Source organism: Engystomops pustulosus, chromosome 1 (genome assembly GCF_040894005.1).
Source record: "Engystomops pustulosus chromosome 1, aEngPut4.maternal, whole genome shotgun sequence".
Taxonomy (NCBI): Eukaryota; Metazoa; Chordata; class Amphibia; order Anura; family Leptodactylidae; genus Engystomops; species Engystomops pustulosus.
The window spans coordinates 108260885-108404513 of record NC_092411.1 but is presented as its reverse complement, the minus strand read 5'-3'; the positions used below and the strand labels follow the sequence as shown (position 1 = coordinate 108404513).

General features: G+C 42.1%; 1 protein-coding gene across 1 annotated transcript; it reads right to left on the bottom strand.

The window, feature by feature from the left end:
- Positions 1-40054: 40054 nt before the first annotated feature.
- On the bottom strand, positions 40055-128490 carry HSD17B3 (hydroxysteroid 17-beta dehydrogenase 3). The gene is made up of 11 exons (XM_072150831.1): positions 128251-128490; positions 77538-77584; positions 76166-76241; positions 71765-71872; positions 68635-68702; positions 59821-59856; positions 46124-46158; positions 45205-45286; positions 44423-44488; positions 42762-42911; positions 40055-40918 (listed from the first exon to the last, which is right to left on the bottom strand). The coding sequence occupies exons 1-11, from the start codon at positions 128402-128404 to the stop codon at positions 40790-40792; spliced, it is 951 nt and encodes a 316-aa protein (XP_072006932.1). The 5' UTR covers positions 128405-128490; the 3' UTR covers positions 40055-40789.
- Positions 128491-143629: the final 15139 nt, after the last annotated feature.

Genomic DNA, 143629 nt, shown 5'->3' with positions numbered 1-143629 from the left:
CTTATCTGAGCTTCTGATTCATCCTGTGTACTGTGGAAGATGTGCCCTTATATATACATATTATGGTGTAAAACGTGCAGCATACTGGGGGTCCTTTACTAAGGACCTGAATCGCGTTTTCCGACGGGTTGTTAGAAAATTCCTGATTTGCGCCGATTTTCCCTGAATTGCCCCGGGATTTTGGGCCACGTGATCAGATTGTGGCGCATCGGCGCAGGCATGCACGTGACGGAAATTGGGGGGCGTGGCCGTACGAAAACCCGACGGATTCGGAAAAACCGCCGCATTTAAAAAAAAAAAGTGTTGCTTGACTTACCTGCACCCGGCCTGGCTTGGTAAAGTTCAGTGAATTCGGATGAACTTCAGCGCAGCAGCGACACCTAGTGGATGTCGGAGGAACTACCTTAGTGAATCCCGGCAGAATCCGAATCCTCTGCAGAGAACGCGCCGCTGGATCGCGAATGGACCAGGTAAGTAAATCTGCCCCAATATGTATCTAATGGTGCACATTCTCCATTCTTTAGTGTGTCAGGCCAAAAGGTTGGGGCCCCCTGACACTGCGGGCCCCATAGCAGTTGCTATGGCTGCTACCGCTGTAGTTATGCCCCTGGTCTTGACATAGCAGTAACTAAGCAATGCAGGGTAAAATATGTATAAATAGCTAGAAATAAGATGATGTCCATTCGAGGAGAAAATAAAGTAGCAAATGACATAAAATACATAGGTACATAGAAGGTTGGCTAGTATCATAAATGAAATATGGTAAATTAGTGGGCCTGTCACAGAATTTGCACTGAGACTCAGCAACTTCTGTCTAATATTTAATCTTTTTCTAAGGTTAGACATTAAACTTCATATTATTCATTTTCCAGAGACAATGAAAGCTCCATTCTAATGACAGTAAACAGAAGTTCACATTTCACAAGACTAGACATATACTGTAAAACACAGTATTAAAACCTGGCAGATTTCTTTTTATGGTAATAAAAATGTTACAATAAAGCAAGATCCATCTGTATAAAAGTTATCTAGTGTAAAACATATATATACACAAATTCGTCAATGAGACGAGTTTGGGCCAGCAAAGTAGGTTAAGGGTCCTGTGTCTCTGGCAAGTCATTTCTTGATTTCTTGCTTTATATTGCTGTTATGTACAGCCTTGAGTAAACTAAACTTTTGACTTCAGTTTGGAATGCATCAATTACCTTAAATGGCTTACATCGTTCTGTTTTAAAGGGCAAATGGTATGGCTCTATTTGGCAACCTAACAATAAATTCTAATAATGATATAAGATCTCTATTCTAAATGTATCTCAGCTTTATATTTACTTAACAGTTTAGTGGAGGATACACACATTCTAGAAATTGGGATATTTATGAAAACAGAATAATTATCAAATGTATTTAAACTCTAAGCGCACCAGAGTGTACTATTACCTCTTGATGCTGTGGGGGTGTATGGGGAGAGCTCACAAGCTGAGCTCTCTCCATACAGGGCAAGTGTCAGCTGTATATTACTGCTGACACCCGTCTGTTACTGCCGTGGTCAGTGCTGGCACCGATCGTGGCAGTTAACCTGTTAAGTGCTGCGGTCAATCACGGCACCTAATTTACCTTCCGGTGGGCGCTGCCTCCCGTGACATCATCAGAGGGTGGAGATCAGTTGCCATGGCAGCCTACAGTCTCACAGAGACTTGTAGGCTTTTCATGTGCAATGATATCCAATAGACTGCAGATAGAAAGCTATTAGGTATGATCATCATAATTGCTGTATACTGCAATACAGTAGTAATGCAGTATATAGCATGAGCAATCAGATCCTGTAGGATTAAAGTACCCTAGAGGGTCTGAAATAATAGTAAAAAAAAAAAATTCAAAAACTTTAAAAGTTTAAATTACCCCACTTTCCCTAGAAAACATATAAAAAAATAAACAGTAAAAATCATGCACATGTTAGGTATCATCACCTTCCAAAATGCCCATTCTATCAAAATATTAAAAAAAGATCATACCTGGCCGTAAACACAGTAGAGAAAAATAGCGCCCAAATACCTGAATTGACACTTTTTCGCCATTTTTCCATCCATAAATATTTGAATAAAAATGATTGAACAATCATGTAGTTCCCAAATTGATATACGTTAAAACGCCAGTTCATACAGCAAAAAATTAAACCCTTATATAGGTCTCTTCACCAAAGTGTGAAAAAGTTATTGGCCTCAGAATTTGGTAAAATGGCAAATATATTTTTTTGTACAAAAGGTTTTAATTATTCTAAATCTAGTAAAACCTAATATAACCTATTAAAATTTGGTATCCCTGTAATTGTATCTACCCATAAAATAAAAACAAGGTCTCATTTAGAGCACAGAATAAAAGTCGTAAAAACAGAACCCACAAAAAAATGCTGCAAATGTGTTTTTTTTTTGTTGATTTCAAGGCACTTGGAATTTTTTTTACAGCTTTCCAGTACATTGCATGGAATATTTAATGACACCACTAAAAAATACAACGGCACGGTACATCCAACATGTGCACTACCAATTTATTAACTTCCTTGTATAGTTAGCTGAATACATAATTGAGCTATCTCAATGTCCCATAGAATATGAAAGGAGCAGTGTTGGAGTGCATGTTCGATTTCCTCTCTATTCAGATAGGGGTATTGAACCCCTATCCTTGTGTTTAGTGGGGTCTCAGTGACTGTGGCTAGCAATAGGTTAAAGAAATGGATTAGGCCTTACATAAGCATATTGGTGAGGTTGAAGATTTGGTGCAATGGGATTGGGTCAGGTGCACAAGTGGTGAAACGTGAGTTTAATAAAATAATAGAGAAAGCTATTTTGTCAATAAGGCTAGAGATGTTGGTTATGTGAATAGGGCCAAATAAAGTTTAATAAATGGAATTTTTTTTTTGTTTGTACAGTGAACTGCTTAAATGTTTCTATTAACCCCTTAACTATGGGGAGTGAGAATCAAAGCCACCGGTGGCAGTCAAAGGGCTAACACCCGCAATCTATGCCAGTACTGATTGTGGGTAATATCCCCAGTTTATATGGAGAGGACTCAGCCAGTGAAGTACTAATATGTCACTAGTCACTAATATGTCACTATTAAAGATTTAAAAAACAAGGGTCTTTTATTCTATTTTATTAATTAATATTAATCATTATGTTATTCTTACCCTAAAATTAAAGGAAACCTGCCATTAACAATCTATTTTCAGAAGTAGTAGATCTGAGGTAGATTCCTCCTGCCTGCCTTTGACCTAATCTGTAATTTAATAATCCTGAAACCCAACCTAACTTGTTAAAACTTTATTTTAGTAATATCTAAATGAACTGCTAAAGTCTACTTAGCTCCCAGTGCTCGACTAGGCTAATACATGCCCCAGCTGCCTCTGCAGTTAATTTACATATTACTGAAATAAAGTTTTTTAACAAGGTAGGTTATGTTCCAGGATTATTAAATTACAAATTAGAGCAGAGGCAAGTAGATATATCAGATTTACTTCTGGTAGTAGATTCCTTTAAGCCTGTGTCAGATAAAAAAACAAAATGTTTTGTCTTTTGGAAGGTCAGGATGAAAAAAAACCCAAGCACTTTGTACTGAAACTCCAGACATGCCTTGTCCTCAAGGTGTTAAGCAACCTGCAGGATTTACAGGCCTAGCGTCTACATTTTCTGCTACAATTCCCAACTACAGTCATGGCCATAAGTTTTGAGAATAATACAAATGTAAATTTTTTACAAAGTCTGCTGCATCAGGTTTTATAATGGCAATTTGCATATATCCCATAATGTTATGAACAGTGATCAACTTAACAGCAATTCATTGCAAAGTCAATATTTGCCTAGAAAATTAACTTTTTCCCCCAAAACACATTTCATCTTCATTGCAGGCCTGCCTTAAAAGGAGCAGCTAACATCGTTTCAGTTAGCGCTCCATTAACACAGGTGTGGGTGTTGATGAGGACAGGACAGGAGATCAATCTGTCATTATTAAGTAAGAATCACACCACTGGACACTTTAAAAGGAGGCTAGTGCTTGGCATCATTGTTTCTCTTCTGTTAACCATGGTTATCTCTAAAGAGACATGTGCAGGCATAATTGCACTGCACAAAACTGGCTTAACAGGGAAGAGTATTGCAGCTAGAAAGATTGCACCTCAGTCAACAATCTATCGCATCATCAAGGAATTCCAGGAGAGAGGTTCCATTGTTGCCCAAAAGGCACAGCAAGCACCAAGACCATCTCTTAAAACTGTTTCATCTTTGGGGTTGGGCTGCCAGCAGTGCAGAGCTTGCTCAGGAATGGCAGCAGGTAGGTGTTTGGAACATCTGGAAAATGGCTTGTTCGGAGAAGACAAGGTGAGCGATACCACCAGTCTTGTCTCATGCCAACTGTAAAGCATCCTGCAACCTGCATTCATGTGTGGGGTTGCTTCTCAGCCAAGGGAATCGGCTCTCTCACAGTCTTGCCTAAAAACACATCCATGAATAAAGAATGGTACCAGAATGTTCTCCAAGAGCAACTTCTCCCAACTGTCCAAGAGCATTATGGTGATCAACAATGCCTTTTCCAGCATGATGGAGCACCTTGCCATAAAGCAAATGTGATAACTAAATGCCTCGGGGAACAAAACACAGAGATTTTGGGGCATATTTATCAGTGGCCCAGAGGGCCTGAAATAATCGCAAATGCTAGCTTATTGCTAGCTGTTGCGATTATTTGCCCTGATCCACGGGCGGGCGGCCAAGCAGAGGGCGCAGCCTGCCTGGCGTGGGATAAACGCTCCGCAGCCGGCTGCCCCGATACATCAAGAGGTGGAAGCCTCTTGATGTATCGGGCTGCGAACATGCAGCGGCGGGGCTATCATACACTGGCGCTCGTGCGGCAGCGTATGATAAATATGCCCCTTTGGGTCCATGACCTGGAAACTTGCCAGATCTTAATCCCATTGAGAACTTGTGGTTAATCATCAAGAGACGGGTGGACAAACAAAAACAAACAAATTGATACAAAATGCAAGCATGGATTGTGCAAGAATGGACTGCTATCAGTCAGGATTTGGTCTAGAAGTTGATTGAGAGCTGCCAGGGAGAATTGCAGAGGTCCTGAAGAAGAAGGGTCAACACTGCAAATATTGACTTGCTGCATTAACTCATTCTAACTGTCAATAAAAGCTTTTGTTACACATAATATGATTGCACTTGTATTTCTGTATGTGATAAAAACATCTGACAAACACACATAAAAACCAGAGGGCAACAGATCATGTGAAAATATAATATTTGTGTCATTCTCAAAACTTATGGCCATGACTGTAGAGATGAATAACCAGGAGACCAGAGTCTCCTGTATAGTTTTCTCCAATAAATATAACATCATTTACATGAACTTTCATCACATTCCCACATTGAAATTTTCATATGATTACAACTCCTTGTTGCTTTATTTTTTTGTCAATGAGTATATAAAAACTTGTGCTTTCAGATAGAAAGATGGATTTATTCATAAAGGTCTGTAACTCATATGCAAAAGCATAGTTTAAAGGGAGAAGTGAAGCTGCTGTTGCATGTCTTTGGAATCTCTTCATTCATTGATCTCCTTTAACTGGAAAAAAATATTGTCTGGTTTCTACTAAAGCCACAAATTATGTTTGCTCTTCGTTACAGCAAATTTTTAGTGGTTCTGATTTTCCTCTTTGCCATGACTTTTTTGAATGGTATATTCACTGAACAGAGAGATAAATCTAGGCTTGGTACACTCATAGATCGCCTAGAGACATGGGCAAGTTTGTTGACTTAAATAACAAACATGTTACTTTTCAATGCAGTCTAACAGAGCGCTGTTATTAGAAGGGATGACACGATGTCCTGACAGCAGGCCACCCAGGCAGCCAGTATTGCATCAATCTGGGTTCATTACACAAAGAATGACAAGATATATTCACAAACGTCATGCCAGAAGTAATTAAAATAGACTAATAAGCCCACACACTGTGGAAAAGCCTTTAGAAATAATTATTTGCCATTACAAGCTAACCCTTAAGCTGACTATAAAAATATGAAAATTCGCTAAAAAAATAACATTTATGTTTTGCAAAACTGTAAATAATAAGTAAAACATCATGTGATGTGAGACTGCTGTTCTTATGATATGCTTGTGAAATGTTTTCTTGGGAAACAGTCAAACACTGGCAGTTACTTTATTAACAAAAGACGGATCATAAAAATCTTTATGCATAGACAGATTTTTTAACTGGTCAGTGTTCCATGGTAGCATTTTCATTATAAAATGGAAAGTGCTATCCCTACTAATTTACCCCTTCACTACTAAGCATTTGGGCTTTAAGTAACAAGCTTTTTTCTTGTCTTTTCATCCTTTCTTCCATATAACATAACTTATAACATATTGGTACACATGTGTCAAACTTTTTGCTTGGCTTTTTCTTTCTTTTTTGAAACCCTGCATAGCGCATGTGCACTTTTTGCATTTTAACCGGTATCCCTCGTCTCTCTAGGTCAGTGATGGTGAACCTTTTAGAGCCTGAGTGCCAGAACTTCAACCAAAAGTCACGTATTTATTGCAAAGTGCCAGCGCAGCAATTTAAGCAGTAATTTATTTTTCCTTGTTCATTGACAACTTTCAATCGTTCAGCCTCCTAAGGACACCAACGCAGTTGAAAGGAGGAGGGCAAATGCATCTATCATTGTAGGAAGATTCTGCAGGAAGATTCTTTGAGTCCTGTCTGGTGAACTTCATTCTGGGGTGATGGCCTGGGTGCCCACAGAAATGGCTCAGAGTGCCACCTCTGGCACCCGTGCCATAGGTTCGCCACCACTGCTCTAGGTAGTCCAGTGGTCTGCAGTGTTCTCTGAGTTATCACCTGAATCCACATATGAAAGTTTCGACATTTAAAAAGTTGCAAATTTTGGTTCCAATCCATGGTTACCAGGTGTAGAAAATAGCTGATTGCGACTTATGGAGACTTTTTACAACTTTTGTTTTAAAACATTGCTAATTCACTACAGAACATCTGAAGAGAGGGAGGTATAACTTGAAATGCAATTGAAATGCGTTTCAAAATGCAATTCAAGTGCATCATGTGAATGCAGCCTTAAGGTCTAGCATTAGGCGGTTTTAACACTTTTTAAACTTTATAGCAGAAACTGCTTCGGCGCTGCGTGCGCACGATCGTGCGCGCGCCTACATAGGAAATGCCGCAGGGTCGCGTGCAGCGCCGAAGCAGCTTCTGCTATACAGTTTAAAAAGTGTTAAAACCGTGATACCGCGGTTTTAACACTAACGAAACTAAGCACCGGCACCGGTCCTCGGTGTTTACAGCTTACACCTACCATTTGAAATGGTAGGTTTCCTTTAAAAGGTGTTCACAACTAGAGCTTTTCTCTCCTATGGTATTACACACCGGACCACCTTAGCCATATGGCCTTACTCTTTTTGGTCAAATATTTTCAAACTCATATAACAAAGTCAGCATTAACTAAATCTACTAGAATTTCACTGTTCTTACTAGACATCATCTGTACTCACGTCAGATTCAGAATAGTCAAACTTCTTGCTCGGTTCTGGAAAACAAGCACAATACCTATGATATCCCATGTCATCTCAGAAATTAACCTAATATTCTCATACAAATTGGCTGTCTCTTAAAACTTTTTAAAATCCCAAAACCCATCACAAGTGTGGCTACCTTGGTCATCCTCTAAATGTGCAACAGAACTGTGATGAATTCTCAGGCCCGGATTAAGGGCACAATATATGGTGGAGGCCACTCTTCTATAGAATATATAAATAACCTCCATGACCCCCAGTAATACATCTATATATGGCCCACAACCCCCAGTAAAACATCTATATACAGTCTCCCCCACCTCCAGTAATACATCTATATATGGCCTCCCCAATAATACATCTATATATACAGCCTTCACCCCCAGTACTACAACTATACACAGCCTCCACACCCACCAGTAATACATCTATATACCCTATTAATACGTCTATGTATAGTCTCACCCACCCCCAGTAATACATCTACATACAGTGTCCCCTACCCTATTAATATGTCTATGTAGAGTCTCACCCACCTCCAGTAATACATCTATATAAAGCCTTCAAGCCCTCCCAGTAATACCTCTATAAACAGCCACCTCTACCCCCCATAATACATCTATATACAAAGCCTCCACCCCCTCATAATGCATATATAGATATAGCCTCCCCCACCCCACAGTAATACATCTATATATAAACATGCATATATTATATTATCGATAATTGATTTGTAAAGCGCTACAGAATTTAATGGCACTATATAAATAAATATTATTATTATTATATAATTTGTGTGGTTTGTGTCCTGTATCAATTGATAATAACATAACTCAGGAATATTCAACAGTGCTGTGTGATAAATAAAAAAAACAATAATATAAAAAAGACTAAAAAAAACCCCAAAGGTCTCCTGCATGTACAACAAATAGGTTGGACCTAGACCATCCCCCATTTGGATCTTCACAGGCACTAGTATAGGTCAGAAACAGAAAAGCCTTTTTATAAAGCAGAATAACAGTAGTCGCAAGCTTATAATATATCACATATGATATGCCCTGCATACAGGGTAAATACCAAATGACTAACCATGACATTAATATAAAATTAGCAAATAGCAATATCCATTTATATTACACTCCCTTGCAGTGGTACATAGAGGAGGTTGGGTTAAATCTTCCAAGCTGCACTTTTTTGTTTGTGGTTAATAAGAGACAGATCTGATTCTTTCAATTTACGGACAATTCTCAGATTACTGCCATTAAAGTCTGCAGCCTCTTCAGCGTTGATTGCCTCTTCACAAGGTTCAGTGTACTTCCTTCCTCCACTTGAACTGCATTTTTCCCCTAAGTTTCCCACCATAGACTGTTCCTTTACTCATCTCCTGAGTTTCATTCAGTCAGCATTCTGTATTTTCCATGCAGGACCACCCATATAGTTCTACATTCTTTGGTAAAACACAACTAGCAACACACAGAACAAACAAACATGCCATCCATGGTATGTAGCATGTAAAACAAGAACTGTCAGATTTTATAAACATTATGGGAAATGAACAACATGGATGTCACCATTATATTAATGCTCGTCTAGACTTCAGTATTAGAGTTTAAAAAATGAGGTATGAGGACTATATTTTGCTGAGTTTGTCAACAAGTGGTTTGTATTACCCAATATACATTGAAAATGAACATGGTACATTTCAGATAAAGAGATTAATCAGATAGCACACAGCTAAGTTAAATGTGTGGACCTTAGCACGTGCGTTAGGCCACGTGAGTTAGGCCAATAAATATGCCTGAGTTTTATGGTGTTTAGTCCGTTAATCCACCCGAAACATAGACCAAGGTTCATACTGTGAAACAAAGGATCATGACTGGGAGACATGTTTTTTAAATTTGCTCAGTTATCCATTGTACACAGCATGCACATGACTGTATAGAACAGTGGTGCACAACCTTTATCGGCCTGAGGGCAGAATTTTCATGCTGTTCAACTTCAGGGAACCACACTAGTAACAACCCCCTAGATCTACCAACAACCAGTACAAAATGCCACCCCATAACCAAATTGCATTTATACAATAACTAGTAGACCCCAGAGCAGACTACAAATACAGTGCACAAACCAGACAATAATAATAATAATGGAAATTGTCCAAAGCAGATAATAATAATAATTGAGACCCCTCACCCCAAAGCAGGCAGTTATAATACTGGAGACCCCATAGCAGATGTATATAATAATGGAGACACCCAGAGTTGACTATAATACAGGAGACCAGAGCAGACATTTAATACAGGAGACCCCTCTCAGAGTGGACGCATAGCTGACTATACCAAAGGCCCCCTAAAGCTGACATACAGGAGATGCCCCAGAGCTGACCACAATACAGGAGGATGGAGAAAGGGGGGCAGCACAGAAGACAATAAAGCAGCCAGGGACATATGGAGCCATAATTTGGGGTACAGAAGTCACGATGCTCTCTCTCCCTCCACAAGCCTATGGCAACATTTCACAGGAGGGAGGGGAGGTTCTCACACTGCAGGCCCCACACACAGATGGCTGTACAGGAAGTTTGGGCGGGGATGTCATTGTAGTTAAGTCTCAGTGTACTCAGTGAAGGAAGCAGGTTCCCTGAAGAACACGTGCAGCAGGGTCTCTAATAGACAGGAGTGCAAATTAGGTACAAAGCACCATAAAAGGCAAAAATGAAAAGATAAATTACCACAAAGTTTAAAAGAATATACATTTATCCTCTCATTAAAGCAGTAAACTGGTTAATAATCTAGATTTATTTATTGTTCTATTGCCGGTCTAAAGCTTTTCTATTTTTTCTGTTTACCCATTTACCCATGGGGTGAAAATTTTTTTTTTTTCACTTTTTCCACAGTATTTTAAAATAAGTTTTAAGCTTTAGCATAGGTAAAGAATTTGACAATGACAAAGATATAACATTGCATGTGGATGCGTTTACGGTGCCGCATCATATACTACACTTTATTCTTCACTCAGCCTGAGTGCAGATCAATCCCGTTAAAATGAATGGGGCTGAGATGCAAAACTAAGCACAGTCTCCTTATCTAGTTGTACAATGCACTAAGTAAAAAGTTAAGAGATTGCAATGTGGTCCATTGAATGCACTAAGTCTCCTCTGCACATGTAAGGGCCAGTTCACATATTTGTTAGGTCGTCAGTTGCATTCATCAGTTATTGTGAGCTAATCAGTTATTCGGGCAGATATATCAAGTGTCTGAAAGTCTAGTTGCCCATGGCAACCAATCACAGCTCATCTTTCATTTTACCAGTGCTCATTAATATTTTAAAGGCGAGCTATGAATGGTTGCCATTCAGACACTTGATAAATCTTGGCTTGATATTTTGGCTCACAATAACTGATGCAAATGGAGATGAGAACTAGGCCTTAGAATTTAGTTGTTGTGGGGTTAAACTTGTTTCTGACACTGTAGCATTTTATAGAGCAGGCAAAGATGAGCTGATTTATACTTTGATTTCAATTTCGTATTGTAAAAAAATTATCATAAAGCACTGATTTAAAATACAAATATAAATCATATCCCACATTTAACATTTATTGATCCAAATGTACTAAAAACACTTTGCAGTTTGCCTGTGTAGTGTGCAGAGGGTGCCAGATTCATGAATTGTGGCTCCCGTTCTGCATGAATCTGGAGCTCCCTGCACTGCCCCGACAGAGTGCACTTTTTTGGTGTACCTTTAACATGGGCCATGTGACACATTTCTGTTGGACTTTGCATGATAAATGGGGCATACAGTCCGACTGCGCACCAAAACATTTCAGTGATGAGATGTGAATAGTCCACCCGCCGCAAAAAAGGGTTGTGAAACATGTGGAGTGGGCACTTCTTAGCCCCTTAACAATGTGTGACATATTAGTACTGGCAATATTTGGAGAAGGCTCGAGGGCTGAGCCCTCTCCATACCTGGAAAGTCTTTGATGCATATTGCTAGCACCGATTGCAGGTGTTTACAATCTCCGCCAGCATCAAAAAGAACCATCTTGGTGAAGATCGACGCTCCCCGTGACATCATCGGGGAGCGGCGATCTAGTCACAAGGCGGCCGTGGGTCACACAAAGACCAGAGGCTGTCTGAAATTAACTATTTCAGTTCAATGTGCCATACTGCCAGATAAAGTATCCTAGGGAGTTGGAAAAATAGTAAAATAAAATTTAAAAAGTTAAAAATATACAAAAAAAACCCCTAAAAATTCTAATCACCCTCCTTTCCTTAGAACTGATATAAATATAAATAAAAGGTAAAAATCTTAAACATTTTAGGTATCACCAAATCCCAAAATGAAAATAGCACCCAAAGTGGAAAATGACACTTTTTCGCCATTTTGCAAAATATAAAACATTTACTAAAAAGTGATCAAAAGGCTGTACAGTTCAATTTGTTACACAGAAAACAAACCCTCACATGGAAAAATAAGTTATGGATTTTTGAAGGTGGGGAGTGAAAAATGAAAACTCAAAAAAACGAAAAAGGGGCAGGTTGTTAAGGGGTAAAATACATGTGCAAGCAGAATACTGTCGCACAGGCTTTAGTAAATCTGTGCCTACAATTCTCTACTTATATTTAAAAAGTTAAAGACTTTTAGTTTGAGTATATTAAAGTTATAGGCTAATCTTTGGCTTCATTTCTCGAATACTTCATGTTCACAAGCAGAAGTCATAGGAAACCACAAACTTTAAGAACTCATTTTCTAAAGGAGTTAACACTGATCTATGTCATTTTTATAGGATTGTAAATAACTTGTCAGTTTTCCTTCTCTTGTTGCCTAGATCTTTCACAAAATAAATGACAATTTCTTCTTACTTAAACCTTTACTTATTGGAATAACCCCCACAGAGGACACAAAAGGAGCTCAAAGAATTATTTTAAAAGACGTGCAAGTGCATTCTATTTTAGTAATAAAAAGAATGGCAAACATGATAATTAGGAAGCATGAAGTGGGGCGTCATGAAAGAAAGGAAAAGAACCCCAACAGAACATACTTAACAGATGCTAAGCCTGTACAATTTGTGCAGCTCTTAAATGTCTGCAGAGTACATCTTACTTAAGACCTTTGTCTCATTTGACCCAGCTTGCAGAATCTGTTGACTAGAGAAGCCTTTTGTAAAGATCCTATTGTTTGATAAACACTTTAAGACCTCACAGTTTTACAAGGAATTTTAACAAGGTTTTTTTCTGTATAAATTTGGACAAATTCATCCTGAGGAAAGCCAACTAGTTAAGCAGACGTTGTGCTGCAAGAATAATACAAAAATCTTATATTTTCTCATAGTTTTCTACGGCCACCGATGTTTTGCACAGTATGATTCTATAACCTGTTTCTTCTTCTTTATCAGACTATTTTGAACATGAACATCAATTTATAAAAAAAAGCAGGACCAGCACATCTACCCATAATAGATGAATAAAGATTTATTAAATATCAAAATCAATGTTGCTATCATGGTTTATTAAAAATGAATTATAATTGTTCTCTTGTAATTCATTATTGCAGGTGACCTAGAGAATGGCGAGTTCACACGACAATGACCTATTGATCTCCTGGTAAAGTGCCCACCCTAATTTTCCATTCAGGCCATCCATATTTCCCTTAAGACATTTTATTCTGAATTAACTTTATGACTAGGATTGTTTTCTAATTAATTTGCTAAGCCAACTTTGTTCTTAGTTAAAGCGAACCTTACACCAGGAATATCATTTTTAGCTGGTGATTGGTTCTAATATTTTATGCTATGCTGATTTAAAAAAATTCCTTTGTCAGCATTCTGAATCATTTGCAATTCGAGTCCAGGATTTTTATTGAACAACCAGAGATTTTGGTGGGTAAGGTCACTCTTATATTCCAGATTGGCTTTCACCAGCCATTTAAAAGGCTACTGTGATAGCTCATGGTGGAACCAGTCCTAGCCGACACATGGGACCGGTGTCTCCCAAAGCGGGATGGTCTTGCTGCGGCAGGGTACACCAGGTCATTCTACAGGTGCGACTAGCCCGCGGTTGCAGTCGAGGTCGAGCTACCTTAGCAGGAGACAGTCTCGTGGTCAGGTTCAGGCACAGGGTCAGGGCAGGCGGCGAAGATGCAAGGTCAAGTCCAATCCGGGGTCAGCAACGGGAGGTCCCGGCAGATGGGAACGGGAACACATATACACGGGACACAGGAACGCAAGGACACAGGACTCAGGAGCAGGAACACACAGGAGCCGGACCACAGGACTCAGGAACACACAGGAGCGGAAACACAGGACTCAGGAACACACAGGAGCGGAAACACAGGACTCAGGAGCAGGAACACACAGGAACGCAGGAATACTCAGAAATGTCGCAGGGAAGCTTTCTCTAAGGCGTAGGCACAAAGATCCCGCAGGGTGTGATGTGAGAGGTAGGTTTAGATAGGGAAAATGGCCAGCGCCAATTAATGGTGTGCTGGCCCCTTAAATTTCCTGAATCAGGCGCGTGTGCCCTAGGTTACATGGTTACTTGATTTGGATTTAGAGACTTCCTTTCCCAGGATACTTAGTATAGTACATTTCATTCACTGAGTTTCTTTTCTCCTAGCAAATGAAAATAGATAATATGAGATGATGTACTCCATAATGTGAAACTATGGAGAAGTCAAACAATCCCATGATGGGGACCACTTTCTTTGTTACCATATTTTACATAACCAAAATGTTGATCTCCAATTTGCCAACAGGCTGGGTTTTGGTTAAGTATGTTGCACACTTTTCCTCTCTCATTTTAACATCACCCATTGTCATACAAATATAATCTGAGATCTGATTCCCTTTTCAGAACATTTGACTCATAACTCTTCCTCTAAACCCCCTTTCCTAGTGCATAGAACCTGTTCAGCTTTCTTCTATTTCAAATCCTTTTCCACTGCAGGAAGAACCTTTTTCTCCCCAGGTGGGCTGTCATACAATGCTGATGTAACCTTTTGCTGAACAGGCGCAGGCACACATTACCTAGTTAGGAATATCCAACACCAGACACAGCCCCCTTCAGGCCCAAACCTCAAAAGGTGGAAAATATTTGCAATACCTGGTGGTGCACTAGGAATTTGAGATTATTTGAGGGCTTCCACACTAGAAAACTGGGGTACAAGCAGGGTCACACTGGCCCATTGGTGTATCTGTGAAACCAGCGGCACTCTCTGTCCAGGGAGAGTTGAATAAGAACAAGATGATTGCACAGAAAGCAGTCAGCTCACCACACATCACTGTATGTCTGCTGCTGCCATGTACAAACAGAGGCCAGCAGGTGTGATAGGATGGTGTCATCCCGCCTGCCAGCACCACAGCAGCACATAGCAGCAGCAGAGGATAAAGAAAAGGAGTCTGTGGTGCAGACTATGAACACCCTAATTTGCTCCTTTAGGTGCACAGTTTTAAAAAGTTGTGGCACACAAGCATAATAAATACATGTGCAACCTCCAAAGATGCGTTTTTTCACACAAACATGGTCAAAAAACTATTGCAGACACAATAATATATTTGGACCACTCAAAATTTGAGGGGGCTGGAGGCAGGGAGAAAGAGCGGTGGGAGATTGCATAGAGAGCAATAAAACTCATTAAAGGCATCTGTAACTCAGTTTTATGGACTTGGACAACAGACTGCTTTTTAAAGGGGTATTCCCACAAAGACAAGTTTCTTATATGTACTCAGAATAAGGAAATAACACATTCTCTAATTCACTGTTATTAACAAAAATGCTGCATTTCACTGATATAAGTCCAACCTGTCTCTATCAGTCCTGCTGTACACAATTTCAGTTCACCCCTAGACATGACTCAGTAACTTCTCGGGAGCCATCTTGGATTTCTGTGTGAGATCGTGCTGCTGAGATTACAGCTAGTAGCCATGCCCCATGCATGGAGCTCACACAGAGACACAGACATTTGCTGCCAGGAGATCATGAGGAGAGAGAGAGAGAGGATGCAAACTACAAGGAGATAAGTGACCCGAGGGAAGGGGAGAAAGTCACATATCTGTGAGATGTAGCAGGGCTCACATTGTAACACTGTAATTGTCTGTCAACCTGTGTCTATCAGCCTCTGTGTAATCTAATACATCTCTCATCTGTCTCATCACACCTATGTGTTAGTACAATGTCAGAAGCCAGATGAAAGTGTATATACACCTTGTACTCTGATAATGTAACTACATTGTCACTGCACAGAACTAGATGGATTATACAGTAATGTGTCTGTTAGACACCCTGGGATTTTACACTGAGCAGCATAGAGTGATTGGAGCTTAAACAGCAAGAACACTGAGTATATTATAAAGTAAGGGGTTAAAATGATCTTTACTGTGTTAACATCACTAGGGGATTGAGATTTGAGACATTTCTTTAGTGGGAAAACCCCTTTAATGGATGCTATATAGGTTGAGGCTCTTATGTCTCGCAGTGTTCTAGTAAGTAATCTACCACGATTGTTGCCTCATTCATAGAAAGATTGGGAGAATAGATATTTAAGTTGGTTACGTAGAAGAGTCTCATTTAGTTTCCAGTTATCCCTCACACGCACTAGGACAGTGGTGGCGAACCTATGGCGTAGGTGCCCGAGGTGGCACTCGGAGCCCTTTCTGTGGGCACCCAGGCCATCACCAGAGAGGACTACAGGTATCTTCCTGAATTCCCAGACAGCCCAGGACATGCTGTGCACAGAGCTATTTTAGAGTGACAGTGCTACCTGGGACTACTGGAGGAGTGGGAAGGTGCGGACAGCTTTGTATTTATCATTGTAGCTTCTGTTCCGGCCCTGACAATTCTTCCTGTTTATGGGACCCTGGAGGGAAGCTACAATGATCATCCAAATTTCTTCTATTTTCTGCTTTGTTGGTGTCCTCAGGGTGCTGATATGAATTAAAACTGTGACGGAGCAGGGAGTATTAATCTCAAATTATCACTTTGCGATAAATTAGTGGGTCTTGGTTGAGTATGGGCACTCAGTCTCTAAAAGGTTCGCCACCACTGCACTAGGACGTTATAGTACGTCCCTGCGGGAAGATACTTCCCGCACGGAGATGTTCTATAACGTTTCGCTTCTGGCACCGGCTCACGAACGGAGCCTACACCAGAAGCAGTGACTGTCAGCTGTATATCACAGCTGACACCATGTTCTAACACCCACGATTAGAGCCAACTCCGATGGCAGAGAGTCTCCCATGGCTGTCACTTAAACATAACTATTGCAGCCTGCTGGCTATATAAATTTGAGATCATACCCAAAGAATAAGTTTGGAATTTGTTACAGTTTCACAGTACATTGAAAGGAATATTAAATGGTGCAACTAGGAATTACAATGTGCTCCACAGATAATAAGCCCTTGTATGTCTCGTACATAGCCCTGGTAATAAATATAAATAAAGCTAATAATAATATAAATAAATATAGCTTTTGGAAGGTTAGTAAAAATGGAAACACAAAAACTGAAAAGGGCTTCACTCCTTTCTTGTCATTCTGGGTTGATGAATTGGTACCTTTTTAACCAATTACTCCTGTTTGCCATTGCAGAAGTGGATGTGGCTTGGTTGTCTTGCTTCTGACTACATAGGTACAGTTGTATACAAAGTCTTATTATCATTTACCTTCATGTGATTTTGTTACCCAAGACATTTACAATAAATATATATCTTTAAACTAAATAATGTAGCTAATCCTGAATAAATTCTATCAAATTGTGTGTATAGTATCTATTTAATAGACCAGTATATGAATAGTGTTTTTGAATGCCCACTCAATAGACATTTTTCTTACAATAATTTGTTCAAACTTGCTCCTTTCAAAATATAACTCTTGTCTGATGTGAGTCCCAGTCAAGAGTAAAAAGATACAGATAACAATAGAAACAATAAAATACAGGAATTGACTGCCAATTTTGTAACTACATACTATACTAACAACAGCACAAAATCTAGGACATTAGTCTTAACTTTTTCCATCAGCTCTCTAAGCAGCTACTGGAAAATTGCCATATCCATGCAAGTACATTGGATATTTAGATAAGTGAATATTGGCACACATGCAGTAGCCTGGATAAGAAGCAAAACAATTCAACACGTAAATCCAGGTATTAAATTCAATGCCTGCTCTCCGGTGCCCATGTCTATTTCTTTGGAAGCCTATACATTTTTTTATCTTGATTAATGCAGAAAACATTCCAACTTAAATATGAAGTAGCTATACAGGAGATACTTCATCTTGGGAGTTCCATGAATTTTACTTGGCCTTGAAGGATTTAACTACAGTGATACTATACGTTGAATGTGTTGGTATCAACAGTAGAGTGAATTGAGTGCATCTAAGCTTAAAGGCCTGTATTACATTATGAATCCAGAATTATTTCAGAAGCAACTGGATTTAATTAGAAATTGTGCAGAGCTTTGTCATATGATAAGTGCAATCGAGACACTGGACTCAGGGACAATAAACAGGACAGTGAACCCTAAAACTCCAGCCCCCTAACAGCCCTTCCTGCTTGCCTCTGCTTATCCTAGGCAATATTGGACAACCATAAAGACAGTCCCTTGTTGTGCTAAAGTGTAGACAGGTAAGAAGACTGACAAACAAACAACACAAAGGGGTGGTCCACAATCTGGGTCACATAGACATATACTGTATATAGGAAATATACTGTAAAGTACAGAATCATATAAACAGAAGAATAGCCAGGAATGTAATCCAAATATTGTAAACCCAGAAGTACAGATGAATAGCAAGTGATTGCAGAAGAACGTTTTAACCAGCAATGGAGCATAGAACACACAGGTTTTTTTGTCAGAGACTGATGTATGCTCCAGGTTAGTCAGAGCAAAGACTGGAGAGAGAGCAGTCTAGCCAATAGAGCATTGTTGAGACTGCTGACTGAAAAGCACTAGTTAATTCAGTGTCTTCTTAGCCTCACAGTACAAATTGCAAAAGACCTAGACACAGATTTAAAAAAAGGTCTAGTATTGGACGTTTGTTATTCACCGCCACAATGGTAAGAATAATATAATAATAATAATAAATATATTTATATTATTATATGTATGCCCCAATGGACAACTTTTGTTTTGGACAGATACTGTACCTTATCCACATTTATTTTAGTTTCAACAAAATTTTATTGAAGGAAAACAGAATGGTGCCTTACAATAGGTCACGGCAAAACACATACCCCTTGCAGGGGAAATTCACAGAGTTTGGTATAATGCATAGCCAGCTACTGTATCAATATCCTCACTTACTCACTAACTAAGCCTAATAGTAAACTTGACGTAAAGCAGCTTCATTTGTCATTTTTTCTGCTTCTTTCTCTCAATATGAGCACTGTGCCTTAAAATCATATGCAGCATAGATAAGAAAAGTTGAACACTGTGAAAGAATAGGAGTCAATATTACCAAAAATATAAAACAAAGCACTTTCTTTCATCAATTTCAAAAATATACACTGAGCCATTAGTTTAGGGTCAGTTTAGGGTTCATATAAAGTATTTGGATAATAATAGACATATATAAACAATATAAGTAGGGTCAGGACTAACCTGTGCTATTAAGCCTACTGACACTATATTTCCCAAAAGTAACTATATTTACTGTATATATTTAAAGAGAGAGAGTTAAACCATATCCATATAATTGAGAGTCAAAAGGTCAAGAGCTAGTATTACCCATAACTAGGGTGTCTGGGAATACCCAATGTGCCTTTTGCATATGGCTTCCTTATGTGCATGTCCGGTTAAAGGGGTTTGCCCAGGAAAGAAAGTTCTCAAATTTTAATCCCCTAGCCATGTTTACACAATGATAATTTTTGCAATTTTACAGTTTTATTGCTGTTTTAGCTCCTATAACTCAGTGATGGTCAGTGTAAGATTATCAGGGTCCAGGTTTTTCTACACTTTTATTTAGCTTCTAATCAGTCTACTAGTATCTGACACATAGAAAAAGAGAAATGAGAGATCAGAGCCATTAGATGGATATAAAACACAATGACACTCTCAGCTCTGCTTCCTCACAATGAGACAGAGTAGAACAGTGTAGAAGAATGTGCTGCTGAACCAGGAAGTGTCTCTGTCTGTAGTGCTGGATGCCTCCTACCCCTCCCCCTTCTCCTGCAATGCAAGATAAACTAGAGGGAATTGTACAAACATAGACAGAAGGTTTATGGCTGGATCCAGGGACAACCAAAATTGTGTACAGAAGGACTGATAGATACAGGTTGGAATTATATCTGTAAAATGCCGCATTTTTGATAATAACATTGAATTAGAGAATGTGTTATTTTGTTATCCTGAGTATATTTCAGAATCTTGTGTAGGTGGGAATACCCCTCTAATTTTTTTAAATTCTTTTTTTAAAAACAAAGGCATCCAAAGATAAAATAAGAGCAGATCCTGTCAGAGTGTGGGTGGGGGGTTTGGGCACACACCAGCTTAAAAGTGTGCCTGGCTTACAATACTTGATCCAGGTGCTAGATTTCCTTTAAAACTGTATAAAATAGCATTGTCAAAATGTTTCAGTAATCATAGTAATATAAAATGTAACACGTTGCCCCAGGACTACAATCACTAGTAAGCATTGAACACATAAAGTGTCAATTATTGGGGAAATTTATGTCACTGTTGTAGAAAAGTAATATTGTTGGACAGTACTGTAGAGTGTAGACAGACGACATTTAGCATTTGCTTACATTTATAGTGTCTGCAAATTTCATATTTTACTTAGATTTCAGTAAAAAGAACCATGGTCGCTTGCATCACATGTATTTAGTCTCCTTCAGTGTGCAGAACTCCCTTCTCTTCATGGACTATAAGTTGCTGTCTTTGATGTGTTTCAGAAAACATAATGTATGTAATGTAATCCATAGTTATAGCAGACAAGTGGCCATATACTCTAAAGCTAGAGTGGGACTGCCACCAAGTGGTCAAAGTATACATAACACAATGAACACAGGAAATATACTGGATATATTGGATATTTTATTTTATCATGAAAACAGTTACTTGGATATTATTATGACTATTATTATGATGAACAATAATGAATAAATTCATCAGTTCATTTCTTACAGTTAGTAATGTAAATTTTTTACTTTCAATACCAAAAGGTTTGTGGAAATTAGAATACACCATCATCACAGTCACGGTTGTCTCTGGTCTGTTACTGTATCAGCTTAGCCTCAATCAGAGGAACCTTTCCTTCCTCATTACCATTGGTTGCCAGCTGTCATCATAAACTGGGCCTGGCAGCTGCCTCCAATACAGAATAGATCCAAAAACAGTGCTTGTCAGGGGCTTCAACAAAAGTTCTCCAACTCCCATCAACAGTTTGTCCTATGTGCTTCCTTAAAAATGTATTTCCAAGTTTGCCTCACCACTTTTAAAACTGCCTGATTACTGTCCATACAATTGTGAATAATACAATTACATTAGTAAAATATATTACTCACAAAAAGTGAGAGATAGTTGGCCAGTGGGTAAAATATAAGAAACCCAAGATGCCATCAAAAATTATAAACCAGGGACACTTACTCATAGATACAGGTACTGTGGCTGTGGTAATCTTCTAATATTTATTATCCATGGCCTCTTTCCTTCAAAAATTAAACTTTACAAGTATGCTATGCTTATGGATCAACTCAAAGCACATTTAAGGGAAGTGACACCCATTAGACCAGTGGTTCTCAACCTTTCTAATGCTGTGACCCCGCAATACAGTTCCTCATGTTGCGGTGACCCCAAACCATGTACAAGGATATAACTACTATAATACTGCCCCCTATGTACAAGAATATAACTACTATAACACTGCCCCCTATGTACAGGGATATAACTACTATAATACTGCCCCCCATTGTACAAGAATATAACTACTATAACACTGCCCCCTATGTACAGGGATATAACTACTATAATACTGCCCCCCATTGTACAAGAATATAACTACTATAATACTGCCCCCTATGTACAGGGATATAACTACTATAATACTGCCCGTATGTACAAGAATATAACTACTATAATACTGCCCCCTATGTACAGGGATATAACTACTATAATACTACTTCCTATGTACAAAAATATAACTACTATAATACTGCCCTCTATGTACAAGAATATAACTACTATAATACTGCCCCCCATTGTACAAGAATATAACTACTATAATACTACCCCCTATGTACAAGAATATAACTACTATAACACTGCCCCCTATGTACAGGGATATAACTACTATAATACTGCCCCTATGTACATGAATATAACTACTATAATACTGCCCCCTATGTACAAGAATATAACTACTATAATACTGCCCCCTATGTACAAGAATATAACTACTATAACACTGCCCCCTATGTACAGGGATATAACTACTATAATACTGCCCCCCATTGTACAAGAATATAACTACTATAATACTGCCCCCTATGTACAGGGATATAACTACTATAATACTGCCCGTATGTACAAGAATATAACTACTATAATACTGCCCCCTATGTACAGGGATATAACTACTATAATACTACTTCCTATGTACAAAAATATAACTACTATAATACTGCCCTCTATGTACAAGAATATAACTACTATAATACTGCCCCCCATTGTACAAGAATATAACTACTATAATACTACCCCCTATGTACAAGAATATAACTACTATAACACTGCCCCCTATGTACAGGGATATAACTACTATAATACTGCCCCTATGTACATGAATATAACTACTATAATACTGCCCCCTGTGTACAAGAATATAACTACTATAATACTACTCCCTATGTACAAGAATATAACTACTATAATACTGCCCCCTATGTACAGGGATATAACTACTATAATACTACTCCCTATGTACAAGAATATAACTACTATAATACTGCCCTCTATGTACAAGAATATAACTACTATAATACTGCCCCCCATTGTACAAGAATATAACTCCTATAATACTGCCCCCCATTGTACAAGAATATAACTACTATAATACTACCCCCTATGTACAAGAATATAACTACTATAACACTGCCCCCTATGTACAGGGATATAACTACTATAATACTGCCCCCCATTGTACAAGAATATAACTACTATAAGACTGCCCCCTATGTACAGGGATATAACTACTATAATACTGCCCGTATGTACAAGAATATAACTACTATAATACTGCCCCCTATGTACAGGGATATAACTACTATAATACTACTTCCTATGTACAAAAATATAACTACTATAATACTGCCCTCTATGTACAAGAATATAACTACTATAATACTGCCCCCCATTGTACAAGAATATGACTACTATAATACTACCCCCTATGTACAAGAATATAACTACTATAACACTGCCCCCTATGTACAGGGATATAACTACTATAATACTGCCCCTATGTACATGAATATAACTACTATAATACTGCCCCCTATGTACAGGGATATAACTACTATAATACTACTCCCTATGTACAAGAATATAACTACTATAATACTGCCCTCTATGTACAAGAATATAACTACTATAATACTGCCCCCCATTGTACAAGAATATAACTCCTATAATGAAAATTCAAATGCAAGGAATAGCTCAGCATCAGTAGTAAAAATCCATTCTTCTTTATTTCATTTAAATTAAAAAGTCCATAGCAAAGACCAACGCGTTTCAGGAGAATAATCTCCCTTAATCATGGTAACATTTTGCTCAATGCACAACCATATTTAAAAGAAAAGAGGACTGACATGGGCGGGTACATGGGCGGGGACATGGGCGGGTACACCCAAGTCTGGACATCACTTCCTCTTTACACAGCAGATACAATTACAAATACACAGTGGATACAATTGTCATTACAAAACATTTTATACATTTCTTTAAAAAATCATCATAAGGTCTTCCCTATAATTCATACCTGAGGGGATCCTAGTGTTTAAATTCATAATCCAATAAGCCTCTCTTTTTCTCAATGCTTTTAGCCAATCACCACCTCTTTCTGGTCGATTAACCCTCTCTACACCAAAGAATTTCAAAAAATTTGTTGTTCTATTGTGTTTTTCTACAAAGTTCTTTGTCGCCCCTGATATTCCCTTACTTTTCTTTGACACATCCCCTATATGTTCACTTATTCTGTCCTTTATTTTTCTTTTTGTGCTCCCCACATATTTTATGCAGCATGCTGTGCATTCAATGACATAAATCGCATAGTCTGAATTGCAATTAATAAATGTTTCAATATCAAAGGATCTGTCATTGCTTTTCACAGTGTTACATTTTTTGGCATATGCGCACATATTGCACCTACTCCCATGACAAGGAAAAAAGCCCTTCTGTGAGAGCCAAATTTTTTTGTTTTTTTGTTCTTTGTAAAGACTAGGGGACACTATGCTTCCAATGGTTCTACCTCGTCTGGCTACAAATTGCACTCCCTCCTTTAAGATAGTTCGTAATTTTATGTCACTATTCAGAACTGAATTAATGAAACTAGAAAAACTGCTGGTATCGGAACAGAGGATCTGGTGGGACCATCATACCCTTAAAAAATATATTGAAAAGAGCATGATCCCACGTGGACTTCGTCTAAGAAAAATGCCAACTTTCATATATTCTGACGAATTTAAAAACTCATGGTTTACTATCTTGAGCGAATGCTCTATGAAACTAATGCATCTTATTGTGGAACATGAGGAAATAAAAATGGAAGAACTAAAACTTAATATACAAGATTTAAGACAAAATGTGGGAAAATACTCAGACACTGCAGAGTATAAAGATCTAAACTCCAACATCATGAAAAATCTTCAACATCTGGAGCAGACGATCATGGATACCAAAAGCCGCAAGTATCAGAGAGATATTAATGATTATGCCACAAATACAGTATATGAGTGGAAAAGAAAAGAACAGAGGGGACGTTTAAGATCTATTTTGAGGAAATCTAGGGAAAAACATGTATCCTTTACATCATCAGAGTTGGAGACATCGGACTCAAATGTTGATTTATCCGATAATGACAATGCTAGTAAAAAGAATAAAAAACAACAAAAAAATAAACAGGCATCAAAAAACGGAGGAGAGGTGGCAGAAGATGGAGGAGGTCGAAGGTATACTACAAGGAAAACCACTATCCAATCAAACCAAGCCCAAACAACTTAAATATGGACTGTGTGAACAATGTCATAAACTTGTCTGCCACGGTTTTGAATGAATATCAGATAGAGGTTCTAAACAAGGGCTTGGGGTTTGTTCCCACTAATACGTTTAACATGTTTGACACCCTGATGGATTTAAATAAATTTATTAGGTTATTAACCATAAAAAGACATTTTTTTGATGATGAATGTGCAAGCAATAATATGCCGGTTGAGGTGTCAAACATGCCAAATGAATATGCGGATATGCTGTTTGCAGAACAGAATACTTTATGTGACTTACAAGATCTATCTAGGTTGAATACTGATACTGCCCCTCTAACTCCAGGTATTCTAATGACTCCCAACCCCCACTTCTATCCCATCAAGTCTAGAGCTTCTGTTCTGGAGGACTTTCATGCTCTGATTGAGGGAGAGCTGAGAGACCTACATGAGCAGAACCTAAAGACTGATACAATTCCATCTAGGAATTTAACTAAGAAACAAAGTGTTGCCTTGTATGACATAAAGAGGAATCCTAATATTGTAGTCCGCAGTGCGGATAAGGGGGGTGCAGTGGTCATTTTAGATGCTAAATTATATGAGAAGATTGTATACACAATGCTTGATAGAGAGTCTACCTACAGAAAACTTAAAGAAGACCCAGTAGAGTCTTTTTCAGAGCATCTTCTGAGATTGTTAGAGGAGGGTAAAGCTCTAGGAGTTTTTTCCCAAAAAGAATCTAATTTTTTGTTTAATAAAAACCCCATCACACCTATCTTTCATGGATTGCCAAAAATCCACAAACCTGTTTTCCCACCTCCGCTAAGACCCATTATTGCGGGTATTGGCTCCCTGAATGAGGGGCTGAGTAACTGGGTGGATTTGCACCTTCAGTCCCTTGTTCAGAGAGCCCCTGGATATCTAAGAGATACAACATCTGTACTTCAGGCAATGCGCAATATTGCGTGGGATGAGGGATGCAGGTGGGTGACTTGTGATGTCACGGCTTTATACTCCTGCATCCCCCATCACCTGGCTATGGAAGCACTCAAACACCACCTATACAAATACAGTGGGTATGAGAATAATTTGAAGGAGTTTCTTTTGTCAGCTGTATTCCACTTGTTTCAGACTAAATACTTTTGCTTTAATGGTGATTTTTTCCTACAAACAGAGGGAGCCCCGATGGGGTCAAAATTCAGTCCATCAATAGCTAATCTATATATGTCCTGGTGGGAGGAGGGTGTCATCTATGGATCTGCCAACCCTTTTATAGGTGATATACTATGGTATGGCAGATTCATGGATGACATCCTCATTATTTGGAAGGGACCAGAGGACAGAATAAGTTCATTCAGGCAATATATTAATAATAATTCCTGCAATCTGGTGTTCACAGGAGATATGGCAAAGGATAAGATATCATTTTTGGATCTGCTCCTCACAGGAGATCCTAAATGCAGATCAATCCTCACAGAGACATACAGTAAACCACAAGCAGTCAATTCAATTTTACAGGCTGATAGCTGTCATCCGAGCCACACGATAAAAGCAATCCCACTAGGTCAGATGCACAGACTAAAAAGAAACTGTACTGAAGATAAGGTTTTTCAAGTAGAATGTGAGAAATTAGCCCAAAATTTAAAATCTAGAGGGTACAAGCGATGGCATATTGAGGAAGCAAAAAAACGCATAGACACTGTTCCCAGAAGCACTTTATTAGAATCTGAACAGGGTGCAATAAGAAAAAAACAAAAAAAGGAAAAAATCACCTTTTCAACAAATTTTAACAGCAACTATGGGCAAGTGTGTAATATAGTAAAAAAATATCTGCCAATGCTGAATCGTGACATAAAATTACGAACTATCTTAAAGGAGGGAGTGCAATTTGTAGCCAGACGAGGTAGAACCATTGGAAGCATAGTGTCCCCTAGTCTTTACAAAGAACAAAAAAACAAAAAAATTTGGCTCTCACAGAAGGGCTTTTTTCCTTGTCATGGGAGTAGGTGCAATATGTGCGCATATGCCAAAAAATGTAACACTGTGAAAAGCAATGACAGATCCTTTGATATTGAAACATTTATTAATTGCAATTCAGACTATGCGATTTATGTCATTGAATGCACAGCATGCTGCATAAAATATGTGGGGAGCACAAAAAGGAAAATAAAGGACAGAATAAGTGAACATATAGGGGATGTGTCAAAGAAAAGTAAGGGAATATCAGGGGCGACAAAGCACTTTGTAGAAAAACACAATAGCAAAAACAAATGGCAAAATCAAAAAAATAATTTTTGTACAGGAGGTTTTCATTTTTGTAAATGTATGAAAACATTATAAAACCTATACAAATTTGGTATCCCCTTAATCGTACCGACCCAAAGAATAAAGTAGACATGTCATTTGGGGTGCTCAGTGAAAGACGTAATATCCAAGCCCACAAGAAAATGGTGCAAAAGCGTTTTTTCACCATTTTCATTGCATTTGGAATTTTTTTCCCGCTTCTGAGTACATGGCATGGAATATTTAATAAAATAAAAATTTAAGGTACAGTATGGTAACATTTACAGTAAAATGGACGATGGTAATGTTGTTGTTGTATGCCTTATGTTTATGAGCGACAGTTTTCCTGCTATATACCTGCATGTCATAAGAATTTAAATTAAAAAAAGGACCATGTTAAATTCAAATCAGTTTTTTTTTTAAATTTTTACCAGTGTTTCGTATGCGTTGGAAAAGGGGTAGTTTTATACGGTGAATATATCTTAAACTCTATATTTTAAACAGGAAAGTAGGGGGGTCGTCTTATACACCAGGTCGTCTTATATGCCGGACTACTATACGGTAACTACTATAATACTACTCCCTATGTACAAGAATATAACTACTATAATACTGCCCCCTATGTACAGGGATATAACTACTATAATACTACTCCCTATGTACAAGAATATAACTACTATAATACTGCCCCCCATTGTACAAGAATATAACTACTATAATACTGCCCCCCATTGTACAAGAATATAACTACTATAATACTGCTCCCTATGTACAAGAATATAACTACTATAATACTGCCCCTATGTACAAGAATATAACTACTATAATACTGCCCCCTAGTTGTAGTTCTCCCTTGTACCCCCAGTTATAATCCTCCTCTGCTGCCCCCAGTTCTAGTGCCCCCCTGCTGCCCCCAGTTCTAGTGCCCCCCCTGCTGCCCCCAGTTCTAGTTCGCCCCTCCTGCCCCAGTTCTAGTGCTCCCCCTGCTGCCCCCAGTTCTAGTGCCCCCCCTTCTGCCCCCAGTTGTAGTGCCCCCCCTGCCCCAGTTCTAGTGCCCCCCCTGCTGCTCCCAGTTCTAGTTTCCCCCCTGCTGCCCCCAGTTCTAGTTCTCCCCTCCTGCCCCAGTTCTAGTTCACCCCTCCTGCCCCCAGTTCTAGTGCCCCCACTCCTGCCCCAGTTCTAGTGCCCCCCCTGCTGCCCCCAGTTCTAGTTCACCCCTCCTGCCCCAGTTGTAGTGCCCCCCCTGCTGCCCCCAGTTGTAGTTCCCCCCTGCTCCCCCCAGTTTTAGTGCCCCCCCCCTGCTGCCTTCAGTTCTAGTTTCCCCCCCTGCTGCCCCCAGTTCTAGTCCCTTACCCCCTGCTGTCCCCAGTTCTAGCGCCCACCCTGCTGTCCCCAGTTCTAGTGTCCCCCTGCTGCCCCAGTTGCAGTGCCCCCTCTGCTGCCCCCAGTTCTAGCCCCTTCCCCCACCTGCTGCCCCCAGTTCTAGTCCCTTCCCCCCCTGCTGTCCCCAGTTCTAGTCCCTTCCCCCCTGCTGTCCCCAGTTCTAGTCCCTTCCCCCCCTGCAGTCCCCAGTTCTAGTCCCTTCCCCCCTGCTGCCCCCAGTTCTAGTCCCTTCACCCCCTGCTGTCCCCAGTTCTAGCGTCCCCCTGCTGTCCCCAGTTCTAGCACCCCCCCTGCTGTCCCCAGTTGCAGTGCCCCCCTGCTGTCCCCAGTTGCAGTGCCCCCCTGCTGTCCCCAGTTACAGTGCCCCCCTGCTGCCCCAGTTGCAGTGCCCCCCTGCTGCCCCCAGCTCTAGCCCCTTCCACCGCCTGCTGCCCCCAGTTCTAATCCCTTCCCCCCCTGCTGCCCCCAGGTCTAGTGCCCCCCCTTCCTGCCCCCAGGTCTAGTGCCCCCCTTCCTGTCCCCAGTTCTAGCGCCCACCCTGCTGTCCCCAGTTCTAGCGTCCCCCTGCTGCCCAGGTTGCAGTGCCCCCCTGCTGCCCCCAGTTCTAGCCCCTTCCCCCCCTGCTGCCCCCGGTTCTAGTCCCTTCCCCCCCTGCTGTCCCCAGTTCTAGTCCCTTCCCCCCTGCTGTCCCCAGTTCTAGTCCCTTCCCCCCCTGCTGCCCCCAGTTCTAGTCCCTTCCCCCCCCTGCTGTCCCCAGTTCTAGCGCCTCCCCTGCTGTCCCCAGTTCTAGCACCCCCCCTGCTGTCCCCAGTTGCAGTGCCCCCCTGCTGTCCCCAGTTGCAGTGCCCCCCTGCTGTCCCCAGTTGCAGTGCCCCCCTGCTGCCCCCAGCTCTAGCCCGTTCCACCCCCTGCTGCCCCCAGTTCTAATCCCTTCCCCCCCTGCTGCCCCCAGGGCTAGTGCCCCCCTTCTTGCCCCCAGGTCTAGTGCCCCTTCTGCTGCTTCAAGTTGCAGTTTGTACTCACTGAGCAGAGCAGTCCTCTTCCGCGGGAGTCTGTGTAGAGGAGAAGCTGGAGGATCATGTGATGATGACATCACCACAGGTCCTTGAGCTTCCCCTGTATGCAGCAGCCGACAGGTCCTGAAGCAGTGAGTGCTTATTGCACACATGTTGTATTCCGTTTTTACCGCGAATTGCGGCAAAAACGTGATAGAGTCGCGACCCCTGTGTTTTGGTCGTTCGACCCCCGCTGGGGTCGCGACCCACAGGTTGAGGACCGCTGCATTAGACCATTCAAAATGTTTTGAGTGGTCTGTGTGCTAAAGGTCCTGTAAGGGTACCTGTTCATAGCACCACTGTCATGCAGGGGTAAGGAGCAATCATGCTGGACCGGGGACCATTGAGCTAAAGTGCTGTTCACTGATAATAGTGGATTTATGCTAAGCAGAAATGATGGCCACCAAAGTTTTGGGAGACTTTAAGGAGAGTGCTATACATCAACCACTGTTGTCACCTGGTGGTTGTAGTGTTACAGTGTGGGCATTTGTGTCTAACTGCCCCACATTTTGTGAATGTTGTGAACAGTATAAGACCTTGTTAGCTATAATTGATGCAAAAGGCCACATGGCAAGTTTTCAAGACATTAAAATATTTTGTAGGCTATACTCACCATTATTGTTGTTTTTTGTGTTAATACATTTTTAGACATAAAGAAAACACTATTGCATGCTTCTGCATAAAGCAAACATGTTACCAGGAATATAATATTTAGCTAATGATAAGTTCCAATAGCCTATGGGATTCTGATTTTAAAAATTCTTTTTGCAGCATTCTCATTCATTTCAGTACTTTACAAAACTTTATTTCACAATACTTGGCTCCCTTACACCAGTGTGTGGTGAATCCAAGGAATGTGGGGGGGATTCAGCTGCAGCAGACTGTGTCTGTCATGCATTCTTAATATATACCAACTTGTTATGCTTTGTGCAGCGCTGCGTAATCTGTAGGCACTATATAGATAAAGAATTATTATTATTCTATACATATTTTAGTGTATTTTGAAGGTTGTTACTCAAAACCTGTTTTGATCCAGAGACTTTGATATATGAACCCAGGTAGGCCATTCAAAACCTGATTTGGCACTGTTTATAGGAGAAAAATAATATACTTAGATACTTCTTTCTAATCCCAGAGAATCATGTAACCCCTACGGGACTCAGCATCTTTTGGCCTAAAGGACGCGGACCCATTTTTCAAATCTGGCCTGTGTCACTATAAGTGGTTATAACGTGGGAACGCTATGAGATATCCAGGGTATTTTGAGATTGTTTTCTCATGACACATAGTACTTCAAATTAATTTAAAAATTTAGATGAAATCTTTTTGCCAAAAAACAAAATTTGGCAAAAATTTTGAAAAATTCTTTATTTTCAACGTTCTGAATTCTCTACTTTTGATGAAGATAGTCAAAGCACCCAAAAAAATTCAATACTTACATTTCCCAAATGTTTGCTTTATGTTGCCATGGTTTTTTAAGATTCCACATATTTTATTAGAATGTTATGAGGCTCAGAATTTAGGTATCATTTTTCACATTTTTTGTAAAATCACCAAAACCCGTATTTAGATGGACCTGCTCAACTTCTAATTGACACTAAATAATAGCGAGACTCATAAATTACCCCATTGTGGAAACTACACCCCTCAACGTATGAAAAACCACTTTTAAGAAGTTTGTTAACCCTTTACATGTTTTATAGGGGTTAAAACAAAATGGAGGTGCAGTCTGCAAATTGTAATATTTTTTCACAATACACTCATTTTGGGTGGAAAATTAAACATTTACAATGGATTAAATGAAAAAAGGCTCCACAAAATTTTATACCCAATTTCTCCCAAGTACACGGATACTCTATATGTGGTGGTAACCTGCTGTATGGGCGCACGGCCGGGCATAGATTTGCTATGTCACATTGTACAGGCTATTATTTTTTTCTTTTTTTTTATTGAGGACCTATAGGGGCTTATTTCTTTTGCCACATGAGATGCACTTTTCTGGTACATAATTTTGGGACATCTGTAGCTAATTGGTGAGATTTAATTAACTCTTTGTTGGTGGAGGAAATGAAAATCATCAATTTTTAGGAAAATTTTTATGTGTTTTTTTTTTGGCCGTTAACCATACCATGAAAATAGTATATTATTTTTATTCTATGGGATGCCACGATTACGAAAATACTTCATTTATATATATTTTTTATTTTTTCCCATTTTTACTGAATAAAAAGTAATTTGGCAAAATTGTTGTTAATTTTAGCATCACCGTCTTTCATATGCATAGCTTTTTTATTTTTTGCCTCACAAATCTGTTTAAGGGCTTATTTTTTGCAAGAATGATAGCTCTTTTTAGTGGTCTTATTTTAGATTGCGTAACTTTTTAAAATCATCTTTTTTTTAGAGAGAGTTTTTTTAGGTTGTTTTTTACGGGGTTCACTTTGCGGATCTAATAACGATTCTGTTTTATTATACAGATTTTTACGGATGCAGGGATAACAAATATGTGGGGGTTTTGTGTATTTTATTCAATTGTACTGAATAAAAACTTGGAGAAAATCTTATTCATTTTAGCATCACCATCTTTTTATATGCATAACTTTTTTATTTTTTGGCTGACAAATCTGGTTAGGGGCTTATTTTTTGCGAGAACAGTTGTTCTTTTTAGTGGGCTTATTTTAGAGCGCATAAAATCTTTTAAATCACTTTTTAGAGCATTTTTTAATAGGGTATTAATTAAAAAATATCTTTTTTCGGAACGTTTTTTGCGTTTTTTTCCTCCAGCGTTTACTGTGACCGGACGTGGCAATACCAAATATGCGGGGTTTTTTTGTGTTTTTATGTTTTTTATACTTTATTAAGTTTTTTTATGGGGAAGTGACATTTTAGGGGCTTATATTTTATGTATTTATTTTTTATTTATTATAATGTGTAGTGTTAAGTGTTTTTGCATATTTTTACTTATACATACTTGAACTTAAACCAGTGATGCTCTGATCACTGGTTTAAGTTCAATACACTGCTCTACAATACTATTTTATTGTAGAGCAGTGTAAACTGTCTGAGCAAGCTTGCGCATGCTCAGACAGTTTACAGTCAGACCCAGAAGGGGTCTGGCTGCCATGGAGACCGGGCAGCTCCGGGGCACATGCCAGTCCTCCGAGCTGCCCAGAAGAGGATCGGATCCCCCGGTAAGCGGCACGGGGGATCCGATCCATAGGGGGAAGACCCTTACACGCTGCGGTCATGCTTGACCGCGGCGTGTAAGGGGTCAACACCTGCGATCGGAGTCGGCTCCGATCGCGGGTGTTACAGCGCGGTGTCAGCTGTGATAGACAGCTGACAGCCGCTGCTTCTGGTACCGGCTCTGTTCGTGAGCCGGTCCCAGAAGCTAGACGTTATACTACGTCCCGGTGCGCTAAGCATCTAGCCCCGGGGACGTAGTATAACATCGTGGTGCGCCTAGGGGTTAAGGTGATAACCTTTTTATAATGTACTGTATATGCTTGAGTATAAGCCGACCCGAGTATAAGCCGAGACCCCTAATTTTGACACAAAAACTGGAAAAACCTATTGACTCGAGTATAAGCCAAGGGTGGGAAATGCATTGGTCACATTGGAGTATATAGCCTGACGGTCCCCTGTATTATAAAGCCAGCCAGCCCCTGTAGTATATAGCCTGCCATACCTCTCAAGTATATAGCCTGCCAGCCCCCTCAAGTATATAGCCTGCCAGCCCCCTCAAGTATATAGCTTGCCAGCCCCCTGGAGTATATAGCCTGCCTGCCTGCCCCCTCAAGTATATAGTCTGCCTGCCTTACCCCTCAAGTATATAGCCTGCCTGCCCCATTGAGTATATAGCCTGCCAGCCCCTCCCGTTCCGTCGCAAGCACAATGACATCAGCCACAAGCTGACATCATAGTGTGTGCCGATGCGGCTGATGTCACGAAAACTGTGAGGGATCAGGACCCGATGTCGGAGCCGCGATGGATGCCGGGGAGCGTCAGAAGGTGAGTTCACTTTTTGTTTTTTCCTTGACACGAGTATAAGCCGAAGAAAATTAGGCTGAAGTGTGGGTTGCATGATGTCTGTCTTTATTTACAATTGGACATTTTTAACATTTTCCTTAAGAATTCACACATTCCAATGTTAGTTAAAATATATTACACTACAGACGTTATTCTGCCCTCTTCTCAAAAGTAAATTATACACTAATTTTATACATGTCTTATAAACATAACAGAGAAATATTCATTAAGGTGGATAATTGATACCTAATATCATTATTTTACTGTTTATTTCATATAGTGCTTAAATTGTATGTCATCTCTATATAGGTTGACTTTACAGATTATAAGAACATCATCCCCAACAATTGTCTTGTTTATCAGCTGATTGCTTCTTTTATGCAGCAAAACTAGAGGATTACCAGCAGCATGTTTCCCTGTATAAACTGGGATTTGGTGTCCAATCTTTGCTTGTTAGTCGATGCATCAGCAGATGTGAATGGACCTTTAGGCTTAAAAGTGTACAGTATTGTGCAAAAGTTTTAGGCAGGTATAGAAAGAAATGTTGTAAAGAAAGAATGCTTTCAAAAATAGTTGTGTCTTTAAACCCTTAAGGACGCAGCCATTTTGTAGCTTAAGGCTCAGCCCCATTTTTTGTATTCTGACTTGTGTCGCTTTATATGGTTCTAACTTGTGGACACTGTTACTTACCTAAGCGATTATGAGAATGTTTTTTTCCCACGTTGTACTTCATTTTAGTAGTAAATATTGGTTGATAAGTTTTGAGTTTATTTACAAAAAAAAATAAAAATTTTGAAAAATTTGCCATTTTCAAAATTTGAAGTCTTTTTTCAGGCAGATAGTTTCACCACCTAAATAAGTTGCTGAATAACATTTCCCATATGTCTACTTTACATTTTTATAATTTTGGAAATGTCTGGATAATGTATTTTGATTTTACCTGGCTTACAATTGAAATATCGCTTTAAAAATATCAGTTTTTTTCAGAATTATCTTGGGAAATAATTACTGTTTTGAATGTAATTTTAAATATTTAGCATTAAAAACCCCTATATATCAATCCATTCTCAAATCTGCACCCCTCAAACTGTCAGATACAGCTTTAAGGAAGATTGTTAACCCCTTGAGATCTTCATACTAATTAAATCAAAATGGAGGTGAAATTAAGAATGGTCAAATTTTGCCGGTTATATGTTCATTTAGCCCTAAAATTTACACATTTCCAAAAGATAAAAAGAGAAATCCCACCATACAATTTGTTATGCAATTTCTCCTGAGTACAGAGACCCCCGACATGTGGACGATACTTGTTTCATGGACACTTAGCAAGAAGGGATGGAGCGTCCTGTAGCTGCCAATTTTTTAGTTTCCTCATTGGCCTCTTTTGTAGACTATAAAATTTTAGCTTTTTCGTTATTGGGGCCAAGTGACAGAAATTTTTTGCCGGATTAGATGCTTTTTCCAGTGTTACCATTTTGGGGTTGGTATCCCCTATTGTTAAAAATTGTTGAACTTTTTTTGAGGGCAGGAGTAGAAAAGCATCAATTCAATACAGAATTTTTTACTTTTTTTTTGGTGTTCATCGTATAGCCTAGTAATCATGTTATCTTTATTCTATGGGTCAATACAATTATGGCGATACTGCATTTGAATATTTATGTTTATTTATGCTTTACTAAATTAACCAAATAAAACCCTAATGTGGGGAAAAAATCTATCATTTGTTTATCGCCATCTTCCAACTTTCCTTTTTTGGCTGCAGAGCTGGTTCATGTCTTGTTTTTTTGCGGGTCATGATGTATTTTGCAACAGAATTATTCTGGAGTACATAAGTTTTTTTATCACTTTTATTTGCATTTTTGTGGGATTAAATAGGTAAAAACCATAATTTGTGGCAGGTTTTTAACAGTTTTTTTTACGACGTTCATCATGAGGGTTCAGTCATTATTTGCTTTTATTCTACAGGTTGTTATGGACGTGGTGATACTACATATGTGGGGTTTGTGTTATGATTTAGACTTTTTGTGCATTATATGTCTCTTTATATTTTATGGGGCTTATGGGCCCCATTTATTGATTTATTTTTTATTGATCGGACCTCAGGGCTGCCATAGAAATGATCGCCGCCCACTGAAGACAGCTCAGGGGGGGGGCGAACGTGGGGGAAAGATCAGTTACAGGCAGTTTAAATTCCTCAGTTGCAATGACCATGCCATTTAACGGGTTAAACACCCACGATCGAGCCCACTCTAACCGCGGGTGTTACAGCCGGGACCCCATGTATCCTGATACCGGCCCAGCTCAGATCTCCATCAGATCTATATCGAACGCAAAGCTCTAAGGGGTTAAAAACTATCTCCAGCACATAAAAGAATAAGGGGTCCTGCACCTGAAAGTACATCAAAACTGATTGCAATGCAGTTTTAGAGTGTCTGAGCTGACTTGTTTCAAGGTAACCTGACCCCTGAATTTTCAGCATTTTGCTATGTTTTGTTTAATTTTGCTCAAACAAATATGAACCTTTTTTGTCCAGAATCCTGAGAAATAATTTTTTATAATGCCTAAAAAGAACCAACATAAATATGATTTAAAGATTTTTTTTAAATCTTATTATGAAGCCTAAGTAGGGGCAGCAAGTTTAGTTGCATGAAGTAAGTGTTATTTAGAAGCACACAGTGGAACATTGGGGCTCATTTACCAAGGGCTTTGCGCCGCATTTTTGTCGGACTGCGAAATGTCTGTGCTGCGATTGTGGCGCACGCAACCCTTTTGTGGCGCGGCTCCGCTGGCTTCCATGCAACACAAATTAGGGGGTGTGCCGTTGGTCGGTCTGATTGATTCGGACCGAGCACCGTATTCAACTTGCAAATTGTGTCACACGCTGTATGTTATAGATGCACCACAAAAAAGATGGCGAACTCTATGGGGCCAGTGTGGGGAAGCAACAGATTCTTGATTTCTGGTACACGTTCTTAACGAATCGCCGCTATTATAATAGAATTATTACTTTTAGTGCATTTTCCAACTTTCTAAGTAAATGTGCCCCATTGTTGTTACTAAGGGAAACACTATACTGTGAGTTATACTGGATTCCCATATGTCTGTGATACAGACGTGAGAAACACCATGCCATGGACTGATCATTCTGCTGGGGACTGAACTCCGTGCATCATATTGATATTTGATGCACAGACTTCTTGTTTCCCCAATATGCAGCAGAGACGACATTATTTAGGAGGCCTAAATTTGATATTTTGAATGACGCAGTGTAGATTGTGCAGCAACTGTGACTTATTTAATCAGTAAGTGATGTCTGGTAAAAGTATCTCTTGTGCAGTACATGTATTTTTTCATGTGCACTTCATATTAAGTGCTGGTGTATATTTTTGAGGGAATGATCAGCTGTATAAAATAGCTGCCACCAGCAAGGTATGGTGTGGAAACTACTACTGTAGCACCTAGTTTGTTTAAGTTCTGTGACAATGAGGCATCCTCCACCTAATTGCTTGCTAATGAGCCCTTTGATTTATTTTGGCTCTCCTTTGTCCTCCACCGTATAAACCACTGATATTCTCTAGAGTTGTCACAGAGAGAGGTGGGTTGTTGGGAAGTACTTTCCAACTTCATCCAGTGCAAGTGTGAGGATGTTAACCGCTGCTCCTGGAATAAGGAGTTCATGGAATTAAGGTTAGGTGGAGGCTTGTAGCACTGGAGAAAGTATACCTGCCATTGTACCTTCTATAGGACAGAATCATTACAGGGTACCAGCGAAGTTCCTGTGACATTGAGAGAATATGTACTTTATGTTGCCAGCGTCCCTTTACATTTAATGTCTTATGAAAGGCACTGGCAATTGAAGCAATACTATTATACTGTGATATTGCACTTGCTGTGAAGGACTGTCGGCAGATGGAAGATGGCGCATTCTGCTGATAGTACAATATTTTTCTAAATGAACACTTTGATGGAGGGCTGTTGTAAATCCCACCCGACCTGTGCCACAATGCACAATAATTCTTCCAAAATTCCCTATTTGTAAACCAACATTGCATCAAATATTATTTATTAACGATAATCATAATTATTATAAGGAAATATTTATATTATTAATGGATATTAGATATTTTTTATAATATCCCCCCATAAATGAGTTCACATATAATTTCCCCAAGTTAAACCTGTATCATCCTCTCTTGGTAAAGTACGGCTGAGGATGCACTGAAAAGGGTCCTTTTTTTCTATTCTGGACACTATTCCTAGCAGCCTTGATTTATTTCTACCAGACTCGTATACCTCCTGAGAACTCTGGTTTACTAAACATTAATCCACTGTGATGGACAGAATCTCTGACAGCTTTCATTGCTGCCCATCTTGATGTCAGAGAGCTGATCGATTGCCTTCAGCATTTTGGTATTTTTGACCCTTTTGATTCTCTGTTTCGCTGACAATCCGTTTGCCTTGTGATTTTGTACTGCTTTGTTCTCTTGTTCTGACCCATATTTGGTGACTTTCCTTCACTTTATGTATTGTTTGGTCTTTGTCTACTTATTTGTACTTTGGTGCAGGTAGGGAATGTCGACCAGTTGTCTCACTGTCTTTTTCACCAGTCCGTTCCTATACCCTGCATAGCACCCTGCATTATTTTTATATATATATAATCCCTCTTTAAATTGATATATACCTCTCCACTCTAAATTATTTTATATACTGTATATATAATACCTCACATTATTTTATACATAATGCACTCACAAGAATAATTTTAAATATAATGCCCCAACATTATTTCATACTTTAATACACTTTAATACACTTTTGCACACTACTGTAGATGCCCTTAACAATGGCACCGTCTAATTGCATTAGTGCAGCTTTAGAATGTTTGTTGGCTGGCAGCACATCACACTGTATTAAAGGGATATCCTAAGTAGTGATCGTCCCTCCCCTCATTCTCCTTTGCAACAACCAAGGCTAATACACCAAAATAGCGCTAATTGATGTGTTTGCCCATCAACCGGACCTTGTCCTGCTTGGCCTAAGTAAGACTGGCATCTTAAGTTTTCCTGAATGTCCGGCTTGAACGCTTACAGACCGGACTCAGCATATCATTTTATTTCTGGACATTCAAACTAACAATACGAGTAAATCACATCACACACACTCGTGGGCAATAGGCCTAAAAGTCCTTGGTCCTTTTGGTCAATGTTAGATTACTGTGGTATGGGTGTTTGATCAGTGTTAACCCATATTTTCAATTTTATAACATTAGTGAGATTGAGCCAAGGTGTGGAGACAATACAAATTTGAGGTATAATGGAAAGATCTTCACCTGTTCTATGTGTATAGTCACACGATTAAAAAAAACTACCATCAAAATCAAGCATTAGAACAAGGGACACTTACCGTACTTGTGGATCCATATACTGTGACTGGATATTTTTTATCCATTACCTCATTCTTTCAATCAACTTGAAGCCCCTTCTGTCCTGCAGTTTCACAGGCTGTTACACTGTCTCATGCTCCCCCTCTGTCTGTTTTATGAAATCAGAGCCCTTCTAAGTCATTAGCATAAAGTTGATTTAAGTGCCTGGATCTATGAGTGTCTGTGCTTTATCGTTCCTGGTTTTGATGGTAGATTTTCTATAAGTCGTCTTTTTGGTTAAACCTCTTTGAAAGGAACCTTTCCTGACCATTAAACCTTAATGACAGGTTCCCACATAAATCTTATAACTGTTTCCCATTCAGTTTTTATTATAAAAATCCATATCTAATATCTGTATTAAAGGAAACCTACCATTTGATTTGATGCATTATGAAGAAAACATATCTTGAGACTGCTGTAGCTACACTGATGCAGGGTCATATTTTGATTAATCCAAGGGCTCAGTGGTTTTGTTGAAAAAACAATTATAACATTCAGGACCTTAGGAAAGCTGGGTCAGGCTGGTTGACACATTACACACGAGCTTGTAATTACAAATGGAGGTTAGTCAATCATGACTAATCAACCTGAGCTGGATCACTCATACACAGCAGCTGGGGGATGGTGCAGCAATTGATTATTCTGCCTCCAGGCACAAGAACGATTACATCAGCCTCTCCTGCAGTCACGTGCTAGGACAAGCGCTGAAGGAGCCACAGAAGCAAGAAAGCTTCATTATCATAATGTTTTATCAGTGAAACCACTCAGCACAGGGATTAACCAAGATATGATGTTCCATCAGTGTAGCTACAGCATTCTCAAGGTATGTTTGCTTCATAAAGCATTTAAATCAATTAAAAAAAAAAAAGTAGCTGGCACTTTTCCAGCAGATTTAACAAGTCACAAGTGGCATGTTTTCTTCAACATCTCCCTCAGTGCCATCATTCCCCCCTCCCTCAGGAATGGGGGGGGATGCGGGGGTTGAGGGAGATGTTAGCAGATCGACACAGAGGGGCACTTCCGGCGGACTTCAGCGCAGCAGCGACACCTAGTGGACATCGGGGGCATGTCCTTAGTGAATCCTGCCAGAACCTGAATCGGTGTCAGAGAACGTGCCGCTGGATCCCAACTGGACTGGGTAAGTAAATCTGCCCCAGTGAGTAGACTTCTGTATTTAGGTTTAATGTTGAAAAACTGATGACAGGTTATCTTTAAAGGAAACCTGTCAGGTAAAAAAAGAGGACTATATGCACATATGTAATGAAATACCCTCCCTAGCCCTTTTCCAATTATATGACTCTCAAAATCCTTGCCTAAATGCTGTGCAACACTGTGGCACTTAGCGGTCCGATTGATGGAACTCCAGGAACCAGCAACCAAGTGTATTCATGAGGGGGCTATCCAGGCACTCCCCTTTCTGATGCTTTCTTCTGGATAGCCACAGGAGACTATTTACAAACAGAGAGTGGTGGTACATGTGCAGTAACCTAGTACATGCTACCTTATCACCAAGAGGAGGCCACACCAAGCATTAGGGTGTAAAGCACATAATGGCAACTGCACACTACGCAACTGCAACAGGAAGCTAGGCTTATGCACTATATGCAGTCACCACTGGCATGTAGCAGTGAGAGAATCGGTGACTATGGGAGTGGCGGTCCTGGGAGCCAGCATCAGAGAGGGAAGTCTCTGGACAGCCCCCTCATGCATACACTGGATTGCTGGTTTTAGGATGAATATTGTAATTTCATAGGGATATCCCTATGTTGCTTTGTTAATATATTAAGGTCCCAAGGTGCTAGGTACTTCGTGTGTATAGGCTTCAGAGGTGTAAATCCAGTATTGGCAGCCAACTTAGCGTATCTTTTCTTTCTTTAGCATCTCTTTTTCTTTTCTTTGCTTGGCAATAATTATGTTCAAAATACACTGTTGTACTCTTGTGCTGTGGATCACCCACAGTGGAATTTGGTTCATGATCCATCCCTTAAAAAAAAAATGTTTACAATAATATTCAGTACTGTGTTTAAAATGAAAGATATTTTAAATAATTATTGACAACTTACTAATTATTAATAAATTGCCAATATGTAGGCATATTCATATTACAAATAAACAAGCAGTACTACTCAGCACTGCATGGTTGTATGCCATACTTTATACTGATTTCTACAACTGATTTCTACTATCAAACTTAACACTATTTTAATCAATCAATCTGCTAAACCAGATCAACATTAGTGGTTATACTCCATTCTATATGCTTATATAAAGCTAAAGTACTATGTTTTTAATCACTTACAATCCTAATAACATAAATGTGACAATGTTCACCATTGTTGGGTAGTATGTAGATATAAGATATTATTAGTCTTTTATCACGGCTTGAATGCCAGTACAATCCTTGATTAATCCCTTAGTAATTAGATGACTAATAAAGGAGGAGCATCTGGCTGGGCATGAGCAACTAGACACTTCTGATAAACCTCCTTCATTATATTTTATTGGAATCCCATATGTGATATAAATCCCAGTTTATTATTATCATGGCCCATAAAACCAGATCAACCGTTCCAAAAATACAAATTTAACATAAAAACTTGTTTGAAAAGTAAGTCATTCTCTGGTAACACATTAAAGGGTTAATTAAGTGTATGATGACACTGTGAATCACTTTAGTTACATTTAAAACAACGCAAGCAAAGAAAATCTTAAAGATTAACCCCGAAGCCTATTTCTGTTTTTGCACCTCAGTTTATTGCTCCCCTCCTTTCATACAGCCAACACTTTTTTATTTTTCCATTTACAGAAATGCACTGTGTCAAGGTGTTAATTAGTAATGTGCGGACCTGAACCACAAAGTTTAGGTTCGTACGGAATTTGGCACCAGGTTCGTGTTCAGCTCAAACTCATTCACTCTTACCGCTCCTCAGAACGGTACTGGCACCAGTTGCGGATGTAAAGATGACAGCAGCATCCAAATGACTAAACCCCACTAGCTGGCACTAGTATCGGGAGCAACGGTCCTCCCCAAAATGGTGACACACAGTGCAGCTGGTTTGTGAGTGCTAGCCATGGTGCTTTAGATGCTGCTGGTAACTTTGCCAACAGCATTTAAAAAGTTAATGCCCACTGGAGTCACTGGTGGGGTGTTCGGGAATGTAAAAATGCAATTACAATAATCCATGTGTAAACATTTCCTATGGCAGTGATGGCAAACCTTTTAGCGGCCGTGTGCCCAAACTGCAAGCCAAAACCCCCTTATTTATCGCGAAGTACCAACCAAAAATGAAAGCAGTAACTTATTGCTTCATGTTCCTCAACAACGTTCTATCATCATATTGGATTCCTGAGGACAAGCTGGAAAGTTTTCATCATTTTAGCTTCTTTCCAGTGTCCCTCTGTACACAGAAAATCGTGGGGCCAGCAGGAGGTCCTCCAAAGATAATTTGTCCCTTCTCCCTCTTCCTAAATTCCCAAGTAGCTAAATAAGTATCACTTTAATATATGCCTGAAAGCAGCATCTTCTAAATTGCTTGGAACTGCAGGAAGATTCTTTGAGTTCTGTCTGGTGTGCTGGGGTAATGGCCCAGGTGCCCACAAATAGGGCTCTGAGTGCCGCCTCTGGCACCCGTGCCATAGGTTCGCCACCACTGTCCTATGGAGTCACGATGACCCCTTTTAGAACCTGAGCATTCAGGCATGGAAGAGTTTCCTGTTCATAGATTGACATAGACTTTGGTGTCATTTATAAGTGACAGATATGTAATACACCTTTATGTTTCATTAAAGACGGGGCTTAAAATGCAAGGTTCTAAACTGAATTTACCAAAACTGCATGTGCAAGGCAGCCGAACGTCTCACTTCCATGCGTAACATGTTTTAGCGACTCTCGTACAAAGTCTCTTGAAGATTTTGTTATTATATTTGTTGATAGGTTTTTTGTCATGGGAGTAGAAACACCGTATGGAGTAACTGCCTGAAAATTAGAAGAAAAGGCACAGATGAAAGCATTGATTAGATAATTAATAACAAACTAAGCAAATGGCTCTTATTTATTTTAGTGGACTCGGCAGAGATTACAATGTTGCATTGATGTTAGGGCCTCTTTGATAGTAAGGAAGAGTGCCACTGCTAGCACTTCTGTACTGCAGGAATAGAATTGATAAAAAAAAGCACCTCTTATCATAATTCTCAATATTGATGACTCGGCAATTAACCAAAATCATGCTGTTTTTTTTCTGAGATTTATAAAAATCATTATGATACTGTAAAGCCTATAAATTGAGTATTAGGCAGCTTAATTATTTTAATTGTGCTTACAGCATCATTACAGACTGTGTTTATTCAATGAGTCAATGAATATTAAAAGCTGTGACTCTACTTTCATAATCTCTTTTACCCGGGACTTCATTCACCATATAGAATCAAGGCCTATGGAATTGGCACAGAAATATAGTTGTTATACACATTTTAATAGTTTTGATTACTAACTACTTTATTTTTCCTATGAGATAAATATATTTGTTGTTACAAAATTTTTTTTTTGTAAATAAGCATCCATGTTGTCAGTTTAGGGTGTGTACATACACAGTGCTAATGACAAAGCCATTTGTAGATATCTAATTGCCAATAACTGTGTTGTGGAAGTGATTATTAGGGAGGAAGTGATTTAGGAATACAACAAATGATTAGGGAGATTCATAGGTCAACGTAAAAAACGATAAAAGTCGAAAAAAAAAAATCTAAATGTATGTGCACAGTTACTAAAAGCATTAGCAGATTAAAACTTAATTTACTGTGTGTTTGGATTTCAGCTATCTTCTCTTCCACATTATTGTCTGCCTATATAACGGCAGTAGCTACTGTATATCAAATACATTCATGCTCGGCCAAGAAGCTCATTAATATGAATGCATGAATTAAGAGAAAGCCACCAACGTTATGAGAAGAAAGCAATTAGATAGGTGGAATCCAATTGCCTTTTCCTTATCTCCTTTAAACATTTAGCCACAGCATAGTGATAAAAAGCTATCCAAATCAGTTCGGCTGAGAAACATAGACTTTTTATAGCCAGCTTTATAATCTACACAGGAATCACACAAAAATGCAGACATCAATTGACTTAAAAATTGATTCACAAAATACATTTATTTGTAGATCCTTCTAAATATTACTACTAAAATGGAGATGCTAGGTAGTTGAAATTAAATCATATTAATTACCTTGATCTAAATTAATGCTGAAAAAATAATGCCCAAAAATACATTTTATAAGCAGACCCCTTAACTACTACAGTATTGTGAATATTCCTATAGATCCACTGGTTACTACAAATTATACCTATTGAATGAGGCTAATATTAAAAACTGTATTCATTGTGAGAGCTGCGCTTTATGCTGTTGTTATAATAATGACAGTAAATTTATGAAATTTTATATTAGTTACATGGAAAAAAAACTGATGATGGTTATCATATTTACATATTACCTGTATTGTAATCCCTTTGGATTTGTATTCAGCTTGAAGGGCTCTAGAGAAAGTAGTAACAAATGCCTAACAAAACAAATCATTCCATCCATTATTACAAAGTTAATAATAAAATAACCCAAAATAAGTTTGGTAAATCATATTTAGGATGAAACCAAATAAAGTGGTCCCATTACAGGGTCTTGTTACACTTTTTAGTGGTACTATTTATACATTTCATTTAAGCAAAGCTGATTCTGCTGAGCCAAATGCTAAGTCTTTATTGTCCGATCCCCCAAATATAATGTATTGTTCATAGTTCTAGACTCCATATATGGAAAATAGGCACCTAAGGACAATTTGTCCAGAACAGTCTGATAAGGTATCAGTTGGACCATAAAGTGCAAGACAAAAAAGAAAGAAAGAAGCGGAGTGGCTATTTTTATGTATCAGAGGTTCCAATTTCCAATATCACTTCTTAGTGTTCCATTTATTAGTAAATACTCACAAAGCTATTAGGCAGACAAAAACCACAAAGCAGGGAGGGAGGGAAGTTTCAAGTGCAGGACATCATGACAAGACTAAACGACGGGCATTCATCTGGATGAAGCGATATCTAGCGCAATACTTTAATTTCTTCATACATGCCTGCGTTGGACCATAAAGTCTTTTCTATTCTCTACTAAGCCACACATACAAATACATATATATATACACACACACAAATATTTCTGGAGGGGTTTCACTTTATTGTGTTAGTTCTTCATGCATAAAGATAATTTTTCATTACCATATTTACTTACTTTAGAAGCAGAATAAGTAGCATAAAGTGGGCAAGGAAAGCTACCAAAAGCAGAAGAAATGTTCAGAATAAGACCTTTTCTCCTAAAGATAAAAATATAGTCAATTTATAATAGTGATATATGATTCACAGTTCAGTATTTGCTGCTGTCACTAGTAATATCTAAGAGAAGATATGAAAGCAGGTTTGACTTTTAAGGGAACCTGTCACCACCCTAACCCTCCCAAGCCCACAAACAATAGCCTCTTCTGTAATATTTTTTATTTTACTTTGTAGAATGAATGAAAAATCATCTTTTATTCTTTTGTAAGATGCAGTCAAGGAGATGGGACTGCCCGACCAAGCAGTTAGGCAAACTTGCTACCTAACCGCTGCCTACCCCATGCATCTGGTGTCCCAGCCCTGCCTCCTAATTCCAACGCCATTCTCCCGCTATCAAGATATCCTGCACAGCTTCTAGCACGTCATGCAAAGCGGAGCATAGGAGTACTGCACTTGTGAAAGATAGTCAGGTAGTTGAAGAATGACTTTTCAATTAGGAGGCAGGGCTGGAACGCCAGATGGGTGGAGTAGGCAGAGCAAACAGCGATCAGGGAGCGGGTCAAGCAGCCCCGTCTCCTTTACTGCATCTTACAAAAGAATAAAAGTTGATTTTTCATTCATACTTCAACAGAGAAATATGCTAAAAAGCCTTCCAATGGACGTACATATTGCAGAAGAAAGTACTGTTTATGGGCTTGGGGGAGGGGGGGATTGTGTGGTGACAGGTTCCTTTTAACAAGACACAAAACTCTTACACGTCTCCCAAATATTTAAAGTAATGCTAACCATCAAAAAATATTACTTCTGCAAAGAGTAAAAATCATTTTTAATGATGTGTTTGCAAGGATAGTTGAATCTTTCTAACTCCTACACCTTACCTTTGCTCCATCTGCTTTAAAACAAGTCTTGTCATCTAAATAAATAGACGTATTGTGATATTTAGTTCAAGATATTCATATACTGTATATATACACACATATATATGGTATACATATAAGATAGACATTACATTCTTATTGTCTTTCAATAGCGCCTGTACTTATAAGAGGACCTGTCACCGAGAAATTTGGCACTAAAGTAAGCAGCTCCAAGTGCTAAAACCAACGCAGCAGTGTTACAATGATAGCATTATCGGAAACCTCTCAAAGCAGTCTGCCGTATTCCTAAGGGAGCAGTCCCGGACTGCCCCGCTCGCTCCATAGCTCAGTGGTGACTGCCGCGCGTCAAGCGGCAGTCATTGCCCCTGATCTCGCCCACAATCCCGCCCCCTCATGAATACGCCAGAACGCTTTGAGAGTGCTCCGACGTTTCTATTGTACTCTGCAGCTGTGTAAGATAGGGTTATCGGAGATTTTCAATAACGCTATCATTGTAACACTGTTTCATTTGTTTTAGAACTAGGAGCTGCTTACTTAAGTGCCGAATTTCTCGGTGACAGGTCCTCTTTAACTTAGAAACCATCTCATCCTTAAGTCTTCTCCTGAATGGTAGTCATGGGATTCCCCGCCTCCCAAAAGGTGGCAGTTCCAGAGGTGGATTCATATTAACACTTCGCCATTGCAGTGTTTTTTGTTAATTTTTCGCTCTTTTCTCCTTCACAAATATCTAACTTTTTAATTTTTCCATATACAGAGCTGTGTGAGGGCTTATTTTCTTCATAACAAATTTTACTTCTCAGTGATGTTTATTAATATTCCATGCCGTGTACTGGGAATAACTGGAAAAAAATTTCAAATGTGGTCAAATTGTCAAAAGAAACGCATTTGCATCAGTTTCTTGTGGGCCCAGTTTTTACAACTTTCACTGTTTGCTCCAAATGATACATCAACTTTATTCTTTGATTTGATACGATCATGGTGATACCAAATTTATGCAGGTTTTATTGTGTTTTAATAATATTTCAACATTATAACGAATCTGCAGATGCCATGCAACATCTTGATCATCCAGATGGTCGGTGGAGAACTTCAAATGGGCCTGGACATGTGCTGGTATGAGCAGGGAAACCTTACAAGCCATGCATGATTTTAATCCATGATGGCATAGTGTGGTAATCTTTGAGACTGTGTTCCCAGCTGGCTTCAGGTCATTGACTAGGACCTTTTGTGTAGATCTGGGCTGATTCCTGACCTTCCCAAGTCTTGTGCAGCTCTACGATTTTGTCCCTGGTACAGCTCTTTGATCTTGGCCATGGTGGAGAGGTTGGAGTATAATTGAGTGTGTGTACAGGTGTCTTTTATACAGCAAACAAGTCCAAACAGGTGCAAATAATAAAGGTAATAAGTGTAGCGTAGGAGGAGCTTCTTAAATAAAAACTAACAGAACTGAGAGCCAGAATTCTCACTTGTTAGTAAGAGATATAAATGCTTATTTCATGCAATAAAATCCTAATATCCTAATAATTTAAAAATCTGATTTTCTGGATTTTTTTTAGATTCTGTCACACAGTTGAAGTGTAGATGGTCATATTAGTTGTTTAAGTAAAACAATGACAACAAGCCACATTGGTATTAGCTAAACCAAGTAAAGTAAGTAGAGCATTACTGCATAGGGGGTACAACCAAGACATTGATTGGGATAAGAAAAGATACATGAGTAGAAAATAAAGGACATTTAACACAAACTCAGGAACAGGCGACATCAGTCATTTGGCTCAACAGAATTATTTGTTTTTAAATGGGCAGGTGAAAGACACACATTTGACTTTTAATATGTGACAGGAAAGTAGATCCTTACAGGATTCAGGGTGGACAAGAGTTCAGACATACAAGATCTGTAAAGTACCCAGTGAGCGGTTTCATACCATTGTGTGGCCTGAAACAGTTTGACTAGATCTAATAATTCCCTGATGTCTAAATGGGCTTTTAATGAAGAAAATAATCCACAAGTTTTTGAGCTCAGTAGCTTAATAGTATATTTATGAAAATCCATTGTGCAACTTGACAACTAACCAAATATCTGCTTTTATTCTTTCAAAAGCATTGTTTCCACTGTGCAATGTTTTAACAATCATCTTTCTAATTTAAAGAGACTACTATAACTACATTGGAATCATTTCTGTTTTCTTATGGGAATTTTAAAGAAGTATGGAAATTCTAACAGTTGCGGAGAACCCATTTATTTGCCACTTTTGATTAGCATTACCACATACAATTTTAGAACAATGTTATGAATCTGTGTAGGAAAACTTCCAACATACTTTTGTGATGCATCAGGCATGAAATAAAACCAAAACAATCCGGAGTTAGGAAACATTAGAACATTGAGTGGAGAGCAGGCCAACAATCCGATAATTTTATGTCAGCGAGACCTTATTTCATTGATATGTAGTCCTCATTTAAATGAGATAAAACTGCATCTATTTCCTCAGAAACTTCTATATACTGGGCTAGTTAGGAGATATGCAATTAACATCTTCACAGCCAGTCAGGAGGAATGAAACCTGAGGAGAAATGTCTCATGTACGTATTTCTTAAGATTCTATGCATGAATGAAGCTGCACTGCAATTGTTTGCTATGGGTAATAGTACTACCGTATTTTTCGGACTATAAGGCACACAAAAAATCCTTTGATTTTCTCAGAAATCAAAGGTGTACCTCATAGTCCAGTGCAGCTTTTACAGGCAGTCCCCGGGTTACATACAAGATAGGGTCTGTAGGTTTGTTCTTAAGTTGATTTTGTATGTAAGTCGGAACTGTATATTTTATCATTGTAACCCCAGCCAGAACTTTTTTGATGTCTGTGACAATTGGATTTTAAAAATGTTAGGTTGTCATAAGAATCAGGATGAACACTAAAGCTTCATTACAGACACCTTTGATAATTGTTACAGCTGATCATTGTAGCCATTGACTGAAGTAGAATAAATAACCAATATCCAGAGGTCCGTTTGTAACTAGGGGTCGTATGTAAGTCGAGTGTTCTTAAGTAGGGGACCGCCTGTATATGAAATGTATATACAGACAACAGCTGCCTTGAACTGTGCACAGGTCTGCCACCTGCTGTTCATTCATCCTTATAATCAGGTGGGCCTTATAATCCGGTGTGCCTTATAGTCCAAAAAATACGGTAGATTTTTTTGTTACATATTTCTTGTAAATGAGGCTCGATTGCACCGTGCGTCAGTGGATACCTCTAGGAAGCATACAGAGAACATTCATATTTATAATCTTGACACGTCATATATTGCCTAAACAAAACAGTTAAAATGAGGGTAGACACAGAAGGGGAGGGATAAAAAAGGAAAGGATTGGCATAGGCATCCCTCACTCACTGTGTACAAAAGCTAAAATGAGGTTTAACCTAGGAGAACAAAATAACAATGCAATAAAATGGTTGAACCGGCGTATGTTTCCCCAAACTCTTACAGTAGTGGTCGTATAAAGTTACATACAAACACTCTGGATATAAATTCTAGTGTTGTGTGCACAATACACAGGCTAGTTTACATGGGGTGGTGGCTGCTGTTCAACATATTGGGTGCATGACAACCAAATTTAGCTGAACTGCTCATGTGTATACGAGGACCAGCTTAATAGTTCTTTGATGCGGTAGAGCTGAGAAACTTTCTTTTTCCAAGCAGACAGAAGTGGAGCAGTTGACTGTCTCCAGTATAGAGGTATTAGCTTTTGTTGCTGCTATTAGGTGTATCATCGGTTTTGATGAAGATAAGCGCCTGCCATCCGATGATAGGCCCAGGCAAACTAGAAATGTTCGCTGGATTTTAAGCGAGCATATAGTTAAAATATTGTCCTGAACAGCCAACTGTGGTAAAAGTATGAAATTTGGCTCCGATTTATTGATTGATGCCTCCTCTAGTCTTTTACATGCATTTAGAATCTGAATAGAGACACAATCCAGCTTGGCCAGGAAACATTCACAGCAGGGGAGCTCCACACACAGCCCACATTTAAGAGTGGTAGGATAAGGATATTCACACCTCTCTAAACTACATGTCCTGTGTAATCAACAAGTTTGGGTTTTTTTCTTTCCCTCATAAATTAAAACTAGGAGACAATGGGAAAACATATCCATCAAATAACTTGTTGTTATGAGGTCCTACTAATGGGATAGGGTCAAGGGACATTATCCTATGTGTATTTTTAATTTCAGGACATTAGCTCCTCAGGAATAGGGTCAGATGACATAAACGCCCTGATTTTAAGCCTACCCACTCCAAATTTGGTATGGAGTATGAGGTCCCCAGTCAATTGAAGATGGTTATATCATTATAGCCATTTTCTGGAAAGAATTATGAGTTTTCTTAACAACTCACCTAAAATTGTGTCTCACTGAGGGGAGTTGTATTTCATATTAGCAAATAGAGGTGCAGAGAAAAATCCACTGACTATAAATTATGGGTCTATCCAAATGCCCATGGTCAGTCATCTTGAGACTGTAACACAACCTGAAAGGCTGTCCAAGAATTCTTAGCTGGGTCTCATAGCATTGAGTAACTTTAACTATTTCATTAGTAGGGCTATTCATTTTAATCCCTTTTTATTTTTATAACTGTTTTTGTAGGTATTGTGTGTATATCCCTTTTAACCATTTTTTATCCGACAATGGTATATTTTATGTGTGTACTGCACTTTTTTATTTTAAACCTTTAAAACTTAATAAGTCTCTGATTGTAACCTTAGAGAACTTAAGTGCCCAAAGAGATTGCATTACTGATATCAATAGTTAACCCCTTATCACCGACACTAGTTTTCAGCTCAATGACCAGACTCGATTTTTCAAATCTGACAAGTCTCACGATAATTGGTTATAACTTCGGAACGCTTTAACATATCCCGGTGATTTTGAGAATGTTTTCTCGTGATACATTGTACTTCATGTTAGTTATAAAATTTAAGTGATAAGTTTTGCATTTCGTTCGGAAAAAAAGTGAAAATTTGGCAAAAGTTTGTAAAAATTCTTCATTTTCCAAGTTTGAAATGTTCTGGTTTCCAGACAAGATGTAAAACTACCCAAAAAGTTTGATAATTAACATTTACAGAATATCTGCTTTATGTTGGGATGATATTTTATGCTTCCAGTCATTTTTCTAGGATGTTATGAGGTGCAGAACTTTAGGTGCGATTTTTCTTATTTTCATGAAAATTGCCAAAACTCACATTTTGAGGGAAAACTCAGCTTCCAAGTGACTTTGAGAGGCCTAGATAATAGTAACACCCCATAAATTACCTCACTATAGAAACTTCACCCCTCAACGTATGTAAAACAACTTCTATTAAGTCTATTAACCCTTTAAGTGTTTCACCTGGGTTAAAAAATATGGACCTGCGATTTAGAAACTATTGAATTTTTTTGGAAAATACATTCATTTAGGCCAAAACTGAAATTTTCAGAATAAATTAAATGATGAAACGCACTGCAACGCTTGATGCCCAATTCCTCCCGAGTGTACTGATACCCCATATGTGGTGGTAAACTGCTGTACGGGCGCACGGCCGAGTATAGAATGAATGGAGGCGCCATTCACAGCAGATTTGTATTGTCACATTGTACGACCTATAAATTTTTTTTTTTTTTGGTAATACAAACATATGAGGGCTTATTTTTTATGGGATGAGATACAATGTATAGATAATTTATTTTGGGAGTCTAAAGCTTATTCTTGAGATTTTATTAACTATTTCAAGGGCGACACAAACAAAATCATCAATTTTTATTTTGAATTGTTAGCATTTTTTTTCCCCCGCTCACCGTAATGTAAAAATTATATTTTATCTTTATTCTCTGGTTCACTACGATTGCGGTGATACCTCATTTATATAGTTTTTCTTATTTTTGCTTAATTTTCCTGAGCAAAACCAATTTTGGAGAAAATCGCATTGTTTTTACTATTGACAACTTTTCAGGGCCATAACTTCTGTATTTTTCTGTTGTCAGATCTGGTTGAGGGCTTATTTTTTGCGAAAACAGTTGTTCTTTTCAGTCGTATCATATTAGGGAACGTAACTTTTTTTGATCACTTTTTAGAACATTTTTTGTGATGGTGTTTGATGAAAAATTGTATATTATGGATAGTTTTCCGAGTTTTTTTTTTACGTAGTTCACCGAGCGGGTTCAATATTGATTTAGATTTATTGTACAGATTAATACGGACGCGGTGATACCAAATATGTATGTTTTTGTGTTTTATTTACTGTATATGCATTTTATGTGTTACTGGGACTTTTATTTTATTTATTTATTTAATTATATTATAAAAAGTTTTAATTTTTTTTTTTTAACTTTTTTACATTTTCTACTTCTTGGCTTGAATAAGCGATCATCCGATCGCTTATTCAAGCCTTTACACTGCAATACACTTGTATTGCAGTGTATAGTGTAAGTAACTGAGCATGCTGCGCATGCTCAGTTACTTACAGCCGGGTCCTGCCAGGAAGGCAGGACCCGGCGAGAAGAGGAGCCGACAGCCTCGGGTCACTCGTCGGGACCCGGGGCAGCGGCAGGAGGGATCGGATCCCCCGGTAAGCACACCGGGGGGGTCCGATCCACGGGGGGGACACTTGCACGCCGCGGTCATGCTTAACCGCGGCGTGTAAGTGGTTAAACACCCGGGATCGGAGTTTTTCCGATCCCGGGTGTTAGTGCCGGGTCTGGGCTGTGATATCACAGCCCGACACCGGCACTATACTGACCCGATGTCCCGAAATCTTCTTCTGACGCGGCGCCGTAGAAAGGCGTCGCGTCAGAAGAAGTACCCTTAATGACCGCCGTAGAATCCTGATAGGGCGGTCATTAAGGGGTTAAGTAGTCTTGCAGCTAATTGGGTTATCTATATTTTGGGTTCCCAAATTGTTGGTGCCAGTGCTTTGAGTGAGTTCCAGTGCCGAGAGAGTAAAGGCATCATCTTGTGACGGTGGGCGGGGTTTTAATTGTTGAATTTAAGCCTCTCTAGCATAGGTGCACCTTGTGACGTAACTTGAGAGTGGGAGGGGTTTGCCCCACTGACCGAAAATCTTTAATTAAGGGACACGTTGCCCAGTTTAGTCCCATTTATTCAGGAGATCAGGTGTTTATAGTGGTTTGGTTCCTGTTTAATTATTATTAAAAACCTGCAAACTTTTACTCAAGATTTTTACACAAAACAACGCTAGGATGGACTTAATTTAGTTTTGCCCAGCGACTGCATGCCACCCGATGCATGAAGAAATCTACATGGAAATGGAGCAACATACGAAGGATGCTATACCATTATATTCACATGCACTTGTATATAATTGTATAATAAGTAATAATTGAACACTTGTTGCTTGTTTTCCTTGTGGATTTCTAGGATTTAGAATGTTATACACGGTCCTCTCTCAACAGCAACTTTCCTATCAGCAATGACTGTTAACAACACATACTGACCTGCAGTGTGAGTTATCAACCTGCAGTGATTATTCCACAACTAAAAAAAACACATTTTGAATGGTTTGTGGCACAATTAAATTCTGGACATTCACTGTTGCTTTAACAGCAGAAAAGTAAAAGCTGGTCCCTCATTTATTGTGAAAAGTACTACATTTTGCGTGTACAAACGGTCCCCTACTTAAGGACACCCGACTTGCAGACGACCCCTAGTTACAGACGGACCCCTCTGCCCACTGTGATCTCTGGTGAAGCTCCCTGAATGCTTTACTGTAGTCCCAGATTGCAATGATCAGCTGTAAGGTGTCTGGAATTAAGTTTTATTGCTAATCCTTGGTCCCATTACAGCAAAAAATTTTGAAAATCCAATTGCTACTGGGACAAAAATTTTTTTTGTCTAGAGCTACAATTGTAAAATATACAGTTCCAACTTACATACAAATTCAACTTAAGTTTGTACTTAAGTTTAAGGAACCTATCTTGTATGTAACCTGTGGACTGCCTGTACTCATTCTGGGATGAAAATTATGATGTACACTTCAGCTTTGAGTACATACTTGTGACTAATCTGAACTGAGGTCAGGGATTTTAAATAACAGCTATGATATTAAATGAAGTAAACTACTATATTTAGCTACATAACGTGCTTGATGAGCTGCATTTTTCTATTAGTCAGCTTATTAATGAATAATATTTTAAATCATGATTGATTTAATACATATGAGAGACACACAGGGAGAATATTCCAATGTAGCTTCAATTCTAGGGTTTCCATTGCTGAGCAACTGCACGCAAGCATTAAATCACTAAGACCAATGTCAAGCAACGATGGGGTGTTTGTAACCCCTTAAGGACGCAGGTTTTTTTCACTCATTTCTCGCTCCCCACTCAACTTTTTCATTTTTATGTGTACAGACCTGTGTGAGGGCTTATTTTGTGCGTTACAAATTTTACTTTCCCATAATGTTATTTATTTTAACATGCCGTATACTGCGAAGTTGGAAAAAAATTCCAAATGTGGAAAAAATTTTTTAAAAAACGCACGTGCGTCACATTCTTGTGGGCTCAGTTTTTACGACTTTGACTGTGCATTCCAAATAACACTTCTACTTTATTCTTTGGTTTGGTACGATCGCAGTGATACCAAATTTATACAGGTTTTATTGCGTTTTAATACATTTTCAAAAATTAAACTAATGTGTACAAAAAGAAAAAAAATTTTTGCCATCTTCTGATGCTAATAACTTTTTCATACTTCAGTGCAGGGAGCTGTCTGATATGTCATTTTTTGCAAAATGAGTCGATGTTTTCATTTCTACCATTTTGAGGACTGTGCGACATTTTGATCATTTTTTATTCCATTTTTTATGTGATGTGAAAAGGTGTAAAAGTTGCATTTCGGACATTTGGGCGCCATTTTCCATCTCAGAGGTCACCGCCGGCTGTAACCGTTTTTATATTTTGATAGATGACGCGATGACACGGCGATACCTAATGTGTTTGTGATTTTTACTGTTTATTATGTTTTATATCAGTTCTAGGGAAAGTGAAGGGATTTTAATTTTTAATATTTTATTAATTTTTTAAACTTTTTTTTTCTTTTTTTTTTTCCACTATCTCTTAGACCAGTGGTGGCGAACCTATGGCACGGGTACCAGAGGCGGCACTCCCAGCTCTTTCTGTGGGCACCCGGGCCATCACCACAGACAGGACTCAAAGAATTTTCCCGTAGTTCCAAGCAAAGATGCTGTTTTCAGTAATATTTTAAAGTGACTTACTTGGGTACTTGGGACTGTAGGAAGAGGGAGAATGTGTAGACAGGGCCTTATTATCTCTGAAGGACTTCCTGCTGGCTCCATGATTCTTTGTGTACAGAGGGACACTAGAAAGAAGCTACAATGATGCAAATTTTCCCTCCTTCTTTTTACTGTGTTGGTGTTCTCAGGAGGCCAGGAAGACTGCACATTGTTAAAGAACAGGGAGCAATAAGATACTGCTCTAATTTTGGTTGGCACCTCGCTATAAATGAAGGGGATTTGGGTTTGCAGTTTGGGCACTCGGTCGCTAAAAGGTTCGCTATCACTGTCTTAGACCATCGAGGGTACATTAACCCTAGATGGTCAGATCGTTCCTACCATATACTGCAAATCTTCAGGCGGCAACGGAAGGGTTAATAGCCGCAATCGGTGCAAGCACCGACCGCGGTTATTAGCGGTGGGGGTTTGCTGCAATATGCAACAGCCCCCACCATTGTATGAAGAGAACTCAGCCCGTGAGCCCTCTTCATACATTCCCTACACCTCTGCGCCGTAGAGCTACGGCGCAGAGCGTTCAGGGGTTAAAGCACACCGCCATATTATTGAAGAATCTGAGATTAGCAAATGCCAGAAGAATGTATGACTGCATTGTGCTGTGATGCTATAGGGTTGTTTTTTTGGTGGTTGTTCTTCTAGAGTTTGTTAGATGAGATGTTTTGTAGAAAGATCTTGAACCAGGACCTCTCTTCCAAAATGTGATGTTTTGTAGAAAACCTTCTGAGAAGAGTAAATTGCTGAAAAGGGGAAACCAACTTCTATAGGTGTAATGCGTCCTAATATGTTAGTTCATATAATGTATAATTAAAAAAATGTGAATTACATCACTAAAACCTGGAAAATGTTTCACTATCATTATTTGAATGTGGCAATCGCATAATCATTCAAGTGTAGACATTGTACATAAAATCATTTTTATTATAAATACTAATCAGACATTTGGAGGATGCAAATAGCTTTTCAATATTGTGTAAAGATCTCTGAAATGGAAAGAACATCTGAAGGAATATGATATTTGGGAAATATGCAAATTACATTTTCCAGGATGGGACAAGAAAAACAATGCCTCTTTTTTCTACCTTTGGAAGGCAGCCCCCTTACCATCAAGCATGACTTTCAGGAATCCTAATGACCTGGTGTGGGATCAAGCCAAACCAGTATATCTATTCCAAAAGGAACACAGTCCCAACAGTAGACAGCACTGTTTCAATTGTGTCTCATTAGTACAGTGTAGGAAACTGGTTTAGCCAAGTGGGAGGCTTTTAACTAGGGTCAGGAAGCAAGAGAAATATGGTTGTCATATTGACCTTGAATATATTTCCTTGTAACCTCAAATAGTGATATAGCATCCTGCAGCTCATCTTGTTTTACAGCGGTGGAGAAGAGGAAGCTGGGGTGAGCTGTGAAGGGTGAGTACTAACTTTGTTTTTTATGGTGCACTCTACTGGGCATTATACTTATAGGGGCACTCTGATGGGCACTATACTTATGCGGGCACACTGCTGAGCATTAAACTTATGGGGCCACTCTGCTGGGCGTTATAGTTATGGGGGCACTCTGCTGGGCATTATACTTATGGGGCCACTCTGCTGGGCATTATATTTATGGGGGCACTCTGCTGGGAATTATATTTATGGGGGCACTCTGCTGGGCATTATACTTATGGGGCCCCTCTGCTGGGCATTATACTTATGGGGCCACTCTGCTGGTCATTATATTTATGGGGGCACTCTGCTGGGAATTATACTTATGGGGCCACTCTACTGATCATTATACTTATGGGGGCATTATTCTGGACATTTTATTAATTGGAGGGGTTGCTGTGGGCATTTCATTCATGAGGGCAGACTACTAGACATTTTATTAATGAGAGGAGACTACTGGACATTTTATTGATGAATATCGGCTGCATTTCGACCCTAGGCTTATACTGATGTCAATATGTTTTCCCAGTTTTTTGTGGAAAATTTGGCACCTCAGCTTATACTTATACTGTATACTGCTTTAGATTTAATCCCACATCTTGTCATAAGACCTCCTGAAAGTCATGCCTGATGTTAAGGGGGCTGCCTCACAAGGTAGCAAAAAGAGTGTAGGGATATTGGATGCTTGCACCCTGAATCCTATTTCCTGGAAATATTCCATTAAAATACTGCCACACATACAAGTCGCCTAAAGCTCCTAAATACTGCCATGTTTATAATCCAAGTGCCCTTATCAAAATCAAGCATGAATAAACCAGGAGCACTTAATCATAGATCCAGGCTCTGTGACTTTAGTAATCTTCTTAAGTATGTTATTAGTTCTAAAAATCTAATTTGAAGATTATGCTAATGACCCTTAAGGGCTACTGGAGCGATTCCTAGAGCCACTATGTGGTGCAGATTCACAGGCTGTTACAGTGTTCAAGGAGAATTTCCCACATGCATAGAGGAGCAGATCCGGCTTCATGGACTCGGTGGTCACATGACCGCCGGGTCTAAAGGGGCTTAGCAGAGCTTATGGGTCTAATCAGACACCAGTACAGCTCTGATTACATTACATGTCACAGGTGGTCATTTCCCCCTGTATCTGAGGCTCTTGTAGATGCCCCAGTTACAGGGGTCCCCACGGGGTCTTTTGTAACCTCATGGGGGACATATAAAGTAAAAACACACACACACACACAAATAATGGATAAATATTCATAAAAAATAAATTTGAATTACCCGATATAAAAAATTCCCTGCTACACCACAAAAAACCTCATCAAAATGACCAAAATACAATAGAGAATTTATTAATGGTGTTCTTTTTGAGTTATTTGATAAAAATAAATATTTAAACTTTAATTATGTTTTAACTAGCTCTATGGGGCAGATTTATCAAGCTGTCTGAAAGTCAGAATATTTCCAGTTGCCCATGGCAACCAATCACAGCTCCCCTTTAAAATATTCATGAGCACTGGTTAAATGAAAGCTGAGCTGTGATTGGTTGCCATGGGCAACTAGAAATATTCTGACTTTCAGACAGCTTGATAAATCTGCCCCTATGTGTCCCCCCCCCAAGAAACACAAAAAAATTAAGAAAGCATGCGAAAGAAAAAAATAGGTATGACCCTTAAACTGCCGCGTACGCAAAGTCTTTTCTCAGGGGCAGTAGGCTCATACACAAGGCTAAGAAAACAAAGGCTGTATATGTGAGCCCATAAAAATATATGGGGAGGTGAGCTAGATGTAGAAACAACAGCTAGCATACCTGTGAAAACTACATATGTGTGCGTGAGGGCTTACAGTTAGGACAGTTGCACATATATTCTGACAAACGCTACGCAATGCTGTAGTTTACCGTGCAGGAATAAGCAATGTGACAGGAATAAGCCCTTCTCCATCTTTTGTGGCCGGCCAGTCGGCTCATGCAAGGGGCCATGGAATGGCACGAGCCCATAGAAGTGAATAAAGATGTGTGCCAGCTGTAGAAAATACAGCGAGCACACGTCATAAATTCATGGTTGTATAGGCGTAATTGTAGCCCTAGGGTTATCCTAGTTGTGTCTGATTTTTTAAACTCTCAGCTACTTCCTTGAAGATTATGGAGGAAAAACTCACTGCACTAGGATGCCATACCTGTGCGATTTAGATTTTTTTTTCCCATGCTTCTATTGACATTAATGGGCATAGAAGACTATGATCAGAGTAGGACATGCTGTGGTTTTCTCTGATAGGATCGGGTCTGATCAACGAAATGTGGAAAAAATCTGACTTTTGCATGGCAAAATAGACCATCAATGATTCAGAGCTCTGTCCGAGTGCTGTCATATGTAGACATATATGTAGACATCTAAGGAGCTCTTTAAACACACTAAAAATTATGTAAGATAAATGCAGAATGAAATATCTTCACCATGGTATCAGTTGTCGAGTCCAATTGCTGGTCTCATAAGTCACAGTTGGCTTCATTTAGGAACTAACTGCTGTATTCTGGTCATCGGTAGGAAGACTGCCTTCACTCATCATGTACCTTTCTAAATTGGTAGAAAATAACTGCGTTAAGCAGTTTCTAAAACAGAATGCATTATTAATAGCAGTAAAAAATGAATGTCACAGTAGCCCAGATGCTGTAACAGAACACAATTGAAGGTCCATTGGTGATTGGATGGCCTTCTGTTGACCATTCATGTTGAGTGTAATAGAAATCACAGATGAAGGTGTGTACTGTGGCTTACTTCAAAGGGTTTTTCCATTCACAGGAATACTTGTTACTCATCCCCTTGCTTGTTTGTCATTGACCATATCTATTATTTCCATTCATAAGATCACTATGATTACCACATGTAAATGCAACAAGCAAACATGGAATGGCTTGTAATATTCTCAAGAAATTTAAACATTTTGTTCATATTATTCGTACGTACCTTAACTGCAGAAATAACATTGCAGTTTATAAGATTCTGCATGGGAGACAGAAGAGAACAGTGATAAAGTATCATTTTAAACTCTTGGGACCTGTCTTCCCCTTTTTAGGTAATTTTTACTTTCAAGGAAAAAAACAATCAATTCCATTTTATTCAGTAAACCACATTAAATCCTCATCAATTGAATAAAATGATAATTCCTCTGAGAATGGACTGAAATCTGCTACGTCAGAAATATTTTTACAAAAATTCAAAAATGGTAGAAAAAGAAAAAAAAATCAAATGTTTGCACTTATTTCATTTGCTTTTGTTAAATGATACTTATAATTTTTTTTTTCATAATTGTTTCTATGTATAGGTTCTGATACCAATAGTACCGTAATTCCTTGAAGTTATTAACCCCTTAAGGACTTAGTCCTTTTTTTTATATTTTGCATTTATGTTTTTTTTTTTCCATATACACAGATGTATAAGGGCTTGTTATCTGTGGGGCATATTGTACTTTTTAGTGGTGCCATTTAATATTCTATTTAATGTAGTAGAAAGCTGGTAAAGTGGTAAAATTGTCAAAAAAACACATTTTTTTGGGGCTTTGTGTTTACATTTTTTACTATGCGCTCCAAAAGATACACCTAACTTATATTCTTTGGGTAAGTACAATCCCAGGGAAACCAAATTTTGTTTGGTTTTTATTATGTTTTGTAAGTTTTTTAAATTTTTAAATTTTTTTGCACATAAATATGAAGCTGGAGATGGGATGTTGAGCTACCAAACATGAGATTTACTGTTAATTTATTTTTATATGTGTTCTAAGAAACGGGTGGTTATTCAAACTTTTACATTTTAAACTTTTAAAAAATATTTTAAAAAAATATTTTTTACTAGGCCTGATAGCTCACACAAACTGCAAAACTACTGTTTTACTACTGATCTCTAATAGCCTAACATCAACAGGCTGGTGGAGATCAGCATTCAAAATGGCGGCACCTCAAAGCACTGCCGGTATTGGGTTAACTGGTGTAATAGGTGCCAGCACCAACTGCATGTGTTATGCAGCTGACACCCGCTGTGTATAGAGAGAGCCCAGCTCATAAGCTCTCTCCATACAACCCCCACCGCGCCACAATGTTATAGTAGAGTGGTGGCGAACCTTTTAGAGACCAAGTGCCCAAACTCCAGCCTTAGATTGCCAACAATCCCACTCTATAAGGGACATACTGTATAATACTGCCACATGGTGACCATTAGCAGTACAACAAGATAAATACCACCATACTTTTAATAAACAGACCACTAAGAAAGTCCAACATCACTAATTATATCACAAAGCAGGAGAAAATATAGTGAGGAATACTAGCCCCATACAGTGAAGAACACTACCGCCATACAGTGAGGAACACTACCCCCATACAGTGAGGAACACTACCGCCATACAGTGAGGAACACTACCCCCATACAGTGAGGAAAACTACCCCCATACAGTGAGGAACACTACTGCCATACAGTGAGGAACACTCCCCCCCATACAGTGAAGAATACAGCCATACAGTGAAGAATACAGCCATACAGTGATGGACACTACCGCCATATAGTGAGGAACACTACCGCCATACAGTGAGGAATATTACCGCCATAAAGTGAGGGACACTACCGCCATACAGTGAGGAACACTACCACCATACAGTGAGGAACACTACCGCCATACAGTGAGGGACACTACCGCCATACAGTGAGGAACACTACCCCCATACAGTGAGGAATTCTGCCACTATACATTGAGGAACACTACCGCCATACAGTCAGGAATACTACCACCACACAGTGAGGAACACTACCGCCATACAGTGAGGGAGACTATCGCCATACAGTGAGGGACACTACCTCCATACAGTGAGGAACACTACCCCCATGTAGTGAGAAATACTACCGCCACACAGTGAGGAACACTACCGCCATACAGTGAGGGACACTACCGTCATACAGTGGGGAACACTTCTGCCATACAGTGAGGGACACTACTGCCATACAGTGAGGAACACTACTGCCATACAGTGAGGAACACTACCGCAATACAGTGAGGAACACTACCGTCATACAGTGAGGAACACTACCGTCATACAGTGAGGGACACTACCCCCATACAGTCATGAACACTATCCCCATACAGTGAGGGACACTACCGCCATACAGTGAGGAACAATAGCTCCAAACAGTGCGGGACACTACCCCCATACAGGGTCAATATGAAGGATTGTTGAATCCAAGTGGAGGGGTGGGCACTGACCTGCTGCTGTGTCTCTAAGGCTGCACTGGTGAGCACAGAGTAGGTCAGATGCACACTACAGTGAGAGAGATCGCTGGAGCTCCTGGTGATCAGCAGCTTTTCCTGCCTGGCCAATTTATATAGAGACGTCAGTGGAGATGGTCGCGTGCCCTCTCTGGCACACGTGCTATAGGTTCACCACCACTGTTATAGTATGTTGTGGTGCGTAAAGGGGTTAAGCAGCATATAAATAAATATAAATAGATATAAAAGTTATATACTCCTTTTCCCCACTTTTTTGCCCACATATCAAAAGTTCCTTACCCTTTGTGCAACACTGTTTGCACATATGGCTATATATCTAAGATATATAGTGTGGCAGGGTGGCTGCCACTAGAGAAGCTTTTGGGCATAAAATGTGCATTTTGCCTTATGAAAAGCTGAGTAGAAGACAGACCTGGAAAAGTTGGGTCTGTCTAATTAAGTTGATTAGTTTTCAGCTGGAGGGGCTGCACTAATACATGGGGCAGACTTCACACTGGGCTCCACCCTGGGGAAGAGACAGGCTACGGCAAAGGCCTGTGGAGCGGTGGCAGTGAACGGTTGCTGTGTTTTTGGGGTGGCTGGCAGTAGGCCAGCACCTGGTGAGGTAGGGAACCTCGATGTTTAGTTAGTGCCGGAGAGGCTTAGGTATTATTTTTATGTTTTGAGTTTGTGTACTGCCAAATAAAGCTGGCTGAGGCCAGTCTTAACCTTACTCACATTGTGTGAATTCCCTGTGTGTGCTGGTCGTCTGCTTAGGAGACGACGATCCCCGGAGCTAATCTCTTACATATGGTGGCGGTATGCTGTGGCATGGAAATCAGCACACACAGCGAGATTTAAAGGGCCAGTAACCCTCATGTGAGAGACTGTTGTTCCTGCTGCTGGAGGCGCTGTGGTCACGGGAAGATTTGTCTTGGTGTGAGAGATATACAGAGACTGCTTGTTTGCTGTGGGAGTAATCGCCATGGGTCCGATGGATGAGTTCCAGAGACGCTGCCGGCAGATGATGTGGGAGGACCTTGGAATGCCAGAAGCCATTCGGGTTATGGAGACCCCAACTGCCAAGGCGAGCGGATCCCAGCCGAGGGTTAGAGATATCTGTGATCGGTCTGCAGTTCCTGAGGAGAGGTTGCTATGTGCCGTTGCCGGGGGCAACCGACGGGAGCAGCTTTGCAGATGTCTACGGAGGAACCGGTGTGTGGCGGAATGTCCTGCGGCCAAGTGGCCACGTGTTGCAGCGTGTATGCAGCAGCGCAAAGATGTGGTTGCTAGGGGCAACCAACGGCGACAGCATGCGGCTGTGCCATGTGAGGTCAGTGCACCTCATTGTCCTCTGGTCAGGAGACCAGAGAAGTTGCCAGTCAAGACCTGTGAGATGATAGTGGGTGGAATCCCGCTGATGGTGGAACTGGACTGTTCTCAGGATGTCTCCAGAGTTAAACCGGACATCTTATTGTTCCTGAAGTACCAGCCAGGGAAGGGTAAGACTGTCTGGATTGACTTTGAAAGTGATATTTCGATTGTGACACATAAGCTGGAGATTTGTGCAGATCTGGAGGTGGAGTTCATCCTGGGGAAAAACTTCCCTTTTTTCTGGGACTTGTGGGAAAGTATTCCAAGTAGTGGGAATAGCTGCTTTTCCTGGGAGACCCCTCTGACATCGGGTACAGTCCCAATCTCCCCAAAGGACGATCTGGAGAAGTCTCAGCGACCTGAGGTGATGGTGGGTGGAGTCTCAACAGGTTGCAGTCTGAACTGTGACCAAGGGGTCTTGATCCCACAGAAGGAGACTCTGCCACTGAGACTGATAAAGTCTGATGGACTATGTGATGATGATAATATTTGTGATGCCTTAATTTCTGAAGTTAAACCAGAAAAGTGTAATGTTGTGCATAATCTGCCTCTAACCTGTGATTATAGTGTTAACTGTGATTATATGACACTACCTGTAACATGTGACAATTCTGCAATGCCGATAACATCTGATAGCGTTACAATGTCTGTTCAGAATTATGCAGAGTGTGAACTAGGTGCAGCCCTAGATACTGAGAGAGTTAGCTCAGAGGTGCCCCTAGAGGTTGTGAGTTGTAATGACACAGGTAGCGAGCCTGAGATGTGTAATGTAGCTAATGGCAGTTCAGATAGGGATACCGCCATAGCAAGGGCAGGTGAAGATAATGAGATCCTGATTGTTAGTGGTTTCCCTTCAGCCCAGAGTTACACAAACAGTGAGTGTGAACAGAGCCCTAGAGAAGCAGCTACTCGCTCAGAACCTGCAGGAGGTGAGGATAGCCTGTGTCAGTCACCTGTGGAGGAGTCTCACATTAGTGTTCAGGAAATGTCAGGGGGAGACCAGACATCTGATACACCTGAGGCTTCTGACGAGATTGAGGTACTGAGTTCGTGTGTGAACAAGGCCAGAAGAAGCATCAATAAACTGAAGCGTCATGTGAATACTGGTTTGCGGAATAACTGGTATAAATGCTACAATTGTCACGTGTCTTATAGAAGAAAAGATGACCTAAAGAGACATATATTACAGAAACATGAGTTGAAGATTGATATCTCGTACTGTCCTTTCTGTGATACAGTGTTTGCAAAGAAAAGTGAATGGGAGGTTCACATGTGTACGTGTTCGGGGAACAAAAGAAAGTGCCAAAATGGTGATGCCGACCTCCAGGTGTGTTCTGTCGTGATGTGGCACCAGAAGTGTCCTAGGAAGGAGACCAGGCGTAAACCAGACCCCTGTACACCTGCTGATGAACCGCAGAATACGCATGATGGCGTGCTGACTGAAATTGTGTGTGAACAGGGTGGAAGCGCCACTCTTAATCATACACCTACGGATGAGGGGACCCCAGATCCACAGAAGGTGGTGGAACATGTGATGCACCAGCCCTTTGGTAGTTCTGCCTGCAGTGTGGTGAGTGCAGTCTACAACTCTGTGAGGGAAGGTCGCCCATGCATCCGCAGTGATCGTGATGTTGCTGAGAAGGAGGAGAAGCCCTTGACTGACGTTACAGTGACTGGATCAAGGCCTCTCATAGGCATTCTGGAGCCACCGGTTGCCACAAGTAATGACTTTGCTTGCAAAGGTTTGGGGAAACAGGAGTCCAACCTGGCTTTTCTTCAGCAGCCAACTGGAAAAGCCGTATTGAAGACAAATACAGTGACTGGTGCCCGAGACACTGTTACAGGTGCGACGTCCGGTATATTGGGCTGTGAAGCTGGTGTGGGTGTGACTGAGTCTGTAGTCTCAACCGTGATGGCCACCCAAGTGGGATCGCTTATAACCAGTAGCCTGAATACAGTCTTGGGAAAATCCGAAGAATGGATTGATGGTTACCCCCCGAAGACAGGTGAAGAGCTGTCTCAGCCTGCTGAACCTGTGGAGAAGGTTGAAGTGGCGCCAAGTCTACAACAAAGGGACCAGCCGAGTTGCTGTGTACGTGTGGAAGCTCTGTCGTCTCGTCATAGTGCATGCCAGCATTCTCTGGGCAAGTGGAGGAATACCCAGATGGGCCCTACAGAGACTCCAACACAGCTGCACCCAACGGTAGATCTGCCTGATCATCTGAAGAGCGAAAGTGAAGATGGTCTGGATGGTGAGAAGTGCCTTGAAGATATACCGGGTGATGACTGCAGTGGATGTGAGGAGACGGGGTCTGACATAATGTCAGCAGAGCCCTCGAAATTCCTACACAGGAAAGACTCGGTGAAGACTGAGGTATTGGCCAGCAAGGCGTATGAAGGACTGACCGAGGAAGAGGTCAGCCAGGAACCTAGTGCAAGCCATGAAGAGCTTAAGGCTGCCATTGTGGAAAGTCCATGCCAGGACTTGGGTCCGAAGTCCGAAGTGTTAGCTGGAGGTGATGAGGATGATGCTGATGTTGAGATGAGTTTCACCTACACCGAGAGCGGAGGTTGTGACCTCAGAGGTAGCAAGCGCACAGCTTTGCAGACATGTGACCAGAAGCTCACCAATGTGAATCGTGCCCTGGTTCTGAACGGTAATGCCCCCTTCAATGACAAAGAAGGTGCCGAAGCTGAAGACTGGAAAACGGGCAAACCCGTGCGTGTCGTGTGCAATGCTAAGGGGAAAAAGCACAGTGCATATGCCTCAGTGGATGGTAAGCGGTGTGACGGCATCCACAAGGTGATGAAGAGATGGGGCCTAACCATGCCAAGCCCTGAGGGGTATGTGGAGTCTCCAGTAAAATGCAAGAGAAAGAGGAGAAGAAAATCTATCATTGTTAACAGAGACATGATTGAAGATGATCAGTTGTGTGAAGGAAGAGATGCTGGGACTAATTTTGAGCTGTCTGTGTCTCCTGCAGTTAAGGAAAAAAGCTGTCATTTTCCAGGTATAGAAGATGTAGAAGATGGTAGGGTCTCTACAGTGCTTCTAGGAACCGTAGGGATTAGACCCCAATATAGGAGCTTTGACCCCGGAGGGAGAATTAAGCTTATTGATCAGGCCTACGGCCTTGATCACAGGGGGAGGATATGTGGCAGGGTGGCTGCCACTAGAGAAGCTTTTGGGCATAAAATGTGCATTTTGCCTTATGAAAAGCTGAGTAGAAGACAGACCTGGAAAAGTTGGGTCTGTCTAATTAAGTTGATTAGTTTTCAGCTGGAGGGGCTGCACTAATACATGGGGCAGACTTCACACTGGGCTCCACCCTGGGGAAGAGACAGGCTACGGCAAAGGCCTGTGGAGCGGTGGCAGTGAACTGTTGCTGTGTTTTTGGGGTGGCTGGCAGTAGGCCAGCACCTGGTGAGGTAGGGAACCTCGATGTTTAGTTAGTGCCGGAGAGGCTTAGGTATTATTTTTATGTTTTGAGTTTGTGTACTGCCAAATAAAGCTGGCTGAGGCCAGTCTTAACCTTACTCACATTGTGTGAATTCCCTGTGTGTGCTGGTCGTCTGCTTAGGAGACGACGATCCCCGGAGCTAATCTCTTACAATAGATATGTCTAAGATTCAGCCGATCAACCTCCTCTCTCTCTCTCTCTCTCAGCTACAACCTCCAGCAAGTCCTACAGCTCAGTAAAGCCGCTTTCCCCTCCAATAGGTAAACAATAAGCTAGAAAATATATGTTCCCCTGAGGACATAATAACCTATGGGAAATGGATGGCAGTGTATAGTATCTATCCTCAGCTCAATATGTACCTTGTATTGATTTACCTGTCCACATATGTACAATTACATCCCTTGGGAAACACTCAATTTGCTGCCAATGTTTGCTCCTCCTCCTGCTTTCAAAGGGAGGGACTGAACAGGAAGACGTATCTCACGATATAAACAAACATACAGTGGGATACCTTGCAACCCTCCTTTGTAAGTTAACCCCTAGGCACTAGGATGTACTATAACGTCCTGGTGCTGCAGGGGGTGTATGGAGAGAGCTCACGGGTTGAGCTCTCTCCTTACACAGCGGGTGTCAGCTGTACAGCTGACAGCCGCCTGTTACTGCATCAGTCGGCCATTTCATGGGCACCGTCATCTTGGATGGACGATCGCCGCCCCCGTGACGTCATTGGAAGGTGTTGATCACTTTCCATGGCAGCCTACAGTCTCATTGAGTTTAAATCACCCCCCTTTCCCTAGATCACATATAAAAATAAATAAACAGTAAAAATCATAAACATGTTAGGTATCACCAAGTCCCAAAATGCCGTTCTACCAAAATATAAAAAAGATTATTTCTGTCCATTAACACCGTAACGGAAAATAGCACCCCAAATGTCCGAATTGTCACTTTTTCCCCATTTTTCTATCCATCAATTTTTGAATGAAAAATCAAATGGTCATATAGGTCCCAAATTGATATAAATGAAGACGTCAGCACGTACCACAAACAATTACACCTTACATCGAAAGTGTGAAAAAGGTATTGGCCTCAGAATTTGGCAAAATGGAAAATATTTTTTTTGTACAAAAGATTTTAATTTTTACAAATCTATTAAAACCTAATAAAATATATATATATATTTTTCCAGCTTTCCAGGACATTGTATGGAATATTAAATGGCACCACTAAAAAGTTCAATTTGTCCCGCAGATAACAAGCTCTCACATATCTCCTTTAAACGTAAAGATAAAAAATTATTGCTTTTGGAATGAGGAGAGTATAAAATAGAAACGCAAAAACAAAGAAGGGCTGAATTCTGTAAGGGTTAATGATGGGAATTCTCCTGATGTATACTTACAATGAAGGGAAAAAAATTGTTGTGAACTCAAACTATGATAGAGGAAACAAACTGCAGGACCTTGTGTATTATCAAGATACCAATTATGCAGTATGATAAGAGAAGGTAAGAGGAAAAATGTGCTTGCTCCTGTAAGATACAAACCTACAATAGATAATATGTGGCAATGATGATCTAATGTGTACCTTATTTTACTACAGGAACTTAGTACAACATGTGTTTATGGATTTCTCTTCAACATCGTCCATAGCCTTTCATTTAAAAATATGAATTGTATGCATTAACTACTGCACCTCATCATTGTTTGGAGCATCAAGGAAACAGCAAGGATCAGGACTGTGAAGCATTCCAACATTATTCACTAAGAACAAAATAAAAAACTAAATATTACAAACATAAATGTCAAATAAAATATCAGAAATGATCTAAGACTGTACACTATTGTTTCATATTTGTAAAACCTAAAGGGTTTACCCCATATATGACATATACATGGGCCCCAGATCCATAATCTTTACTAACCTGGAGAACCCTCCTATTTTTTTTTTTTTTTTTGCAAAAGCCCCTTTTCACTAAGTGCAGTAGGGCAAAAATACAGCATCCTGGGATTAGTGTAATCCTACACTATGCATGAAAAATCTGCTCAAAGGTACTGATCAACTTATGCCAAACTCCACCTCAAGGCTTTTTTCACAACAAGAACTGAAAGAGAACTTAAATAGACTCAAGCCTTATTCTAACAAAATGTTGGCAGGCTGGCTGTATACTAGGGAGGGGCAGGCTGGCTGGCTGTATACTAGGGAGGGGCAGGCTGGCTGGCTGTATACAGGGGGCAGGCTGGCTGGCTGTATACTGGGGGGGGGGGGGGCTTGCTGGCTGTATACTGGCAGGGGCCTGCTGGCTGGCTGTATACTGGGGGGGGAAGCTTGCTGGCTGTATACTGGCAGGGGCAGGCTGGCTGGCTGTAGTGGCTATATTCACATATCTAGGGGGCAGTATTATAGTAGTTTTATTCTTGTACATAGGGGCAGTATTATAGTAGTTATATTCGTGTACATAGGGGGCAGTATTATAGTAGTTATATTCTTGTACATAGGGGCAGTATTATAGTAGTTATATTCGTGTACATAGGGGGCAGTATTATGGTAGATATATGTTTGTACATAGGGGGCAGTATTATAGTAGTTATATTCTTGTACATAGGGGGCAGTATTATAGTAGTTATATTCTTGTACATAGGGGGCAGTATTATTGTATTATATTCTTGTACATAAAATGCAGTATTATAGCATTATATTCTTGTACATAAAATGCAGTATTATAATATATTTTACTTAGGGGCAGTATTATAGTAATTACATACTTGTTTATCAGAGAAGGTATTGTAGTAGTTTTTTTGTGTTTATATAAGTCAGTATTAAGTTATGTTCTTTTAAAAAAAGGAGCTTTATTCGTGGCAGTATGAGTCTCTTTCACGGCGCTGTACTTGTTGATTTAGACCATCGATAAACAGTTTGTGTGGAGTTTAGTAACTCCACCCACATCACATGGTCACACCTACTTGTTTTGACCCCGCCCACAGAATAGGGCCACTTTAAATTCCCAGTCCGCCCCTGTGTGTGTGTATTTGTATGTGTAGCATGTATATAGTGTGTGTAGAGTTTATATGGTGCAGTGTTTATATATGTATGTTATGCATATGTAGTGTTTGTGTGCTTATGTCTGTGCAAAGTATATATTGTATATGTGTGTTCTGAAGAATATGGAGCCAGCAGCGAGGGTTTAGGTATATGGGGGGCCTGTTTCAAAGTTTGCACCGGGGCCCACTGGGGTCTTGGCTACTCCATATAAGCAAAGGGTAGTCAACATGTCTCAACAGAGATCTCACTTAGGTTATTATATCCCCGTCTGCCTATCGAGGCTGTAATGTCTTGTGTGACATGGCCCACATTTCGCCTCTATCTGGAATAATGTCAGAACCCTCATCCAATCTTTACTGGTTAATGCCACACGGGTGACTTCAGCTGTTCTTCTACTGGGAGTTAAACCAGCAAAGGTCAAGAACAAAGCACCTTGTTTAATCCAGTTTATAGACTTAGCGGCCAGAACCTATATAGAGTGGAAATGGAAAATACCAGACTTATAATTTACATCAGAATAGGATAAACCTCTGGACTGAGGCGACTAGGACAGACACCTTCCCGTTATTCGAAAGAATATGGAACGTGTAGATTGCCTCACAGGGGTCCCCATCCTTGAGAGAGCTCTGGTTTTATTTGTCATCTTGGTGTTATATGGCCCATCTAACCCATAACTTAATATCTTTATATTTCTACATTATGCTCTTGTGACTTATATTAGCATATATATTCCCCCTCCCTCCCCCCATGTTTTATTGTTTTAAATGGTACAATAACTGGCTAAGTATCAAATAACTTTGTTCTATTCCTGTTCAACCTTCAAGGGGTTAATGTTTAGCCTTGTTCAGGCTTTTTTTGTGCAGGTTTTTCCTGCTTCCAAAACAATAAATATCACATTTATAAAAGGTGTTTTAATTAAGAATCGAATAATCTTTCTTTAAACTACATTTTTATCTTATTGTTACATCCCATACCACCCATACCATCTATTACCTTACCCACTAGAAAATAAATATATAAGTTAAAACGAACAGTTTAATTGATATGTGGTTGAATTAATTAAAGTGAGTAAAGTGATAATCCATATAGGATTTGGATACAGGCGACTTGGTGTTTTATATTTTCATGTACAAATATGTGTAAGGCTGTGGAAAAGGGCCTGTATGTTTATCCATTGCCATGGACTGAACACATTCCACAGGATAGGGATCCTTGCATCATACAGAAATCTGATGCAATGACTCCCTGACTGCTGCCTGAACTGTTACATTGTTGACCCTGCAGTTCAGCTGGCTTACAGGGATTCCTTGCTATGAATTTTATCATGATGCAAGGACTCCCATCCTGTGCAATGTGTGCAGTCCGATTGAATGGACCAACATATGGGTTCATGTGCAGCCAGCCCTCTCCTTCTAAGAGACTGGTGTGTAACATGCTTTATATTTAAATCAGAATCGTGTCACTTAGAAAATTTTGTTGGACAGCAGACAGCAGAATTTTATCCAGAGTTGATACTAATTTGTGGAAATTCGAGTTTTTATCAGTCTTTGACCATTTTAACTTTTTTTTTCTTTTTTGGCATAAAACATGGATACATTTTATTAGATTGTTTTTTTTTCTGGATGAGGGAACACATTTTTTAAAAAATAACATTATTTACTTAAGTAAACAGATTATGGTAGAACATTCTCCAAGGGTTTAAAAACATAAATAATAAATCTAGGTAAAAAGTATATAGGTAAAAGAAAAATACTTCCAAATTTACAAGATAACGGTCTATTACCAAGGATTCCGATTTCAAGTCCTTGCAGATTTTCTTCAATGTGTGCATAAATATTACTTTTGGTGAAATCAGCTTGTATGATTTTAACATTTCTTCCTGTTGATTGCTCTGTAGAAATATAATCAAACTAAAAATAAATACAACCAAATAAAAAAAAAAGTTGCATTTAAGACAATCTAGCATCTAAATCAAGCATGATAAACCAGGGACACAAAGGCTGGGTTCACACTGCATATTTAGTAAACACTTAGCGTATACTAAGGAAAACTCTCAATGCATTCATTGAGCACACACCCATATAATGGCAGATGGAGGCATAGGGGGATATTTATCAGGACCTCTTCGCAACGCCAGTGGCGCAGAGGCCCTGAAATAATCGCTGCGAATTTGCAGCGGTGGGGCTATCACGAGCGCCAGCGTATGATAAATATCCCCCATAGTTGTTGCCTCCATCGGCTCAGAATATAATACGGATGCAGAAGCAAGAAAAGCCTATGGGGAGTGGATACAGTATCCCTCAGCCTCTGTTGAGTGCGTACCTCACTTAGCAGGAAGGAGGATGCCAGAGATGTCACTGTCCATATAAGGGGGCGGTATTTGTCACAGTCGGCGCAATCAGGTATTCACGTAAATGGAAGATGTATTGTAAACAATTGTTTTATTTGGCATCTCTGAAACACAATGCAATTCGGAGTCCAATATGTCTCCTTTATCAAGTGGAAAGAGACTGTAGGGTGGGTGAGGGGGGTAGGAGCTCCAGGTAATTAACCCCTCACCCACACTGCAGTCTCTTTCCACTTAATAAATGAGTCATATTGGAGTCCGAAATGCATTGTTCCAGAGATACCAAGTAAAACAATTGATTACATCTCCCTTTTACTTGAATACCTGAGTGCGCCAGCCTTGACAAATACCCCCTCTATCTATGAGTGGTATCTGGTCTTCCCTTGTCCGCCTTTCACTGTCCATATAAGGACACACTCCTGACATTGGCAATAGTCAATAACTGCTTGCTGCTTGTCCACTCCTCCCCCTGCATTTGGGGAGGTGGGGAAGGGGTCACCAGGCATGTATACCATTGTATACACATACAGGAATATGCAAGACGTGTCCTTACAACGTATAGAATAAATTGAACCCAGCCTTACTCATAGATCCAGGCACCTTGACTGTGGCAATCTTTTTATATTTGTTATACATGGCCCCCTTCCTTCTAAAATCAATTTTTTATGCTTATGATCCTGAGGGGCAACCCCTCTCTGAACTGGCTTTACAGGTTACACCCTCCTCCCTGCTCCTACATCCACTACAATGCTCCTGTAATACACCCACTATGCTAACACTATAATACATCTACTACAGTGCCCATGTAATACACCCACTGTAGTGCCCCATTCATACACCCACTATGCTGTCCGTGTCATACATCTACTCCAGTGCCCTGTCATACATCCACTACACTACCAATGTAATATATCCACTACAGTGCCTCTGTAATACACCCACCACACTAGCAATGTAATATATCCACTACAGTGCCCCTGTAATACACCCACCACACTACCAATGTAATACATCCGCTATACTGCCCCTGTCAAACATCCGCTATGCTGCACCTGTCATACATCCGCTATGCTGCACCTGTCATACATCCGCTATTCTGCCCCTGTCATACATCCGCTATGCTGCCCCTGTCATACATCCGCTATGCTGCCCCTGTCATACACCCACCACACTGCCACTGTAATACATCCACTGCAGTGCCCTGTTCATACATCCACTATGCTGTGCGTGTCATACATCCGCTACAGTGCCCCTGTATTTCATCCACTACAGTGCCCCTGTATTTCATCCACTACAGTGCCCCTGTATTTCATCCACTACAGTGCCACTGTAATACATCCACTGCAGTGCCCCTGTCATACATCCACTACAGTGCCCCTGTCATACATCCACTACAGTGCCCCTGTAATTCATCCACTACAGTGCCCCTGTCATACATCCACTACAGTGCCCCTGTCATACATCCACTACAGTGCCCCTGTCATACATCCACTACAGTGCCCCTGTCATACATCCACTACAGTGCTACTGTCATACATCCACTGCACTACCACTTTTAATACATCCACTGCATTGCCTCTATCATACATCCTCTACACTACCACTGTAATACATACACTACCCTGTAATACATCCACTACACTACCACTGTAATACATCCATGACACTACCACTGTAATACATTCACTACAGCACCCCTGTAATACACCCACTACACTACCAATGTAACAAATCCACTGCACTACCACTGTAAATATCCATTGCACTACCACTGTAATATGTACACTACACTGCCCATGTAATATATTCCCTATAGTAATCCATCCACTACATTACCACTGCAATACATCCACTACTCTGTCAGTAAAAGGAGAGATTGGGAAAGAGGGAAAGTTGTGAGTGAAAAGATTAAAATGTAACTTTTATTGTTTATATTTAAACCATAAGACCAGTGTGTTTTTACTAAAGCGTTTAGTTACGTTAAAACTTTTAGTAAAAACACACTACTCTTATGTTTCCCAATCTCTCCTCTTAGGGTGATGCCACACATGGCGTTTTTGGTCTGTGTTCGGGAAACGCATGTGCGTTCGGGCCGAGGACCTCCCCCTGTGCGCTAGCATCACGTTATGAATGGACGCCTAGCGGTACGTGTGACCGCGGCCTAAGAGGTTAGTTGCTGTATAATCACATATGGCTCACTTGCCGCAATGGCAGTGTAGTGGATGTATTACCGTGGCAGAGTAGTGGATGTTTGATAAGACTCAGTGCAAATAGAGGTTAAACACTCACAGTTGTAAACCACAGCATTAAGTATCTCAGTAAGGGTGGTGGCACACGTGCCGTTTTGTCTGCATTTGCATCGCGTTATGAATGTGTAGTTGCTAGCTGAGGTTATGCTCTTATCTCATTGAGAAGCAACTTAAAGCCACTCTACCTTACCTCCCCAATAATGCTAGCCCTTAGTTTTTCATACATGTGTGCAAGCTGTTGACCCAAATGCATACAGGAACTTTTCATACAGTTTATGGCCAATGGCAGTCTAAATTCATCCCTGCTATTATTAAATAAAGAATTTATATATACCATATACCCAGGGGCGTAACTACAGCGGTAGCAGCCATAGCAGCCGCTATGGGGCCCGCAGTTTCAGGGGGCCCCGTCATCCTGTGTTGGCCTAGCTAACATAGACACCTTTGTACTGTCTGTACTGGGCCTGCTTATTATGGAGTAGGGGTAGGCTGGTAGTGGGACTCCTACTCCATCCGGGCTTCAGTCCTGGGTTTCTGTATAGCCCACAGGTGTGGGTCACAGACCTTGTTAGAGCCTGATTTAGACTGCAGGTCAGAAGCAGTAGGTGAGGCACTACCTGGAGAGCTGAAGGGCTGGACCGTGTTCCCACAGCAAAGGTAACTGAGTGCCTCCTGTTATACTACTGGCCAAGACCGTGCCAGGCAGCCTGGTACATGTATAGATAGGTATTATTGTTGTATTAGGCAGTGCCCAGCCAGGCAGGGTTTATTTTGTATGTGCCTAAGCCAAGGCTGAATTTGTGTTTTGACAAAGAAGTGTGAATAAACACTTGATTTTGGACTTTAACTCTGTGTGTGTCCCTGCTTCCTGCACTGTTACAAGACATCTACCAGAGCAATTCCCCACACAATGCACATGAGTGAATTTATATGTGATTGTATACTAATATGTACATTTTGGAAAAGGGGAAGAGGGGCCCCAATGCAGTAGCCTGCTAGGGGGCCCTGTCTCTCCTAGTTACGCCACTGCATATACCAGTGCTATACTGGTAAAACCCTTTAGTAACCCTTATTTGAACCTCAAGTGCCCCCCTCAGTGGTGTGTATGCCAGTCTTCATAAAATCATGAAAAGTAGTTAAAGGGGTTTTCTCACAACTTCAAGTTAGGCCCTATCCACGGGATGAGACCCCCGCAGATCATGAAAACGAGGGGTCCTATGTTTTCCCAGGTACCCCAGATGGCCAAGCATGACCGTTCTGCTCCATTCATCCCTATGGAACTGACTGAAATCACAGAGCGTGGCGCTCAACAATCATTAAGATGTATGGAGCAGACCGGTCATACACGGCCATCTGATCCATTACTCTCCCAGAGCAATGACGGGTACAACTGAGGTACATGGGAAACCATGGGACCCCTCGTCTTCGTGATCCTCTAGATAGGGCCTAATTTGAATTCATGGGAAAACCCCTTTAAGTAGTACACACTCACATATCATTATAAGTGGCTAGCCTATATAACTTTGCTATAATACATTTTAAAACTATCTAATCAGACCAATATAAATGCATAATATGTCAAAAATACCAATTTCCAAAGCAACTTTCTGCATTTTCTCAAGAGTTCGACTGATCATCACAACATTCATGCCACGACTTGCCAACTGCAAACGAAAAGATGACGATCTTTTACTGTCCAAACAAAAAGAGATAACACAAAAGGCAGCTACAAGAGTGTTTATTTTGTGTACATCTAAGGATATATAGTACACAGCTCTATAGACCAGTGATGGCAAACCTTTTAGAGACAGAGTGCCCGAACTACAACAATGACCCACTTATTTATTGCCAACAAAGAAATTTAATTTGTGATTTATACTCCCTTCTCTGTCACAGCTTTCATTCATATCAGCACCCTGAGGACACCAATAGAGCAGAAAATAGAAGAAATGTGGATGATGATTGTAGCTTCCCTCCAGGGTCCCATAAACAGGAAGAATTGTCAGGGCCAGAGCAGGAGCTACAATGATAATCCAGATCTGTCCACACCTTCTCACTCCTCCAGTAGTCCCAGGCAGCGCTGTCACTTTAAAATATCTCTGTGCACAGCAAGTCCTGGGCTGTCTGGGAATTCAGGAAGATACCTGGAGTCATCTCTGCTGATGGCCTGAGTGCCCACAGAAAGGGCTCTGAGTGCCACCTCTGGCACCTGTGCCATAGGTTCGCCACCACTGCTATAGACCATAATGTAAAGTAAACAAGAGAGACTGTTTTTATGACTCAGGTGTGATCAAACACACAGAACAGATACAAAATATTTCAAATAAACCCAAATTATGTGTATCTCTACTTCTGGTTGTGGCCCACAATGACTGATGCAAATAATAATAAACTGGCCCTAAACTTGCATAGGCAGCCCACTTTCTTCTGCAAAATGAGGACATTGTACAAATGTGCATGTGAAAGAACATCATAATGTGTAAGTATATCGGCAATGCCTCGGCGCTCTTTCACACTAGTTAGGACGCTGTACGTTTACATAATACGTATCCTTTGGCATTCCTTGTGTCATCAGTATGTTGTCTATGTTTTATCCGTGGCCAGTTTTTTCCCTTCTTCGTCATCCAATTTTTTCACATTCAGAAAAAAAACAGATGGGTTGATTTTTGCCAAGTTTATAGATCATATATATATATATATATATATATATATATATATATATATATATATATATATATATATATATATATATATATACATATATACATAGAGACAGATACATACACACACATTTACATTATTAAATATTAATTATAAAGTGTGTTATTCTTGTTAACAAAAACAGGAAAAACTTCTTTCCAATAAATGTAAATAGCAAGGAAAGCTAACCCTCACTGGCTTGACCCAAATAAAATCTGGTTTGGAAATAAAGAGCCCGATTCAGCGAATAGTCCTCTTACCTCAATTGAATATGCTTTACCGATACCATCTCCAGCTCCAGTCACAACTAGGAGAGAAACCAGATATACTTATTCATTGCAGCTGCCTTACTTCAGCAGAAAAGGTTCTGGTTGAAGTTTAGCCATTTCTGAAGTTACAATATGTAAACGTAAGAATTTTACTTACATTAATCAGACTACACTAAAAATAATTTGAAGAACAATACATAAAAGACATGAAACAAACCCATCGCCTCTTGAAAGTAAATAAAAAGTGCACTTTTCTTGTCTTTTTACATAAACTGCCATTTACTTTTGTTCCAGTTTATATATAGCTTTATGTATTGGTCTTGAGCGTTACATGGTTGCATTAAAAAGATACAAATTGCCTCTATAAATCATAACAGAATGAAAACTTATGTGTCCTATTGGGTAATAAAGCAGAAACCAATATTAGAGTAACATTATACAGTGACCTTTGTACCAATAGTTTTTACATCGCCGATAAATCAATAACACGTGCATGCCAGACAATATTAGTATCTTCTGTGTGTATTGATGCAAGATGTTCAGTCTTTTAAGTCAAAGTTACACTGAAAAATCCTTTGTAACAAATCATAATATTGTAGAAGGGGAAAACTCCCAAGGTGAAATGTTTGAAATGGATGCATCTACCTTTTGAGTTGAATTGGTTTCCTTAAAGGGTTTATCTATAACTTATGTCACTAGTAGAGATGAGCGGATCTGATGTTTGGTGGGGTTGCTGAGTGTTACTCAATGTCCTCATACTACAGTACTTCGTTCTTTACTTTCTTCATTATACCGCTCCACAGCCTCTTAAAGCATAAACATCCTTTCAGATGATCTTTGATATTGTGAGGGTGTGAGTGTTGTGAACATTTCTCTAATATATACTTCTTAAGAAAATCTCCCTAGTTTGTAAAGAAACAGGCTGCAAGGTGCCCCTTTGTTACAATGTTACTTCTGTTACACAATGAATGCTTAAAATAATAATAATTAATAACCCTTTCTCCTTTCTTCCTGGCTATAGTATGCTATGACCACTATATTCAAACATCAAGCTGAAAGTAAAGGAGTTAATTCTCATTGCTGTTTAATTAAACACAGGGAGATTAGATGTGACCTCATGCAGTCTCCATAGACACACGTGGTACAGGCTGGAATACACATCTCTATGGGAGGCTTACAAACTACCGATAAGCAGAAACTGTAATGAAGTATATTAGAAAATTGTACACCACATTCCTCAACACACAATATAAACATTATCTAAACGATGCTTTGAGTGACAGCAGTAGTATTCATGCCTTCTACAGTGGAGGGGAGGGACAATTGTGGAAAATATATACATTTTTATAGTCCTGTTGCTGCACAAAGTTTTTATAAAACATCTAAGCTACAAAAAAGTAAGGGTGATAAAATATTTTCTACTGATCTATTCAAAGCCACAAGTTGCATAAATGGTCATATTTATATTTAGTAATAGTAAATAATCTCCCACAGAAATAAAACCATTTTGCATCCCAATTATATGTGGAGATCAAGAAATAAAGCTTGGAACAAAACCTCTTTCAGCAAATGTACACATGAAAATCTACATATACCACATTACAATAATTATGTAGCTGTGATTTGACCATAACAGTATACAGTCCCAATGGCAATATCCAGCTAACCTAGGGGTGCTCGATCTTGAAGCTGGCATGCAGTCAGAGCGGATAAATGCACAAAGTTCTCAAGAAAATGATCAGCACCTTCACCTTAGATGAAACTTAGATGTAAACTTCTTTATTCGGCTTCAATTTAAAAGACTATGAATAACCCCTTAACGCTCTGCGCCATAGCTCTATGGCGCAGAGGTGCACAGGGTGTATGAAGAGGGCTCACGGGGTTCTCTTCATACAAGGGTGGGTGTTGTTGCATATTGCAGCAAAACCCCACCGCTAATAACCGTGGTCGGTGCTTGCACCGATCGCAGCTATTAACCCTTCCAATGCCGCTGGCAAAGTTGCCGGCGGCATTTAAAAGATGGCAGCGTGTGGGCGCCGCCATCTTTCTTCCGATCGTCACTTCCCAGAACGCCTCGTCAGACCCGAAGCTGAATGGTTTCTGCAGATTCATGGATGACATGCAGAAATGCCATATACTGCAATACAGTAGGTTTTGTATAGGTTTTATAATGTTTTCATTTACAAAAATTAAAACCTCCTGTTCAAAAAAAAAAATTCTTCATTTTGCCATCTTCTGGAACTGATAACTTTTTCATAGTTTGGTGTACAGAGCTGTGGGTGGTGTAATTTTTTTGTGACCTTTGATAACGTTTTCAGTGCTTTTTTTTTAGGACTATACAACCTTTTGATCACTTTTTATTGAATGTTTTATATATTTCAAAATGGTAAAAAATGCCATTTGCGACTTTGGCCATTTCCGACGGGCGTTTGTTTCATTGTGAAACAAGCATGTGGTGAGTAAGAAGAGGGCTCAGCCCGTGGGCCTTCTTCACACTCCCCCAAGCGCAACAAGACGTAAGGGTATGTCTTATTGCGCCATGGGGTTAAGGACATCAATACAGTGAAAAGAAGGAGGGGAAATTTGGATTGTCATTGTAGTTTCCCTTCATGGTCCCCATGATCAGCAAGGATTGTGGGGCAGGATCTCCAACAATAATTCACCCCTGTCCACACCTCCTTCTTCCTTTTGCAGTCCCAGGAACTCCAGGATGTGTTGCTTTAAAATAGTGCTGAACCTGTCTGGCAAACTAGGTGGGCTAGGTGCCCCACTAGATGGCTCTGAGTGCCACTTCTGGTATGTGCCTGGCTGCTGAAGCTCTTACTTCTTGATCCTTCACTTATCAAAGCTTTTATCCAGAAATGGCAAAATAAACCCCTGAAGTAATGAACAGAAGTTCAATATTTTGTATATGATAGGAAACACATCTGAATTTAAACTTATAGTAAACTACTCCAAGGATTTGATGCACATGATTAGAGAGGGATATCCCTATAGTTATATGCTTCTAGATTTTGTGCCCCTGTGCCCCTTCCTAAAAAAAAATTCTCCTATACAAGCATTATACATGCAAGGTCATACACGAAGGATTGCAAGCTTGCAACGATCGCTCTTAACTCTTTAAATACTGGTGGCTAAATTGCCAGCAACATTTAATTCTCTGTCATTAGGAGAGACAATCCTCTCCAAAATGGCGGTTCACAGCTGAACCCATCCGGCTAACAGCGCAATCAGAACCAAACTTGGTACCAACCGTCAGACAGGGTAAGTGTTGGTGAACTAAACCTGCAATGCTCCTGTGGACAAGGACCCTGCCTACAGCAGAAAAACTGCCCTGATGAGGACAAACCCACTAACAGGAACCTGATAACAGCCCCAAAGAGACCCTGCAAGGTAAGAGGGAAAACTTACTTTGTCTGGCAGCTTCTGGATGGTGGAGCAGTTAAAGGGAAGTCAGAGACAGACCAGTGTTTACAAAAGAACACAGAAGTGTGTCAAGGCAATAACCAGAAAACAAGTCTGAGACAATGAAAGTGGAGTCATACCATGAGAGATGACAAGACACAAAGGGACAAACAACAGATAAAAGACAGACATGCAAAGTCAGGAAGAACCAGATTCAAATCCAAAATGACGGTGAGGCACAGAATTGAATAACAAGAGAATGGTCAAATAAATGTAGCAGAGGTCAGATATACAGGATAGAAAAGCAATAACAATAGATGCAAAGTGTAAACTGGGCAGATATATACCGTATGGAGTTCCTGGACGCCACCCCACCAGCTAACTGGTTCAGGCATCCATCACACAGATCCCTGCTGATATTGTTCATCTGAACACACAGGTTTAAATGACACCATCCAGCTTTCCAGAGGAACTCACTCCAAGCTCAACAAAGTAAACTGACTCTAAAAGAAAGCTATCAATTACCCCCCTTCTTCCTGGCAATCACATACAACGTTCCTGATATACTGCTTAACCACTAAACTGTCTAAGGGTGACAGGACGGTGTTACAGACAGTTGTATCCCCAAATTTTTACAAAATTCACTCCCGAGATTCACAAATATAAATTGTACCCCTTATGCCTTGCCATAAGTCAACTACTCTAGTAAAATGAAATTACACATTTCAGAGATGAGCTCAATAAGCACCCACACTCCTGAGAAGGAGACACATTTGTGACAAAATTAATAGATAACTGTGTCCATGGCTTAGACTTAGCAGCAAGGAATCAGTTGATTTCACATCATCAATATTTTGCAACTCACACAAACCATGACTTATTAACATGATGTATTTGGCATAGTCAATGGCTTTGTCAAACACCTTATTCTCAGTCAAGGAACCAACAACAGGTGACATAATTTGAGATTTTGAAAAATAGCTGGGTACCTAAGTGACCTTTTTTATTATCACCTAGGTGCTGATGCTTCTTCACAGAAGGTTGGAAGGACAGGACTGGATGAAATGACCACAGTTCCCACAGTGGAAACACAGGGCATTGCTGTTACAGAGATTCCTGATTTGGTGAGGTGACATGACTATTTGCATAAGCCTATTTGCATAAGCCTATTTGCCTCTACTTTTGTCATAACAAGAATGGAAGGTTCAGAGTTAGAAGACAAGAAAACCGAGGAGGATTGGGAAGAGAGCATTCTCCCTTGTGTTCCCTAAGCTGTGCTGATTCCTAAGAGGATGATTTTTGCCACCAGGGGGATGCACCACTTCCTGATCTTGGTAAAGTAGACCTCAACAGGGTGCTTGCCCGACTTTAGCATACTAACTGGCTTTCAGCATATGCAATAATTGGACATGAAATAATTAAGCCCCCTCTGGTGTCATTGCCTAAGGTCTGAAATATAGCCTTCATCTTTCCCTGAAGGAAAATTATATGTCCCCTGAACAAAATCTGTCAACTTAATTTTGCTTCTAACACAGACTGACCTGAAAGGACTGTTCCTGCTGCTGCACACGTTCAACCATCTGACAAGGGCAAACCCACTATGAGGGAAAACTTACTTTGTCTGTATGGTGGAGCGGACAGGTAACGGAAAGTCAAAGACAGACCGGTGTCCACACAAGGACACGGAAATCCATCAAGGCAATAACTGATAGCAAGTCTGAGACAGGGAATGCAGGTTGTACCAGGAGAGATGACAGGACATGAAGGGACAAACAACAGATGATAGACAGACAAGAAAATTCAGGCAGAAACGGTTCAAATCCAAAATGGTGGTAGGAAGCCAAGCAGCAATGGGTGTGGTTACCAGCACAGAAGCCTGAAAACTGATCCCTTTCAAAACACCGCAGGACCAATTCAGCTAGTCCGGATACTGTTGTGCCTCTTATCAAATTGGTGATTGGTGAACACACAAATACTTGCTTAAAATATATGGATCCTGGAAGTTTACATGTGATGTAGATACTTTACTGTATACCATAAGGATTGAAGTAGTTCAGAAATTGCTGTGCCAATTGTACAGGATATAAACTTGTGTTGGCCACTGAGCAACAAACACAGTGCCCTCATAAGAGAGTATATCTTCGTCCTTAAAGGACAGCTATCACCAGATTGAGGATTGTAAACCAAAAATTCAGACACACTGGTGTGTGCCCCCGCTGCCAACATCTGCTCTTCTTTGAGCATCTTATGCCATTGTTTTTGAGAAAAATGGCTTTAAAATTATGCAAATTAGCCTGAGGAGCACCAGGCTCCATTAGCTCCTATGGAGCCTGGAGCCCCACAGGCTCTTTTACATAATTTTAAAAGTTTTTTTTTTACCAGGACATAAGAAGCTAAAAGAAGAGTAGATCCTGCCAGCAGTGTGTGTGTGTGTGTGGGGGGGGGGGGGGGGGGCACACCTGTATTTCAGTGTGCTTGGTTTACAATCTTTGATCTGGTCATAGATGTCTTTTAATGTTCACCATTCATTTGAGTAGCCAATGGTTAATTATAAAGTATGAAGTCACAGATCAAAAGCTAGAGAAATCTGTAAGGCTGAAGATGTCTATGATTAATATCTTCCATGAACACATATGTGTGACCTTCTGCAGCTTTGCCAGGAATCCAGAAGGCTAAATTCTGAAAATTTGTTCAACATGAAGTTGGGGAGTCAGATGCCAAGGAAAAAAAGGGGGAATAGGGAAGAAAAGCGGAAGCAGAATACATTTTGAGCCATGGTGGACATATACAAATTAACAGAACTTTAATGCAGAAAACTTTTGCTTACCTTTTACAACTTAAACCATTAAAAAATATTGGAACTAAATAATAGTTCTTTTATGAGCATAACAAAAGGGAATGATTTATTTCTTCACATAAAATAGCATATGTTATTGCGCTCGTAAGCAGACAATATCGTGACTGTGACAATTTCAATGGGAAGAGACTGGAGGGAAATTCTAATTATTGCCATGAGAAATGTCAGTCTCTGATTTGATCAGAGAAATGGAAAGACATATTAAATGTGATGCAATTTTAAAGTAGATCAAGATGTCTTAAGTTTCATCAATAATAGTATATCAGCATGTGATCAAATAATTATTCATCAGACACATAAATAAACTATATTATGTAACAGAAGAGACAAGGTTTCATCTCATTATGTATAGTACTTGTCTACTGTCTATTGTAATCCAAGACTAGATATTAAGTACTGTAGTTTTGCCTCTACATACTATGTCTGATTTTGCAATCTAATGCAGTCATGAAATCAAATAAGTTAATATTAATATTAGGGCATTACATTTTTATGACAACATAAAGGAGCATTCCCATTAAGATAATATTTTTAAATATGCTCAGGATACCAAAATAACACATTCTCCAATTCACTGTTATTAACAAAAATACAGCATTTAACAGATATAATTCCAACCTATATCTATGAGTCCTGGTGTATACAATTTTGGTTGCCCCGGGATCTGACCATTAATCTTCTTGTTTAGGGTTGGACAGGACATGAATCGATTCTACTGCAATATATCTGCATCGCCCCCCCCCCCTGCATTCCAAGACTTTCTCACACACAGTGAGTGTCGTTGTGTGTTATATGCATCACATGGATCTCATCATCTCTCATCTCTGCTCCATCTCATCGATAATCTAACCACATTGTCAGCACAAAGCATCTCATAGCACAGAGGAATAATGAAGTGTCTGCTTAGAGAGTCCCCGCCCACAGTCTGGAATCTTACACTGACCATCACTGAGTGATAGAAGCTAAAACAGCAACAGAGTAAAATTGTAAAGCTAGGGTTAAAAATTATGTTTACTGTGTAACCATCACTAGGGGGCTTAAATTTGAGAACTTTCTTTCGGCAACCAGGAGAGACAATTTGGTGGTTATTTATCATTAGACCAGCTCCTTGGGTCAGTTCTATGGGGGATATTTATCATACACTGGCTTCTGCCTCTTGATGTATCGGGCTGCCAGTTGCGCAGCGTTTATCCTACGCCAGGCAGGGCCTGGCGTAGAAAAAGACGGAACCGGCGACTTTTCACGTATGAAAAGTCGCCGGCAGCAGCGAGTGCGCAGGCGCGGGGACAGTAACGCCGTGCCCCCCCTTCACGTCCCTTCACGCCCACTGTTGTGAAGGTGGCGGATTGGGGAAAATAATCGCAAAAGCTAGCAATAAGCTAGCATTTGCGATTATTTCAGGGCCTCTGCGCCACTGGCGGTGCGCAGAGGTCCTGATAAATATCCCCCTATGTCTATTTTTGGAGCTCCGGTGCCCATCAGATTCATTAAAGTGGCTTTATCCCTTTAATAAATGTTCTTATGGTCTATTTTCTGTCTGAGATTTTTTTTTTCAAAAAGTCCCAAAAAAGTCTCAAAATGCATAAAAAGTCTCAGCACATAGATCAGCAGGGAACTGATGTGACTCTGAGGGGGATATTTATCAGGACCTCTGCGCACCGCCACTGGCGCAGAGGCCCTGAAATAATCGCAAATGCTAGCTTATTGCTAGCTTTTGCGATTATTTTCCTCAATCCACCACCTTCACACTAGTGGGGCGTGAAGGGGCGTGAAGGGGGTGTGCAGCCGGCCGAGCGGGGGGCGAGGCCAGACGGGAGTGGGCCGGCGCGGGGCGTTACTGTCTCCGCGCCTGTGCACTTGCTGCTGCCTGCGTAGGGCCTGGCGTAGGTTAAACGCTGCGCTGCTGGCAGCCCAATACATCAAGAGGCAGAAGCCTCTTGATGTATCAGGCTGCGAATTTGCAGCGGCAGGGCTATCCTATGCTGGCGCACGAGCGCCAGCGTATGATAAATATCCCCCTGAGACTTTTTGTATAAGTCTCAAGTCATGAATCTGGCTTTGCACGATGTTGCACTTGCAGTAGTTCTATGTTTACACCAGATTAATGAAGAGGTGTATAAAGTCCTGTGAGACGTTTTAGAAGTAAAAATTCTCAAAAAGCCACAATGCAACAACTTTGAGACTTTTTACAGCAAAAAAGCCCATAAAAACCAATGTTTAATACCCCCCTTACCTCTATTTGAAGGCATTTGGAACCCATGGATCACAGCACATGGTTTGCTTACCCTTGAGAGGGCTCTAGCTTTATCTCCCTAATGACCTTTACCAATTTCATATGACTCATCTGTACACATGGCTGTTTCTATTATCACCTCCCATGACCAACTATACTTGTACAAATCCCATCTTCAACTACATATGTCCTGAATTAGAGTTTAATAAAATGACATTTCAAGCATATGCATTTCACACTTCTTATAAAAAACTATTTAGAGGAAGAATTCTCTGGTTATGACCAATAACTTCTTTGCAAGTGACATTTTTGGCAATCTAAGATCTTACATAGTCAAGAAACCACATCAGATCACATAACTCCACAACTTACCAATAGTTGATGCTAGGACAACATATTTCTAATTGTTCACATACTGTTTTATTTCGCAAAACCTTAAATAAAAATCTCACAATATTTCCCATATTATTACTATGCATAGTCAAAAAATATATGGATCCCTGATCAACAAGCTAATTAATAAATTCATGCTCCCAAATTCCCAACTTGCATTGAATTTCACACATTTTATTTACCACTACATGCTAATGTGAAGTTATTCAGAGATCACAAAAGAATCCACCAAAATCTCAACAGATCTCAATCTCATGTTGGACAGACACAAAAACTACTTTTGTGTAAAGAATAAAAAGAGTTTTAACTGACTGATCCGTTTTTTGGCCATGAAAATTTTATTTTCAAACTTTCAGTTTCCCCCTTCAGTAGACAAGTTTACACATAAAACTTATCTACATTTACATTTGTAAACCTGCCTGATGAAGGGTTCACCAAAAACATGCTAATAAATTTGTTTCTGGTCATACAATAAAGATATACACTCACCGGCCACTTTATTAGGTACACCTGTCCAACTGCTCGTTAACACTTAATTTCTAATCAGCCAATCACATGGCGGCAACTCAGTGCATTTAGGCATATAGACATGGTCAAGACAATCTCCTGCAGTTCAAACCGAGCATCAGTATGGGGAAGAAAGGTGATTTGAGTGCCTTTGAACGTGGCATGGTTGTTGGTGCCAGAAGGGCTGGTCTGAGTATTTCAGAAACTGCTGATCTACTGGGATTTTCACGCACAACCATCTCTAGGGTTTACAGAGAATGGTCCGAAAGAGAAAAAACATCCAGTGAGCGGCAGTTCTGTGGGCGGAAATGCCTTGTTGATGCCAGAGGTCAGAGGAGAATGGGCAGACTGGTTCGAGCTGATAGAAAGGCAACAGTGACTCAAATCGCCACCCGTTACAACCAAGGTAGGCAGAAGAGCATCTCTGAACGCACAGTACTTCGAACTTTGAGGCAGATGGGCTACAGCAGCAGAAGACCACACCGGGTGCCACTCCTTTCAGCTAAGAACAGGAAACTGAGGCTACAATTTGCACAAGCTCATCGAAATTGGACAGTGAAGATTGGAAAAACGTTGCCTGGTCTGGTGAGTCTCGATTTCTGCTGCGACATTCGGATGGTAGGGTCAGAATTTGGCGTCAACAACATGAAAGCATGGATCCATCCTTGTATCAACGGTTCAGGCTGGTGGTGATGGTGTCATGGTGTGGGGAATATTTTCTTGGCACTCTTTGGGCCCCTTGGTACAACGCCACAGCCTACCTGAGTATTGTTGCTGACCATGTCCATCCCTTTATGACCACAATGTACCCTGTAACATCTGATGGCTACTTTCAGCAGGATAATGCGCCATGTCATAAAGCTGGAATAATCTCAGACTGGTTTCTTGAACATGACAATGAGGTCACTGTACTCAAATGGCCTCCACAGTCACCAGATCTCAATCCAATAGAGCATCTTTGGGATGTGGTGGAACGGGAAATTCGCATCATGGATGTGCAGCCGACAAATCTGCGGCAATTGTGTGATGCCATCATGTCAATATGGACCAAAATCTCTGAGGAATGCTTCCAGCACCTTGTTGAATCTATGCCACGAAGAATTGAGGCAGTTCTGAAGGCAAAAGGGGGTCCAACCCGTTACTAGCATGGTGTACCTAATAAAGTGGCCGGTGCGTGTAATTCCTTTAACATTTCTGTATTTTTATCACATTTATCCTCTTAGCGCTCTTTGACGTACTATTAGTGAATGGAGATGACATTCATCATCCTGTGTCTCACCCCTTTGTGATTACCGCTGTGATCCATCCAATCATCCATTGCTCTCCAAACAAACTTTTTAGTGTGGTGTATAGTATTGTTCCATCAGATCCTTTGTGCACAGATAACACACTTATGTGCTTAGTGTCATATTATATTCTGATCTGTACGTAGTACATGTGATCATTTTTGGTGCGGTTTGTGCCTAGCGTCATATTATATTCTGACCAGTACACAGTTGATGGATAATTTTTAGTGTGCTTTGTACTTAGTGTCATATTACATCCTGACTAGAGATGAGCGAGCACTAAAATGCTCGGTTACTCGTTATTCGAGACGAACTTTTCCCGATGCTCGAGTGCTCGTCTCGAATAACGAGCCCCATTGAAGTCAATGGGAGACTCGAGCATTTTTCAAGGGGACCAAGGCTCTGCACAGGGAAGCTTGGCCAAACACCTGGGAACCTCAGAAAAGGATGGAAACACCACGGAAATGGACAGGAAACAGCAGGGGCAGCATGCATGGATGCCTCTGAGGCTGCTTAATCGCACAATTGTGCCAAAATTATGGGCAACAGCATGGCCATGACAGAGTGACAGAATGAAGCTAGATAGCATCTAAAACATCCAATAATTGACCCTGACACTATAGGGGACTTCATGCAGAGGCAGCAGCAGCAGCGGCAGGCTAGAGAGTGGCATGGCAACATACCCTAAATGGACTCAGGCTTCAAACCAATGGGTGGCAGAGAGGAACCAAAGGAGGTGAGCAAGAAGCGCTCAAATAATATCGGTACATGATAAAAGTTTGCCAGTATATTTTGTGGATTACACAGCAGGGTGGCGACAAAGTTAACATGGAAGCCATGAAAACAACCCAAAATTCTGCCTGACACAGCTCGTTTGATAAGGGGACCATGTATGGAGGCAGTGAACTAGTAGTAGATTAAAGGTGCTGCAGTTAAAACTATGTTAGTTGGATCTTGGCATGGAGCTGGCGCTCCGCTGCCAGGCGAGCTTTCGCCAATCCAAGCCCCTGTCTCTAGGCTACTCCCCAAACAGCACTTCTAAGAATCTTTTGTATAAGATCAAGTGTAATAGCGTTCTTATAAGTTTAGGATATGGCGGGTGAGGGGAATGGAAACAGATGCGCAAGAAGCGCTGAAATAATATTGGTAAATGATAAAAGTTTGCCAGTATATTTTGTGGATTACACAGCAGGGTGGCGAGAAAGTTAACAAGTTTGATGTGGAATGCCCTGTAATAGCTCTTGGGCGGTGTGCCTTTTATCGGCTAGGCTCAGCAGTTTGAGCACCGCCTGCTGTCGCTTAGCGACGGCACTGCTGCTGTGCCTAGAGCTACTGACTGATGGCGCCATGGCCACGGATGGTAATTCGGAGGAGGAGGAGGTGGAGGAGGGGTGGGTGGAGGAGGGGTGGGAGGAGGAGGAGGTATAGTAGGCCTTTGAGACCTGGACCGAGGTAGGCCCCGCAATCCTCTGCGTCGGCAGTATATCACCAGCCCCAGGGTCAGACTCGGTCCCAGCGTGCACCAAGTTAAGTGTAGTAGCGTTCTTATAAGTTTGGGATATGGCGGGTGAGGGGAATGTAAACAGATGCGCAAGAAGCGCTGAAATAATATTGGTAAATGATAAAAGTTTGCCAGTATATTTTGTGGATAACACAGCAGGGTGGCGACAAAGTTAACAAGTTTGTTGTGGAAGCCATGAAAACAACCCAAAATTCTGCCTGACAAAGCTCGTTTGATAAGGGGACCATGTATGGAGGCAGTGAACTAGTAGTAGATTAAAGGTGCTGCAGTTAAAACTATGTTAGTTGGATCTTGGCATGGAGCTGGCGCTCTGCTGCCAGGCGAGCTTTCGCCAATCCAAGCCCGTGTCTCTAGGCTACTCCCCAAACAGCACTTCTAAGAACCTTTTGTATAAGATCAAGTGTAGTAGCGTTCTTATAAGTTTAGGATATGGCGGGTGAGGGGAATGTAAACAGAAGCGCAAGAAGCGCTGAAATAATATTGGTAAATGATAAAAGTTTGCCAGTATATTTTGTGGATAACACAGCTGGGTGGCGACAAAGTTAACAACTTTGATGTGGAATCCATGAAAACAACCCAAATTTCTGCCTGACACACCTCGTTTGATAAAGGGACGATGTATGGAGGCAGCTATATGGACGACTTTTGGAGGTAGCAATGGAGACAACGTGTGGAGGCTGCTATGGAGACAATTTAATTTGGATAGTGCCTGTATGTGGCAGTCCAAAAAAGTTTTCAAACCAGAGGAGCAGGTAGGTGGCCCTCCAGAAAAATGGAATAGATTGAGTGCCTGTATGTGGCAGTCCAAAAAAGTTTTCAAACCAGAGGAGCAGGTAGGTGGCCCTCCAGAAAAATGGAATAGATTGAGTGCCTGTATGTGGCAGTCCAAAAAAGTTTTCAAACCAGAGGAGCAGGTAGGTGGCCCTCCAGAAAAATGGAATAGATTGAGTGCCTGTATGTGGCAGTCCAAAAAAGTTTTCAAACCAGAGGAGCAGGTAGGTGGCCCTCCAGAAAAATGGAATAGATTGAGTGCCTGTATGTGGCAGTCCAAAAAAGTTTTCAAACCAGAGGAGCAGGTAGGTGGCCCTCCAGAAAAATGGAATAGATTGAGTGCCTGTATGTGGCAGTCCAAAAAAGTTTTCAAACCAGAGGAGCAGGTAGGTGGCCCTCCAGAAAAATGCAATAGATTGAGTGCCTGTATGTGGCAGTCCAAAAAAGTTTTCAAACCAGAGGAGCAGGTAGGTGGCCCTCCAGAAAAATTGAATAGATTGAGTGCCTGTATGTGGCACTCCCAAAAATTGTTTAAAACAGAGGACCGGGTCGGTGGCCCTCCAGAAAAATTAAATGCATAAAGTACTATAGCTAGAGCCAGTGGGCCCTGTCAAAAAATAGCCAGTTTCCTCTGCTTTACTGTACAAAGAGGAGGAGAAGGAGGAAAATGAGGAGGAGGAGGAGTGGATAAATTATTCAGGTTGAGCTTCCTTCACCTGGTGGAGATTGGAAATTATGAGAAATCCAGGCTTTATTCATCTTAATAAGCGTCAGCCTGTAAGCGCTGTCAGTCGACAGGCGTGTACGCTTATCGGTGATGATGCCACCAGCTACACTGAAAACCCGCTCGGACAAGACGCTAGCGGCAGGGCAGGCAAGAACCTCCAAGGCGTACAGCGCCAGTTCGTGCCACATGTCCAGCTTTGAAACCCAGTAGTTGTAGGGAGCTGTGTGATCATTTAGGACGATGGTATGGTCAGCTACGTACTCCCTCACCATCTTTCTGTAAAGATCAGCCCTACTCTGCCGAGACTGGGGACAGGTGACAGTGACATAAAGCTGGCAACGCAGAACTACGCATAAAGCTTGTCCCGCAGAACTACGCACTCTGCCGCTAGCGCTGTCAGAAGGGAAATACTGTTTCAGCTTGTGCACCAGGGCCTGCTGGTATTCATGCATTCTCACACTCCTTTCCTCTCCAGGGATGAGAGTGGAAAGATTTTGCTTGTACCGTGGGTCCAGGAGAGTGAACACCCAGTAATCGGTGCTGGAATAAATTCTTTGAACGCGAAGGTCACGGGATAGGCAGCCTAGCATGAAATCTGCCATATGCGCCAGAGTACCAACGCGTAAGAATTCACTCCCCTCACTGGCCTGACTGTCCATTTCCTCCTCCTCCAACTCCTCCAACTCCTCTTCTTCTGCCCATACACGCTGAACAGTGAAGGACTCAACAATGGTCCCCTCTTGTGTCTCGCCAACATTCTCCTCCTCTTCCTCCTCATCCTCCTCCACCTCCACCTCCTCCGATATGCGCTGAGAAACAGACCTAAGGGTGCTTTGGCTAGCAACAAGGGAATCTTCTTCCCCCGTCTCTTGTGACGAGCGCAAAGCTTCCGACTTCATGCTGATCAGAGATTTTTTCAACAGGCCAAGCAACGGGATGGTGAGGCTGATGATGGCGGCATCGCCACTGACCATCTGTGTTGACTCCTCAAAGTTACTCAGCACCTGACAGATATCAGACATCCATGTGCACTCCTCATTGTAGACTTGAGGAAGCTGACTGACCTGACTACCAGTTCTGGTGGAAGTTGACATCTGGCAGTCTACAATTGCTCGGCGCTGCTGGTAAACTCTGGATAACATGGTCAGTGTTGAATTCCACCTCGTGGGCACGTTGCACAACAGTCGGTGAGCGGGCAGTTGGAGGCGGCGCTGCGCTGCCCTGAGAGTGGCAGCATCTGTGCTTCCTGAAATGCGCACAGATGCGGCGCACCTTCGTGAGCAAATCAGACAGATTGGGGTATGTCTTGAGGAAACGCTGAACTATCAGATTTAACACATGGGCCAGGCATGGCACATGTGTCAGTCTGCCGAGTTGCAGAGCCGCCACCAGGTTACGGCCGTTGTCACACACAACCATGCCTGGCTTCAGGTTCAGCGGTGCCAGCCACAGATCAGTCTGCGCCGTGATGCCCTGTAATAGTTCTTGGGTGGTGTGCCTTTTATCGCCTAGGCTCAGCAGTTTGAGCACCGCCTGCTGTCGCTTAGCGACGGCACTGCTGCTGTGCCTAGAGCTACCGACTGATGGCGCCATGCCCACGGATGGTAGTTCGGAGGAGGAGGTGGAGGAGGGGTGGGAGGAGGAGGAGGCATAGTAGGCCTGAAACACCTGGACCGAGGTAGGCCCCGCAATCCTTGGCGTCGGCAGTATATGACCAGCCGCAGGGTCACACTCGGTCCCAGCCTCCACCAAGTTAACCCAATGTGCCGTCAGCGATATATAGTGGCCCTGCCCGGCAGCACTCGTCCACGTGTCCGTGGTCAGGTGGACCTTGTCAGAAACGGCGTTGGTCAGGGCACGGATGATGTTGTCTGACACGTGCTGGTGCAGGGCTGGGACGGCACATCGGGAAAAGTAGTGGCGGCTGGGGACCGAATACCGAGGGGCGGCCGCCGCCATGAGGTTGCGAAAGGCCTCGGTCTCTACTAGCCTATAGGGCAGCATCTCCAGGCTGAGCAATCTGGAGATGTGGACATTAAGGGCTTGGGCGTGCGGGTGGGTTGCACTATATTTGCGTTTCCGCTCCAGCGTCTGGGGTATGGAGAGCTGAACGCTGGTGGATGCTGTGGAGGATCGTGGAGGCGACGATGGGGTTTTTGTGGCAGGGTCCTGGGCAGGGGGCTGACTATCAGCTGACACAGGGGAAGGAGCAGTTGTGTGCACGGCCGGAGGTGAACGGGCTTGGTGCCACTGAGTGGGGTGTTTAGCATTCATATGCCTGCGCATACTGGTGGTAGTTAAGCTATTAGTGGTGGAACCCCTGCTGATCCTGGTTTGGCAAATGTTGCACACCACAGTCCGTCGGTCATCCGGTGTTTCCTTAAAGAACCTCCAGACTTCTGAAAATCTAGCCCTCGCCGCAGGAGCCCTCGCCACGGGAGCTTCACTAGTTGACACATTTGGCGCTGATGCACCAGGTCTGGCCCTGCCTCTCCGTCTGGCCCCACCACTGCCTCTTCCAACCTGTTCTGGTCGAGGACTCTCCTCCGTCTCAGAAGCACTGTGTTCACCAGGCCTATCAACCCAGCTTGGGTCTGTCACCTCATCATCCTCCGATCCCTCAGTCTGCTCCCCCCTCGGACTTCCTGCCCTGACAACAACTTCCCCACTGTCTGACAACCGTGTCTCCTCATCGTCGGACACCTCTTTACACACTTCTTCCACTACGTCAAGAAGGTCATCATCACCCACAGACTGCGACTGGTGGAAAACCTGGGCATCGGAAAATTGCTCAGCAGCAACCGGACAAGTGGTTTGTGACTGTGGGAAGGGTCCAGAAAACAGTTCCTCAGAGTATGCCGGTTCAAATGCCAAATTTTCCTGGGAGGGGGCAGACTGGGGGGGAGGAGGCTGAGGTGCAGGAGCTGGAGGAGTGCCGATTTCGGTGACAGAGGTGGACTGCGTGGAAGACTGACTGGTGGACAAATTGCTCGAAGCATTGTCGGCAATCCACGACATCACCTGTTCGCACTGTTCTGGCCTCAACAGTGCTCTACCACGAGTCCCAGTAACTTCAGACATGAACCTAGGGAGTGTAGCTCTGCGGCGTTCCCCTGCTCCCTCATAAGCAGGTGGTGTCTCACCCCGCCCAGGACCACGGCCTCTGACCCCTGCAGTAGTTGGACGCCCACGTCCCCGCCCTCGTCCTCTACCCCTAGCCCTCGGGTTAAACATTTTGAAAATGAGAGTTATAACTTTAATTTTTTTTTTACTTTTTTTTGTGTTTTTTGTTTTTTTTTGTGTTTTTTAGTTTTTAAAACCAAACGATGCTATCCTATTGCTATGGCTATTTTCTAGCCAAGTATGAAAGCACACTGCTATGCCAGATGAGATGACGCTGAGTTATTAAAAAAATAAACGTAAAATAAAAAAGGAAATGGCAGACTGTGCCTAATTGAAATCCAACCCCTAATAAATTTTCCCACTTCGGTCTTTGCGATGGATATGTGCGTCACTAAGCGCAAAACACAGCGGTCGCAAGTCTCACTACAAATTGCTCACAATTTGCTAGTAGATGCACTGCAGCAAGGACAGCCACCAGCAGATCAACCAGAAATCAAATATATATAACGCTACTGTAGGCGTAAGTAAGCCGTTTGGATTCTCCTATGGCTATTTTCTAGCCAAGTATGAAAGCACACTGCTATGCCAGATGAGATGACGCTGAGTTATTAAAAAAATAAACGTAAAATAAAAAAGGAAATGGCAGACTGTGCCTAATTGAAATCCAACCCCTAATAAATTTTCCCACTTCGGTCTTTGCGATGGATATGTGCGTCACTAAGCGCAAAACACAGCGGTCGCAAGTCTCACTACAAATTGCTCACAATTTGCTAGTAGATGCACTGCAGCAAGGACAGCCACCAGCAGATCAACCAGAAATCAAATATATATAACGCTACTGTAGGCGTAAGTAAGCCGTTTGGATTCTCCTATGGCTATTTTCTAGCCAAGTATGAAAGCACACTGCTATGCCAGATGAGATGACGCTGAGTTATTAAAAAAATAAACGTAAAATAAAAAAGGAAATGGCAGACTGTGCCTAATTGAAATCAAACCCCTAATAAATTTTCCCACTTTGGTGTTTGAGGTGGATATGTGTGTCACTAAGAGCTAAACACAACGGTAGCAAGTCCCCCTGCAAATTCCTCACAATATGGTACTAGCTGCACTACTAGTGCCAGCAAGCCCAGCCACAAGCAAACAAAAAAAAAAAAGTATAACGTTATTGTAGCCCTAAGAAGGGCTGTTGGGTTCTTGTTGAATCACTCCTGCCTAATACTATTCTAATAGAACACCCTAACGCTTTCCCTGACCAGCAGCAGCTCTCTCCCTAGCGGCATCCAGACACAGAATGATCCGTGCAGCGCGGGCAGCGGCTAGTCTATCCCAGGGTCACCTGATCTGGCCAGCCAACCACTGCTATCGACGTGTAAGGGTACCACGTCATGCTGGGTGGAGTGCAGAGTCTCCTGGCTTGTGATTGGCTCTGTTTCTGGCCGCCAAAAAGCAAAACGGCGGGAGCTGCCATTTTCTCGAGCGGGCGAAGTATTCGTCCGAGCAACGAGCAGTTTCGAGTACGCTAATGCTCGAACGAGCATCAAGCTCGGACGAGTATGTTCGCTCATCTCTAGAGATGAGCGAGCACTAAAATGCTCGGGTACTCGTTATTCGAGACGAACTTTTCCCGATGCTCGAGTGCTCGTCTCGAATAACGAGCCCCATTGAAGTCAATGGGAAACTCGAGCATTTTTCAAGGGGACCAAGGCTCTGCACAGGGAAGCTTGGCCAAACACCTGGGAACCTCACAAAAGGATGGAAACACCACGGAAATGGACAGGAAACAGCAGGGGCAGCATGCATGGATGCCTCTGAGGCTGCTTAATCGCACCATTATGCCAAAATTATGGGCAACAGCATGGCCATGACAGAGTGACAGAATGAAGCTAGATAGCATCTAAAACATCCAATAATTGACCCTGACACTATAGGGGACTTCATGCAGAGGCAGCAGCAGCAGCGGCAGGCTAGAGAGTGGCATGGCGACATACCCTAAATGGACTCAGGCTTCAAACCAATGGGTGGCAGAGAGGAACCAAAGGAGGTGAGCAAGAAGCGCTCAAATAATATCGGTACATGATAAAAGGTTGCCAGTATATTTTGTGGATTACACAGCAGGGTGGCGACAAAGTTAACATGGAAGCCATGAAAACAACCCAAAATTCTGCCTGACACAGCTCATTTGATAAGGGGACCATGTATGGAGGCAGTGAACTAGTAGTAGATTAAAGGTGCTGCAGTTAAAACTATGTTAGTTGGATCTTGGCATGGAGCTGGCGCTCCGCTGCCAGGCGAGCTTTCGCCAATCCAAGCCCCTGTCTCTAGGCTACTCCCCAAACAGCACTTCTAAGAACCTTTTGTATAAGATCAAGTGTAATAGCGTTCTTATAAGTTTAGGATATGGCGGGTGAGGGGAATGGAAACAGATGCGCAAGAAGCGCTGAAATAATATTGGTAAATGATAAAAGTTTGCCAGTATATTTTGTGGATTACACAGCAGGGTGGCGACAAAGTTAACAAGTTTGTTGTGGAAGCCATGAAAACAACCCAAAATTCTGCCTGACACAGCTCGTTTGATAAGGGGACCATGTATGCCTACAGTTCATGCCAGTCGCTGCTCTGGCTGCCAGTCTCCTTTCGAATACAGTTTAAAATAATAACCCTCATCCATAAAGCTCTGTATAATGCTGCACCCCCCTACCTCTCCTCTCTTATCTCAGTCTATCGCCCAACCCGTGCTCTTAGATCCGCCAGTGATCTTAGATCAACCTCTACCCTAGTGCGGACCTCCCACTCGCGTCTCCAAGACTTCTCTAGAGCTGCACCAATTCTATGGAATGCTCTGCCCCGGACTATCAGAATAATACCTAACCTCCAAAGTTTCAAATGTGCTCTTAAAACCCATTTCTTTAGGCAAGCCTATAACACTCATTAACTGCATGAAGTTTTAACTCTTCTACTAACCCGTCCTGTGTCGTCCTCCCATCTGTTATCCAGCAACCAACAGGCACCAGACTTCTATGCAGTCCCATTCACCCTGGACCTGGTGACGGCTGAGTGGTTCAAGCGACAGCAATTCCATTTATTATATTTTGTTCTATTCCCTAAGAAGAATGGCTTGACCATTAAAAATTCTTTTACCTCGTGTTACCCCATCATCTTCATAAACCGTAAGCTCTGGCGAGCAGGGACCTCACTCCTGTTGTTCCATACAAATGTTGTGCTCTGTTACATTACATTTGTATTTGTTTCCTATGATTTGTAAAGCGCTACGGAATATGATGGCGCTATATAAATAAAGATTATTATTATTATTATTATTATGGAGGCAGTGAACTAGTAGTAGATTAAAGGTGCTGCACTTAAAACTATGTTAGTTGTATCTTGGGATGGAGCTGGCGCTCCGCTTCCAGGCGAGCTTTCGCCAATCCAAGCCCCTGTCTCTAGGCTACTCCCCAAACCGCACTTCTAAGAACCTTTTGTATAAGATCAAGTGTAGTAGCGTTCTTATAAGTTTGGGATATGGCGAGAGAGGGGAATGTAAACAGATGCGCAAGAAGCGCTGAAATAATATCGGTAAATGATAAAAGTTTGCCAGTATCTTTTGTGGATTACACAGCAGGGTGGCGAGAAAGTTAACAAGTTTGATGTGGAATGCCCTGTAATAGCTCTTGGGCAGTGTGCCTTTTATCGGCTAGGCTCAGCAGTTTGAGCACCGCCTGCTGTCGCTTAGCGACGGCACTGCTGCTGTGCCTAGAGCTACCGACTGATGGCGCCATGGCCACGGATGGTAATTCGGAGGAGGAGGAGGTGGAGGAGGGGTGGGAGGAGGAGGAGGTATAGTAGGCCTTTGAGACCTGGACCGAGGTAGGCCCTGCAATCCTCTGCGTCGGCAGTATATCACCAGCCCCAGGGTCAGACTCGGTCCCAGCGTGCACCAAGTTAAGTGTAGTAGCGTTCTTATAAGTTTGGGATATGGCGGGTGAGGGGAATGTAAAGAGATGCGCAAGAAGCGCTCAAATAATATTGGTAAATGATAAAAGTTTGCCAGTATATTTTGTGGATAACACAGCAGGGTGGCGACAAAGTTAACAAGTTTGTTGTGGAAGCCATGAAAACAACCCAAAATTCTGCCTGACAAAGCTCGTTTGATAAGGGGACCATGTATGGAGGCAGTGAACTAGTAGTAGATTAAAGGTGCTGCAGTTAAAACTATGTTAGTTGGATCTTGGCATGGAGCTGGCGCTCCGCTGCCAGGCGAGCTTTCGCCAATCCAAGCCCGTGTCTCTAGGCTACTCCCCAAACAGCACTTCTAAGAACCTTTTGTATAAGATCAAGTGTAGTAGCGTTCTTATAAGTTTAGGATATGGCGGGTGAGGGGAATGTAAACAGAAGCGCAAGAAGCGCTGAAATAATATTGGTAAATGATAAAAGTTTGCCAGTATATTTTGTGGATAACACAGCTGGGTGGCGACAAAGTTAACAACTTTGATGTGGAATCCATGAAAACAACCCAAATTTCTGCCTGACACACCTCGTTTGATAAAGGGACGATGTATGGAGGCAGCTATATGGACGACTTTTGGAGGTAGCAATGGAGACAACGTGTGGAGGCTGCTATGGAGACAATTTAATTTGGATAGTGCCTGTATGTGGCAGTCCAAAAAAGTTTTCAAACCAGAGGAGCAGGTAGGTGGCCCTCCAGAAAAATGGAATAGATTGAGTGCCTGTATGTGGCAGTCCAAAAAAGTTTTCAAACCAGAGGAGCAGGTAGGTGGCCCTCCAGAAAAATTGAATAGATTGAGTGCCTGTATGTGGCACTCCCAAAAATTGTTTAAAACAGAGGACCGGGTCGGTGGCCCTCCAGAAAAATTAAATGCATAAAGTACTATAGCTAGAGCCAGTGGGCCCTGTCAAAAAATAGCCAGTTTCCTCTGCTTTACTGTACAAAGAGGAGGAGAAGGAGGAAAATGAGGAGGAGGAGTGGATAAATTATTCAGGTTGAGCTTCCTTCACCTGGTGGAGATTGGAAATTATGAGAAATCCAGGCTTTATTCATCTTAATAAGCGTCAGCCTGTCAGCGCTGTCAGTCGACAGGCGTGTACGCTTATTGGTGATGATGCCACCAGCTGCACTGAAAAACCGCTCGGACAAGACGCTAGCGGCAGGGCAGGCAAGAACCTCCAAGGCGTACAGCGCCAGTTCGTGCCACATGTCCAGCTTTGAAACCCAGTAGTTGTAGGGAGCTGTGTGATCATTTAGGACGATGGTATGGTCAGCTACGTACTCCCTCACCATCTTTCTGTAAAGATCAGCCCTACTCTGCCGAGACTGGGGACAGGTGACAGTGTCTTGCTGGGGTGACATAAAGCTGGCAAAAGCCTTGTAAAGCGTACCCTTGCCAGTGCTGGACAAGCTGCCTGCTCGCCTACTCTCCCTCGCTACTTGTCCCGCAGAACTACGCACTCTGCCGCTAGCGCTGTCAGAAGGGAAATACTGTTTCAGCTTGTGCACCAGGGCCTGCTGGTATTCATGCATTCTCACACTCCTTTCCTCTCCAGGGATGAGAGTGGAAAGATTTTGCTTGTACCGTGGGTCCAGGAGAGTGAACACCCAGTAATCGGTGCTGGAATAAATTCTTTGAACGCGAGGGTCACGGGATAGGCAGCCTAGCATGAAATCTGCCATATGCGCCAGAGTACCAACGCGTAAGAATTCACTCCCCTCACTGGCCTGACTGTCCATTTCCTCCTCCTCCAACTCCTCCAACTCCTCTTCTTCTGCCCATACACGCTGAACAGTGAAGGACTCAACAATGGTCCCCTCTTGTGTCTCGCCAACATTCTCCTCCTCTTCCTCCTCATCCTCCTCCACCTCCACCTCCTCCGATATGCGCTGAGAAACAGACCTAAGGGTGCTTTGGCTATCAACAAGGGAATCTTCTTCCCCCGTCTCTTGTGACGAGCGCAAAGCTTCCGACTTCATGCTGATCAGAGATTTTTTCAACAGGCCAAGCAGCGGGATGGTGAGGCTGATGATGGCGGCATCGCCACTGACCATCTGTGTTGACTCCTCAAAGTTACTCAGCACCTGACAGATATCAGACATCCACGTCCACTCCTCATTGTAGACTTGAGGAAGCTGATTGACCTGACTACCAGTTCTGGTGGAAGTTGACATCTGGCAGTCTACAATCGCTCGGCGCTGCTGGTAAACTCTGGATAACATGGTCAGTGTTGAATTCCACCTCGTGGGCACGTCGCACAACAGTCGGTGAGCGGGCAGTTGGAGGCGGCGCTGCGCTGCCCTGAGAGTGGCAGCATCTGTGCTGGACTTCCTGAAATGCGCACAGATGCGGCGCACCTTCGTGAGCAAATCAGACAGATTGGGGTATGTCTTGAGGAAACGCTGAACTATCAGATTTAACACATGGGCCAGGCATGGCACATGTGTCAGTCTGCCGAGTTGCAGAGCCGTCACCAGGTTACGGCCGTTGTCACACACAACCATGCCTGGCTTCAGGTTCAGCGGTGCCAGCCACAGATCAGTCTGCGCCGTGATGCCCTGTAATAGTTCTTGGGCGGTGTGCCTTTTATCGCCTAGGCTCAGCAGTTTGAGCACCGCCTGCTGTCGCTTAGCGACGGCACTGCTGCTGTGCCTAGAGCTACCGACTGATGGCGCCATGCCCACGGATGGTAGTTCGGAGGAGGAGGTGGAGGAGGGGTGGGAGGAGGAGGAGGCATAGTAGGCCTGAAACACCTGGACCGAGGTAGGCCCCGCAATCCTTGGCGTCGGCAGTATATGACCAGCCGCAGGGTCAGACTCTGTCCCAGCCTCCACCAAGTTAACCCAATGTGCCGTCAGCGATATATAGTGGCCCTGCCCGGCAGCACTCGTCCACGTGTCCGTGGTCAGGTGGACCTTGTCAGAAACGGCGTTGGTCAGGGCACGGATGATGTTGTCTGACACGTGCTGGTGCAGGGCTGGGACGGCACATCGGGAAAAGTAGTGGCGGCTGGGGACCGAATACCGAGGGGCGGCCGCCGCCATGAGGTTGCGAAAGGCCTCGGTCTCTACTAGCCTATAGGGCAGCATCTCCAGGCTGAGCAATCTGGAGATGTGGACATTAAGGGCTTGGGCGTGCGGGTGGGTTGCACTATATTTGCGTTTCCGCTCCAGCGTCTGGGGTATGGAGAGCTGAACGCTGGTGGATGCTGTGGAGGATCGTGGAGGCGACGATGGGGTTTTTGTGGCAGGGTCCTGGGCAGGGGGCTGACTATCAGCTGACACAGGGGAAGGAGCAGTGGTGTGCACGGCCGGAGGTGAACGGGCTTGTTGCCACTGAGTGGGGTGTTTAGCATTCATATGCCTGCGCATACTGGTGGTAGTTAAGCTATTAGTGGTGGAACCCCTGCTGATCCTGGTTTGGCAAATGTTGCACACCACAGTCCGTCGGTCATCCGGTGTTTCCTTAAAGAACCTCCAGACTTCTGAAAATCTAGCCCTCGCCGCAGGAGCCCTCGCCACGGGAGCTTCACTAGTTGACACATTTGGCGCTGATGCACCAGGTCTGGCCCTGCCTCTCCGTCTGGCCCCACCACTGCCTCTTCCAACCTGTTCTGGTCGAGGACTCTCCTCCGTCTCAGAAGCACTGTGTTCACCCGGCCTATCAACCCAGCTTGGGTCTGTCACCTCATCATCCTCCGATCCCTCAGTCTGCTCCCCCCTCGGACTTCCTGCCCTGACAACAACTTCCCCACTGTCTGACAACCGTGTCTCCTCATCGTCGGACACCTCTTTACACACTTCTTCCACTACGTCAAGAAGGTCATCATCACCCACAGACTGCGACTGGTGGAAAACCTGGGCATCGGAAAATTGCTCAGCAGCAACCGGACAAGTGGTTTGTGACTGTGGGAAGGGTCCAGAAAACAGTTCCTCAGAGTATGCCGGTTCAAATGCCAAGTTTTCCTGGGAGGGGGCAGACTGGGGGGGAGGAGGCTGAGGTGCAGGAGCTGGAGGAGTGCCGATTTCGGTGACATGGGTGGACTGCGTGGAAGACTGACTGGTGGACAAATTGCTCGAAGCATTGTCGGCAATCCACGACATCACCTGTTCGCACTGTTCTGGCCTCAACAGTGCTCTACCACGAGTCCCAGTAACTTCAGACATGAACCTAGGGAGTGTAGCTCTGCGGCGTTCCCCTGCTCCCTCATAAGCAGGTGGTGTCTCACCCCGCCCAGGACCACGGCCTCTGACCCCTGCAGTAGTTGGACGCCCACTTCCCCGCCCTCGTCCTCTACCCCTAGCCCTCGGGTTAAACATTTTGAAAATGAGAGTTATAACTTTAATTTTTTTTTAACTTTTTTTTGTGTTTTTTGTTTTTTTTGTGTTTTTTAGTTTTTAAAACCAAACGATGCTATCCTATTGCTATGGCTATTTTCTAGCCAAGTATGAAAGCACACTGCTATGCCAGATGAGATGACGCTGAGTTATTAAAAAAATAAACGTAAAATAAAAAAGGAAATGGCAGACTGTGCCTAATTGAAATCCAACCCCTAATAAATTTTCCCACTTCGGTCTTTGCGATGGATATGTGCGTCACTAAGCGCAAAACACAGCGGTCGCAACTCTCACTACAAATTGCTCACAATTTGCTAGTAGATGCACTGCAGCAAGTACAGCCACCAGCAGATCAACCAGAAATCAAATATATATAACGCTACTGTAGGCGTAAGTAAGCCGTTTGGATTCTCCTATGGCTATTTTCTAGCCAAGTATGAAAGCACACTGCTATGCCAGATGAGATGACGCTGAGTTATTAAAAAAATAAACGTAAAATAAAAAAGGAAATGGCAGACTGTGCCTAATTGAAATCCAACCCCTAATAAATTTTCCCACTTCGGTCTTTGCGATGGATATGTGCGTCACTAAGCGCAAAACACAGCGGTCGCAAGTCTCACTACAAATTGCTCACAATTTGCTAGTAGATGCACTGCAGCAAGGACAGCTACCAGCAGATCAACCAGAAATCAAATATATATAACGCTACTGTAGGCGTAAGTAAGCCGTTTGGATTCTCCTATGGCTATTTTATAGCCAAGTATGAAAGCACACTGATGAGATGACGCTGAGTTATGAAAAAATAAATGTAAAATAAAAAGTAAATGGCAGACTGTGCCTAATTGAAATCAAACCCCTAATAAATTTTCCCACTTTGGCGTTTGAGGTGGATATGTGTGTCACTAAGAGCTAAACACAACGGTAGCAAGTCCCCCTGCAAATTCCTCACAATATGGTACTAGCTGCACTACTAGTGCCAGCAAGCCCAGCCACAAGCAAACAAAAAAAAAAAAGTATAACGTTATTGTAGCCCTAAGAAGGGCTGTTGGGTTCTTGTTGAATCACTCCTGCCTAACACTATTCTAATAGAACACCCTAACGCTTTCCCTGACCAGCAGCAGCTCTCTCCCTAGCGGCATCCAGACACAGAATGATCCGAGCAGCGCGGGCAGCGGCTAGTCTATCCCAGGGTCACCTGATTTGGCCAGCCAACCACTGCTATCGACGTGTAAGGGTACCACGTCATGCTGGGTGGAGTGCAGAGTCTCCTGGCTTGTGATTGGCTCTGTTTCTGGCCGCCAAAAAGCAAAACGGCGGGAGCTGCCATTTTCTCGAGAGGGCGAAGTATTCGTCCGAGCAACGAGCAGTTTCGAGTACGCTAATGCTCGAACGAGCATCAAGCTCGGACGAGTATGTTCGCTCATCTCTACTCATCTCTAATCCTGTGGATAACACAGATGACCCAGATATGATCATTTATTTAAAGGAAACCTACCATTTCAAATGGTAGGTTTAAGCCGTAAACACCGAGCACCAGCGGTTTTAACACTTTTTAAACTTTATAGCAGAAGCCGCTTCGGCGCTGCGCGCGACCGTGCGCGCGCAACGCCTGCAGCATTTCCTATGTAGGCGCACGCACGATCGTGCGCACGCAGCGCCGAAGCAGTTTATGCTATAAAGTTTAAAAAGTGTTAAAACCGCGATACCGCGGTTTTAACACTAACGAAACTAAGCACCGGCACCAGCTCACCCTGAGCTGGTGCTCGGTGTTTACAGCTTAAACCTACCATTTGAAATGGTAGGTTTCCTTTAAGAAAGCCATTTTAGTGCCAGATTTGCGAAGGTTATACCCCCGGGAAGCACATATCTATAAACAAGTCCCTGATACATTTTAACTCCTTTGTATAAAGGCTTGCACAGGTTTCTCAAAATCTTGCAGGGTGGGACCATATTGAGTGGTACACATCTGAGCTGTGCATGAAACACTAAGGACATTGCATTATTCTAATAATTCAAAATTTTCTAATATATTCTAATCTGAATTTTAAATGCTTAGTCTTGATATAGGCCATCAAAAGTATTAGCCCCCATCTCACTTGCCAAGTTGGATAATCTTGATGAAATAAAAAATTTTATTTGCAAATAAAGCTCCAAAAGCTAAATTTCGGCCTTCAATTTTTAATTCCTGCTGTGTGCCCAGCCTGTAGATTATTGCTATACATGGGGTATCGCCATATTCAGGAGAAGCCGCATAATGATTTTTGACATGTTTGTCTCCAGTGTCATGAGCTGGGCAAATTATATTGGACACTAAAATGGCATGTTGGCACCCCAAAAGCAGTTTAGTGAAAACAGAGTTCCAAAAGCTAAAATTCACTCCTTCCCTTCTAAGCGCTGCCGTGTGCCCAACCTTTAGATCATTGGAACATATGGGGAATTGATGAACCTAGGAGAACCTGCATAATTATTGTTAAATGTGTTTGTAGCTAGTGGCATGAGTTGGGCAAAATATATTTGTGTTAGGATTGGTACACAAAAGACAGGGGATAGTGTGCCCTGAGCTTGCCCCAACCTCTGTCCCTTCCTATAGCCCCCCCACGCTAAACCGTGGGGCGACTACTTGAAGACTCGAAATATTCTGGGTAAGTGCGGGAAGGGGAACACAAACAGACTGACAAACATAAAACAAAAAAGAATCGTAAACAAGCCGGAGTCACAACTAGAGGGTACGTCAAAAGCAGAATCAGTAAGCAAGAGTCAAAGTCCAAAACTAGCCGAGTTAGCAACAATATAGATACAGATACAGAGCAATACAAACTAGCAGCAACCAGGTGGAGAAAGGGATTTTCAAACACTGGCACTGGTGACTAGTGAAGCTGCAATTTATGCAGCCAGAACTCCACCTCCAGAACCTGATAGGTGCTGGACAGCATCTGGGAATTAACCCCTCATGGTGCAGAAACAACCAAGCACCAAGCAGAGGTTCAAAGTCCCAGCCACTCCTAGACAGCGCGAGATCTTAGCAGCCGCTGCCCAGGACGAGAGGTGGAGTTTGCGCGGATACGCGCCGGGGTTCGGAGAACGCTGCTGGTACCACCAGAAGAACCAGAAGTCCCAGCAATCTCCCTAGCGAACCTGACAGTACCCCCCCCCTGACGGGGGGCCTTCGGACCCCTAGATCTTAAAGATGGCTTCTGAGGGTAGGTCTGATGAAATAACCTGAGTAACCGTGGAGCATGAACATCTCTAGCCGGAACCCAAGACCTATCCTCAGGACCAAAACCTTTCCAATGGACCAGGTACTGCAGGGAGTTACCTACCCATCTGGAATTCACCACCTTTTCCACCTCAAATTCCAGATTCCCCTCCACAATAGATGGAGAAGGAGGGTCAGAAAGAGGCAAAACAGGCTCAACATAGCGCTTCAGAAGACTCTTATGGAAGGTGTTATGGACCCGCCACCCTGCTGGAAGTGTAATCTTGAAGGAAACCGGGTTAACAATATGAGTAACAACAAACGGACCCACAAACCTGGGCGCAAACTTCAAAGAGGGGACCTTCAATTTAAGGTTTTTTGTTGATAACCACACTTTATCCCCCACCACAAACGTATCAGATTTAGTGCGCCTTCTTTCAGTTTGTTGGACCATAGAATTTTGTGCCCTCTGAATATTCTCCCGAACTTGTGACCAGAGCGAGCGCAACTTGGATGTAATGGCTTCCGCTCGAGGAATATTAGAGACAGGCACAGATGAAAAAGAGAAACGTGGATGAAAACCATAATTGCAGAAAAACGGAGATACCTGTGTGGACGAACTACAGTGGTTATTAATAGCAAATTCTGCCAACGGAAGGAATTTCACCCACTGGTCCTGACTGTCCGAGACAAAGAGTCGCAGATATTGAATCATCTCCTGATTCATTCTCTCGGACTGACCATTAGACTCAGGATGAAACGCTGAGGAGAACGACAGATTAACTTCCAGTCTAGAACAAAATGCTCGCCAAAATTTGGAAACAAATTGTACGCCCCTATCAGACACAATATCATCTGGTATACCATGGAGGCGTACAATGTTCTGTATAAACAAATCAGCCAATTCTTCAGCTGAAGGTAACTTTTTTAATGGAACAAAGTGTCCCATCTTGGAGAAACGGTCCACTACCACCCAAATCACTGTATAGCCTTGAGATGCTGGCAGATCAGTGACAAAATCCATTGACACTTTAGACCATGGCCTGGTGGGAACTGGAAGCGGAAGAAGAGGCCCCTCAGGACGTCTCCTGGGAGTCTTTCCTCGCGCACAGACCTGACAGGCTTGGACAAATGCGTGCACATCATTAGTCATGTGAGGCCACCAGTAACTTCTCTTTAAGAGATCCAAGGTACTCCGCATTCCCGGATGACCTGCCAATACTGAGCAATGCGTCTCCTCCAACACTCTCAAACGACAAGAAAGAGGAACAAATAATTTGCCTTCCGGAAGGTCTTTGGGTGCAGATTTTTGTCCTGCTAAAATTTGAGAGGAGAGGTGGGAGGAGACAGCTGCCAACACAACACCTGGAGACAAAATATTACTGTCCGTAGTCGCTGGAAGCTCAGGAGTCCCGAAGCTACGGGACAAGGCATCAGCCTTCACATTTTTTGACCCAGGTCGGTAGGTGACCACGAAATTAAAGCGAGAGAAAAACAAGGCCCACCTAGCCTGACGTGAGTTCAAACGCTTAGCAGTATCCAAATATACTAAGTTCTTATGATCTGTGAGCACAGTTATCGGATGAAGAGCTCCTTCCAAAAAGTGTCGCCAGACTTCAAATGCCCACTTAATGGCAAGGAGCTCTCGATTACCAATATCATAATTCCTCTCACAAGAGGAAAACTTTCTAGAGAAATATGCACAGGGCCTAAGTCTGGTGAGAGTGGAGGACCCCTGAGACAACACTGCACCTACTCCTACCTCGGAGGCATCAACCTCCACAACAAACGGTAGAGAGAGGTCAGGTTGAACCAAAACTGGGGCTGACGAGAATGCCGCTTTTAAAGTTTCAAACGCTGAGCAAGCGGCAGGGGACCAGTTGTTTGGATCAGCACCCTTACGGGTTAGATCCGTGAGGGGTTTGGCGATCACAGAAAAGTTCTTTATAAAGTTCCGATAATAGTTAGCGAAACCTAAAAATCGTTGTAGGGCCTTAAGATTGGTAGGCCGAACCCAGTCCGTGAGCGCCTGAACCTTACTCGGATCCATCTGTACATCAGAGGGAGTCACAACATAACCTAAGAAGGAAACCTTCTGGACGCAAAAAACACACTTTTCCAGCTTAGCGAAGAGGTGGTTTTTGCGCAACCTGGTAAGTACTTGGCGGAGATGTTGCTGGTGAGAAACCATATCAGGAGAAAAAATCAAAATATCGTCTAGATACACCACCATAAACACACCGATGTAATCATGAAAAATGGAGTTCATAAAGCCTTGAAAAACCGCTGGGGCATTACTCAAACCAAAGGGCATAACCAGGTATTCAAAGTGCCCCAAAGGTGTATTAAATGCGGTTTTCCACTCATCCCCTTCTCGGACCCGAATCAGGTTATAAGCCCCTCTGAGATCTAATTTAGAGAAAACTTGGGCCCCAGAAACCTGATTTAAGAGATCCGGGATCAAGGGGAGGGGACCTGAGTTTTTTACCGTTATCTTATTTAATTCTCGATAGTCAATACACGGCCGTAAACCACCATCTTTTTTCTCAACAAAAAAGAACCCGGCCCCAGTGGGCGACTCAGAGGGACGAATATGTCCGATTGCCAAACTCTCATCAATATAACTCTTCAGTGCCTCCCGTTCTGGTACCGACAAGTTATATATACGACCCTTTGGCAATCTAGCATCAGGAAGAAGGTCAATTTTACAATCAAACTCCCTGTGAGGAGGAAGGACTTGGGACAAGGGTTTTGAAAACACATCTGAGTAGTCCGAGAGAAAACTTGGAAGACCCTGATCTTCCGTCACTACTGTACATAGTGAAACTCTGGTCAGGTGCTCCTTACAGAGAGGACCCCAATGAACCAGCTCCAGAGTTTCCCAATTAATTACCGGATTATGGATCCGGAGCCAGGGTAGACCAAGAATGACATTTTCAGACAGGTTTTCCATAACTAGAAAAGAACACCATTCTTCATGCATAGCTCCTACCATAAGCTTTATCTGCGGGGTTAGGAATTTGATCAACCCTGCCTGTAGAGGGGTCAAATCCGCACCCGACATCTGGATAGGAGTGGACAATGGAATCAATGACATGCAAAACTGAGAGACAAAATTATAATCGATTAAATTAGTCGCAGCACCTGAATCCAAAAAGGCGCGACCAGTGCAGGAAACAGACTGAAACTTAACCGTACAAGGTAAATACATTCTAGACACAATAGGGAGTACCTGAGCTCCTAAGCAGTCCCCCCGACTACTGCTTAGGAGCGGAAGTTTTCCTGCTGCTGCCTCTTGGAACAGGTGTTGATCTGATGATCAGGACTTCCACAGTAGAAACATAGATGGCGTCTTATTCGATGTTGCTTCCGCTGTGCAGGAGAGATGCTATCCAGCTCCATGGATTCCAATTCTGGACTACCTGGAGACGGACTGGCCGCTGGCTGACAGTCCGAGGACACCCGAGGTGATCGCCTGGATCTTAGGCGACGATCAACTCGGATGACCAGAGTCATAGCATCATCTAATGTCTGAGGCTCGGCATAAGCTAAGACTAAGTCCTGTACTCTGTCTGACAGTCCGGACATAAATTGGTCTTTTAGGGCGCAGTCATTCCATTGAGAGTCAGTCACATACTGTCTGAACTGGGCACAATAATCTTCTGCTGTCCGTTTTCCCTGACACAGAGATCTAAGGTGGGAAACTGCAAGTGCTCGCCGGTCAGGTTCGTCATAAATCTGGCCTAAAGCAGAAAAAAAAGCGTCAAGAGAAGAACGGGATGGAGAGTCAGGTGGGAGAGAAAAAGCCCAATTTTGCGGATCCCCACGCAACAGGGAAATTACCACGCCCACCCTTTGAATCTCTGTGCCCGATGAACGAGGGCGTAAAGAAAAGTAAAGTTTACAGCCCTCCCGAAATGAAAAAAATTTCTTACGGTCACCAAAAAACACGTCAGGGAGAGGAACCTTAGGTTCAGGCGTGGGTGGCAGTGGATCCTGCGGTGATGTCTGCCGTGGAACCTGCATAGATTCCTGAATTTGGAGACGGGAAGCTAGATCCTGAACAAGCTGAGTTAGGGTCTGGACCTGAGCGACCACAGCTGACAAAGGCTCCATGGAAGGAGAGAATGTAGCAGGTCGGATACAGGATGCAGACCTATGTGTGGCCAGTGTTTCTGTTAGGATTGGTACACAAAAGACAGGGGATAGTGTGCCCTGAGCTTGCCCCAACCTCTGTCCCTTCCTATAGCCCCCCCACGCTAAACCGTGGGGCGACTACTTGAAGACTCGAAATATTCTGGGTAAGTGCGGGAAGGGGAACACAAACAGACTGACAAACATAAAACAAAAAAGAATCGTAAACAAGCCGGAGTCACAACTAGAGGGTACGTCAAAAGCAGAATCAGTAAGCAAGAGTCAAAGTCCAAAACTAGCCGAGTTAGCAACAATATAGATACAGATACAGAGCAATACAAACTAGCAGCAACCAGGTGGAGAAAGGGATTTTCAAACACTGGCACTGGTGACTAGTGAAGCTGCAATTTATGCAGCCAGAACTCCACCTCCAGAACCTGATAGGTGCTGGACAGCATCTGGGAATTAACCCCTCATGGTGCAGAAACAACCAAGCACCAAGCAGAGGTTCAAAGTCCCAGCCACTCCTAGACAGCGCGAGATCTTAGCAGCCGCTGCCCAGGACGAGAGGTGGAGTTTGCGCGGATACGCGCCGGGGTTCGGAGAACGCTGCTGGTACCACCAGAAGAACCAGAAGTCCCAGCAATCTCCCTAGCGAACCTGACAATTTGGCACTAAAATTATACATTTAACAAAAAAAATTTCAATTTTTACGTTGCACCATTTACTTTGAATTAAATTTTTGCCAACACCTTGGGGATTAAAATGCCCATTGCATCCCTAGATAAATTCTTTGAGGGGTGTAGTTTCCAAAATCGTGTAATTTTTGAGTTTTCTATTGTACTGGTACTCTGAAAGTACTTTGTGGCGCCTAAAAACATTTGTAGCCAAATCGGCCTGTCAAAAACCCAATGGCACTAATTCCCTTCTGCAATAAATCTACAGAAAAATGGAGATGTGTAAATAGGAAAATATGTTTATTTTATTCTGAAAATTACATATAAAAACATTTAAAAACCCAAAAACAATATAGGGTAGGAACTAGAGATGAGCGAACATGCTCGTCCGAGCTTGATGCTCGGTCGAGCATTAGGGTACTCGAAACTGCTCGTTACTCGGACGAATACTTCGCCCGCTCGAGAAAATGGCAGCTCCCGCCGTTTTGCTTTTTGGCGGCCAGAAACAGAGCCAATCACAAGCCAGGAGACTCTGCACTCCACCCAGCATGACGTGGTACCCTTACACGTCGATAGCAGTGGTTGGCTGGCCAGATCAGGTGACCCTGGGATAGACTAGCCGCTGGCCGCGCTGCTCGGATCATTCTGTCTCTGGATGCCGCTAGGGAGAGAGCTGCTGCTGGTCAGGGAAAGCGTTAGGGTGTTCTATTAGCTTACTGTTAGGCAGGAGTGATTCTCAAAGAACCCAACAGCCCTTCTTAGGGCTACAATAACGTTCTACTTTTTTTATTTTAATTTGCATCTTTTACCATTTTGTGAGGAATTAGCAGGGGGACTTGCTACCGTTGTGTTTAGCTCTTAGTGGCACACATATCCATAGCAAAGACCGAAGTGGGAAAATTCTGTAGGGGTTGGATTTCTATTAGGCAATAACTCAGTGTCATCTCATCTGGCATAGTAGTGTGCTTCCTTTGATACTTGGCTAGAAAATAGCCATAGGAGAATACAAACAGCTTCTTGAAGCCTACAGTAGCGTTCTATATATTTGATTTCTGGTTGATCTGCTGGTGGCTGTAGTTTCTGCAGTGCATGTACTTGCCAATTCTGAGCAATTTGTAGTGAGACTTGCGACCGCTGTGTTCTGCGCTTAGTGGCGCACATATCCATAGCAAAGGCCGAAGTGGCAAAATTCAGTAGGGGTTGGATTTCTATTAGGCAATAACTCAGTGTCATCTCATCTGGCATAGTACTGTGCTTCCTTTGATACTTGGTTAGAAAATAGCCATAGGAGAATACAAACAGCTTCTTGAAGCCTACAGTAGCGTTCTATATATTTGATTTCTGGTTGATCTGCTGGTGGCTGTAGTTTCTGCAGTGCATGTACTTGCCAATTCTGAGCAATTTGTAGTGAGACTTGCGACCGCTGTGTTCTGCGCTTAGTGGCGCACATATCCATAGCAAAGGCCGAAGTGGCAAAATTCAGTAGGGGTTGGATTTCTATTAGGCAATAACTCAGTGTCATCTCATCTGGCATAGTACTGTGCTTCCTTTGATACTTGGCTAGAAAATAGCCATAGGAGAATACAAACAGCTTCTTGAAGCCTACAGTAGCGTTCTATATATTTGATTTCTGGTTGATCTGCTGGTGGCTGTAGTTTCTGCAGTGCATGTACTTGCCAATTCTGAGCAATTTGTAGTGAGACTTGCGACCGCTGTGTTCTGCGCTTAGTGGCGCACATATCCATAGCAAAGGCCGAAGTGGCAAAATTCAGTAGGGGTTGGATTTCTATTAGCCAATAACTCAGTGTCATCTCATCTGGCATAGTACTGTGCTTCCTTTGATACTTGGCTAGAAAATAGCCATAGGAGAATACAAACAGCTTCTTGAAGCCTACAGTAGCGTTCTATATATTTGATTTCTGGTTGATCTGCTGGTGGCTGTAGTTTCTGCAGTGCATGTACTTGCCAATTCTGAGCAATTTGTAGTGAGACTTGCGACCGCTGTGTTCTGCGCTTAGTGGCGCACATATCCATAGCAAAGGCCGAAGTGGCAAAATTCAGTAGGGGTTGGATTTCTATTAGGCAATAACTCAGTGTCATCTCATCTGGCATAGTACTGTGCTTCCTTTGATACTTGGCTAGAAAATAGCCATAGGAGAATACAAACAGCTTCTTGAAGCCTACAGTAGCGTTCTATATATTTGATTTCTGGTTGATCTGCTGGTGGCTGTAGTTTCTGCAGTGCATGTACTTGCCAATTCTGAGCAATTTGTAGTGAGACTTGCGACCGCTGTGTTCTGCGCTTAGTGGCGCACATATCCATAGCAAAGGCCGAAGTGGCAAAATTCAGTAGGGGTTGGATTTCTATTAGGCAATAACTCAGTGTCATCTCATCTGGCATAGTACTGTGCTTCCTTTGATACTTGGCTAGAAAATAGCCATAGGAGAATACAAACAGCTTCTTGAAGCCTACAGTAGCGTTCTATATATTTGATTTCTGGTTGATCTGCTGGTGGCTGTAGTTTCTGCAGTGCATGTACTTGCCAATTCTGAGCAATTTGTAGTGAGACTTGCGACCGCTGTGTTCTGCGCTTAGTGGCGCACATATCCATAGCAAAGGCCGAAGTGGCAAAATTCAGTAGGGGTTGGATTTCTATTAGCCAATAACTCAGTGTCATCTCATCTGGCATAGTAGTGTGCTTTGATACTTGGCTAGAAAATAGCCATAGCAATAGGATAGCATTGTTTGGTTTTAAAAACTCAAAAAAAAACAAAAAACACAAAAAAAAAAAAAAAACACAAAAAAAAACAAAAAAAAGTAAAAAAAAAAAAATAAAGTTATAACTCTCATTTTAAAAATGTTTAACCCGAGGGCTAGGGGTAGAGGACGAGGGCGGGGACGTGGGCGTCCAACTACTGCAGGGGTCAGAGGCCGTGGTCCTGGGCGGGGTGAGACACCACCTGCTGATGAGGGAGCAGGGGAACGCCGCAGAGCTACACTCCCTAGGTTCATGTCTGAAGTTACTGGGACTCGTGGTAGAGCACTGTTGAGGCCAGAACAGTGCGAACAGGTGATGTCGTGGATTGCTGACAATGCTTCGAGCAATTTGTCCACCACCAGTCAGTCTTCCACGCAGTCCACCCATGTCACCGAAATCGCCACTCCTCCAGCTCCTGCACCTCAGCCTCCTCCCCCCAGTCTGCCCCCTCCCAGGAAAATTTGGCATTTGAACCGGCATACTCTGAGGAACTGTTTTCTGGACCCTTCCCACAGTCACAAACCACTTGTCCGGTTGCTGCTGAGCAATTTTCCGATGCCCAGGTTTTCCACCAGTCACAGTCTGTGGGTGATGATGACCTTCTTGACGTAGTGGAAGTGTGTAAAGAGGTGTCCGACGATGAGGAGACACGGTTGTCAGACAGTGGGGAAGTTGTTGTCAGGGCAGGAAGTCCGAGGGGGGAGCAGACTGAGGGATCGGAGGATGATGAGGTGACAGACCCAAGCTGGGTTGAGAGGCCGGGTGAACACAGTGCTTCTGAGACGGAGGAGAGTCCTCGACCTGAACAGGTTGGAAGAGGCAGTGGTGGGGCCAGACGGAGAGGCAGGGCCAGAGCTGGTGCATCAGCGCCACTGTCAACTAGTGAAGCTCCCGTGGTGAGGGCTCTTGCGGCGAGGGCTAGATCTTCAGAAGTGTGGAGGTTCTTTAAGGAAACACCGGATGACCGACGGACTGTGGTGTGCAACATTTGCCAAACCAGGCTCAGCAGGGGTTCCACCACTACTAGCTTAACTACCACCAGTATGCGCAGGCATATGAATGCTAAGCACCCCACTCAGTGGCAACAAGCCCGTTCACCTCCGGCCGTGCACACCACTGCTCCTTCCCCTGTGTCAGCTGCTAGTCAGCCCCCTGCCCAGGACCCTGGCACAAAAACCCCATCGTCGCCTCCACGATCCTCCACAGCATCCACCAGCGTTCAGCTCTCCATACCCCAGACGCTGGAGCGGAAACGCAAATATAGTGCAACCCACCCGCACGCCCAAGCCCTTAATGTGCACATCTCCAGATTGCTTAGCCTGGAGATGCTGCCCTATAGGCTAGTAGAGACCGAGGCCTTTCGCAACCTCATGGCGGCGGCCGCCCCTCGGTATTCGGTCCCCAGCCGCCACTACTTTTCCCGATGTGCCGTCCCAGCCCTGCACCAGCACGTGTCAGACAACATCATCCGTGCCCTGACCAACGCCGTTTCTGACAAGGTCCACCTGACCACGGACACGTGGACGAGTGCTGCCGGGCAGGGCCACTATATATCGCTGACGGCACATTGGGTTAACTTGGTGGAGGCTGGGACCGAGTCTGACCCTGGGGCTGCTCATATACTGCCGACGCCGAGGATTGCGGGGCCTACCTCGGTCCAGGTGTTTCAGGCCTACTATGCCTCCTCCTCCTCCCACCCCTCCTCCACCTCCTCCTCCGAACTACCATCCGTGGGCACGGCGCCATCAGTCGGTAGCTCTAGGCACAGCAGCAGTGCCGTCGCTAAGCGACAGCAGGCGGTGCTCAAACTGCTGAGCCTAGGCGACAAAAGGCACACCGCCCAAGAGCTATTACAGGGCATCACGGCGCAGACTGATCTGTGGCTGGCACCGCTGAACCTCAAGCCGGGAATGGTTGTGTGTGACAACGGCCGTAACCTGGTGGCGGCTCTGCAACTCGGCAGACTGACACATGTGCCATGCCTGGCCCATGTGTTAAATCTGATAGTGCAGCGTTTCCTCAAGACATACCCCAATCTGTCTGATTTGCTCACGAAGGTGCGCCGCATCTGTGCGCATTTCAGGAAGTCCAGCCCAGATGCTGCCACTCTCAGGGCAGCGCAGCGCCGCCTCCAACTGCCCGCTCACCGACTGTTGTGCGACGTGCCCACGAGGTGGAATTCAACACTGACCATGTTATCCAGAGTTTACCAGCAGCGCAGAGCGATTGTAGACTGCCAGATGTCAACTTCCACCAGAACTGGTAGTCAGGTCAGTCAGCTTCCTCAAGTCTACAATGAGGAGTGGACGTGGATGTCTGATATCTGTCAGGTGCTGAGTAACTTTGAGGAGTCAACACAGATGGTCAGTGGCGATGCCGCCATCATCAGCCTCACCATCCCGCTGCTTGGCCTGTTGAAAAACTCTCTGGTCAGCATGAAGTCGGAAGCTTTGCGCTCGTCACAAGAGACGGGGGAAGAATATTCCCTTGTTGATAGCCAAAGCACCCTGAGGTCTGTTTCTCAGCGCATATCGGAGGAGGTGGAGGTGGAGGAGGATGAGGAGGAAGAGGAGGAGAATGTTGGCGAGACACAAGAGGGGACCATTGTTGAGTCCTTCACTGTTCAGCGTGTATGGGCAGAAGAAGAGGAGTTGGAGGAGTTGGAGGAGGAGGAAATGGACAGTCAGGCCAGTGAGGGGAGTGAATTCTTACGCGTTGGTACTCTGGCGCATATGGCAGATTTCATGCTAGGCTGCCTATCCCGTGACCCTCGCGTTCAAAGAATTTATTCCAGCACCGATTACTGGGTGTTCACTCTCCTGGACCCACGGTACAAGCAAAATCTTCCCACTCTCATCCCTGGAGAGGAAAGGAGTGTGAGAATGCATGAATACCAGCAGGCCCTGGTGCACAAGCTGAAACAGTATTTCCCTTCTGACAGCGCTAGCGGCAGAGTGCGTAGTTCTGCGGGACAAGTAGCGAGGGAGAGTAGGCGAGCAGGCAGCTTGTCCAGCACTGGCAAGGGTACGCTTTACAAGGCTTTTGCCAGCTTTATGTCACCCCAGCAAGACACTGTCACCTGTCCCCAGTCTCGGCAGAGTAGGGCTGATCTTTACAGAAAGATGGTGAGGGAGTACGTAGCTGACCATACCATCGTCCTAAATGATCACACAGCTCCCTACAACTACTGGGTTTCAAAGCTGGACATGTGGCACGAACTGGCGCTCTACGCCTTGGAGGTTCTTGCCTGCCCTGCCGCTAGCGTCTTGTCCGAGCGGGTTTTCAGTGCAGCTGGTGGCATCATCACCGATAAGCGTACACGCCTGTCGACTGACAGCGCTGACAGGCTGACGCTTATTAAAATGAATAAAGGCTGGATTTCTCAGAATTTCCAATCTCCACCAGGTGAAGGAAGCTCAACCTGAATAATTGATCCACTCCTCCTCCTCATTTTCCTCCTTCTCCTCCTCTTTGTACAGTAAAGCAGAGGAAACTGGCTATTTTTTGACAGGGCCCACTGGCTCTTGCTATAGTACTTCATGCATTTAATTTTTCTGGAGGGCCACCTACCCGGTCCTCTGTTTGAAACAATTTTTGGGACTGCCACATACAGGCACTCAATCTATTCCATTTTACTGCAGGGCCACCTACCTGCTCCTCTGGTTTGAAACATTTTTGGGACTGCCACATACAGGCACTCAATCTATTCCATTTTACTGCAGGGCCACCTACCTGCTCCTCTGGTTTGAACAATTTTTGGGACTGCCACATACAGGCACTCAATCTATTCCATTTTACTGCAGGGCCACCTACCTGCTCCTCTGGTTTGAACAATTTTTGGGACTGCCACATACAGGCACTCAATCTATTCCATTTTACTGCAGGGCCACCTACCTGCTCCTCTGGTTTGAACAATTTTTGGGACTGCCACATACAGGCACTCAATCTATTCCATTTTACTGCAGGGCCACCTACCTGCTCCTCTGGTTTGAACAATTTTTGGGACTGCCACATACAGGCACTCAATCTATTCCATTTTACTGCAGGGCCACCTACCTGCTCCTCTGGTTTGAACAATTTTTGGGACTGCCACATACAGGCACTCAATCTATTCCATTTTACTGCAGGGCCACCTACCTGCTCCTCTGGTTTGAACAATTTTTGGGACTGCCACATACAGGCACTCAATCTATTCCATTTTACTGCAGGGCCACCTACCTGCTCCTCTGGTTTGAACAATTTTTGGGACTGCCACATACAGGCACTCAATCTATTCCATTTTACTGCAGGGCCACCTACCTGCTCCTCTGGTTTGAACAATTTTTGGGACTGCCACATACAGGCACTCAATCTATTCCATTTTACTGGAGGGCCACCTACCTGCTCCTCTGGTTTGAAACATTTTTGGGACTGCCACATACAGGCACTCAATCTATTCCATTTTACTGCAGGGCCACCTACCTGCTCCTCTGGTTTGAACAATTTTTGGGACTGCCACATACAGGCACTCAATCTATTCCATTTTACTGCAGGGCCACCTACCTGCTCCTCTGGTTTGAAACATTTTTGGGACTGCCACATACAGGCACTCAATCTATTCCATTTTACTGCAGGGCCACCTACCTGCTCCTCTGGTTTGAACAATTTTTGGGACTGCCACATACAGGCACTCAATCTATTCCATTTTACTGCAGGGCCACCTACCTGCTCCTCTGGTTTGAACAATTTTTGGGACTGCCACATACAGGCACTCAATCTATTCCATTTTACTGGAGGGCCACCTACCTGCTCCTCTGGTTTGAAACATTTTTGGGACTGCCACATACAGGCACTCAATCTATCCCATTTTACTGGAGGGCCACCTACCTGCTCCTCTGGTTTGAAAAATGTTTGGGACTGCCACATACAGGCACTATCCAAATTAAATTGTCTCCATAGCAGCCTCCACACGTTGTCTCCATTGCTACCTCCAAAAGTCGTCCATATAGCTGCCTCCATACATCGTCCCTTTATCAAACGAGGTGTGTCAGGCAGAAATTTGGGTTGTTTTCATGGATTCCACATCAAAGTTGTTAACTTTGTCGCCACCCTGCTGTGTTATCCACAAAATATACTGGCAAACTTTTACCATTTAGGGATATTATTTCAGCGCTTCTTGCGCATCTGTTTACATTCCCCTCACCCGGCATATCCTAAACTTATAAGAACGCTACTACACTTGATCTTATACAAAAGGTTCTTAGAAGTGCTGTTTGGGGAGTAGCCTAGAGACAGGGGCTTGGATTGGCGAAAGCTCGCCTGGCAGCGGAACGCCAGCTCCATGCGCATCATGCGCTTCTTGCGCATCTGTTTACATTCCCCTCACCCGCCATATCCCAAACTTATGAGAACGCTACTACACTTAACTTGGTGCAGGCTGGGACCGAGTCTGACCCTGGGGCTGGTCATATACTGCCGACGCAGAGAATTGCGGGGCCTACCTCGGTCCAGGTCTCAAAGGCCTACTATACCTCCTCCCACCCCTCCTCCACCTCCTCCTCCGAATTACCATCCGTGGGCATGGCGCCATCAGTCGGTAGCTCTAGGCACAGCAGCAGTGCCGTCGCTAAGCGACAGCAGGCGGTGCTGAAACTGCTGAGCCTAGGCGATAAAAGGCACACCGCCCAAGAGCTATTACAGGGCATTCCACATCAAAGTTGTTAACTTTGTCGCCACCCTGCTGTGTAATCCCCAAAATATACTTGCAAACTTTTACCATTTAGGGATATTATTTCAGCGCTTCTTGCGCATCTGTTTACATTCCCCTCACCCGCCATATCCTAAACTTATAAGAACGCTACTACACTTGATCTTATACAAAAGGTTCTTAGAAGTGCTGTTTGGGGAGTAGCCTATAGACAGGGGCTTGGATTGGCGAAAGCTCGCCTGGCAGCGGAGCGCCAGCTCCATGCCAAGATCCAACTAACATAGTTTTAACTGCAGCACCTTTAATCTACTACTAGTTCACTGCCTCCATACATCGTCCCCTTATCAAACGAGCTGTGTCAGGCAGAATTTTGGGTTGTTTTCATGGCTTCCATGTTAACTTTGTCGCCACCCTGCTGTGTAATCCACAAAATATACTGGCAAACTTTTATCATGTACCGATATTATTTGAGCGCTTCTTGCTCACCTCCTTTGGTTCCTCTCTGCCACCCATTGGTTTGAAGCCTGAGTCCATTTAGGGTATGTCGCCATGACACTCTCTAGCCTGCTGCCGCTGCCTCTGCATGCCGTCCCCTATAGTGTCAGGGTCAATTATTGGATGTTTTAGATGCTATCTAGCTTCATTCTGTCACTCTGTCATGGCCATGCTGTTGCCCATAATTTTGGCATAATGGTGCGATTATGCAGCCTCAGAGGCATCCATGCATGCTGCCCCTGCTGTTTCCTGTCCATTTCCGTGGTGTTTCCATCCTTTTCTGAGGTTCCCAGGTGTTTGGCCAAGCTTCCCTGTGCAGAGCCTTGGTCCCCTTGAAAAATGCTCGAGTCTCCCATTGACTTCAATGGGGTTCGTTATTCGAGACGAGCACTCGAGCATCGGGAAAAGTTCGTCTCGAATAACGAGTACCCGAGCATTTTAGTGTTCGCTCATCTCTAGTAGGAACCAAATTCAACCAACCTACTGAACATGGCAACAGATCAGTATATAAGTATATTAGGTAGGTCTTTGAGCAACAGCAAATATGAATGTAAACTGAGACTAGTGAAGCATCAGTGCTAATTACTATAGCAATCGGTAAGTACAGTCAATAACATATTTCACAGATACAATGTCAAACTACCTAGAGCAAACTGCTATCAATTATTCTACAAAAGTTCAATAACAACAAGCCACAGATTACATTACTGTATGATGAAGACCCCACGCGTATCAGGGGATACAAGTATGATGGAAGCTTGTACCTTAAGATATCCATTAAAAAATCCAAAATTATGGAAATAGATGGCGAAAGTTTTCTAAAAAATTCAAATTTTACCTAAATTAATACATTTTTACCTCCAAAAAACATAACAGTGACACATAAACTACAATGTGTCACGTGAAACATTCTCAAAAACACTTAAGTTCAATAAGTTGTAGTGTTGAAAAGTTATTACCACAGGAAGGGACACTGGTCAGATTTAAAAAAAAAGGGTTGAGCCTTAGCATACAAACTGGCTGTGTCCTTAAAGGGGTATTCCCATGAAGACAAGATTCTTAAATAATACTCAGGGTAACAAAATAACAAGCTACAGATAAGATAAGGTCTTTAACCAGGGGAGGGAGGCACTCTGTGTGTTATTGCGTGTCTGTGCAGAGCTGAAATGTGTCATTGTTTTGTTTTATCTCATCTGTCTTTTTTTATGTGTCAGTTACCAATAGAATGTTCAGAAGCTCAATGAAAGTGTATATAAATCTGTACTCTGATAATCTAAGCACATTGTCAGCACACAGAATCTCATAGCACAGAGGAATCATAAAGTGTTTGCTTAGATAGTCCCCGCCTACGCTCTGAACTTTTACCACTGACCATCACTGAGTTATAGAAGCTAAAACATCATGAACATGTGCAAACCCCTTTAAGGGGTCAAACAGCTGATCCACACAGTAAATGTATGTGACTACTCTAAAGAAGAATTTTGCACAAATATTTGCAAAAAGAATATTGTATATACACTCACTGGCCACTTTATTAGGTACACCTGTCCAACTGCTCGTTAACACTTAATTTCTAATCAGCCAATCACATGGCAGCAACTCAGTGCATTTAGGCATGTAGACATGGTCAAGACAATCTCCTGCAGTTCAAACCGAGTATCAGTATGGGGAAGAAAGGTGATTTGGGTGCTTTGGATGTGGCATGGTTGTTGGTGCCAGAAGGGCTGGTCTGAGTATTTCAGAAACTGCTAATCTACTGGGATTTTCATGCACAACCATCTCTAGGGTTTACAGAGAATGGTGCAAAACAGAAAAAACATCCAGTGAGCGGCAGTTCTGTGGGCGGAAATGCCTTGTTGATGCCAGAGGTCAGAGGAGAATGGGCAGACTGGTTCGAGCTGATAGAAAGGCAACAGTGACTCAAATCGCCACCCGTTACAAACAAGGTAGGCAGAACAGCATCTCTGAACGCACAGTACGTCGAACTTTGAGGCAGATGGGCTACAGCAGCAGAAGACCACACCGGGTGCCACTCCTTTCAGCTAAGAACAGGAAACTGAGGCTACAATTTGCACAAGCTCATGAAAATTGGACAGTAGAAGATTGGAAAAACGTTCCCTGGTCTGATGAGTCTCGATTTCTGCTGCGACATTTGGATGGTAGGGTCAGAATTTGGCGTCAACAACATGAAAGCATGGATCCATCCTGCCTTGTATCAACGGTTCAGGCTGGTGGTGGTGGTGTCATGGTGTGGGGAATATTTTCTTGGCACTCTTTGGGCCCCTTGGTACCAATTGAGCATTGTTGCTGACCATGTCCATCCCTTTATGACCACAATGTACCCAACATCTGATGGCTACTTTCAACAGGATAATGCGCCATGTCATAAAGTTGGAATCATCTCAGACTGGTTTCTTGAACATGACAATGAGTTCACTGTACTCAAATGGCCTCCACAGTCACCAGATCTCAATCCAATAGAGCATCTTTGGGATGTGGTGGAACGGGAGATTCGCATCATGGATGTGCAGCCGACAAATCTGCTGCAACTGTGTGATGCCATCATGTCAATATGGACCAAAATCCTTCCAGCACCTTGTTGAATCTATGCCACGAAGAATTAAGGCAGTTCTGAAGGCAAAAGGGGGTCCAATCTGTTACTAGCATGGTGTACCTAATAAAGTGGCCGGTGAGTGTGTTGTGTTTTGAATTAATTGAATGGTGGGCATAAAATATTTAGAAAATAAGAATTATTATCTGGATTTGTGAAAAAAATAATTTCACCAAAAGAGTTTATTTAAGCATCTTATTCAGAACCAGCAGCATACTGTAGCTACCCAACATACTGCTGAGCCTAAGCTATCATTAATATATATATCTCTTGACAAAGGCTTCATGTAGAAGCAGAAATGTTGTGATGTGTTTGGAATACATCCACTTGTTATTTTATTCTATTCTATTCTACCTGATCTGACTTCTAGCCCCAAATAAATCCTGCTATGGACTGGGTTTATATCTATCAAAAGGCTGCTGACAATGCTAACTGGCTGTCTGAGCTCTGTTTCACTGAGGCAAGAGTAAAGGGTTGTAGGTAGAGATGAGCGAGCATACTCATCCAAGCTTGATGCTCGTTCGAGCATTAGCATACTCGCAACTTCTCGGTGCTTGGACGAGTATTTTGCCTGCTCGAGAAAATGTCATCTCCCAGCGTTTAGATTTTTGGCGGCCCGAAGTAGAGCCAGTCACAAGCCAGGAGACTCTGCAGTACACCCAACATCACATGGTACACTTACATGTCGATAGCAGTGGTCGGCTTGCCTTATCAGGTGACCCTGGAATATTTTAGCCACTGGCTGCGCTGCACGGATCATTCTCTGTCTGGATGCCGTTAGGGATAGAGCTGCTGCTGGTCAGGGATAGCGTTAGGGTGTTCTATTAGATTACTGTTAGGCAGGAGTGATTCTCCAAGAACCCAACAGCCCTTGTTAGGGCTACATTAGCGTTTTTCAAAAGTTAAAGTGACACATTCAGTCACAGCACAAAATCCTTTTGTGTGCTGTCAGTGTAGGTTAGAAACTAGCCATAGCAATCATCTTCTGTGGTTGCTGTCTGATTTCTTCTGCACGTTTTGTTCTATTATTATTGGGTGTTTTGGATGCTATCTCGCCTCATTCGGTCACTCTGTCATCGCCATGCTGTTGCCCATAATTTTGGCATAATGGTGCGATTAAGCAGCCTCAGAGGCATCCATGCATGCTGCCCCTGCTGTTTCCTGTCCATTTCCGTGGTGTTTCCATCATTTTCTGTGGTTTCCAGGTTTTAGGCCAAGCTTCCCTGTGCAGACCCTTGGTCCCCTGGAAAAATACTCGAGTCTCCCATTGACTTCAATGGGGTTCGTTATTCGAAATGAGCACTCGAAAAAGTTCGACTTGAGTAATGAGCACTTGAGCATTTTAGTGCTCGCTCATCTCTAGTTGTAGGCTACTGCCGGTGCCTCCCTGAACCTGTGTGTCAAGGGCCGGTCTGTGAAAAAAAAAACTTCAGTTTTGCTGACATTTTTTCTACTATCTTCTTCTTTGATAAGACGTGTTTGAAAAAGCTAAAAATTAACTTCTTTCCTTACCTAGAGAAAATTTTACTCTATAATTCAGCTCTGTGAGAAGAAAAGTCTATCCATGAAGATTAGATTATCCAGTGACTGTCTGTAATAAATTAAGTCATTTGAAGCCGGATTAGCTTCTTTTCTTCAGCTGTCAGTGAAGATAACTATTATCATCTGCATTATAGATATATAAAATGTTATTAAAAGTTTAGTAACGCCATAAATTCAAGCGCACTGCAGACTCAAAAGTGCAGAGGTATATGGAGAGGGCTCAAGGACTGCCACAGCTGAAACCTGCAAGTAGCTCTTAGATTCTGCAGTCGGGTTAACAGTGCTGCATCTTGAAATGCCCATTAGCAGACACCATGACGTATTGGAGGGCGCCGATCCACTTACATAAAATCTGGGAATCATTATTGCTGCACCCATTCTATGGAATGCTCTGCCTCAGATTATTAGACTAATGCCTAACCTCCAAAATTTCAAACATGCTCTTAAAACCCATTCCTTTAGGCAAGCCTATAACACTCATTAACTGCATGAAGTTTTAACTCTTTTACTAACCCGTCCTGTGTCCTCCTCCCATCTGTTATCCAGCAACCAGCAGGCACCAGACTTCTCTGCAGTCCCATTCACCCTGGACCTTGTATATAAGATGACGGCTGATGACTGGGTCAAGCAACAGCAATTCCATTTATTATATTTTGTTCTATTCCTTTAAGAAGAATGGCTTGACCATTAAATATTCTTTTACCTCTTGTGTCACCCCACTCTTCCTCATAAACTGTAAGCTCTTGCGAGCAGGGACCTCACTCCTTTTGTTCCATACGAATGTTTGTGCTCTGTCATGTTTTATTATATTTGTATTTGTCCCCTATGATTTATAAAGCGCTACGGAATATGATGGCGCTATATAAATAAAGATTATTATTATTATTATTATATTCACAATATAATGTAATACAATAGTAATGTAAGTAATCAGAGGTTTAAGTACCCAGGGGGGCCTGAAAAAAAGTTTAAAAATGAAAAAATATTAAAATAAAACTAAAAATAGAGGTATTAAGACATAACTAAACTATATAAATTTGTTAACTCTGTAATTGTACTGAGCTTGGCAAACAAAAAAATCTTAAAGTTACAGCTTGAGGAAGAAGTGGAGTAAAAAATGTAAATGTGAAAAACTTTAAAACTTGTTCTTGAAGGAGTTGCAAGCTTAGCTGTAACACCTGTGCTTGTTATTTAAAGCAGAAGATGCGCTTCCAACTGTAATATTGCAATTACTTTGCATTCTCTCCTTCACTTATTTTAACTCTGTCTTATTCCACTCCTTGCTGTGCTAATTGATTTTCACTACATCCATCTGTCTCCTGTTGACTTTGTTCTAGCTGTTATAGACAGATGATTCCTCCAATCACTTTCTGGGCGTCTCATTAGAGAATTGTCTGCCCACTTACAAGTGCTCATTTGCCCACTTCCCAATCTCTACTTGGAGCCTGCCACTTCCATATTTTAGATTATTTGGCTCATGTCCTGCCTTCTGACGATCCATTTGTTTCTTGATTCTGCACTGAACTGTCCTCTTGGTTTTGATCCATATTCATACAACTGTTCTTCCGTGTTAGTTCTGAAACATTATCAAGTTGTCATCTACCACTTAGGGTAAGATGGGCAAATAGGGACAGCTGGGGGTCTAGCTTTAGGGTCAATGTTCATGTCTTTCCATCCTACCTGTCCATCTGTGTCCATTCCCTAAAAGCAGCATTCCATTAGCTTTGTATCTCCATCTCAGGAATTCCTATACAGATTATTTCTTGCATGATATTCCAGTGCTATGACCCTAGAGTATGAATGTATGAAATAAGAAAACTAGATAGTGAACCTAACTGGAGACAGAGACAGTCTCTGTACAACTGTGCAGAATAAATAGATATTTCCTTCTCTGTGATTTTGTATAAAGCTTTACAAGATCCAGATTATTTTTTTGCTGCTTTATTTTTGTTGCATGATTGAGTGACAAATGGGAAGCCATTTTATGTATTACAACAATGTTGAATATATTGCTATTGTATACACTATTGATGCTAGTCAGCCAACAGTTTATCAGTAAGTCAGTGAACATGAGGGCCACCGAAAAGCCAGTCAAAGGCGGCGAACCCTGCTATACAAAAAAACCTGGACCTCTGTATTGTTGAAAAGAACAAGTGTCCTTCTTTACTTGCTTCAAATAGAGAAATGTTTCACCAGACTAAAGTGCCTAGTTGCTATAGAGCTCGCCAATGAACATCAAGAGGGCTTATGAGGACATCAGTGAATATACCACAGAACATACTTTCCACCTTAATGATTCATTTCATGTGTACTACGCTCAAAAAAGCACCTGTTGTAAAAGTGCAGTATCATCTCTATACACTATTTATAGAACTAAACGAAACATATCTTTTAGAAGGTTCGATTCATACATTTTTATTACAGCAAAAACTGTAAAACATAAAAAGGGGTTTCCTCAATAAGGTGTAAATTGTGCCCATAAAATATATATATGTATAGCGCTATCAAATTCCACAGCACTTTACTGATTATAGGAATACTATGAGCCCTCTGGCCAGCATAGCTACTACCCAAAAGCCACAGTGTAATACCATATTTCTCCTGCAGTGTCCAGGGTTACCACAAGTCACACTTCATTTTGATATGTGCAGAACCTGATATAGCCTGACAAACGTATACCCCAGGAGAATGCAATGGTATGCCAAAAACATACACCTATACACAACAGAATACACAATATATCACTTTGACATATACACTTGGAGCCAACTACACATTTTATTAATAAAAAAAACTAAAAAAAATTACATGTCCTGCCAATATGCAGGCAGTCCCCGGGTTACATACAAAATAGGGTCTGGAGGTTTGTTCTTAAGTTGAATTTGTATGTAAGTCGAAACTGTATATTTTATAATCCACACAAAAACATTTTTGGCCCCAGTGACAATTGGAGTTTAAACATTTTTACTGTAATGGGACCAAGGATTATCAATAAAGCTTCATTACAGACACCTTACAGCTGATTATTGCAGTCTGGAACTATGGTAAAGCATTCAGAGAGCTTCACCTGAGGTCAGAGGGGTCTGTCTGTAACTATGGGTTGTCTGTAAGTCGGGTGTCCTTAAAGGGCACTTACCACCCCGATTCTACCTATAGAGGTAGAAGGGGTGGTAAGTGGATGGATGGGACGTGAGGATAGCCCTTTTTTGGGCTAATCCTCACGTACCGGGTGTCTTTTACAAAACTTTATTACATGTATATGCAAATTTTTTTATGCGGCTACTGGGGCGTGGAGTAGCCGGACATGAGGCTACTAGTCGCGGCTACTCCACGCCCAAGTAGCCGCGTTACTCCGCCTACCAGATAATCTGCGCGCCCTCGTCCGGGTCCCTTGCATTCTGCGAACGCGCAGAACGCAGGCCTTCGGCTGCACGGCTCCTGAACTACTGCGCATGCGCAATAGCCGGGGACCCGAAGATTGCCTGGTAAGCGGAGTAACGCGGCTACTGGGGCGTGGAGTAGCCGCGACTAGTAGCCTCATGTCCGGCTACTCCACGCCCCAGTAGCCGCATAAAAAAATTTGCATATACATGTAATAAAGTTTTGTAAAAGACACCCAGGACGTGAGGATTAGCCCAAAAAAGGGCTATCCTCACGTCCCATCCATCCACCTACCACCCCTTCTACCTTTATAGGTAGAATCGGGGTGGTAGGTTCCCTTTAAGTAGGGGACCGCCTGTATGAAAAAAGGTATACTATTTTGATACTGTGTTGCATATTGGTTTGACACAAGTCACTGCTGTACACAGAGCTTGATTTAAATTAATTTAATTTAATTTAAATTAAATTATATTTAATCAACAGACATGAATAATTTAGAGCTAAAGTTAATTTGGATAGATAGATATATATAGATAGATAGATAGATAGATAGATAGATAGATAGATAGATAGATAGATAGATATGAGATAGATAGATATGAGATAGATAGATAGATAGATAGATAGATAGGAGATAGATAGATAGATAGATAGATAGATAGATAGATATGAGATAGATAGATATGAGATAGATAGATAGATAGATAGATAGATAGATATGAGATAGATAGATAGATAGATAGATAGATATGAGATAGATAGATATGAGATAGATAGATAGATAGATAGAGAGAGAGATAGATAGAGAGATAGATATGCACATGATATATCTAAAGATATAATAGATCTGTTTTATGTTCTGATATGCACACACACAAGTACATATGTATACACTATATTTAATAAAACAGAAATATAGATAGCATAGATTAAACTTTTATATTACACTTAAATACCGAAACATTGTTGTCAAATGTATAACAAAATAAAATAATGCATTTATAAAGAAAAAGATACCTATACTAGTTATTCACAAGTTTGGAAAAGAAAAGCATTACCTGCCCATTCTCCCATTCTTTGAAAAAACGATGATGGCAATACACCCCATAGGCGTGGAAACAGGTACTTTGAAAATTCCAAACATTTTAGTAAAAGTTGAAGGCATAAAATAAGTCCCAGCGCAGTAAAAAACTGCTGAACGAGCAGCTCCATGCCAGCAGATTCCTGGATAAATGTAGTGCACTGGCTCCCTCAGTTACATGCTCCTTAGTTACTTGCAAGAGCATTTATGCTTAACAACTGCTGGGGAGAGGTTTGAAATCACATGTATTCCAAGTCATGGTTTATATGGTCACTCCTCCCCTCGTTTTTTTTTAGTTTTATTATAAGTTTGATGACTTGCCTTGCATATATTTGATTGACTATTGCTATTTATATAACAATAAAATGTTGATTGCTTTGCAGGTGATGTTAAGGCAAATTATCATGCCAAGTCAATATTGCCTTGTTATCTTTTGCCTGGCTTATCAGTACATTATTACATTTAACGCTTTACAAGTAACCGTTCATTTTAGGTTACCCCTAGCCCTCATACAACTTGATTTTGACCGGAAGGCGGGAGATCTTAAGAAAAGATTTTTAAAAAGGGGGTACCCTGAAAATGTTCTGGATGAGGCCAAAGGCCACGCTAGGAGTCTGGATAGAACTTCTCTCCTGACCCCTAGACAAAAGGAGGATGCTGACAATAAGATTAGACTGATTGGAACATTTGATGACAAAGCCCCTGAAGTGAAAAAGATACTAAAAAAATTTTGGGGTATCCTTTGTCATGACAGTGATCTTAAAGGCAGAATTGACACCCATCCGGCAATTACCTACAGAAGGGGAAAGAATTTGGGCGACCGGCTAGTTCACAGCCATCTAGCACCGATCGCATCAGACAACACCTGGCTCCACAAAAATAGGATTAGGGGGACCTATAGATGTGGAGATTGCAGGGCATGTAAATATATTAACCAAAGCAAATCCTTCTGTAGTGTCACGACGGGGATATCCTATCAGAACCGTGAATTCATCAATTGTCGCACTATGGGGGTTGTGTACGTAGCCACATGTCCATGTCCCTTGAACTATGTAGGGAAGACCATCAAAGAATTCAGGCTTAGAATTCTGGACCACATTGGGAATATCAGAAGAAAAGAAGATAGACCCCTGGCGATTCACGTCCACAAATACCATGGCGGCAACCTGGACGCCCTGAAATTTCAGGGTATTGAGAAAATCCGTCCATCTCCCAGAAGAGGGGACTGGAATAACAATATTCTAAGAAAGGAAGCCCAATGGATTTTTCGTATGAAATCTGTGAAACCGGATGGTTTAAATGATAACATTTCTTTTGCACCATTCATTTAAGCCAGACCTTCTCTACTGTGATCTCCTTGGATATCACAAAAAGTATTACATATCCCCCGATTTGTTATAATCACCACTGCTCTTTATTTTGTATCCGTTACTGATAGACACATTTACTGTGCCATACTGATGCATCTAGATATTGAGTCCGATGCATCCAGATTTTGATTGTATGTATCCATAACCAAGACTATCTGGTTATGTACATATTGATGTACAGGGGTGTATTATCTTCCCCATACATCATCATGTTTACCCTGCCATGTTGCCAGACACGATCCGGAGACATCATACTCACCTCAGTACCTACACCCATACACGCCTCCAGCGATGTGGGGATGTGCTTGACGTCACCCACTGTCAATGTGGCCGATCCTCCTCGTAGTGATGGCCCGATGACGTCATCCGCTGGATGGGCGTGCCGGGGTCAGCTAGGATACGCCTACCCGGGTGTATTGACCAATCAAATCAAGAAGGGGTGGTTTCGTGACGTCACGAGTACCACCCACCGATTCTATTGGACGTGCCTGGATTCTCCAATCACGCGACTCGCCTGGCCCACTGGGCGGAGCTTACGGGATTTATACTCCAGCTGTTCCGCCGCGCCGGCGGCTACGACTATTACACGCTGGCGCCCACCATCAGGACGCCAGCGTTTTTCTTTTGTGTCTTTGTATGTCCTATAATAATTGAGGGTACAATTCCTCACTCTATGTACCTCATCCTCTAAGTGTCTCCTGACGAGCCCCGAAATCAGGGGGCGAAACGCGTAGAGGTAGAGAGATGAGAAGTTAGGACACCAGTACACGTAGCACATTAGGACATATTGCAGACAGGAGACCATTATCCTAATTGCCCCATGTACACATAATGCAATATGGGGCAATGAGAGCATCTTTGGACCTTGTAGATGCACCTGCCTGCTGACCACTCAGTTAACTCTATACTCTGAGGTGGAACAGTCCGTTCTTTAACTTTGGCGACTGTGTGTTATGCTTTTACCCTGTCTATACACACAATCACGCCTTTTTGGAGAGTTGTATTTTTTATGTGTGAATAATAAAAGTTACATTTTATATTTATAATTATCTCTCCCCAACGATACCTGCGATTTCCTTTCTAATTTTTGTATCCTTGGGCTATATCTAACATAGCTCCTCAGTGATTTCCCTCATACAACTTGGAATGGAATTATAAAAAAAGTTATGGCTTTCAAAAGGTGAGGAGTAAAAAAACTGAAACTTTAAAATAAAAAAGGGCTTTGGCGCTAAAGGGATAAGCTATTAGTTGGAGACACTTTTTAATAAAAATTTACAAAAAACAATATTTAATTTTAAGTATACGTATGTAACAAAGTTAAGTAGACTGACAGGTGACATGCTGAATAGGCTTAAAAAGCAAGTAGAAAAAAATTACATGTTTTCTTGGACCACAGTACATAAAAATAAGCTATGCATCTCTTAACCCCTTAATCACAAGCCTATTTTAGATCATGAAGACCAACTACACTTGGCAGAAACTGGCATCCAGCATTCACTGTCAGAGCCCTCTCCCTCCATAACTCCAACTGCTTCTGATTTTGGCTCTTTGTTTATGCCAGGCAGAGCAGCCGAACAGTGTCAGCCCCCCACCAATCAGACATTCATGCCATTAACGTTAATTCCTCGAAAGCCACTCAAAGTCACATTAATATCGAGTTTCCCTTTTCAACAGTGCTGTTGCTCTCCTAGTTATTTACATAAAGCTCATATGATGTCTTGGGCCTTTATTACTAAGGACAAATTAAGATGCAGCAGAGAAATTATCCCATGACTACTACAATGACAGAAAGTAGTTTCCAGTATTCTGCAGTGCAGTATGCTGCTTAACATACAAAGCATCTCATAGCAAACTATGTAAATTGACTGTGCGATATGCTAAGAGTGTGTACTAAACCTAATTCACTAAATTGTCCGGTAAAGCTTTGATGTAAGATCTTGTGAGCTCCATGATGTATACAGCAACACTTGGTTTGCATCAATGGACTATTATATCCCTTCAATAGAAATGACTAATTTTCTACATGCTATAATATGCCATCACTACCACATATGTGGGAACAAGGCCTAATAAGAAGTAATATGTTTAAGGAAAACTGGAAGTCTGAAATTACAAACTACTAATCCGTGCCTCTTACCACATGGGGAGTTTACGTACTTGACGAATCTAACCATTTAAATCTGGGAACTGTGAAGCCTCCTTCTGCCGCTTGTAGTACCTCATCCATATAACTGCTCCCCTCTAGTATATTAATTTTCTCTGTTTTTCTTTCTTCTTTTCGTGTTTTTTTTTAACTTTATAATTTTTTTCTTATTTTTTTTTCTTATTTATTTATTTAAAGTGCCATACTAAAGTAGTTGGAGAAGTATCTTAAGGGAAGATTTCTCTGTTGACATTCACATGTTTAAGAAAATACTTCTGACTTTTTATGTATTGTTACAATCATCAAATCAACTGCAAGATCTACATGTTTACTAAACCTATGTTATGTATATTGATGATTGATTAATAACCATGTAATGCCCGAAAAAAAAAAAAAAAAAAAGAATAAATAAATAAATATGCCATTGCTAGATTTACCCCATTTATGTAGATTTAAAATATATGTCATAGTTTTTAAAAATGTGTGAATCCATCTGCCATGTCACGCTGACCCTGGTCAGGTGCATCTGCATGCTTAAACTGTATTTGCATAACCTTTGTCTCTCGGATTTTTGTTTGCCTGTATAGTAAAACAAATATTTGTAGGAACTTACTTATTATATATATTATTCTCTATCCGTGCGATAAAAAAAATGTGTTTCTTTGTTAAATCTTCACATGGAACATGTGTGTCGATAATGACAGATCTCTGCACTTTATTATATCCGGCAACTGTGGGATGATGCGTACACATTACAGGCAATTATGCTAAGTATTACTCAATACAGGAATATAATACAGTAATAAAAAGTGCACCCTTTGCTGTATGAGTAACTTAGCACAAGTTGTACCTTTTATACACATTCACCTCTCTCCTACATAATACAGTATGGTAACTTATTGCACAGTGTTATCTGTATTTGACTTGTTAAAACAGTTATTTACAGGCTACTTTCATTGCAAATTCTTTTGTTACTAAAGTAATGGTAAAAAAAGAAATGCCGGTAAAGTAGAAATTACCACGCAATCATGTGCTACATTATGTATGATAACAACTGCAAAAATGAAAGTAATGTGAATAACCACACTTATTGGATGTAATGTGAAACTGGAACTCTCAACATAGAGCAAAGTTCAACCTTTACAAAAGATTTTTTCTTTTAACCTTTGAAGGACCCTGTCTACTTAAAAAAATAACATTTTTTTATTTCACATTTTCATAATTTTAACAAATTTTCATATAAAGTTTTTTTTCCTGGGACCATTTGAATTTTTGCTAGTTTACTATTTATTTTAGATTCTAGAAGTGTTTTTGGGGACTGCAATAAAAAACATGCTTTATTTTTCTGATGTTTATACTGAAATTTTCAAATTTTTTTGATCAACTGTAGAACGTGCTAATGTTTTGAGGGACATATGACTATTTTTGGCCATGATGGTCAATAAACAATGTTTTTTTTTGTGACATAGCTACCACTATTGCTCTGCATGAGTTTACAGAGATTACAATGCCGAGTTCACAGAGATTATAAATCAATGGTTTACTGCTGGTTTATATTTATAAATGTTTTCTTCTTAAAGTGAACCAGGAATGTCATTTTAGCTGGTGACAGATTCCAATAGATTGTGCTATGTTGAATTTGAAAATATCTTTGTCAGCATTCTGAATCATTTTGGTACTTTATAAAACTTTATTAAACATTACCTGGCAGATTCTGTGCAGCAGGCTCCTTATGCACTTTTACTCTCCTCTACACCATGTCCCAAAATAACTTCTATATAGTGTCTCTTTCTAAACTACATGTATTATGTATACAATCCCATAAATTATTTGTATAATATTCAGTGCCCTCACAATTAAACACTATTTAGCACCTACAGTGTCCCTTACACATTTATGATATTTGTTTAACATATTAATTCATTTCATGGGAAATATTACACATATTATAGTGAATTATTATGGAGCTACTGTATATAACACATATATTGTAGGAGATAGGGTCACTGCTGCATATAGAAAGATATGCAGGGAGTAATGCATGTAATATAATTAAGTGTGAGCTATATGTTATACAATCATTTAGGGGTGCACCATATAGAGTTCAGGTTGGAATAATATATAATATAATTAATGTAAGGTGATGTGAATGTAAGTATTCTAATGAATTTAGGGAACACACAGCCACAGACAAACACCATAAAGGACACAGAAAACTGAATCACACACAAATGTGTCTACATACACCAGAGCAAATGGTGAAAACTCTCAATGTTAATTGCAATAAACCAAAAAGGAGAGAGAATGTGGTCCCCAACAAAGATAAATATGCATAAAATATATATATTAAATATATGTTAAAATATGTAAAAAATAGTATTAAGAGGGAGGAATGCTAGATACCGTATATACAATTATACATTAGTACAGGGGTCCCCAAACTTTTTACATAGGTGGGCGTTCACGGTCCATCTCAGACCGTTGGAGGGCTGGAATAAAGTTTAAAAATAAATAACGCATCCGTAATACACTGGGAACCCCCTCAATTAATTAATATACTGCACCCCCTTGTGAACTATTAATTATTAAATATACTGGGACCCCTCTCCATTAATTATTTTCTATGCTGCTCCCCCATTAATTATTTCCTATGCTGCTCCCCTCATTAATTATTTCCTATACTGCCCCTCCATCATTATTTCCTATACTGCCCCTCCATCATTAATTATTTCCTATGCTGCCATCCACCATTAATTATTTCCCATACTGCCCCTACATCATTATTTCCCATAATGCCCCTCCATTATTAATTATTTCCCATACTGCCCCTCCATCATTATTTCCCATCCTGCCCCTCCATCATTATTTCCTATGCTGCCCCTGCATCATTAATTATTTCCCATACTGCCCCTCCATCATTAATTATTTCCCATACTGCCCCTCCATCATTAATTATTTCCCATACTGCACCTCCATCATTAATTATTTCCCATACTGCCCCTCCATCATTAATTATTTCCCATACTGTCCCCCCACCATTAATTATTTCCCATACTGCTCCTTTATCATTGATTATTCCCTATACTGCTCCTCCATCATTAATTATTTTCTGAAGTCCCTCCACCATTAATCATTTTATATAATGCCCCCATAATTAATTTTTTTTTTATATATCAGGGCCCCCCGATCGCAAAAATCTATTTGCTGCTGGTTGAAAAAAAAAACAAAACAGACTCACCTCTGGCAGCGGCCTCTGCGTCTTCTTTCTTCGGGCTGCTGTCGGCCAGGAAGGGGTGCGCAGCCGCGTGATAACATCATCACGCGGCCGCGTATCCAGGTTCAAGGAGCGATGTGCACCGGGGTTGTCTTCTGGCCACATCGCTCCACCTGTAATAATAGTGCTCGAGCGGCCAGTTTGGCCGCATTGAACACTATTCAGTGACGGATAGGAGCTTCCAGTCTGGAGGGAGGCCACTGCCCGACTGCCGTGACCCGCCGGGGGCCTCAGCAGGAGCCGCTGGCGCTCCAAGAGCTGGATGCGGCGGGGGCCGGATGAAAACGTAGTTTGGGGACCACTGCATTAGTACATTATACAGATTAAAGTGCATAAAGCAGAATACAACAAAAAGCTCTATAGAACAGCTATATACTAATCCCTTCTGCAAGATATCCTATAAATATAGCGTATTGCATTGAAAGGGTTAAAACGAGACAGCCTTGTGTCTTCGGAAGACGCATCGTGGCTCCCTGATGATGTCACTGGGAGCAGCAAACCTCGGCAAGGATAAAACCCGCAAGGATAAATATTTATTCATGTGTTTGGCATAAATTATTTGTAGGTTTAAAATAATCTGAGCACATTGTCAGCACACAACATCTCATAGCACAGAGGGATCATAATGGGGCTCATTTACTAATGGTCCGAACGCTGCACTTTCGTCGGGTTTCCCGAATACTTCCGATTTGCAACAAATTGCCCCAGGATTTTGGCGCACGCGATCGGATTGTGAGGCATCAGCGCCGGCGTTCACGCAACAGAAATCAGGGGGCGTGACCGTCGGTCAACCCAACGGATTCGGAAAAACCACAGAGTTTAAAAAAGAATTTGTGTTGCAAGATCAGCACTTACATGCACCGGGACGAAGAAGGTGAACTCCGGCGGACCTCAGCGCAGCAGCGACACCTGCTGGATATTGGGCGCACGATCTCAGTGAATGCCGGCAGACGCGAATCAGCGTCGGACAATGGACCGCGGGATCGCGACTGGACCGGGTAAGTAGATGAGCCCCAATGTTTCTGCTGGAATCTTACACTGACTAGCCTAGGGAGTGATAGGAGCTAAAACTGCAATAACACTGAGTAAAATTGTAAAGTAAGGGGTTGAATATTATCTTTATTGTGTAAACATCACGCAGCCGGCGACTTTTCACATGTAAAAATTTGCTGGATTTGCAGTGAGTGTGCAGGCGTGAGGACAGTAACACCGCGCATCTGCCCACTGGCCCCATTGGGGAAAATAATCACAAGTGCTAGCAATAAGTTAGAATTTGCAACTATCCCCCATTGTCTCCACTTTCATGAGAGTCAGAGACATAACACTTTAAGATTTGTTCCAGAGTTTGATTCAGTCTTTCTGTTTGTCCATTCATCTCTGGATGAAAAGCAGAGGAGAAAGACAGGGAAATACCGAGGTGACCACAGAATTCCCTTCAGAACAAAGTGTAAACAACGATCAGAAGCAATATTTTTTGTAATACCATGCAGACGCAAAATGTGGTTAATAAACAAAGAGGCTAGAACCTTGGCACTGGGGAGCTTCTTCAAAGATATGAAATGGCACATTTTAGAAAATCTGTCAGCACTAAGCAATATATTTCTTCAAGTACACGAAGGCGAAGATTGGGTGGAACAAATAACCTTCCATCAGGAATGTTTTCAGGAGCTGAACCCTGAACACTAGCGATGTGGCCAAATCCCGATGAATGACAGCAACAACATCACCGGGGATAGGATTTTTTTAGGAGCCACCTCTGGGGCATTGCTGGAAAAACTGCTGGACAGGGCATTAGCCTTAACATTATCAGATTAGTGGGACAATCCAGTTTCAATAGCTGTGACCTCGATTGGATTTATACAAATAGACTCAGGAGTGATGTAACCTAGAAAGGATATTTTTTGGACTCCAAACAGACACAGAATTTAGCAAATAATTGATTCAAACACAGCCTAGATAATACATTTCTGACATGTTAAAAGTTTGTGGCCCATCAGGAGAAAAGATAAGGATATCATCCAAATAAACAACAACATACTGACCCAGCAAATCCCGGAAGATGTCATTAACAAAGTGTTGGAAGACAGCAGGAGCATTGCACAAACCAAATGGCATCACAGTATATTCAAAATGTCCCTCAAGAGTATTAAACGTAGTCTTCCATTCATCTCCGAATGGAGATGTACCGCATCTGAATCAGATTATAAGCCCCGTGAAGATCAATCTTGGTGAACCAACGGGCTCTCACTATGTGAATGAACAAGTCGGGGATCAACTGGAAAGGAAATAGTTTTTACAGTAATGCTATTGTCATAGGTGCCCCTTCAACCAGCGTCCTGTGCACTCCTGTGCCTCTGGTGCCTGGCTGCAGCGGCACTCATCTTACAATGATCCAGCAGCGGCTCCTGCGGTCTGGCGCGTGCGTCCATGCCTCCTAGTGTTTGCATGAGCCGGCTCAGCGATATTTAAAGGGCCAGCTCAGCACTAATTGGTGCTGCTGTCTGTCTGACCTGATAAGTAGCCAGCCCCTTCTTTTTTTTACCTACAAAAAAGAAAACTGCCCCATGAGAGAGCTGGAACTGGAAGGGTGAGAATTTTGTAAACAGTCTTGAATGTACCGTATTTTTCGCTAATAAATGCCTGCTAAGACATCTAGGTTCATATATAAGGTGCACTGGAGTATAAGGTGCAGTTTCAAATGCAGTACCTAAAAATGACCAGCAGGTGGCAGACCTGTGCACAGTTCAAGCCAGCTACACTTCCCGGGAAACTTGTCTTCAGCGTGTCAGAGAGCTCCGATCTCAGAGGTATGGGCTGCTGGGGGTTAATGCATGGTGATGCAGCAGGGGTTAAGCAGTCTCCCTCTGCACCTTCTCCTTCCCTCCTCAGGCAGGGTGTTATTCCTGTGGGGTTCCCTGTGGCTCCTTCTCTTTCCCCTGTTACAGGGCTGGCAGGTATGGGGGATTTCTTACTGATGATGATGATTGCCTCGTGGTCGGCACTATGGTGGCTCCGGTCTCTCCGTGCTAGGGGAGGGCAGGATGGGCACAATGTTAGTTGTGGTGCCAGGGCACTTCAGGAGCTAGGGACCCTGTATACTGTGTGGGAAGATGCAGGAAATTTCTGGGGATGGAGCTATTAAACACTGGTAAACGTACAGTACATCTTGTCTGTAGTACATTTCTGTATAAGTTCATATATAAGGCACCCTGGCCTATAAGGCCGAAAAATACGGTACTCCTAAACAGCCTCATGCTCAGGAGACAGATTAAAAATTCGACCCTCAGGATATTTAGAACCTGTCAGGATAATATTCCCACAGTCATAAGGCCGATACAGGGGTAAGGTGTCAGCAGAAACTTTGTCAAACACATCAGCAAAATCAGAAATAAATTCAGGTACATTCATACTCTCAGCCTGAAAATCAGAAACACGTAATGAGGTGCAATGAAAATACATTTTTTAAATATTTATCAGGGTCTTTTTAGGCGAAATAGAGGAGACAAAAGAAAAAGAAAGAGGAGTAGACCGAAGGGTTGGAAGAGTTAAAGTAGTCATTAGTTCACTCTGATGTTCCCTAAAAAATCTGTCTACTCTGACTGCCAGAGACATGGCCTGTTCTACGGTCTTAGGTTCAGGATGCCCCACTAACAGATCTTTAAGCACATCTGACAACCCCAATGTGAACTGGTGTCTAAGAGCACAATCATCCCATTTGCTTGGAAGGGACCATCTCCTGAGCCCTGAGCAATAACACAGAGTCACAGAAGCCAGAAAGACATTAACAGGTCCGAATGACATCACTGGTGATTTTAAATGAAATTCTTGGATGGTGCCCCTGAAGCTGATTGTTTTGACCGTACTTCAACTGGCACCTGTTACACATCCCCAGCTAGAGAGAGATTGCTGACTATCAATTACCCAGGTGGGATCGTACCCTTAAAGAAGCACCAATGTAATCGGCTGTTGGTAAACTTTCTATTTTTTTTACAGTATATTCTCCACACTTATCTCGCAACTCAGATAACACCACTTTATTTTCTTGACTATAATATGTCTTGAGTTACAACTTAAAATAATCATGATAAATGTAATAGAAATATAATTCTATATCCCTTTAATATGGGACTACTATGTCATATAGTAGCTCACATAGATTGAGATCTCCAGATGAACACTGTTCATTACCTGTCATTTAAGGTAGTTTGCTTGATTATGGGTAAGGCAAATTAACAACCATATCTTTCCTGGTACAGTTACAATTTGTAACAGTTATTTCAAGACATTAAAGATGACCATATCTACGGTATATACTCGAGTATAAAAACTGTGCTGAAAAGACCTAAGCCTAAATTTAGTCTATAAAAAAAAATACCTTTCCGACGACCTCGCAGGTCCTCTTTTTGCTTTTGGTCCTCCGGCTCCTTTTTGGGTCCACTGGCTCCTCTTCAGGTCCCTGCGCAATGCCTGCAGTGCGCAAACAATGACCTCAGCAAGCAGCTGATGTCATTCTGTGTGCCGGCCACGCACGGGGAGCTGGAGTACCCGAGGAGGAGCACCCGAAGCAAGAAGAGGACCTGCGGGGGATGTCGGAAAGGTGAGTACAGTGTTAATTACTTTTTTAAAGGCTTGCATACTCGAGTCAATAGGTTTCCCATTTTTTTGTGTTAAAATTAGGGCTTTGGCTTATACTTGGGTCAGCTTATACTCAAGTATATACGGCATCTGGAAATATTTGTGAAGTGTTGGAAAAAGACACTTTTTTTGATGGACACGTGAGGCAACTGCCAGGAATAAATTATTACATTGTTATTTTATATTTAACTGGAAAATGCCATGTTCTGAAAAAAAGGAAAACCTGCCAAGTATGCATAATTTGTATTCAAGTGAAAATGTGTTTGATGTAGGTAGCAAATGTAAAACATAGATGTGATGTGTAACCTTACTGATTCCCCGCTGAACACCATTTTAAAGTTCACATTTAGTAAAACTTTCACTGCTAATAATATCTACATATGTTCAATAACTACAATTAAACAGTTCCTACATGTTTCACAATCTTAACCATTCACTGACGTGTGAGGTGTCTGTATGTAACATGTCGCTTCCCGCTGTATGGAGAGGGCTCACGGGCCCAACGCTCTGCATACAAGGTGGGCTTTTGCTGCATATTACTGGCACGGATCGCAGGTGCTAACCCTGTAAATGCCTCCGGTATATTGGATTTGATCCCCGCCCCGAGTACATAGCATGAAATATTAAATACTGACACTATGAAGTGCAATTAGTTATGCAGGAAACCTTCCTTGCCTTCAAACAGCTCTCTACATGGAAAAATAAAGGTGGGGATTGAAAAACGAAAAAGGGCCTGGTTGTTAAGGGGTTACTTATGGCATGGAGGGATGTTAAAGGCCAATTATTATAGTTGTAATGCCATATTACTTTACTGTAGGACACCTTTACCAACAGTTTTATTCAAACATTACTGTTTATATGTTATTATAAAATACATACAGTACATTCTCCTTTAGTTATGAAGGTTTGCTTAAGTAGCCTACCTCATCTTTTTCAATTTCTGCTCTACCATTTGCGTTACTTTTCAGTGTTCACTTTTCTGTCTTTTAACTTTCTAGAAGTACAAATCCCAAAATTGCAATACTGTATAAATTTTAAAGTCTCTGACATTCCCCAACACCTCAAAAATAGAAGTTAAAGGATGACTAATCTTTGGAGCAAATTGATTGCTGAAAAGAAAAGTGCAGCTGATTATAGTAAACGTTTAGTAAAAGTGCTTCTCTGTGACAGTTTTCTACTCCTTCTTTGTCGTGCAGTAATCCGGTCACTGCACAGCAGAAGATAAAGAAAGGAGGCCAAAGATTAAGGAAAGATGCACATGTACAAAGTGGCTGTATGGTTTTGAATGTGTGGCACATGGCTGCAATAAATGCAATCCTTTTTAACTGATCAGTGTGCATGTCAGTTACTTTATAGGACCATGAAAACTTACCATTAAAAGGTAGATCACTCAAGTTTATAGGACAGTGATGGAGAACCTTTTAGAGATCAAGTGCCCAAAATGAGACCCAAAAAACTCTAGCTTTTCCCAAAGTGCCAACATGGCAATTTAGGAAGTAACAAACTTATTGCTACCAGAATCTTTGGGCTCCAATCTGACCCTGTCCACACCTTCTCACTCTTCGGACGAGACCAAGCAGCACAGGATGAGTCAATTTAAAGTAGCAGGGCACTACCTGGACTGCCTAAGATTGCAGGAAGTTGCCTTTTCTGGCAAACTCTGTGCCTGGGAGACAGCCCGTGTGCCCACAGAGAGGTCTCAGAGTGCCGTCTCTGGTACCAGTGCCATAGGTTCGCCACCACTGTTATAGGATCTGTAAAAAATCATTTTTTATGGTGGAGAATCGGCTAATTCATGTGCATCTATGCTTACACTTTCTAAACCTAGATAATATTTCCCTATATTATTATATATGATTCAGTTCTCTAAAGAGATTAGGTTAAACATGGAATTCTGTAAACAGTTAAGGCATTCAGGAACTTTATCAGGTTCCTTTGTCTTTCAGCTGTCATTAGAGTACAGAACAGAAAGCTGATTTACATAAAATAAAATAAGGAAGAAAGGCAAGGGGAAAAAGGACACAAACATTTTTGTATAATAAAGTACATTACATTAAATTAATTTACGCTGGCCGTATTTGCCTCAAAGCACTTTTGTGCTCGGTCATCCAGCTGTACAGAAGCTGTCTAAAGGAATAGGACTTTTTTATTTGTAAAAAATGTATTAATTTTATTACATAGGAGATTGGCCCATGGCAAATCAGTGAATTTTATCCATTCCTATAGTGTTAATGATTCAAATCTACATCAGTATTGTGGTATAATCGCCCAGTCATTTTATGGCAGAATAGTCCACTGCATCACAATTGATAATTATTATTAAGTGATTGTTCTTTGCATAACATGCAGTCGATAAAGCTGACTTGTGAAACGATGAGCCCGGGGTCTAAACCACTTTCCCAGCTGTCCCTGCCTTATTGCCAGGCCTACCCTCAATGTTGGGTAGAGAAATAGGTAAACAGATAGTCAACGATACCTGAATACAGAATAACAGTTTGTGTACTAAGTACATGAGATGTTCGATCCCCAGTCTGGTAGATGATTGGATCAGTTTTCTGACATCAGACAGAATGGCAATGGGAGTGGAATAGGATTCTGACAGTCATAGTGAGTTAACTGTTAGTTAGAGTTGTCTCTACACACTGTTGCTTGCTGGCAGGAAGTGCCTGTGTCTCCGCTGGACTTGTTATGCAGGGGGGAGGGTCAGGTGTCTGCATGTATACAGTTATGCAGCAGTGATGTCACAACCACAGGGAGCTCCCTGTGCAGCCTCCGCCGGTGTAAGCGTTACCAGACCACAGCCACGCCCAGCAGCAGCTGCCGCTCTGGTTGTGATGTCACTGCTGCGCCTCTGTATTCACACAAATACCAAGGATGATGGAAGGCACACCCTGGACCGGAGCACCAGAGGGGAATATGTACAAGTGCTTTCTTGTTTTGATGCCTCCCCCCCAACTCCCTCAGCTCGGACAACACCTTTAATTATGGAGGGCACTGTATGTGTTAGCACCATAAGTCCTACGCTACTGATTCACTAAGTTTAGTAGGTTAAGGGTTAGCGGATACACTTGAGTTCCCATCGGTTACGTTCACACAATGGGGGTCATTTACTAAGGGCCTGATTCGCGTTTTCCCGACGTGTTACCCGAATATTTCCGATTTGCGCTGATTTCCCCTGAATTGCCCCGGGATTTTGGCGCACATGATTGGATTGTGGCGCATCGGCGCTGGCATGCACGCGATGGAAATCGGGGGACGTGGCCGAACGAAAAACCCGACGGATTCGGAAAAACCGCCGCATTTAAAAGAAAAAAAAAAGTGTCGCGGAGCTTGCACTTATCTTCACTCAGCCCGGCTCGGTGTATTCCAGTGCGTTCCGGGGAACTTCAGCACAGCAGCGCCACCTGGTGGACGTCGGAGGAACTACCTTGGTGAATCCCGGCCGGACGCATCATGTGAACACAGCCTGAAGTGGATCTTTGGAGACTGGATCCAGCACTGGTCTTTTCTAGTGAAGGGCTGGGGGTTAGGGGCATAGGCGTTAGTTTGATGGCAGCAGTAGGAGGCGCAAGCACCTGAGAGTGCCTAGGGTAGCATCAACACTAAATGCAGCCCTGCTAAGGAGTGCTACATGTTGTATAAGGCTGCTCTCTAGATCATATTGTGATGTTACTGCTACTACTGACGTTAAAATATTCATTAAGACTAGGATTCATTCTGAAGATCCATGAACTTCGCCTCTTATGTTAGGTTTAATATGGCAAATGCCCCATGGGGTAATATCTTTCAGTTTACCGTTGTGTTTGGGAGTGATGTTTCGCTACCAGCATAGGTACAAATGGCTTCCCATTCCTTTTCCTTTATTTGGTTATATGTCTTATTTGCGTTCTCAATTCTTATTTTGTTTTCCCATGTAGTGGAGATTGCAGGTGCA

Coding starts and splice junctions, on each gene's coding strand:
- HSD17B3 (XM_072150831.1), bottom strand. CDS start 128,404: ATGGAGCTGCTCGTTCAGCAGTTTTTTACTGCGCTGGGACTTATTTTA. Junction 46,159..59,820: donor ATGTTATTTCTGCAGTTAAG/GTACGTACGAAT, acceptor CTATTTATTTAG/ATGACAAGACTTGTTTTAAA. Junction 45,287..46,123: donor TTAAAGCAGATGGAGCAAAG/GTAAGGTGTAGG, acceptor TTTTATCTTTAG/GAGAAAAGGTCTTATTCTGA.